Raw genomic sequence first — 144,179 nt, forward strand, 5'->3', positions numbered from 1 at the left:
CCGACCTTGAGCCAACCGGCCACGCTTTTCCAGACGGTGCTGATTAGCAGGTAAGTTAATTTTCCAAAACGTGTCTGTTTTTCCTCAGATTTCGTTCTCCAAGTGGATGGTCTTTTCACAAGGATCATCGAAGAAGTTTATTTTTAGCAGAAACTCCTCATATCTAAGCATGGGCGGATTTTGCGGATCCACGATCCGCGGATTTTGCGGATTTGCGGATCGTGGATCCGCAAAATCCGCGGATTTTGCGGATTTGCGGATCCGCGGATTTGGGGCGGGGGCGGGGCTTCCATGCGAGTGCACATGCCTCTTGTGAGGCCTCTATCCAGCATCACAGCTGATTTTCCACGGTAGAGTTGGGAAGAAGGCACACCTGTCCAGCCTCGACGACGCTCACAATTGTTTTTGGGCTAATGAATGAGTCACTGAATTTGAGCATCAACTAGTTCGAGCGACCATGTGTGTGTTACTATGCAATCGCCCCGACGGGCGCAGGGGTCCCTTGAGTGAGCTGTCCATCATAGTGGGTGAATGGCGGGAAGACGGTGCAAACCGCGAGTGTGTGGGCGGGGCCAAACGGGCAGGGCTACCATGCGAGTTCACATGCTTCTTCTGTGTATAAAAGGTCTGAGAAAGATCAGTTCAGCAGATGAAGAGAAAGAAACCCCTGGTCACAAGAACAGCACGGGTATTGTGCTCGTGAAAGTCAAGGATGCAAAGGCCTCTATCCAGCATCACAGCTGATTTTCCACGGTAGAGTTGGGAAGAAGGCACACCTGCCTCGACGACGCTCACGATTGTTTTTGGGCTAATGAATGAGTCACTGAATTTGAGCATCAACTAGTTCGAGCGACCATGTGTGTGTTACTATGCAATCGCCCCGAAGGGCGCAGGGGTCCCTTGAGTGAGCTGTCCATCATAGTGGGTGAATGGCGGGAAGACGGTGCAAACCGCGAGTGTGTGGGCGGGGCCAAACGGGCAGGGCTACCATGCGAGTTCACACATGCTTATTGTGTGTATAAAAGGTCAGAGAAAGATCAGTTCAGCAGATGAAGAGAAATAAGCTCCTGGTCACAGAAACAGCACGGGTATTGCGCTCGTGAAAGTCAAGGATGCAAAAGCCTCTATCCAGCATCACAGCTTATTTTCCACGGTAGATTTGTGAAGAAGGCACACCTGCTTCGACGACGCTCACGATTAGGGCATGTTGTAACTATTTTAGGATGGCGCTGGCAAGCTGCCAGCGCCATCCTAAAATACTTACTAAATTAGCTTCAACAGGAAGCTCTAATAGATAAAATAAAGCAGGTGCGAGCACCTGCTTTATTTTATCTATTAGAGCTTCCTGTTGAAGATAACTTAGTAACTATTTTAGGATGGCGCTGGCAGCTTGCCGGCGCCATCCTAAAATAGTTACAAGTTGACAGGCCAGCCAGGCTTCAACTTTTGCCCCCGGAATCCGCCGCTCGCGGATTTGCGAATTCGCGGTAAATTTGCGGGAGTTCGCGGATCGCGAATTTACCGAAAATTCGCAAAATCCGCGAGCGGAACGGATTTTGCGCTCATGCTTACTCATATCATCCGGAGTGCGATGGCGCGGTAGGTCGGTGGCTCCTGCAGTACTTACACAGCCGCGATCTTGCCTCTTAGGCCCAAATTTAATGAAGTATTGTTATGACTGTAAACATTGTAGACATTCCCTTAGATTATTATCACGTTAGCACAATGATGAAGTGAGTTTTAGTCTTGTTTCTTTTTTAAAGGCTGTTACACGAGCATATAGAACAATGCTTAGTTAATACGTTACTGGTATTTTGTATTGTATTTTATACATCTATATTTCAGAATATTTCAATAGTTGTGTATACTTTGTCCCATGTGATTATTATTTTTATTCACTTTTATGGCTGAGACAGCATTTTTGTTATCAATATTCCTTACATACCACTCTTTCCCTAAGATGACTGTTTCCAATGAAATCCAACTCACAGTGAATGTTGGCTTCTCTAACCCAAGAGAACTGAAAACTGGCATCAGGAGTCAACCAGTGACGTCTTCCACTTCTATTTTTTCTCTTTCTCAACCTTGCAGATCACAGGTGATGAGGCATGTATGGATCTGGTTCTCTTACAGGCCACCATCACAGGTAATCTTACTAACCACTCATGAAGCAACAGTGTGGGAAATGAATCCGTTTCTCTGTGGGTGTCAATTAGTGGCAGAGTCACAGCTGTGTATATTTAGTTACATTGGCTGGGAGAACTCATGATTCCTCTTGACCCTTGTCCATGCCTGGGGCTATCAAAGATTTTCTCAGTGAGATTAGACAAAATAGTCCTAACCTGTTTAGTGCCAGGGAATGAACTGGAGGGCACTGCAGTACTCTATGAGTCTTGGGGGCACAGTGAGATACGTGGGAAAGATGCAAGAAGGCGGAGATGGTAGGGAAAACAGAGGGTCCTTCCTCCAGAAGTAAGCACTCCTGTGAGAAGCGGGATACCACTTGTTGGAGGCACATCTCTGGAACCTCCTCTCTCAGAACAGCCATCATGAGAAGCCTGCACCCCACAGACCCTCAGCTAAACTGCAAACCTTTGAAGTTTCTACAATTACACGATAAAGCAGTTAAACATAACTCCATGCAGCTTACATCAGTATAATAAACATGGCATATATTGTGAGCAAAATACATTGATATGATATTGACACAACTGTAGGTTGTTGACATTTGGAGCTGCAGATATTTTTATAAACAAAATTAGTAGCTAATTTCATACTGATGCACGTGCCTATTTATAATAACTGAGAAACGTATTAATGTTTATGAAGTGAAAGAATTTTATAATAACACGCTGCAAAAAAGACCAATATATTTTCCTGTTTTGTGGCAAGATTAACCAATGCGTTTAAGAAAACTGATCATTTAAATAAAAAAAAAGGATTTACATTTTAAATATGCACACTTAATTTGTATTCATTGTAAAATATTGTGACAGTTTTTATTAACTAATAACAATAAACTTAAACTTAATCTTAAACCTCTTTTCTCAGAACCCCTGATAATATCATTGTATATAACAGTCCCACTGAGGAAGCTGAAAGAGGTAATTGAGCTAATATCATATTTTAACCTTGAGCTAGTAGTTGGAAAGTTGTAAACAGAGGACCATATGCTTCAAATTAGGAGGTTAATTCACACTCTTTCTAGCTAGCATAACTAATGCTTTCCCTCACATCATATGCTATCAAAGTATAGACACAAGAGTACATTCAGAGAGGTGCCAAATGTTCCAAAAGTGAGCACTTTCGGAGTTCTGCTGTGGGCAACTTGTTCAGATGCCAAACAGGTAATGGGGGATTTCTGTGAGATCCCTTGGTACGCATTGGGTCTATTTCCATGCACAGACTGCATTCTAGATTCACTGGTGGTATCCCTATACCAACATTAATGTTACTGCAGAACCGGCTCACAACAGGCATGCACTAATGCATTCATTATGTAAAGGGGGATTTTTACTCTTGACTTTAAGAAGCTAGTGGACAAACTTTAAGGATGGGGTTATGGCATGTGCAGAATAATATAAGGGGATGCCTGAAGTGAAATGAAGGTGTACTGCACAATTACCCAAATGAGTTGTGTGCCCTGGCAAGTCAGCTAACTAGTGCTATAAGTGGGCACACGTATAAATTCCAAGCAGTCAGCGTGCAAAGAACTGTGATAGTCACGCCCTTTAGAGGTTTCATGAAATGAAAAACAATAAAACCAGAAAAGAAATCACTTAATCACAATGGAAGTTTTGCTTTGTTGGATATGTATAATTTTTGCAGGTTAGTCATTTATGCACGCATACATGTAGTACTGCTGGAAGTGCTTTCAGAATGTACCCCACTGCACTATGTGCTGATGCAGCCTTAAAGGCAGGAGGAGCACGTTAAAGGAAAATAAAATGGGAGAACCAGAAAACCACTGTGGCACAACAGCTTTGTAAGAAAAAAACAGGATGTTATTTCACATGGCGAAAGATGTTTACAATTGCATTATTCATTGGGTTTGCTTATTCAGGCATCACTCCAATTCTTGAATCAAACACGGGACTCTCATTTCTGCACACCATGTAATGTAAACTAAAGTCCCAAACCCTGAGGGCTGCAATGTTGTTATTACAAGTATTGGGCCAGCCCTTCTCACTGGCCTTACCAAGCTTTTTGACCTATCTTTTGCCAATCAACGGTTCCTACTAAATGGAAAGAGGCTATGGTCAAGTCCATTTTAAAGAACTCCATCTCCCTCTTTCTGGAAAGGTTTTGGAGTTGCTAATTAACAAACAACTTACAACCTTTCTAGAGAGTAATAGTCTACTAGACTCTTCCCAATCTGGGTTTCGGGCTGCACATAGTACGGAAACCGCTCTGTAGGAGGTAGTCGACGTTAGACTCTCTCTTGATGCTGGTCAGGCAGCCATTCTGGTTTTACATGATCTGACGGCTGCCTTTGATACCATATCCTACAGTACGCTTGTGAATCGTCTGTGGGAGATGGGTGTCAGGGGCAATGCTTTGAACTAGCTTCGGAGCTAACTAACAAATCGAACTTTTAAACTACACATTGTTACTTTTGTCTCCTGTAGGCAATCAATAGATAAGGGTGTCCCCCAGTGTCCCAAGCTCTTCAATCTTTACGTAGCACCCCTAGCTAGAGTGATCTAATCGTATGGCTTCGACGCTGTGTCGTATGCCGACGATACACAACTACTAATCACGCTAGGCCCAGATCCAATAGATGCCAAACTCGGATTAATGAAGTGTTTGTCTGAAATACATATCTGGGGCAAACCAATCATCTGCAACTTAATGCCAGCAAGACGGAAATCATCCTCTTTGGCAAAGCTCAAACCTTGTGGTCGAGTGATTGGTGGTCTCCTAATCTTAGGTCCTGTCCAACTCACAAGTCAGTAGTTCATAATCTTGGGATGCTGATTGACAATCACCTCGCCATGACTGATCATGTTGATCATGTGGCTACTATTTGCTATGAACTAATGCACAGTCTTCGTAAGATGTTCCAATGGGTTCCATTGGCATCTTGGATGCCGCTGGTTCAAGGATTAATCATTAGTCGGCTAGACTATGGAAACGCCCTAATGGCCTCCATTAATGCAGAGCTCCTTACCAAACTACAGTTCCTTCAAAATACAGCCACTAGATTTGTAATAAATCTACCCTCCCGATCCCCCTCAAACACAAGTTTGAGAGCTCTTCATTGGCTTCCCATCAGGAAATGCATAATATTTAAGATCAACTGTCTGGTCCATAAAACCATTTATGGGAATGGACCACACTATCTTGTTAAAAATACTGATCAGGTATAACACCACCAGAACCCTTAGATCCGCCAACAAACATCTTCTTATCCCTTTCAAGATTCATACCACCAGGAATGGCGGGAGATCTTTTTTGTATCTTTCCACCACCCAGTGGAAATCACTCCCTCTGCATCTACGTATGAAGACCGATCATTGAATATTTCATAAGTCTCTAAAAACCTAGCTGTTCTGATCTCTCTTCTGTCTGTCTGCTCCCTTTATTCTTTCTCCTCTACTATTTTCAGGTTTAGGAAAGCGCTTTGAGACCCTTGAGTGATATATGCACTTAATAAAATCTTATAACATAACATATTTCTGCAGCCCCCCCCCCCCTTGGATCATTGTTTTAGGAATGCTGTACTCACGTATTCTGAGTCTAGGAGGCCAGAATGTTATATCTTTCAGTCTTCTAATATTTGTTAGTATTACTGTAATTTTTAGCAAGAGGAATCCATGCCAGTCATGTGCCATTGTACAGAATGACCAATACACCATGTTTATTAACCTCAACAAAAGTGCAGCAATATAAAACATTCTGCACAAATTATTTAATTCATTTATAGACAGTAAAACATTTTGCTAATTAACCATTAGGTTACTTACCAGTTACACCGATAAGTCTGTTTGACACTTGCATAGCTTAATTTGTATAAAATCAGTGTAAGAAATTAGTTTTTTTGTTGCGGGAGGTGAAAACACTTCTCAAACCAGAATTCTTGTCAGGGTGAACCACAAAAGTCACTAAACAAAGCTGAGCCTTACCTCCTAGTAGCTTGGCACAAATGCAGGCAGGGCTAACTTAGAGGCAATTTGTTAAATATTTATGCAGCAGTAAAGTGATAACACAACTTAAGAAAAATCCCAATCCAATTCATGAAAATCGGAAATATTTTAATAAATAACATGAAACTAGAATGACAATGTTCTTATCAGCAGCACCGGAGATAAGCAAAAATAGCGCCAAGAAGCAGAAAGTACTAGTTGTGGGTGCGTAGTCACGCTGCAGGTCAACTGCAATGGGGCACAGGCCAGGCACAGGACCAAATTTGGCCCCCTGAGGATTGTAATTCATCTTCTTGGTGCGAAGACTGCGCAGCATTGCTTTACGAGGCTTCTGATCATTCAGCGTTGGTTCCGATAAGGCTTTCCTAGTCTTTGCTATGCTCAGTGTCTGTTCTGATGACGCTTTCGGCTGTGTGCAAGGCTTTGTGGGGCCTTGTGTCACTCAACATTGTTTCTGATGAAACTTTCAGGTATATCGCATTACTTTACAAGGCTCTGTGTCGCTTTATGTCAGATTTGATTTAAGCCTTCAATTGACAAGCGTGTAGGACCCGGGGAGGCGCTCACAGGGACATTTCCTTGCCGTGAGGGGAACGGCCATTGATATTCCCGCCTTGCCAACAGCCAGCGCCGCAGGGGACTCAAAAGCCCAGAGGCACCACAGCAGTGGCGCCGCCCGTGACATCATCGCCCGCGCCTGGAGGCGCGATAAGAGCGCTGCTGCACTCCCGCACCGTGGGACGCTCTCACTGGGACATTTCCTTGCCTTCAGGGGAACGGCCATCGATATTCCAGCCTTGCCAACAGCCAGCGCCGCAGGGGACTCCAACGCCCAGAGACACCTCAGCCACGTTGCCGCCTGTGACATCATCGCCCATGCCTAGAGGCGCAATTTGAGCGCTGCTGCACTCCCACACCGCGGGACATGCTCACAGGGATATTTCCTTGCCGTGAGGGGAATGGCCATCGATATTCCCGCCTTGCCAACAGCTAGTGCCGCAGGGGTCTCCAACACCCAGAGGCACCTCAGCCGTGGCACCACCAGTGACGTCATTGCCCGCGCCTGGAGGCGCGATAAGAGGGCTGCTGCACTCCCGCACCACGGGATGCACTCACAGGGACATTTCCTTGCCATGAGGGAAATGGCCATCGAAATTCCCACCTTGTCAACAGGCAGCGCCACAGGGGACTCCAACGCCCAGGGGCACCTCAGCCGCGGCGCCGCCCATGACATCATCGCCCGCACCTGGAGGCGCGATAAGAGGGCTGCTGCACTCCCGCACTGCGGGAAGCACTCACAGGGACATTTCCTTGCCATGAGGGGAATGGCCATCGAAATTCCCACCTTGTCAACAGACAGCGCCACAGGGGTCTCCAACACCCGAGGCACCTCAGCCGTGGCACCACCAGTGACGTCATCGCCCACGCCTGGAGGCGCGATAAGAGGGCTGCTGCACTCCGGCACTGTGGGACGCGCTCACAGGGACATTTCCTTGCCATGAGGGGAACGGCCATCGATATTCCTGCCTTGCCAACAGCCAGCACCGCAGGGGTCTCCAACACCCAGAGGCACCTCAGCCGTGGCACCACCCGTGACGTCATCGCCCACGCCTGGAGACACGATAAGAGGGCTGCTGCACACCCGCTCCGTGGGACGCGCTCATAGGGACATTTGCTTGCCATGTGGTGAATGGCCATCGAAATTCCCACCTTGTCATCAGACAGCGCCACAGGGGACTCCAAAACCCAGCGGCACCTCAGCCGCGGCGCCACCCGTGATTTCATCGCCCTCGCCTGGAGGTGCAATAAGAGTGCTGCTGCACTCTCGCACCGTGGGACGTGCGCTGGCATGTGCCGGGACAAGCCTTGGCCAAGGGCGGGCCTGTCCTTGCCCGTCAGTGACCGGAAGAGGCTGGGCCGGGCCACCCCCTTACATCTTACTTCCACAAAGGGTAAGCAGGAACATCTATGTACCCAAGACCAGGGGGGGCTAAAAGCAAAAGTGCCTAGAAAGTCGGCAACTATTATCTCATATCTAACCTCGGCAGTGGGTGTCTTAAACAAAGAAATTGCTAATGTAGAAATCTGGGCATGAGCCAAGAGACAGACGAAGGGATCGTTACATCCGATCCAGTGGTCAAAACTACAGTCCCCTTGTAACCTATTGTACTGTTAACAACTCCGCTAGATGCGCAAGGTGCCATACCCGTTGATCTCGCTGAGACAAGGGGGATGGTGGATGTTACAAAAAATTCTTTGCCTGTCCACGAACTGGAACAAAAAGGGCAGCCCCTGGGATTCACCGTGAAATAGAGACTTACTAGAAAAATGGGCAAATGGGATAAAAAACTTTTAAAAAAGTAACCCTACCCAAGGGACTGCTGCGAGCGAAATCATAGACGTGACAATCCGTAATGTGGTGGAGGAGATTTTTACTTCTCGTCTGGAATCTGTTTTGACCAATATAGCTAAAGACATTATTGATACTTTGAACACTTGTTTAGCTGGTATTTTGAAAAAATGTGAGCCTAATAACTTTTTTTTAACAGCGCCAAGCCCTGTGCACCTCCCTCCTAATCCAACTGAGCATTCTTAAACACAACTGGACACTAGGGGGCTCATTAGGATGGCGGGCGGGCTTTGCCCGCCCGCCACCCTAGCGGACCTCGGGACCGCCCGCCTGAAGGGCGGGGGTCCCGACATTGCCATTAGGATGCGCCCGCCACAGTGGCGGGCGCATTCCTCAATTTAACATTGTGGCGGGCGGTGCTCACCCCTCCGCCCGCCACAATGTTAAAAACAGAAGCACGCATTTGCATATTCGAAGCGGCAGGCACCGTGCGGTGCCTGCCTCTTCGAGTATGCAAAGGCAGGGGGGTACCACAGGTACCCCCCCGTGTGCCACCCCCCTTTGGACATGGCTTTTGTAGTTCGGACTGGACTGTTCCCATGGGGCACAGGGTCAGAGCTGATTTGCATATCGCCATTGTCTAACCCAGGGTGGTGTGGAGTGCAAAAAAACGATGGATTTGGGCCCAGATCTTTGGACTGGGTTGAGTGTGTGACATTGATCCACATTCGGTCCATCACCTGTTGTGTTTGCATATTCCGCCCTAAGTGCGCTGGGGATGCCCAGACGTGGGTCCCAGGCACTCCACACCACTGGAGTCAAGCTAGCCGGGCTGATGAGAGGTGTTACCTCGAAACCGGTCCGGTCCTCGGATGCTTGATTCCGTTCTGGGAAGGACATGGCTTTTGTAGTTCGGACTGGACTGTTCAGATGGGGCACAGGGTCAGAGCTGATTTGCATATCGCCATTGTCTAACCCAGGGTGGTGTGGAGTGCAAAAAAACGATGGATTTGGGCCCAGATCTTTGGACTGGGTTGAGTGTGTGACATTGATCCACATTCGGTCCATCACCTGTTGTGTTTGCATATTCCGCCCTAAGTGCGCTGGGGATGCCCAGATGTGGGTCCCAGGCACTCCACACCACTGGAGTCAAGCTAGCCGGGCTGATGAGAGGTGTTACCTCGAAACCGGTCCGGTCCTCGGATGCTTGATTCCGTTCTGGGAAGGACATGGCTTTTGTAGTTCGGACTGGACTGTTCCCATGGGGCACAGGGTCAGAGCTGATTTGCATATCGCCATTGTCTAACCCAGGGTGGTGTGGAGTGCAAAAAAACGATGGATTTGGGCCCAGATCTTTGGACTGGGTTGAGTGTGTGACATTGATCCACATTCGGCCCATCACCTGTTGTGTTTGCATATTCTGCCCTAAGTGCGCTGGGGATGCCCAGACGTGGGTCCCAGGCACTCCACACCACTGGAGTCAAGCTAGCTGGGCTGATGAGAGGTGTTACCTCGAAACCGGTCCGGTCCTCGGATGCTTGATTCCGTTCTGGGAAGGACATGGCTTTTGTAGTTCGGACTGGACTGTTCCCATGGGGCACAGGGTCAGAGCTGATTTGCATATCGCCATTGTCTAACCCAGGGTGGTGTGGAGTGCAAAAAAAAAAACGATGGATTTGGGCCCAGATCTTTGGACTGGGTTGAGTGTGTGACATTGATCCACATTCGGTCCATCACCTGTTGTGTTTGCATATACCCCCCTTTGGCCTTCACTCTGGGGGCCCACAGGGGGCCCCCAGAGTGAACACCGCATGCCTTTCCGTGGCGGCATTGCCGCCACGGAAAGGCATTGACAGAAGCCCATTGTAATATTGCGGGCGGTGTCTGACAGACACCGCCTGCATGTTACTTGTTTTCCGCCCCGGCCGCAAGGCGACCGGGGCGGAAAAGTGCTGGGCGGTGTTTGGCTCCGCAGCGGTCCCCCCCGCCATTGTAATGTGGCGGGGGGGAAAAGGGTGGCGGCGGGCATTTCTGTCGGGCGGATCGCCACCGCCACCATGGCGGTGGCGATCCGCCCGACATCATAATGGAGCCCCTAGTTACGTTCTGGAGTGAACAACAGGGGTGGTCCTTCAATTCCCCCATTATGAGTAAGATTTGATTCAGGTATTACGGAGAAAGTTAAAGGTTATCGGGGCTCCCCTGGGAGAGGGGGGAACTCCAGTATTAGTGACAGGAACCCTGTGGCTTTAATGGATTATGCTCATACCTTGGCTAGCAGGGAGTACCCCACTTTGCATGAGAAGTGTGCAAAAACTAAATCCTCCAGTATCAACCTCCCCCCAATAGCAACCCCACTGGTCGTGGTCCTTGTAAGGGTTCCACATCTGAGTGCTAATGAGGAAGAATCTACTCCAGCCCTGTTATTGAAAGCTAAAGAATGGTGTGATCATTATTGTATTTGAAATACTGGGATTTCCTCTAGTATTATAATGGCCAGACGGGTGGGGAGGATATGTAAATCCCCGAAACAAGTTGAAGGGGAATGCATTATTGTTAATTTTAACAAACGAGGTGCTGCTGACAGACTGTTCTGGGATGCCTCAGATCTGGACAAGGGGAATAGCATTAGGGCCCTGGCATTGAGATTCTTTTATCCCCCACTAAGACGCCCAAATGTCTTTGTTAAGATCCATCCAGAGGTGGACTTGAGGAGGCCGTATCAGGCTCTTCAAAGCCATGGAGAATATAATGATATTGAACCTCAACCTGAAAGCCCCAGTGACAGAGACCTATTATCTCCACAAACCCTTCATATACAGACAGGTCATATAGGGGAGGGCTTAGCCCTATCTAATAGGTTCTCCCCATTGTCCCAGCTAGATGAGAATGACTGACTAGAGATCTCTCACGACTGCTCTTTGGAATCTAGCCACAATCCTCAAATTACTGATATTGCTGTTGCCCCTAGCTGTAATAATATCAGTTGGAATATCGTGGGGCTCAGATCCAAAAGGGACAATCCGAGCTGGCTTAAGTTTGTTAAAAAAATATGACATTAGTGGTCTTCAGGAGACATGGGAGAGGGAGAGCAACTTTTGGTTGTATGGGTTTAAATCATATTGCTCGCCTGCTTGACCTACGTCGGCAGGAAGAGCCAAGGGAGGTTTAATGCTCCTTTTCTCCCTAAAGATAAAGGGGTCCGTAAATCTGTTGGAGGTAATCTCCCATAATTGTTTGATAGCAGAATTAAGTACTCCCAATCATCTTAAAATATTGCTAATCCACTTTTATAACTGTGGGGAATGTGATTCCAGAAATGAACATCTTTCTTATTTGAAATGTTTTTTAGATGCGTATAGATCACAGCAATCCACTTTTTATTATACTATACTTATGGGCAATTTTAATGTTCACCTGTGTGATTTGAACTGCCAAATAGACGATGCTCTTGGTCCTGATTATTCGACGCTACCCCATTTTGAGCATACATTTAAGGGGGAGGCTCTGGAGGGTCTCCTGTTAGGAGCTGATCTCTTTGAACCGGGTTTCCATGATCCAACCGAGAGGGTACCAACCTTTAAGGCCAGGGGTAGGGACACCATCATTGACTACATATTTTTGTCCCCCTCAATGCTAGGGAACGTAGTATTTTATAATGTGAGGTTGTCTCCCTTTAGTGACCATAACCCAGTTATCCAGGAGATAGATAAAGATATGGACTTTTTGTGCTCTCGGGCAAGGACAGGGGACCCAATCTTGTGGTAATTGGAGACCAAGGGAGGAGGCTCAAATGGTCTAAGGTAGTCCCTGAATCTTTTTTTGCTAATTTATGTAGGAAGGCTAACAATGATATTGCAAAGTGTGTGGATTATTCCACTCCAAAGGACATGGTCATTAGAGCCTTTGAAGTTATCTATGGCCAGGTAGCAACTGATTTGACCGTTATAAGTAAGCCCAGGCCTAGCCCAGTTGAAAGGTGGTTTGACGCTAAATGCTCTAGGGCCCATCAAAATGTAATACAAGCCCTGAAAAATAAACCAAGAGACAGGGAGCAGATAGTTAGTTTCAGAAAACATTATCAACTAGCGGTATATACCTGCAAAAATTACATTAAATCAGTGGCCTGGAATGCCTTAATGTCTGTTAAAATGTTGAAGGATAGCTCAAAGTTTTGGGATATTGTAAACAGTCCTTTCTCTCAGGGCAGGAGAATGATAGCCTGGAGATTAACATCCCAGAGGAGCAGTGGCAATCACACTTCGAGGGTATTCAGGGTCAAATGAGGATCACAAGCCTTTTATAGTTTCAGATATTTGTGATGATTTACCTCTGTTGGTTTTTAAATAGGAGGACATTGAGAGGGCAATAATAGACACATCTAGTAATAAGGCAGCCGGCCCTGATGGTGTTCCTGTTGACCTTTATAAGGGTGAGCCTAAATTTTGGGCTAAAATGTTAGCAAATGTGTTCAATGCCACAGTTGTCCAGGGGTTCCCTGCATCTTGGTCCCAGTCTACTATTATACTGGTTTTTAAAAAGGGTCAGAGAGGGGATCCAAGGTGTTACAGACCTATTTCATTGATTGACTCTGCGTTAAAATCTAAGGTAAGGTGATTCTGGCCAAAGTAAACGATAATGGGGTTTTATCCAATCTTCAGTATGGCTTTAGACACGGTAGAAGCACTATGGACCCGTGCCATAAGCTAAATACACTGTAGCGAAAAAAGGTTCCCTGCATATGGGCTTTATGGATCTTTCAAAGCAAGAGAGTTATATTTAGTAAGTGCACACCTTCCCATCTCTGATGATCAAATTTTAACTGTGTATATGTATAAATGTGTGCATAACAGCGCCGTGACCGTCCCGTGTCACAGTAATTCAATATGATACTTCCAATGGGGCAACATTTGTGCCCCTGCTGCTGCACAGCGGCAATGAGGAAACTTTTCTCAGCATAAACCATATTTCTTCCAATAATCAATCTTAATCCATAGTGAACCAACATAGTAATCCAAGTAGTCCCAGTTTATCAAGTCACTCGGGAGACAGCCAGATGGTGCTAGAATGTTTATTCTGCATTTTCATATATCATGTGTCGCCAAACGTGCTTAAACAATGATACGTGCTTTAAACATTCCTTTGAGTCAGCACAGTAAAAGCCACAGTAAAATTCCTTCGAGTGCTGACTCGAAGGAATGTTTAAAGCACGTATCATTGTTTAAGCACGTTTGGCGACACATGATATCTGAAAATGCAGAATAAACATTCTAGCACCATCTGGCTGTCTCCCGAGTGACTTGATAAACTGGGACTACTTGGATTACTATGTTGGTTCACTATGGATTAAGATTGATTATTGGAAGAAATATGGTTTATGCTGAGAAAAGTTTCCTCATTGCCGCTGTGCAGCAGCAGGGGCACAAATGTTGCCCCATTGGAAGTATCTTTATGGATCTTTCCTCAGCTTTTGATCTGGTAAACAGATCGAAGCTCTGGTCTATTTTACTCGACATAGGGATTGATCCTCGACTGGTTTATTTTTGAGCAGATTTACATCGGGACCTTTTGGCAGCTGTTAGGGTTACTCAGGACGGCAAATGCACAAGACACTTTAAGTCTGGTAGAGGCATTCGCCAAGGCTGTTTATTGGCACCATTACTTTTTACGTTTTACATCAACGCCCTAGACAAAACCCTGGATAGGGCCAGCCTGGAAATCCGGAGTGTAGGAAATAGGACCATTTCGGTCCTCCTTTATGCAAATGATGCTGTGTTATTATCTCAAACTCCCATAGGCCTTCAAAGACTCTTGGACGCATTTGGGATTTGTATGGAATCCCTGGATCTGGTGGTTAACATCTCAAAATCACATGTCCTGACAAAGGGTCAACGAAAGAATAAAGTCAAAACTTTTTTAGGCAATGGTGACCAGAGTGACTGCTTACATATTTGGGGATTTTATTTGACAACAGATGCTCTTGGAACCTCCAGTTTAAAGCTAAAAAGAATGCCGTAGTGAGATTGTTGTCAGTGCTACTGGGCTTCTCGCACCAATTGGGAGCCTGGCCTTTTGAGGCAATTCTTGCCATCCATAGGTCTAAATGTTTGGCATCGCTACATGTGGCGCTGCCATTTGGGGTTACAAGCAATTGGCAGGGGTTCAGTTGGCTGAAAACAAATTTTTACGTTCCCTTTTTTCTGTCCCCCAATCAACCCCAACTTACGCCATTCATCAGGAATTGGGGATGGGGTATGTGACTGATCTGGTGAGATTGGCTCCCTTGGTTTGTTGGATGAAAACTTGGCTCAATCCAGAGCTAACCTTGAACCATCAGATTTTAAGGGACTGTGTTGCCTTAGATAAAGCCACCAGTGGATGTCGTACATTAAGGGTATGTTTATTAAATTAGGGTGCCCAGATATTTATATTGCCCCAGAAGGGATTAAAACAATAGATGTAAAATGGGTGAAATCACAGTTCTTGAATATTTTGAGGTTGGAACGGGAGGATCAGGAACTACAAAAACCTTTGTTTAGGGCGCATTATTAAACAATTTCCTCGCCGCCAACAGAGCCATATCTGAGAATTGTGACTAAACCCTTCCATCGCTGGCTCCTGACTAGGTTTCAATTTAATTTAATTCATTTTTCCTCGGGTAATCTCCCTGGTTGGTGTAAACCAGAAGATATAGCGCTATGTCATAGCGACAATTTTTCACCTCAGGATACTATGCACTTTATAATGTTTTGCGATTTGTAAACTGACATTAGGAAGAGGTTTTTAATTCCACTCCTGAGGGGAAAGGGCATTTTACAGGTCAGACCAGCTCTAATGTACCTTCAATTGTTAGATAACACCTGGAACATTTTTAACATTGCCAGTTTTCTTGTTGCTGCAGTCCGCCTTAAGAAAAAAAAGATTCCCTATGACGATTGAAACATGAATTTTTCTGAATTTTATCTTACTGTAACTGTTTTTATCTGATATATTCTTTTAAGTCTTAATTAATTATAGATTTTGTGTAGAAATGTTAAACATTTTTATGTCGCCCATTTTGTATTGAAAGATAATATCATTGTTTTGAGTTCTGTGTGTTGTATTGTACTTTTATGATTTTAATTAATCGAATAAAGTAGTTTGAAGAAGAAGAAGAAGACCCGGGAAAGTACCTCCTGAGAATCACTCCTTTGTATGCCAGTAGGGCTCAGGCAGGTCCTGTTGCAGGTCCAGGCCAGTCCGATGCAGAAGATCAGTTGGGCAGTTGCAGGGAGTCCTCCAGAGCTTGTTGTGTCCATGTAGCTCAGAACAAGAGGTCAACCAACTGCATGTTGGAGTCACTCAGGTAGCCTAGGATGAAGGGAGGAGGTCCAGTTCTCCTTCAGTTAGCATTGCAGCAAGATAGTCCTTTCAGCAGAAGGGCAGCAGGAGGTCCTCCTTCTTAATCTTCAAACGGTCTGGGAGTGTACTGAAGAGGTGGTTCAGGAGGCCCAATATCTATACCTGGTGCCAGTCTTTGAAGTGAGGGTGACATTCTAGCCACCCCCAGATAGGCTTCAGGAAAAAGTGGCATTTTTAGAATTTGACTTAAAATATGACTTTGTCATTAAAAAGGGTTTAAATTAAAACTCATTTGAGTCCAAACTTGAAATTACAATCTGTTCCCAACCAAAAGTTATCATTTACTAAAAATAAGAAAGTAACCACTGTTACCCAACAGGAGAGATATGCCATATAGTAGCAAAAATAAAACTTAGTATTTGTTCACTACCAGGACATGTAAAACTTAAAAACATGTCCTACTCATGCTTTGGGTGTGGTAATGCCACTGTGCCCAAACAAAATAGCCATGGTACCATTTAGCGTCCCGAAATCTCACGAGACTTGGAGTCACCAAACATCTGGGGGATAAGCCAAATGATAAATAAAGGACCCTTGCCGAAACAAGGACACCAAAACAAGATGATGGCCTCAGGGAATAGAAACAAGTTCCCAGAATGGAGTTGATCGACAATAAGTCCCTGGGGAATGTGATGGAAGAAACAACATGAGCCTTTAGCAAGGAATGGGCTCCAGGGGATGGTGATGTGGGGAATAGTCTGGAATCCCAGGGCGCTAATAAGGCAATGGGGACACTGAAACCCAGAGCCATGACATTTATTTTGCCAGGTTGAAACGCAGTTTGAAACGGCACTACAAGCTGCAATTGCAAGCCTGAGACAGGTTTTCAAGGGTTACTTTAGTGGGTGGTACAAAAGGTGCTGCAGGCCCCCTAGTCGCATTTAATTTTTTGGTCCTAAATACATGTAGTCCCACTTTACTAGGGACTTACAAGTAAATTAAATGTGGCAATCAAATGCAGACCAATCATTCCATGTTTTAGGGAGCGAGCAAGCACTGTTTAGAGTGGTAAAGTGCACGGAGTCCTAATGCCAACAAAAATGAAAATCAGATAACTGGAGCGATGAAAGCAAAACCTTTTGGGTAAGACCACATCAAGAATGACAGGTCTGGGAGTGAAGATGTAGATTGTATGCATTTTTCTCCATAGGAGTGTTGAGGATGTGTGCCCGCAGACAAATCTACCGGTACTGTTGTGATCGAAAAATGTGTGTTCCACATCAACAAACATGTTAGGCAGACAAAAAGTGAATAAAATAATTAAAACAGTATCATCGACTACCACAACCAGCTGTATACACTAATACATGTATTAGAAGAAATATATTTTCAAAAAGATGGAAAATGAACAATAATGACATGGGCTTCTTCTAATGTCAATGCTGTTAGAAAATCAAATAGAATTATGATAATCAGAAACACCTGCTGACACAAAAAAACAGTGATGGCTCACCACATTACATGGGCCAGAGTGTAGAAGGCATAGAAAACAAAAGCAAAATTGTCTGCCTAGGATACACACATTGACTTCACAAAATGATCGTTGCAGCATGGCTGGCAACGAGGGAGGGATGGAAAACAAAGACAAAATGGCCACTTACCACAAACACACACGCACACACCCACACACACAGAAACTCACACATATGTAATGAAAAAAAAACAATGGTTACTGTGACATTATAGCTAGGTAGGTTAATAGGTTCTTATCCTACATTAAAAAAAACTCTGAATTTTACAGACAGAAACAAAGGATATAGTGACATTATTGTTAGGTGTTGGCCTAAAAAAAAGCTAACATAAAACTGAGCTAAATATAACCCATATGCACTGCTTATGCCCTCACACATTACATCACTGATGACATGCTAAATCACTTAATGGATGGTAGCATTGTTGACATCTTAAATGACATCCGTGAATAAATCTTCCAAGCTACTGCTCCTCAAATTACTCTATAAACCGGCAAATCATTTTTAGAAAAGATAGTTGGTAGTAAGGGGTCCAGAAACATCTACAGCATAGATTGACTAAATGTACATATGATAATTGACCAAATGCAAATATTGTAGTACTGGTGACAAGTTGGATTCACAACAGCAAAATGTTGCATCGTGCACACTTTAGCTACCAATAAAGTGTTTTAGTTACAAACAATACTTTATTAAAACAAGGTAGAGACACAGTGCAACTAGTGGGAGTTGCAGACGCATGTTACAAATAGGTTACTGCTCAAATCAAAGACCTATAACCAAAAAAATATGAGAAAAATTAAAGCTTCTAATTGCAATATATTATTAACCTGTGGTTCCATGAGTTCATGCTTGCATTAAACATTGATCATATAGTGCTGCTGACAGTTTCTATGTAAACTGGAGATTTATAAAGTGCAGATATTTAGGTGACTCACACATGGTTCAAGTTGCAGTATGATTGTAAGAGTTGTTGAATGGTCCAAGTCATTCTGCTCATTTCAGGATTATATAAAACAAACTAGAGAGAGTTGTGCATATGACATGGTTGTGCATGCCATATTAGTGCCTAAATTGTAACATTGAGGAAAATATTAATGACTCTGTTGAATGGCATTCAGGGTTTAATTGATTGCTAATTGTAATACTGGTTACAGACAGATTACAGGGATTATTTGCAAAGTTTGCTATTGTATTAATTGCTTATCGCATTACATGATGTTTGTTAAATATCAAAATACCAGTAAAAAAGAGCAAAATATCTACTAAAGGTGGGTAATTTCACAGATATACTTCATATTCTGCTTGTTGCAAAAGGCTACACCTAATATTACTACAGAGGTAATACAAAATTCGATGTGTATATATATCTCGCTGAGTTCTTTACAGTATGAAACGCCTATAGGAAACTGTCATATCCTTTTAATTAAATTATTAGTATGTCATCAATTATGTCATTTGAGATACCATCAGTGATGCCATCAAGTATGTCATTTAACATGCCATGAGAGATGCATATGTGAGGTTATAAGCAGCAGATGATGCTGGCACAATTATAGTTAGCTCAGTGAACTATAACTAGTGAATGTCAGTGTATTTTTAAGTGTTAAACATAATTTTTTGTATAATTACAGCACCTAAATATAACATCACTTTAACCTTTGGATTATTCATTGAATTTCTGCATGTATTACAGTAAGATGTGATCTACTAACCATGCCTAACATTAACGTGCCCTAAAAGCAGGAGTTGGGTACTTGCACAGCAGGTGTTGGCCACCAACACGGGGTTCTGTGCACGGCCGGGCTGAATGTCATGCTTGTCAAGGGTTGTATCCAAGTGTTGATTGCCCTAGGACCTGGCCAAAGGCCATGCATGTTGGGGGTTTTACCACTCACAAGAGGTTGGATAACGTGCGTCGGGGAAGGCTGTGCTTGGCTGGGGTTGACCACCCGCAGGGCATTGGGCAGAGGGCCTGGCCGAAGGCAGTGCACAGAGGGGTTGGATGCACTCAAGGGGCTGGCTGCCTGAAGGGGAGTTAGATGCAAGTCTTTCCCAAAGACTAAGCCCTGTTGTGAACCCGCCACTGCACACAGTCAAAGGCCATGTTCAGTGGGGTAGTTGGCTGAATACTATTAAAAGTGCAAAGCAAACTGTTACTTTCAACAGACGATGTTATCAGTGATGCCATGGAAATTGTCATCACTGATGTAATGTGAGATGCAAAGAGTTATGCCATAAATTATTTAATTGAACATTTTATAATTGATGTCATCTGTGAAGTCATAAGCAGTGCATGGTGGGGGCACAATCTGAAATATAACATTTGTATATCTGTGGTCTTTCAGGTGTAAAATGTCACAGTATGACTAGTATTGTTACCTAACGATAACATCCCTTTAACCTTTGTTTTTTCTGTGGATTTCTAGGGTGTTTTTTAACGTGAGGTAAAATCTTTAACATTTGTTTTTTTAAGTGAATTTTTTAAAGTAATGTAAATCTTAATAGAAAGTTAAGTGTAATGCATAACCCATCTTTGGACTTTGTAGTAAATGTTCAGTGTCCGCTAGGGCTCCATGGTACTCCTTCAGGGCACTTAAAAACAATTGTTGCACCCCACAGGAATTCCATGTGTATTTTACTTTATTGTAAGCCTAGCACTTTTCTTAATTGGTCAATTAATGAGGATCCCTTGATTGTTTTTGTAAAATTACCTAATTTGTGGGTGTTACAGTCCCACAGTAAGTGAATTTGGTAGTGCCGGAACTATGACAGACAAGAAAGACATTTGATTAGCTGAAATCACAGTCTCACTACATTTTCAGGAAGTTCTCACCCTTTCAATCTTATTTCAGATTACCATTTGTGTGTACCTGCAGCTTGTGCTGGGCTCTTCTTTTTTTTTGGGGAGAGGGGAGAATTTTCCTTTTTGCTACAATGGCATCTGAAGAGGAAAGAGAGGAGATGGAGGAGAAGCAGAAAGAGACTCTGAGAACAACCAGGGAGTCACTCATCTAGCAGTTTTTTTCAATCCCACCAGGAGAGAAGAAGTTCTAACCTAAAAAGTTACATGCAACATCTGTGACAAGAACTTCTCCTAAGGTACTTCGAAGAAGCATTCACCAGGAGCATCAAGCATATGAAAGCAGATGTGGGTATTCCACCCAAGACAGCTTGCCAGATCTGAGTGCAAACGTGATACTTAGAAGGCATCAACACTACGGATGGACCCTCTCACACCAATATCAACTGTGTATCTCAGTACATGATCATTTACTGCAGCAAGAGACAAGCTGGTCTCAGAACACCAGTACCAGAAAAAAAGCAATTTTTTTGTGTCCAGTCTGCAAGTTTAGATGCCCCATTTTTAAGTTGAATTCCCCAAAATTTCAAAAATACAAAACATTTATAAGAAGTTTTAATGTCTAAGAAAATGTTCTTTTTGAAAACAACTTGTTGGGTTTAAAAATTGAAAAATGTAAAGTTGCTTGTCATGTTTGTCTGTTTCTGTTAGTGTATAATAATAGTCTGCAGTAGCAGTCTAACCACAATAATAAAAGATAAGCCTATTTCTATAAGTAAAATGAAAAGTAAGCACTCAAAAAAATAGATTTCTGTCAGATTTAGAAAGAGTTTGCCTCATGTTTTTATAACGTTTTTAACACAGTCGTAATATTGTAAATTGTAACGACTTGCGTTGAAAAACCTGCGTTGTAAAGGCATGCGTGGTAAAAGCATGCGTTGTAACAACGTACATCCGCCTACTTTGGAGTATTGCTGCAAAAATTGTGCTAGCGCAGGCCAAAAGCAGTGCCACTACTTTGAACATATGTCACAGTTGTCCTCTCTCCAATTCTTAGAACACAAAGCAGTATGCTGCCCTGTACCTTCTACGAGCCACCATGCCTCCCAAATCTGCAAATTAATAGGCTTGTTTCAAATATTTTCCTTCGTACTTTGGTACTGCAGCCGAACCGTAACAGGTAATTAACCCATTTTTTAAGGTATTTAACCAGTACCACAGTAGTACTTGGGACACAGCGTAAACGTAAACAAAGAAATTCAAAAAGCATTCTACCCCAATCTCCCCCTCAAATGTACATGTAAGAGCGAATATGAGAATGTGCAGTGAGCATTTTACATTTAAGGGTGCTCCAGTGACCTTTAGTAAACTTCAGTGTCTAAAGAGATGTGTCAGTCCATAAGGGATTGAATACAGAGCTAAGACGAACCACAAAATGGGCTGCCTAACCAGGTTAGGTTGCTACCTCACAAGGCTTCAGCTACCTACCAAAGGTTCAGAACACGGCAAAGGCTAGATAAGAGGAACTTGGCGTGGGTGTTTGGATAGCATGGGCTATCCTTATCCACTTCAAAGCAAGGCAAAGCGGGGGTGTGGCAAATATGGCGGCTGAGTAAGACGCGTTTGCTCGTCTCTGTATCCTGCTGTCAGCCTTAGCGCTGAGATTGGCACTGATAGACCTCTCAAATCGGTGGGGACCGGTAGTCTATGTTGCAGGGTCACCAAGGCACTAACCGGTGACCGCAGAGGGTGCGACTGTTTGGTGGACCAACTTGCCGGAGACAGCGGCCTAAGCCGGGGCTGAGGAGGGGCGACACGTGTTGGCGTGTGGTGTCTGACCCAGCTGGGAGTCGGAGGTGGCAGGACACCCAAGCGATAAGTTGGGAGAGGCCTGAGGTTGCTGCGGCGCCTGAAGCTCTGCAGAGCCAGTTCTAGAGAGAGCTGCACCAACCCAGCTGAGCAGGGGCCTAGCGTGTTACATGACGGAGCCCCAGCACATGGAGAAAGTGATAGGAGGAGAAGCCCAGGAGACTGTGGAACTCTACACGCCAGGTTCTACCCCCCAGTGTCAACATTGCTTCAAGGCTGAGGCAGAGTATGAGAGTACCGCAAAGGGAGCAAGATTGCCAATAGGATGAGGACGGCCTGTGAGGCCTTAAAGAGGGAGCCTTCTTGGACAGTCTGGCTCAGGCGTGAGGCCTGGTGACCTAGACTACCTAGCACCTGGACTGTGGTTTTCTGGCAGGGCTGGGCTCTTCCCTCCCCACAGCCCAGGTGGCCTAGACAGCTTCGAAGGCCCTAGCAAAAGCAGCATAACAGTGGGGTCCCCGGCTTCTATCAAGCAAGGGGGTGGGGAGCCACCCTGGACTGGAGGCCTTAGCCGTAAGCAGATAAACACAAATGTTTGCCTACACCCAACCAATTTTCAAAAATACTTTTCAACCAATGGGGCAAAACAAACTTTTGAATTTGACCCTGTATTTTTATTTATACCTGTGTATTTTGAAATTTTTTTAAACTATTTTTTTATATTCACACAAAAAACTGTACATTCAATACATTTCAATTGCTATACTCAACTATTTACAAACATATATTCACATTTCCTAGTACTCTCTATACAAAGTTATGAAACATGCCACAAAAAATACAAACAAACAACCACAATTGGAATTTTTATATTGAATGAATCTATATCCAAAAGAGGGAAAGGACAAAGTCAAAAGAAGGAGCACAATCTCAAAAGGAGGCTAACTTTATAACCGGCAGATACCAGTTTCAACACTTAATGATATTAATCACTCCTTCAGGTGTGCCGACGCGTTTCAAATGCGGGGAAACCAGTTCCTGGACTTTCATCAGGGCTTTGTCGCTTTTCTGTCAAAGTCTGGTGTCCTGGCCTGTCTCGATTTCAAAAGCAGGCTCAGGTTGGACTTATATCGCTCTTTGATATGGATCAGGGCTTAATATGTTCCCTCTACTCCCCAGGTCGAGGTCTCTTTTTATGCCACCAATTATTGTAATCTTCAATATTTTCTGCGGATTCTTTTTGACGTTGTACATGGTGGATACTCAATCTTTATGATGTATCTTTTGGAGTATCAAAAAAAGGGGAGAAGTTTTCCGGCAGCATCCAGAAACAACCTGATTGTGCTGAACGCTGGTGCCCGGTCCCTGTGCTGGCTTGTTTTCAATTTTCAAGCTGCGCATTTTACTGCAGCGTGTGTGCGACTCGGATCTCTCTCGGCTGTAAGTAGGGCACAGCGAAGAGGCAACCGCCTGAGAGGAGGCTGCCCCAGATGGAGAGAAAAAGATAGGCCTAGAGGCCGGAAACACAACCCTTGCAGGACTGGTCCGTGGCCCGAGACAACTAGAGACCGGCTCAGCAGTGAACTCTCCATACCGAGGCTGAACCAGGAGCTGGAGGAGAGGGCCTAGTTCACCATTGTCGCTGTCACAATTGGGAACCCCAGAGCGTAAAATGGGGGATAAATAAAAGACATGCTCCTGAAAACTGGAGGCTCACAAGAGAAGAAAACAAGAGTGGGCCGAGCAGGGTGACCTCCCTGTCGCAGGAAGACTCAGAGGCACATGTGACGTGCTCATGTATGGAGGCCTTATTCCTGAGCCTGAGGGAAGAGCTGCTGGTGGTCAAGCGAGACCTCACAGGAGAGATGCATGCCATCCCAAAGGAGGTAATGGACATCGGGGATAAGGTGGACGCCCTAGAAGGGAGAGACACATCACATGAAGAAGAATTTGAACAGATGCAACAGGAGATAATTTGTCTCACGGAGCAGCAGTTTGACCTACATGCACATGCAGAGGATGCAGAGAATCTCTCCAGGTGGAATAACATCCCAATCTGGGGAGCAGTATGTGACGCGGAGGGAGAAGACATCGAACTATGCGTCAACAGTCTATTCAAAGATATCCTAGGTGATGCAGTGCTTAACGAGCTCTGACTAGACCGGACCCATAGAGTGGGCAGTTGGGAGTCAGGGAGGACCCGTCCTTTGGAAATCCTAACGTGTGTGCATAGCTTCCACCTGAAGGAACAGATACTCAAGAAGGCCCAAGAGACACAATCAATAGTTTTCCAGAGTCAGACGATCCAACTCTTCCAGGATGTGGCGGCCTCTGCACTCCGGAAATGCAGGTAACGCAGACATATCACAATGTTCCTAAGGGAGAAGAAGGTGGCCTACTCATGGAGTCACCTGTTCCACCTGGTGTTCAGCTGGGGGGGCCAACTGCGATAGCTGAGGTCGCTGATGGAGGCAAGTGAACTGCTCCAAATTGAACAATTGGAAGATACAAGAGGGCTCACCCGACCAAGTAGGCACAACTGAGAGGCGGGAGGTTGATGACGGATTTTCCACAGGGGGTCGCAAGAGCTAAGTCCCAGACCTGGAGGCCATGGCAGCCGAGAGAAAAGCTGTATTAGATACGGTCTCTTGATCCATCACCGTTATTTATCTCACTGCACCATCCCAGCTCAGAACCTGGCTATATGCAAATCAGTCTGTCCCTGGCCCAGTGCATCATGGGAACAGGGCAAGCCTATTCTTCACCAGAAAGGAGACAAGCTACCGGGGACCGGTTTCTGGCATTTCAGCCGTCTTCGGCCCGGCTTGCTCGAATCCTGATGGTGCAGTGAGAAAGGGACTCATGTCTGAGTATACCCTGCCACACCTATAGTGGCCAAAAACGATTCAGAAAAGGGGGTGGTGATGAACAGAGTGTCTGAATCAAGCAGACAACTCTTACCCAGTCCAAAGATCAGGGCTTGATCCATCACCGTTATTTATCTCACTGCACCATCCCGGCTCAGAACCTGGCTTTATGCAAATCAGTCTGTCCCTGGCCCAGTGCATCATGGGAACAGGGCAGACTAAACTACCAAGCCAATTCTTCACCAGAAAGGAGACAAGCTACCTGGGACCGGTTTCTGGCATTTCAGCCGTCTTCGGCCCGGCTTGCTTGAATCCTGATGGTGCAATGAGAAAGGGACTCATGTCTGAGTATACCCTGCCACACCTATAATGGCCAAAAACGATTCAGAAAAGGGGGTGGTGATGAACGCCATCAGGATTCAAGCAAGCCGGGCCGAAGACGGCTGAAATGCCAGAAACCGGTCCCCGGTAGCTTGTTTCCTTCCCAGTATAAGAATTGGCTTGGTAGTTTGGTCTGCCCTGTTCCCATGATGCACTGGGCCAGGGTCAGACTAATTTGCATATAGCCAAGTTCTGAGCTGGGATGGTGCAGTGAGCTAAAAAACGGTGATGGATCAAGCCCTGATCTTTGGACTGGGTAAGAGTGGTCTGCTTAATTCAGACACTCTGTTCATCACCACCCCCTTTTCTGAATCATTTTTGTCCACCATAAGCGTGGAAGGGTATACTCAGATGTGAGTCCCTAGCTCATTGCACCATCAGGATTCAAGCAAGCCGGGCCGAAGACGGCTGAAATGCCAGAAACCGGTCCCCGGTAGCTTGTTTCCTTCCCAGTATAAGAATTGGCTTGGTAGTTTGGTCTGCCCTGTTCCCATGATGCACTGGGCCAGGGTCAGACTAATTTGCATATAGCCAAGTTCTGAGCTGGAATGGTGCGGTGAGCTAAAAAACGTGATGGATCAAGCCCTGATCTTTGGACTGGGTAAGAGTGGTCTGCTTAATTCAGACACTCTGTTCATCACCACCCCCTTTTCTGAATCACGATGAGACTAAGGCACACCTGCACAGCCACAAAGACCCCAATCTTCTATAATAGGCCTCAAGCGCTCCGCAGAGGTGGGGTGCCACACGTGCGGCATGCAGGGGAAATGCGGGAACCGGTGATTACAGGAGGCAGTATGCTAGGCCCAACAGTGGTACACTAAACCAAGGTCCGCATTCAACGGCCGCCTCAGTGGGTACCCCCAGGTACTCACTGCAAGCCAAGAACGGCTGCTCCAGTCAGGTAGAAGGGATAAATCTACCAGCAGAGTCAGGCTCCAGGTCCATAGCACGCATTGGTTGGCGCGTGCCGCACTCCAGTCCTGACCGCCAAATGGCTGCAACATCTCTGTTTGGCTTCCGCACCGCTCATAAATCAGGGGCCGCAGGCAGCTCAAATCCTGAGTCGGGCAGTAAGGCGAATCTCACCAAGGACAGACCTTACGGGCCGGTTCTAGGCCTGCCACCGCTCCGCTCACCACAGAGACGACAGGCCTATGCATCTCATGAGCGTGTGTTGTGTTGGGGGCCCTGGGCCCTCATGCTGCAAAGGACTGACGCAGACACAGTCAGCTATAGGGTACAACTGGCCCAGAGCACGTGCGCTCGGCCTCTTTTATTAGAACTGTGTCACCTGACCAGTGACATCAGTGGTGGGTGGGTGTTTAGTGTAGGGCATACAAGAAACACTAGACTGCTGACTGTGACTCTGGGTCACTACATCCTCCCAAACTTGGGGGAAAATGAAAACAAAAGAAAGTCCAACCTGTGGGAGAAAACGTGCAGTTTGCAAACCCCACGACAAAGTTCAACCTGTGGGAAAGAAAATGTACATACAAAATAACACTGGACTCTATATTTTGAAGTGAGTCTCTTTGATGGATTGCAGGTCGCAGATGGGGTAGTTACTGCATCCAGGACTCATGAGTCACTGTGGCATGGTTTGCTGTTTTTCCGCGGGTCCTATCTTCTGTCTGCGCCGCCTGGACATTGTTCTCAGTCTTGCCTTTGCTTGGCACCACTGGTGACAGTTGGTAGTTAGAGAGAAGGGTGACATGATCTGAGTATTGTTTGTCTTCTCGGTTCTCCTCTTCAGTCCTGGTCCTTGGTGATGTCTCTGGGCAGGCTTTAAAGTATTTCTGGGCAGATGAAAGGAGTAGGTGCATACATCCCTCTCACTAGGATGCCCCTCTCGCCGGTTTTCCTCTCTCACAAGATGTCCGGGAGGACCTCTTTGCCTGGTTTCCACTGGACTGGTGCGCTCCACGATCTTCACCGTTGTGTCCTAGTTTCACCTGGAGGTTACGCTGTCGACTCTTTTCTTGCACGTGAAGCTTTTCTCTCCGTGGGTCTTGCAGATGCACCGTTGTGGACCTGTCTCTCTTGTGGGACTTGCTACCACCAGAGTCCCTTGAGGCCTTTGCTTCTTGGGCTGCCACGGGTTGGTGTGGAGTGGTCAGTTCCTCAGCCAGATGTGTGAGCACTCTCGCCATCCAAATCTTCCGCTCAACCCCAAAGGTAGATTGTTGTCAACAGTCCAAACTTGCCCTCTTCTGCGATCGCCACCTAGATGGATGGCTCGTAGGTGGATATCTGTGACTGGTGCCGCATGTGTTCATGCCAGGCCTTGTTCGCCGCTGCACTGCGGTGTTCTGGTGCATGTCACCATCTTCTTCTGATGGGTGTGTGAATGTGTTGACTGGTCACACCTCTTCTCTCCTTGTGATTTCTAGTGGCACCATGGCACTCACTTCCCTTCTCCTCCATTCCTTTCACGACGTGGTTGGTCCCATTTCTTGTCTTCACTACCCAGGCCATTTCCGTGTGGCGTGCACTCCACACGTGTCTCCCTGGTTGCGTCCTACCCTTAGGACACGCCTTCTCTTCTTCCCATGACCAAAACCAGGCATCGCACCTTTCATCCTGTCGCACCTCCTTTACTTCGGGTCGGTGTTATCAGACCTCTTCTGGGTCTCGTCCATGGACCTCTTCTTGAACTTCATGTCGGTCTTCATGTCAGAATATTCAGTTACTTAAGCTTTGACTTCCTGGCAAGTCATCTTCGCAGTCGTGACCTTCTGGCAGGTCAACTTCTCCTTTTCTTTCCGGGTGACCATCAGTCTGGTCAGCTTCTTCCTTTCTTTTCGGGTGACCATCTGACTGGTCCGCATCTGGCGGTGACTTTCTGGCAAGTCATCTTCGCTGTGACATACTGACAGGTCTCCGAGGACGTGATCCCTGCGTTACTCGGTCGTGGTGGCGTGGAGTTCCTTCACTCCTTGCGCGGTCCTGCGCAATGCTGTGCTGTCCTGATGTGTGGAGTTCCTTCACTCCTTGCGCGTTCCTGCGCAGTGCTGTTCGATCCTGAGGTGTGGAGTTCCTTCACTCCTTGCGCGGTCCTGCACAATGCTGTTCGGTCCTGAGGTGTGGAGTTCCTTCACTCCTTGCACAGTCCTGCGCAATGCTTTGCTTCTGGCGCATTCCTGCTCCGTCTCTTGAAGTGTCCCTGAGGGTTTTGGCATGTTCCTGCGCTGCTGGTGAGGCAGTGTTCTTGTTCTTCTAGCGCGTTCCTGCACAGTTCTATGCTGTCCTGTGTCACGGGGCAGTGACGGTGGGTTTGTGAACACTGTGTGCTGAAACTGCAGTACCTGCTGTGTCCTAGTGTTGCTGTCTGCTAGTGTCTTGGGTACTGTCCTTGTGACCAGGGCTGTGGTTAAAGGCAGGGTTTCATACTGGGGAAATCACTGGGTTCAGTCAGTGTATTTGCTTAGTGGGTGCAGTACCTTTGATTGGTCCCGAGATCGCAGTGCTGCTTTCCCTGTAGTCCTTGGCCGGTTTCCTTGCTCGTGAGATTTGGATCCATTTCTTCTCTCTGGCTCTGCTCCTGTTTTCCCTCCACACGAGTGAGCGTTGTTGGAGCAGTTGGGATTCATGGCCTGCCTCCCCAGCTGCTCCCTGTACACACGGCTGATGCAAGATGCCACATGGGGCTCCCCACGGACTCCGGTTTTGCTGCGGTGAGTGACACTTTGCATGTGCCTTTCTTTTCTAATCCTTGTGTTTTCGAGCAGGCTTTCTCTTTTCCATGGGCTGCGCGCTATATGGGGGTTTAGTGCTTCATGCCACTCTGTCTCCCCTTCATTGTTTGTTGCGCTGGGGAGTTCTGGCTCTATGCCGGCATTGTTACTCTGGGACTCTGCTCACGAGACGAGCCGCCTCGCAGACTTCCCTTTTCACGGGCTGCGTGGGGAGGGGTCGCTCTGATCGGCCTCTGGCGCTCCTCGCTGTCCCATTTTCGGCCTCCCCCTCACCGCCGCCAGCCCACTACTCACGCCGCGCAGGGTGGGGAGGGTCCACGCACCATTTGGGAACTCTCCTAGCTGCTGGTGAGCCCTTTGCTGTGCAGCGCTACGGGCGGGGCCCACGTCGCTCCCGTCCCCAGCATTGGGTCACTGGGGCTGTGGGGATTTGACGGGCAGCAGGCTCCTTCTAGCGGGTGGGCTCCGCTTTGATTGTCTGGGCGCTGGTTGTTTACTCCTCTCCACCCCGCCGTCACAGCTCCACACTTCACACGCTGCGCAGGGTGGGGGTGTCAGCGCTGCTCGGTGCAATCGCGGGTGGGCTCCGCTTCATTCATTCGGCGCCCGGCAGCTCCCCTCACGCTGCTGGCGCTCTCCGGTAAAGTGTATTCACCCCGCCGCCGAACTTCACACACGCTGCGGGGGAGGGGGGGACGCGGGTGGGCTCCGCGAGTCTTGCCTCATTAACGGGGGCAGTAGCCGGCGTTATTCGCACTTTTGGGGCACAGTATATGTTTGTAGTGGGTAGGCTACGCTTTATAGTGTGTTCTCGGGCGGCGCTGGCAAGCGGACGCCATTTGCACTGTTGTGACCGTTGCGGGTGGGCTCCGCTTTTGGTGCTGGTCACGGCATGGGCCTACCTTCGGCCAACGTGCCACTGTCGATCCGCGGGTGGGCTCCGCTTCTGTCACCACACGGTGGGGCCTCACTTGCGGCCGACGCGGGTGGGCTCCGGTCGGTCCGCTCACTCCATGTGGCGCTCCGTTGCGGCTGGCACAGGTGGGCTCTGGCCGGTCCGCTGCACCTTCACGTCACGCCGGAAGGCTCCCGCTGGGCATGGAGATACTGGTTGAGGCTCCTGGTCACCTCCTCATGGATCTTCAGGCCCGGGGCACAGTACACGCCCCGCGGGCCTCTAGGCGGCCGGCGCCTCTTCCCCAGGGGGTGCCCTGAACATGTGCAGTTCCCTTCTTCTTTCCTGGGGATGTTCAGCTGCGGCACGCGTGGTTAGCGTCCGCCCTCCTCATCGCCAATGTAATGTTGGGGGCCCTGGGCCCTCATGCTGCAAAGGACTGACGCAGAAACAGTCAGCTATAGGTTACAACTGGTCCAGAGCACGTGCGCTCGGCCTCTTTTATTAGAACTGTGTCACCTGACCAGTGACATCAGTGGTTTGTGGGTGTTTAGTGTAGGGCATGACTGTGACTCTGGGTCACTACAGCGTGCACTCCAACAGGGTGTGATCCAGCAAGTCCTCCCGGATGATAGAAGTTCCAGCTGCCAGGGACAATGCGTTGATTAGCAAGGGCTTAGACCCAAAACAGCAAGCCCACGAGCTACGGACGCAGCCACCAGGTCTCATACGGCCGCCATGTAGCCTCCATGCCTGCGTGTCGGAGATTGTTCTAGGAGAACAGAGGACGATCTAGGATAAGCCAAATAGCCCAATACGTCGTGTCGTGGTGCAGGTCATGCCAGTCTACACAGAATGACACGGATGTCTCCCACAGGAGCAGGATGGTGAAAGGATAATATCGATGGCCGGCAGAGCTGCACTACAGTGCGGCCATCTCGTCTTGTGCCAAGTGCTCCATTACATAAATGCTATTTCCACCCTGACACACCATGATTCCTGGCATGAATACGATACTCGGATTACCCAACCCACTGAGTTACCCACTGTGGGCTCTTAGAGGTAGGGCTATAACTAGGGCCTCGTGTGCAGCCATGCTGGTGATTCTGTTGCACTGGGGCAGGGAGAGAGGCCCAGAGTTTGAAGAACAGTTCCAATGGCTTTAGAGCCTTCTCAGGGTGGAAAAAGAAATCGTAGCCACTCTAGCGCAAGGAGAGGTACCCTCTTAAAAGACATAGACACCATGTAGTTACTTTCTGTCCCAGGAATTTTGAGAACTCACTTACCCTGGATGCCTTTGAAAACTACACCAGACGGAGGCATAGCAACTCTGTTGGCTTGTGGCCCACCACTTATCTCCAGTAAAATGTGCTTCCTTTGTACCTGAACTTACTTTTTATATTCATTATAGAGTATGGATCGAGGGGGAGGGTAGTTGGGGAGGTTACAGGTGAGGATAATTGTTGACAGGCATGTTCTATGTTATCTTTATTATACTGTCTGCATTGATGACACATTAAACATTTCTTGCTGGACTATGTTATATGACTTTTGCTGTGTAATATACCTCTCAAGCTATGACTGTCCATCAAACTTGACGTAAGAAATCACAATAAACAGATCTTAAAAGATAAAATTGCAAATAAAAATGTACAGTAAATATTAACATAAAAAGGATTGTATACAAGAACACTTACGAATTATCCCCTAAAAACAATATTACATACAATGTTGTTTTAGAAAACAATATTTTTGACAACAGTAATAAAAACAACACTTAAACTGATATTCTTACCTACGATATTCCAGTCCACTATATTTTTGACATCACAATATTTATGTACTTCAATATTTTTTTATTTTGCATTTTGTCCAAAAAACCTAACTGTACACTTGGATTTTATGAATAGTCAAACGTGGGTTAGCTTTGTGAACAGCATATAACATTGTGTGCCAAGGAATAGTTATGGAGGCCCATTCACATTTATATGAGTAATTTATAGGATATGTTCTGATATATTTCAGATTATTTAGTCAGCAATGCACGTCACAAATATATAATAGGAATTTGATTTATAATATCATTTTTGAACACCTGTACCGGTGAGTCGATTGGATTTGATGGCACAAGGAATGAATGGGTTTTCTCCAGGGATTTTACTTTGACCAAATGGTCACAGGTTCAAATTCCAGTAGGTCCACTCATCCCTTCATTCTTCTGTGGTCGATAAAATGAGTATCTTTGAGTGGGTTTGCTAAAGCTATCTGTTACCTAGTCCACACCCATCCCTTTCCAACTACACAGAAGAAGGAAAATTATGCTTGGTCTTCTTTCAGTATGCCTATATAATCCTTAGTTGGCAACTATATCGTTCAAAACTACTAGCGTATTGGGTAGCCAAGATATGTATATTGTTTATCACAATAGTAATTCTTTTACATTAAGAAGTACATATTCTGCTACATTTCCGACCAAATACCTGCCTACCAATCTCTAACCAGACGTTCTGTTCAGCAGCTGGCATGCTATGTTGTTGAAACCTATACATAGTTTATGATACTTTAAATAATCTGTGTGATTTTATTGTGTGGTCTGCCTCACTTTACATAACATGGGTGATCCAGCATGTACTTCTTTAATAGTTTCTCATATCCTCTCATAACCCTTTCTACCGACCCAGAGTACAATGGTAAAACACATTGCTCCATCATTGGACTGACCGCCTAACAGACACCATTGGCTTTTGGCATCCTCCAACTGTAGTCTCGTGAAAGTTAATCATATGTTTATATGGCATGCCAGTATGGTCATTACACACATCAGTGTTAGCGTGCACGCTTAGCAAATATTTACACACCATCACGAGACATGCATAGCAGGATGAAGAAACAGGCAAACAAACTGGAAAGTTTCAAACTGAAGAAGCTAAGATGATTTATAAAACATTTAAAAGTGGGCTGAGAAGTCTGACATTCTGGGCTCCTACTACCTGATAATGAATGCTGACCACTGCAAGACACAGGTAACAAGATCCACTTGAATGAAGGTGCTAATCAGGAGCAACTGACCTTCAAAGATGTTAATCTTTGATGAAGGCAGATTTCATAGGAATTTTAAAGAAATGCAGTTAACAATTTTGCGATAAAATTTTAGTGGTCAAAAAAACTGCAAGGTCTTTTAGAGAAACAATTTTAATTGTTGGACTTTAAAATAAGATCAATGGTGGAAAGATAGATAAAGAGAGATGTAGGATAACCATAAGGCTCTATGAAGAAAGGCATGTTACAGATTGCTGAATAATGAAGGCAACTGAAATGAAAAATGTGAATATTTACAGTAGGAGAGAGCGCCAATACAATTCTTAACCACTAGGTGATGTGCCAGTTTCCCAAAGTGAACATCTTTTTAAAGCCTACATTCGACTCCCTGAACCCCTCTGTGTAATTTGTGAATTGTGCCAATTCTCAAAGTGTGCTAAGGTGGGAAGTTTTGCTGTATTTCGATTCTTTACTTAACCAAGCTCAGAAAGGACATCTGCTTCATATTTTTGTTCAGGAAAATTAAATGGTGTGGTATAAGGCATGCTCTAAATGAAGCCTTTTTCCCCTGCTAATCCCTACTTCCCCATATAGATTTTAAATTCATATTGACTCTTCAAACTTCAAAAGTCATACCCTTGTGTAGACAAATGGGAAATAAAAGGTACAGAATAAATCCACTTGGCATTTCTTAGGATATTTTCCTTCAACTGTGAAAATGTAAGTCTATAAAAATAGGGTTCTGGGTCTGCTGTATTGTGACCGGAAAAATGTAGGTGCAACTGTTTTTTAGCTACCCTGTGGTGGTGTCGGGCAGCGTTTCCATAGTGTGTCATTAAATTCTGCATGTGAAGAACTTGCTTTATGTAAATAATGGTGGCTATAATGTAGAAAAAAGAACATTTTATCATAATTTGACGTTCTCTCAAACATTTCTCCACTATTAAAATGTATGGTATTCTCTAAATCAGCAATCATTTCATGCACTGTTTTAATGTCCCAATCATCACAGATAGTGCCAGGAGTAATCACATCAGTCAAAGAAACATGAAATGTTTAATGATTTGCAAAGTTTCAGTTTGTCCAAATATATCTGGAACAGGGAAAGGTCTCTTCATTCTTAGTGTGATGAAGAAAGTGGTTTCAAGATCTCATTTACCAGTTTAACAGCAAAGCGTTCTGGGAGATAGTATTCATTCAGAAGTAGAAAAAAGACTGTCACTAAACCAATTCAAAGGAAGAGGAAAAGTAACTGAATTATAATCCAAATGTATATCCATAGTAGGGTAAAGTTTGTCTTTTTGAGCCATAAGTAAAATTTATGTATTCCTGTCTGTGGAGGCCGGCCTGACGAAACTGAAGAGAAGTCATCAAAGTCGACAAAGTAGCCAGAGGCTATTTGCACAAATGTTGGAGGCTCATGAATCGGTGTATGACTGTTAGACTATTCCAATGGCGGTACGTTATAGACACCATCACTGACTGTTATGTTATGTTATGTTAATGGGTGTCTTATATAGCGCTCGGCTACTCCAAGGAGTGTCCCGGCGCTTTCTGACCCATAGCTGAAAAGAAAGATAAAGAAGCAAGGAGCAGACCGGTTATTGACTGTAAAGCCAGGTTTTCAGGGCCTTTCTAAAGGCCAACAGATTGGAAATGCGGCGAAGATCCAAGGGAAGGGAGTTCCACAGTTTGAGGGCAAGATATTTAAAAGAACGACCACCTATCCTGGCTTTCTTAATGGATGGAACAGTTGCCAGGCCAAGAGATTCGGATCCGAGAGATCTAGTGGGCTTATAGAAAGACAGCCGTTTCTGAATGTAGTAGGCCCCAACCGAGTGAAATGCCTTATGGGCCAACGTGAGTGCCTTGAAAGTGAGAGTGACTGCTAGTTTAGTTGAGATCTTTATGATATTTGCAAATGTGCCAGGAACTAGTGATACTTCAGAGTTAGATGTCCCCAGCCAGAGAAAAAAAGCTACTTTTTTGGTCAAAGCTTGTAATGGGATTTACTGTAATGGAGTGAGAGAAGGCAGGTAACGATCCACGAGCACTCAAGGCCTACTGTGTAGAACCAGCCACATGATGAGGTTTATGAGATCAATCAAAAAAAATCTCTTGTTTGCTGCTGGCAAGCGGTGTTAAAGTGTGGTTGTGGTACCTTCAACAGCCTGGACAGGTACAGGCGCTCAGTAAGATGGCCCAAGCTCTTTCTTGTCAATTATTTTCTCCCTGACCAGATCTCTGATTCTCAGGATCCAACCTGAAGTTTCTGGTGCTTCCTTCACTTCACCTGTGATGGAACATTTCTGCTGAACGTTGCTCTGAGCTTCTCAGAAGTTGTTCAGTTCCTGTAAAACATACAGACGCTCAGTGCTATCAAAAGGCATTTCCACTGCCATTGAACTATGACTGTCAAGGGCTGGAACCCACATATTAACCCCAAACAGGGTCTCACAGAGAATCTGACCACCCAGGGAGTTTCTAGCCAGATTATTCAGGCCCTCTAGACCCCATATAGGTGGTGAACCCAACTCTGACCTGAACCTAGTACTCATGCTGTTAAAGACTGCTTTAAGTCACAGTTCTTCCTCTCCTCTTCTACATTTTCCTAGGGGTGATAGGGGGAAGAGTGCTGTGCAGTCACATCCAGTTATATCAGGGTGTCTCTGCAACCCCTAGAGGCAAATGCTGGACCTGGTCTTAATGAATTCTGGTTACTGAATATGTCCCAATGAAGATTTGAAAGCCTTTTATAACAGTTTGAGAATCAGCTAATCGCTACGACCATATCCATGGGAATAAAGAATAGAAATCCACAGCTACCCATGATATACTTATGAGACCAATCTGATTGTAAGGGTCTGCGGTGGTACAGATAAATACAAGCCAGAGGCCTGTCTGAGATCAATGGAGGTGTCTATGTTGGGCAAGCTTTAGTTGCAGCCTTCATATACTGACAGATATCACATTTAAGGACAGGATCCTTTGTCTGTTTGTAAAGACTTGGCCACCACTAAAGTTGGTGCAATAGTTAAATTGTAGCCCCCACTCCTGCGGGAACAGATGCTAGACCTGCATGTGCTGCTATGATGAGTCTTAACGTGTGATCTGAATTACTCTATCTCCCACTCCGGGGATATCATCAAAAGGAATATTTTGCACACTCAACTAGTAGAACTATTTAGTTGGAAAAACTTTCATTAAGTGGGTGTCATAGCGGAGGGTTGTCAGCCGTCATATTGTCTCTATCTATCCTCATACTAAAATGAGTAATGGCAGTGACTGCAGTAGGCTGTAGATATAAATGTGTTATTAGTCATGTTGGGGATTGCCAGACTCTTCCTGGGGAAGGTGCCAGGACTCAATGGTCTTATGCCAGCCTTTTATAAGAAGTTCTACTCCCTGCTGCCCTAGTACTGACACAGCTATACAATGACTTTGCAAGGTCTGGTGCCTTAGCTCCAACTATGCAGGAAGCAGTGATGACAGTCATACCCAAGTTTGGGAAGGAGTCACACACTGCTCATCCCACTGGTCCATTTCATTACTCAATGTCGATGCAGAGATGCAGAGATCTCTACCGGAATATTAGCACAGAGACTGTCTTGCTACATGTGGGGCTGATAGACCCAGATGGAGCAGACTATATCTCTGAAAGGGGCTCAGTAACAACAGTAAACACATATTATACCTCCTGGACAAAGTAAAGCGAACAGACCACCCAATGTTCAGGAAGACATGCTCACCTGAAGATGGCTCACTACTGGTTCTAAACTCCAGAACACATAAATAACTGGGATTCAGTTACACCCCCCACATGCTAGAGAACATGCTCGGACACTAATACACATCCTGTGGGACTTTCCCAAAGTAACTGAATAGTAGGAGGAAGTGCTCCATAACATAGATGCTATTTCCACCTAGACACACCATGGTGTATACGATACATGGATTGCCCAACCCACTGATGTACCCACTAATGTCTCCTAGGGTTGGGGCTATAATTATGGCCCCGTGTGCAGCCATACTGGTGATACTGTTGCACTGGGGCACGGAGAGAGCCCCAGAGTTTGGAGAATGGCACCAACGGCTATGGAGCATTTTCCTGGATGAAAAAAATCATAGTAGCTCTAGATCAAGGAGAGATACCCTTTTAAAAGACATAGACACCATGTATTTACTTTCTGTCCCAGGATTTTGAGAACTCACTTACCCTGGATGCCTTTGAAAATTATGCCAAACGGAGGCATAGCAACACTGTCGGCTTGTGGCGCATCACTTATCTCCAGTAAAATCTGCTTCTGTTGTACCTGAACTTACTTTGTATATTCATTACAGTGAATGGACCGAGGGGGAGGGTAGTTGGGCAGGTTACAGGTGAGGATACTTGTTGACCTGCAAGTTCTATGTTAAATTTATTATACTTTCTGCATTGATGCCACATTAGACACTTCTTGCTGGACTATGTTATATGACTTTTGCTGTGTGACATACCTCTCAAGCTATGACTTTCCGGCAAACATGACGTAAGAAATCACAATAAACAGATTTTATAAGATAAACTTGCAAATAAAAATGGACAGTAAATATTAACATAAAGATTAACATACAAAAAAAACAGTATACAAAAACAGGTATGAATTAACCCGGAAAAGCGATATTACATACAATGATATTTTAGAAAACAATATTTTTTACAACAGTAATAAACATAACACTTAAACTGATATTCTTACCTATGATATTACTGTTCACAATATTTTTGACATCACAATATTTATATACCACAATATTTTTTTATTCTGCATTTTGACAAAAACCCTAACTTTTCACTCAGATTTTGTGAATAGTCAAATATAGTAAAGCTACTCAAAAGTATAACAGTAAATTACATGTGAAAATTACTCACAAATGTGGGTTAGCTTTGTAAACAGCCTTGAACATTTTGTGCCATAGAATAGTTATGGAGGCCCTTTCACATTTATATGAGTAACTTATAGGATGTAATGTATGTGGTCTTGTAAAGCGCACTGCTGCCCTGGGGCGTCCTGGTGCTGTAGACCGCTGGGGAACCCGTCCTGGCTATCCCTGTGAGATGGTCCTTACTGGGTATTTCCAAGGTGAAATCAGGCATCCCCGGCGAATGTGGGGGGCAGTTGTAGAGATGAGGCAAGCTAATGCCCAGAGTTGCCGAGTGTGATCCCTGGTTAGAGTAGGCACCGAGGTGAGAATTATCTAGTCCGCTGACTCTGGTCCACGACCCTGCTGCGTCGGGAATTGAACCCTGGTCCCGGCCATTCTCTGCTTCCGGGTCTGCCGCCTCTCACCAGTGAGCCACACCACTCAATGTGGATGTTCTGATATATTTCAGATTCTTTAGTCAGCAATGCATGTCACAATCATATAATAAGAATTTGATTCATAGTATCATTTTTGAACACCTGTACCGGTGAGGGGATTAGATCTGATGTCTCATGGAATGAATGGGTTTTCTCCAGGGATTTTAGTTTGACCAAATGGTCACAGTTTCAAATCCCAGTAAGTCCACTCATTCCTTCATTCTTCTCTGGTCGATAAAATTAGTTTCTTTGACTGGGTTAGCCAAAGCTATCTATTTCATAGTCCACACACATCCTTTTCCCCCAGCACAGAAGGAGAAAAAATTATGCTTTGTGCTCTTACAGTATGCCTATATAAACCTTGGTTGGCCACTATATCGTTCACAACTACCAGGGTAATGCGTAACCATGATATGTGTATCCTTGATCACAATAGTATTTCTTTTGCAATAATAGGTATGTATTCTGCTACTTTTGCCAGCCAAATACCTACCTACCAATCTCGAACCAGACGTGCAGTTCAGAAGCTGGTATGCTATGTTTTTGGAACCTAGACATAGTTTATAATACTTTAAATAATGTGCGTGATTTTAATGTATGGTCTGCCACAATTTACATAACATGGTCCAGCATGTACTTCTGTAATAGTTTCTCATATCCTCTCAGTAACCCTTTCTACCGACGCAGAGTACAATGGTAAAATACATTGCTCCATCATTGGCTTGACCGCCTAACAGACACCATTGACTTCTGGCATCCTCCAACTGTAGTACCCATCAGAAAAAAGTTGGGGTAAAAGGAGGACTTTCTGCTTCTCTATTGGATCTTTCTGCACATCTCTTCTTCTTCCTACTCTTTTCTTAGTCTTTCTGGACTTCTGTTGCCTCTTTTTGCATTTGTCTTGCATCTTTCTGCGCTTTTCTTCCTCTTTCTTCACATGTCCTACCTTTGTAGGCATAGTTAGAAATTAGCATTTAAAAAACCTTAAAAAATTCACTGGAAAAACCATAAGTTTCAGGAACAGTATAGTTAGAAATTTTCATTTAAAAAAACATAGAAATTCACTAAAACAATCATAGGTTTCAGGGACATTATAGTGAGATGGAGATTTCACTCGTACAAAATCTTAGAAATTCGGCCCTTGTAGTTAGTAGACCTAACTATAACTCGTGCCAGTAGGTAGTTATAGTTAGGACATAGTTTCCATAGGTAAAGCGTTCTTTGTTTTCCTAATAATTTTGGCGCCAGTTGACGAATCTTCGCACAATTTTTAAAACTAGTGGGGCGCTCCGGTCAGCTCCTGTCTTGAAAGTTTTGCGGTGAATCTTCAAGTAGGACCTGAGAAAAAAGGGGGGTCCCAAAACACGTTTTCCCATGTATTTACCATAGTAACCTTTAGACAAAGCTACAGCCCGAACTGCTGAACCGAATTACACCAAATTTGGCAAAAGGCACCCCTTGGTTCAAAAAGAGTCCTATTTGTTATATGGTGTAAATCAGTATTTCTTGAGAAATTTGAAAAAGAATAGAACTGAGTCACAAGAAAACAGTGAAAGAAAACGCTTAAAAACAAAAAAAGGGGGCAGGGTAGAAACACCCTGACTCCTTAGACCCGCTCAGGGGGTTCCACAAGGATCCCCCAGGTCCCAAAAAAACCATTTTTTTAAAATAATTTGGGTAGAATTTGCGCTGGGGTCGCGAATACCGCCGAAATTATTTTACAAGAATTAAGCTCTTTATTTAAATGAAGCCCGCTAGTGGGCCAGGTCCCGGGGGAAATGTGGATTTAATTTCCCTATGGCACCAGAGCACACGTGCGGGCACACACCTGCAAATGCATGGACACATTCATACACTCTCACGTTCTCCATAGGGTTGTGTCATTCAGGAGCATAATACAAAATGTCTTGATTTATTTTCTCCAGAAATCTGTTGATTTTCAGAAAAAAATATTGCTGTTCGTTCCTGGTCTTTTTTTATGGTGCACATTTAATGGTGGTGCAGACCACAATGCTCTGACTTCACAAAAACTACACCTTGTCCCGGAGCAGACTCATGTCACACAACAAAGTTCTTGAATAGGGTCAAACTCAATGAACTTCTGCATTAAAGAGCAACTAATGCTGCAGACACACACCCAAGTACAAATCACTGGTATAAACGCCCATCATATAAAAAGGGAGCCATATTGAGAAAGCACCTCCATGCTCCTAGTAATGGTAGAAAGCGCTGTAGAAATGCAGGTGCAAGAGTGAAGCAACAAGTTAATTGTTTAGTCCACCGCTGCTCCGACAGACGTGAATGTTAAAGTACGTGCGTGCGTGAGAGAGGGTCAGATATTCGCTTACACACCTGCAATTTTCACTCAGGCTTAGCAACATTAGGAACACAATAATATTTTCAACAATCAGTGCACTTACTGGTTCCTATTCTCTTTCTATAATAAACTTAATCAGAGATGGAGCCACACAATGGTGCAAGCCCAGCCCACGACCACCTAGGGTCAAGTGGAGTCGAATGCCCAGCCAAGGGTCACACAGTGGCGCAGACCTCTGAGCGCAGCCAGGGTCACATGACTGCGGAGGTGTACCTGGGGTCCAATGGCTTCAGTAAAGCCCCAGAGGGCGCAGCAGCTAAAGCCCAGGCTCACACACTGGTGCAAGTCCCACCCAGATAGAAGAGAAGTTGCAGGCCTAGTCCAGGGTACATAATGGGGCAGACCCAAGCCCAGGGACTTATAACAACGCAGGCCTACCCAAGAGTCCACTGGGGGCTCAGGGCTTGCATGGGGAGGTTGGAAGGGGGTGGAGAGTACTACTGCTGAGGCCTCCGTCACACAATGGCGCAGGGTGACACAACGACACAGGGCCAGGATCACACAACGACGCAGGGCCAGGTCAGGGTCACACAATGGCGCATAGCCAGGCCAGGGTCACACAATGTCGCAGGGCCAGGGGCACAGAATGGCGCAGTGCCAGGGGCACACAATGTCACAGGGCCAGGCCAGCGTCACACAACGCCTCAGGGTCAGGCCAGGGTCACACAAATACACAGACCAGCCCAGGGTTACATAACGGTGCAGGGCCAGGCCAGGGTCACACAACAGCACAGACCAGGGTCACACAATGGCACAGGACCAGGGTGACACAACGGCGCAGGGCTGGGGCAGGGTCACAAAACGGTGCAGGGCCAGGTGCACACGACAGCACAGGGCACAAAACATCACAGGGAAAGGCCAGGGTCACACACCGCTTCAGGGCCAGACCAGGGTCATACAACAGTGCAGACCAGGCCAGGAGCACACAACGTCACAGGGCCAGGCCAGGGTCACACAACCCCTCAGGGTCCGGCAAGGGTCACACACGAACACCGACCAGGCCTGGGTTTCACAACGGTGCAGGGCCAGGCCAGGGTCACACAACAGCACAGACCAGGGTCAAATAACTGCACAGGACCAGGGTCACACAACAGCGCAAGGCCATTGCAGGGTCACACAATGGCACAGGGCCAGGGCAGGGTCACACAACGGTGCAGGGCAAGGGCACACAACGGCACAGGGCAGGGGGCACACAACATCACAGGGCCAGGCCAAGGTCAAACAATGCCTCAGGGCCAGGCCAAGGTCACACAACAGCGCAGGCCAGGGTTACACAACGGTGCAGGGCCAGGCCAGGGTAACACAACAGCACAGGACCAGGGTCACATAACGGCATAGGGCCAGGTCAGGGTTACACAATGGCACAGGGCCAGGGCAGGGTCACACAACTGCACAGGGCCAGAGGCACACAGCCACTCAGGGCAGGGGGCATACAACATCACAGGGCCAGGCTAGGGTCACACAACACCTCAAGGCCAGGCCAGGGTCACACAATAGTACAGACCAGGCCAGGGTTATGCCACTGTGCAGGGCCAGACCAGGGTCACACAACAGTGCAGACCAGGCTGGGGTTACACAAAGGCGTAGGGCCCAGGTCACACAATGGCGCAGGGCCAGGCCAGGGTCCCACAACAGCGCAGGGCCAGGGTCACACAACAGCGCAGGGCCAGGTCAGGGTTACACAATGGCAGAGGGCCAGGTCAGGGTCACACAATGACGCAGGGCCAGGACTGCTGCACCCAGGGAGGAAGGGAGGAGAGCGGCTGGACAGCTAGACTCTCTCAGCTTTACGGTGCGGTTTCGCGGGTGGGTTTATCTTGGCGGAGGGGCTTCAGTTTCACTGAGGGAACTGCACTCAAATACTCGGCCACCAAGCCCTGTGTTTGAAACCCATTCCATTGTATTGCCAGTGGATTCAGAGAGCTCTCAAGGGTCCTTTCTAAAAACCGAGATAAATACTTGTTTCCACAAAGTCCATCCGTTCATCATCTCCTTGTGTTTGCTTTGTTTTCCCTAAGTTGGCAGGGTATGCCCAGACGTGGGTCCCTTGCTCACTTTGCCACTGGAATCCAGCTAGCCTTACCCCAAAACCAGTCCCAGGATGCTTGCTTACATCCAGTGAAGATATGGCTTGGCAGTGCGGGCTGGACTGTTCCCATGAGGCACAGTGTCAAGACTGATTTGCATATAGCTGTGTTGAACTGGGGTGGCAAAGTGAGCTAAAAAATGAAGATGGGTTCAACCCAGATCTGTGACTGGGGTGAGTGTTTGAAAAGTTTCAGCACTCCGCCCGTCATCTCATTGTGTTTGCTATGTTTACACAAAGCCCAATTACATCTGAAGAGGTACAACAGAGAGCCTGGGAGGGCGTGAGGTGTTTGCTCTCTCGCAGAGCAGATTTTACTGAAGTGTCTGAGCCACTAACTGGACCCACATGTGCATCTTATGTGCATGCAAGAATGGATGCATGTGTGTGCATGTTTAGTGTATGAGCATGCATGCGAGTGTTAATGCACGTAGGCTAGTATATGCAGGCACTAGACCGCATGGATGTCTGCATGTGTGTGCAGACATCCATGTGTGTTTTACTTACATGTTCGTTTATACGTGTTTAGTGCATGCACGCAAGAGTGTATGTGGGAATACTGTATGTGCATTTATGTATGTGAATATGTCTGTGCGCATACATATGTATTGGAAAGCATGCATGCATGCATGTAGGTGTAGCTGCATACATGCATTTATCTGTGTTTGTAAACAAGTTTACTGCATGCATGTAAACAGGGATGTGTGTACATGCGTTTTGAATACAAGCATAATATTGCTGAATACATATGCATCTCACTACCAGACACCCAGTTTCCCTTCCATGATTCACCCTGTAAACACATTTAGCATTGCACCGGGTGTTGGTGCAGAATCCGAACATACATCATGTATTTGATGATATGCCCAGCACGTCCGTGCTCGTGAAACGTCCTCCCATGGCTCTGCACCCAGTTACAAATTCCTTTTGACCAGTTTCGGATGGAATCTGCTGGAATCGGATTAGGAGATATGTAATTTTGAACTTTGATGAAATGTCCCTTAGAAAAAATTCCAGTTCATTGCGCTGGTTTCGTGTGCCCGGTTCTTTCTGCTCAGGGAGGTCTTTTCCTCGTCGTTGGGGTTTTTGTTTCATTGGAAGATTTTGCCTGATGTTTCTTCCTACCTGCTGCATGCAATACAACGTCCAAAAGCATACTGGTCCCAGGAAGATTCAGGGGAAAACACTTGTAAATGGCGATTTCAACCGGCATTTTAGATTATATTCACTAACATGACCTTGGCTTGTATTTATATGTGCTTATGAATGAATTGTTTTGAAATGTGTTTTTGTGGTCATTGGACCAAATAAAGATCTTTGTTGAAGATGACTGCAGAACACGTTAGAATAGTTGTGTTTTGTGTTTGGAATATTTGTAATTCTATAATTCCAGTACGCAATTGTTACAATTTAAATATGTTTTTCACTTGTCACATGCTGTTTCCCTATGCAAAGTGCCGTGATACCTCCAGGTCTAGCCAGCACTATATAAAACTCAAATGAATAAATTAAGAAAAAGCAAACTCTCCTTTGCTTTTTGGAAGCGAGAGAAGGAAACAGAAGCAGGCTACCTGGCCCCCAGGGACCCTTACAATTCAAGGGGACCTAATCCCACAACTTATAAACTGTCAGGGGCGTGTTTGCAGAGTGGTTCAGGGAGGGAGCGGGGCTTGATATAACAAGTGTGCAAATGCACCCCCTGGTGCGTTGAAAATTGGGGGTTGAGTCCAATTCAATCCTAAGAGTACCTGGGGGCCAACTAGTTCACCAGGTATCTCCAGTAAGTGCCACAGAACTGCGTTGCAGAGAGGTAGTCCAAGGCCATGCCTCTTTTTACACCACTCTGCAAACGCGCCTTCTGGGTTACTGCTGGTGGGGCGATGAGTAAGCATGGGCCAAAAATCCGTTCCGCTCGCGAAATGTGCGGATTTTCGGCAATTTCGCAATCTGTGAATCTCGCGAAATTGCTGCAAAATTCGCAAATTTGCTTGCGGGCGGATTTTTTTTTTTTTGATGGCCAGCTCACTCAAGGGACCAAACTTACAGACACACACGGTCACTGGAGGCAAATCTTCTGGCCCTTTACGCAGCTGCAGTGTAGAAAAAGCACTATACATTTACCCAACGAGGTAGCACTTACTGATTAGCCAGTAGAAAGTACTTCAGTTGAGTAGAGGTATTGAACACGACAAAACTGTGGCATCTTCTTGGATAACTATGCAGGGCAGGATTCTTTCTGGCACGAGGCTTCTGTCACAAAAATTAAACCTCAACAAGAAGCACTTACAGATATAAATAAAGCAGGTGCCCGAGTTGAAGCTCAAATTCATTAACGTTTTAATCAGCCAAAACATTAGTGAGCACGGTCGAGGATGGGCAAGTGTGCTTTAACCCCTTATCTGCCATTGAAAATTAGCTGTAATACTCGAGGGAGGTCTTTGAATCCATGAGTTTCTCAAGCGCAATCCTCGTGTAGTTCCTGTGACTCGGAGGCTGCTTCCTCCTCACCTTCTGCCCTACTCGCTCTCTGACCCGTTATACACAAGAGGCATGTTGACACGCATAGAAGCCCCGCCCGTTTAACCCCGCACCACTCACTAGCGGTATCAAACGTCTTCCCGCCCTTTCCCAACTATGATTGACAGCTCACTCAAGGGACCTAGGCCCCTTTTGGCGTGGTGGCAAAGTTTCAGGCACACATAGTCAGTGGAGACAAATCTTCTGGCCCTTTACACTGCGGCAGTGTAGGAAAGGCACTATACATTTACCCAACGAGGTAGCACTTACTCTATAGCCAGTAGAAAGTACTCCAGTTGAGTAGAGGTATTGCACATGACAAAACGGTGGCATCCTTGTGGATAACTATGCAGGGCAGGATTCATTCTGGCACGAGGCTCCTATCACAAACATTAAACCTCAACAGGAAGCACTTACAGATATAAAAAAAGCAGTTGCCCAAGTTGAAGCTCAAATTCAGTAACGTTTTAATCAGCTCAAAACATTAGTGAGCACGGTAGAGGCTGGGCAAGTGTGCTTTAACCCCATATCTGCCGTCAAAAATTAACTGTAATACTTGAGGGAGGTCTTTGCATCCATGAGTTTCGTGAGTGCAATCACCGTGTAGTTCCTGTGACCAGGAGGCTGCTTTCTCCTCATCTGCTGCCCTGCTCGCTCTCTGACCCTTTATACACAAGAGGCATGTTGACACGCATAGAAGCCCCGCCCGTTTGGCTCCGCACCACACACTAGCGGTATCAAACGTCTTCCCGCCCTTTCCCAACTATAATGGACAGCTCACTCAAGGGACCTCAGCGCCTTTTGGCATGGCGGCAAAGTTACAGGCACACATGATCAGTGGAGACAAATCATTTGGCCCTTTACGCAGCTGCAGTGTAGGAAAAGCACTATACATTTACCCAACAAGGTAGCACTTACTGAATTTGCCAGAAAGTACTGTAATGCAAATCGCCAAACAATCTGCGATTTCGCTGGAAAATCCGCAAATTCGCAGATTTTTTTGCGATTTCGCACAAATTCGCAGACCGCAGATCTGCAAAATTCACCCATACTTAGCGATGAGGTCCTCTTGTGTGTGGACTTCATCCTCCGATGGGGCGGGCCTAATACAACATGTTAGCACCCTGCTGGGTGCGACTTACTGGAGATAATAGGATGCATAGTTGGCCCCCAAGTTTGACATTGAGGGCTAACTACCCCTCCTGTTAACTCCAGTTAATCTCACACAGTGGGATTGCTAAGAGGTGTTCGGAGGCCATGATCACCTTTCTCCAGCCCTCTGCAAACGTGACTGCTATGTTATCATTAGTAATACGCTTTTAAAAAACCTTTGTAATTCACTATAACCATCGGTTTCAGGGACATTATAGTTAGTTGCACATTTCACTCAAACAAAATCAGAGAAATTTGGCTGTTATAGTTAGTAGAGATAACTATAACTCGCGCCCTTGCAATGCACTGTTGATGACGTCACATATTACATCACTCATGATATGGCCAGTGACATCACTCATGACATCTCAAATGACATCTCATGTTGCTGGCATGATGGGGCGGGATGCCAGCAACCGGCTTGAAAGGTTGCAAATGCCGATCCACGGCGAGATGTGGTGCACTATGAATTACATAAAATGCATAAAGAGAAATACCAGGTTTTATTTTTAACCTGAGATGAATTCTCGTGCAATGAATACATCATGTATAATTAGAGATTTCTCTACTAAGATGGCGCTCATCAGTAATAGACAGCGTGTAGGTCTCTTGTTTGTAATTATGAATTGATATGCTTTCTCCTTTAAAAATGGCGAACGTTTGTTGAAACTTGTAAACACTAATATTTATATATATATATATGTGTGTATATATATATATATATCCACAAATCCAAGTCCCGGTAGTACACCAGTCACGTTCACGAGTGGGTCGGGGTAGGGCTCCCGGTCACCCATCAATCACAACATTTTCCATTCTCTCGAACAGACGTACCCGACTCTCAAAAGGTTGCTGTGCACGCAATTTTATTCAGCAGCTGCTGAATAAAATTGCGTGCACAGCAACCTTTTGAGAGTCGGGTACGTCTGTTCGAGAGAATGGAAAATGTTGTGATATATATATATATATATATATATATATATATATATATATATATATATATATATATATATATATATATATATATATATATATATATTACCTACTGGCGGTCGCCAGTAGGTATATATAGTTAGGATTTTTTCTCTATGGGATTTTTGAAAATTCTATGTCTAATAACTTTGGCGTTTGTGGACGGAATTGGCTGAAATTTTCAGGAAAATGGAACATTTTGTTTCAGAGCAGCCCCTGACAATTTGGGGGGGTTTCATCAAGGGGGGGCCGAGAAAAAAGGGGGGTCCCAAAACACGTTTTTCCCATGTTAATTTCCATAGGGCGGTTGGCCTCACTTTTAGCTCGAACGGCTGAATGGATTTGCACGAAACTTGGCAAAATTGTAGGGACTGTTAGCCCGATGTGCCTTTGCTAGGTCTCAATATATGTGCTCCAGTGGATTTTGAGTAATTTAGGTTCAAAAAAAGATATATATCTGGGCGGAGCCTAACCACACATCTGATCTGATTGGCTGTCAGCACTTCATCCAAGAAGTGTTGGCAGCCATCTTGGGACCAATATACATGATAGCACCTCATTAAAAAGCATTGTAGTTAATAGAGGGTTTTAGGACTTTAGTTACATTATAAATCATTTGTTGATGGTACCATACTCGTTTTAGGAATTGTGGTGGGTTCTAAGGTGATTTTACCAGGTGAAAAAACCTTCTGCTGTGATATCATGAATATTGTTTGAAAGAAAACTAATATCTCATGATTTTCCCACAGTGGTTTGGAAGGGGATCTATAAGCTAAACTGAAAGCATATTTTCTGTAAATTCACATTATCTTTCTCAGTCATGTGAAAATGAAGTCTGACATTCTCAGTAAAACATGTACATCCAACAAGGACAGAGACTGTCAGTTGATTCCTTTGTGTTCTACTGCAGCCTCGTAGAGTGTTCTAAAGAACAACTAGAGCGCTAACAGTCCTACTTATTACAAAGGTATGGCACACCTGAAGCCATCTTGATTGGAATAAAGTGGTAACTCTTAAAACATTTAATTTAAAAAGAAACAACATGAGGGGGTATATTTTGCCATAGAAAGTATGATTAGTGCTGCAAAATGAAAAATTAGGGCACATTTTGAGTGACTTCTCAAATCCTTTTCTATTTCATTAAAACATTCTGACATGCAGTCTCCCAAAATGGCCACCAGAGACACAAGAGCCCAAATGTAGCCCAAATATCACCCAGATGTAGCCCAAGTACAGCCCAATGACAGAATGTCCCAGAGTGTTCTAAAGAACAACTAGAGCGCTAACAGTCCTACTTATTACAAAGGTATGGCACACCTGAAGCCATCTTGATTGGAATAAAGTGGTAACTCTTAAAACATTTAATTTCAAAAGAAACAACATGAGGGGGTATATTTTGCCATAGAAAGTATGATTAGTGCTGCAGAATGAAAAATTAGGGCACATTTTGAGTGACTTCTCAAATCCTTTTCTATTTCATTAAAACATTCTGACATGCAGTCTCCCAAAATGGCCACCAGAGACAAAAGAGCCCAAATGTAGCCCAAATATCACCCAGATGTAGCCCAAGTATAGCCCAATGACAGAATGTTATGTTATGTTATGTTATGTTATTAATTTTTTATATAGCGCACGGATGCCGCAGCTAAGAGGCGTCCCGGCGCTTGGAGATCTGAATAACACAACACGAATGAGAAGGCAAAGACAGGAAAACAGACTAGACTGTGGAGAAGAGGAAGGTCTTCAAGGTCTTCCTAAAAAGAAACAGGTCTGGGATTGAACGAAGTGGAGCTGGAAGAGAGTTCCAGAGGGCAGCCGCCAGCACTGAAAACGAGCGACCACCCATTCTAGCCCGTTTAAAGCGGGGCACTGTGGCGAGGTTCAATCCAGCAGAGCGAAGAGCTCTAGCAGGAACATAGTGCAGAATAGTCTGTGAAAGGATCGGGGGAGAGGCTAGTTTAAGAATTTTAAAAGTTAAGCAGAGGGCTTTAAACTTAACTCTTTGCTCAATCGGAAGCCAATGAAGATTCCGGATGGTTTGGCGAGCTGAGACAAATTTCGGGAGGCCGACAAGCATCCTAGCAGCCGCGTTCTGAACCCTCTGAAGACGGGATAGTTCGGCCTGATTTAGACCCAAGAACAGAGAGTTGGCATAGTCCAGTCTGATAAGAACCAGAGCCTGGACCATAATCTGTCTTGTCTCAGCATCGAAAAATTTAAAAATGGGTCTCAGACAATGCAAAGTACCAAAACATATGCCAGCCACGCGTTTGGTATGGGAGATAAATGAAAGCTTGTCATCAAACCACACCCCGAGGTTTCTGACTTCACTCACAGGGGTAGGCACAGGGCCAAGATCAGTAGGCCACCATTGATCTCCCCATAAACCACTTTCCTTACCGAAAATAATGACCTCGGTCTTAGAGGCATTTAGTTGAAGCCGGTTGTCCGCCATCCAGCCAGAAACAGCTTTTAACGCTGACTGGAAGGTGGAGGCGTCCATGTTGGAGTTGCCATTTAGTGCCACCGCCAGCTGCGTGTCATCGGCGTATGACACTAAGGAAAGACCAAAACTGTGGGCTACCTCCGCCAAAGGCTGAACATACAAATTAAATAAAGTGGGGCTGAGAGCCGAACCTTGGGGAACACCCTGGAGAATAGGACGTGAAGCAGAAACAAAAGGAGGAGTGGACACTTTGAAACCTCGATCCTTAAGAAAAGAGCGAAACCACTCGAGTGCCGTCTCTCCGACTCCAGCCTCCATCAGACGATGTAATAAAATCTGATGGGACACCGTATCAAAGGCGGCACTGAGATCCAAAAGGATCAGTGCCGCCGTCTGACCCTGATCCAACATCTTCCTAATATGTTCCACCACAGCCAAGAGAGCTGTTTCGGTGCTATGACCTGCACGGAATCCGTTCTGGGAAATGTCCAGTAGATTCATTTCTTGCAGGTAAGCAGATAGAATACGGTTAGCATGTGCTTCCGCTAGCTTGGCTGGCCAGGGAAGAAGGGAAATGGGCCGGTAGTGTTCTGGCTTAGTCGGATCGAGGGTAGGTTTCTTAAGGATCGGAATGACCATCGCCTGTTTCCAGGCCTTGGGAACACTGCCCGAACTAAAAGACAGATTGATGAGATCGTGTAGGGCAGGATAGCAACATTCAGCAAGTTCCCGGAATTGAGCGGGTCGCAAGGGATCATCCGGAGAACCGGATTTGACTTTTGTTGTCAAAGCTAAAAACTCATCCCAGGTCGGACTGGAAATGGTTAGCAATGATTTAGGAGCCATAGATGTAGATATTTCCTCCCTGATGGGAAGCTGAGAAAATGACCTGTAGATGGCCTCCACCTTTTCAACAAAAAACGAGGCTAGATCCTCGCAGTGTGCCAAGGAGGGCTCAATAGTAGCAATGTCCGTCCTCTTGCTTGTAAGGTCCTTACACACCCTGAAGATGACCTTAGAGGGGTTAGTACTATTCTTAATCTCCTGAGCGTAGAAAGCAGCCCTAGCAGTACATATGGCCCGATGATACACTCTAGTGCAAGCCCTATAGGCCGCCTTGAGGTCAGTATCATACGTTTTACGCCAAGCGCGTTCTGCTTTTTTACAGGAGACTTTAAGGGCTTTAAGGGATTCATCATACCAAGGGCTTGAAGGACTCGATCTGGTCTTACTCCACTTGGCCGGAATGAGCATATCTAAAGATTGATTGAGCCATTCGCAGAAAGTATCATAGCCCCGGGAGACTTCAGTAGGAGGTGAAGGATGGTGTTTCATCAGTAGCTGATGGAAATGCTCTAAATTCAATTAGAATGTCCCAGAGTGTTCTAAAGAACAACTAGAGCGCTAACAGTCCTACTTATTACAAAGGTATAGCACACCTGGAGCCATCGTGATGGGAATAAAGTGGTAACTCTTAAAACATTTAATTTAAAAAGGAACAAAATGAGGGGGTATATTATGCAATAGAAGGTATTATTAGTGCTGCAGAAAGAAAAATTAGGGCACATTTTGAGTGACTTTTCAAATCCTCTTCTATTTCATTAAAAAATTCTGACATACAGTCTCCCAAAATGGCCACCAGAGACAAAAGAGCCCAAATGTAGCCCAAATATCACCCAGATGTAGCCCAAGTATAGCCCAATGACAGAATGTCCCAGAGTGTTCTAAAGAATAACTAGAGCGCTAACAGTCCTACTTATTACAAAGGTATGGCACACCTGAAGCCATCTTGATTGGAATAAAGTGGTAACTCTTAAAACATTTAATTTAAAAAGAAACAACATGAGGGGGTATATTTTGCCATAGAAAGTATGATTAGTGCTGCAGAATGAAAAATTAGGGCACATTTTGAGTGACTTCTCAAATCCTTTTCTATTTCATTAAAACATTCTGACATGCAGTCTCCCATAATGGCCACAAGAGACAAAAGAGCCCAAATGTAGCCCAAATATCACCCAGATGTAGCCCAAGTATAGCCCAATATACTTGAATCGCTATTCTGAATCCGTGCTGTTCGTTTGAGTGGGCCACCATGCCGTCCCTTAATTATTTCTGAATACCCGTGTGACATGACAGATCTCTCACAAGGTTTTCAAGTATATTAAGAACTCGCCAGCTCATACTGCATACCATAAGACAGATATTTGAGCCCTGAAGAAGTCTCATTTGTAGAGACGAAACGCGTTGGCTAGAGAGAAAAAAAGAGAAAAAGAAAATCGTTTGTGAATTGGATCACTTTTTCTACTATGAAATCAAAATAAAGGATTGAAAATATATGATTGCCAAGCTCGGACCTGTTCATTTGATACGGATGTGTACTACTGTTTCAGAGGACATTATTTGCTAATGTACTTCGTTGATGGGTGCTGATTCCATAGCTTTTGGGGTATATTATGCAATAGAAGGTATTATTAGTGCTGCAGAAAGAAAAATTAGGGCACATTTTGAGTGACTTTTCAAATCCTCTTCTATTTCATTAAAAAATTCTGACATGCAGTCTCCCAAAATGGCCACCAGAGCCCAAATGTAGCCCAAATATCACCCAGATGTAGCCCAAGTATAGCCCAATGACAGATTGTCCCAGAGTGTTCTAAAGAACAACTAGAGCGCTAACAGTCCTACTTATTACAAAGGTATGGCACACCTGAAGCCATCTTGATTGGAATAAAGTGGTAACTCTTAAAACATTTAATTTAAAAAGGAACAAAATGAGGGGGTATATTTTGCCATATGAATTATGATTAGTGCTGCAGAAAGAAAAATTAGGGCACATTTTGAGTGACTTCTCAAACCCTCTTCAATTTCATTAAAAAATTCTGACATACAGTCTCCCAAGATGGCCACCAGAGACAAAAGAGCCTAAATGTAGCCCAAATATCACCCAGATGTACCCCAAGTATAGCCCAATGACAGAATGTCCCAGAGTGTTCTAAAGAACAACTAGAGCGCTAACAGTCTTACTTATAACAAAAGTATGGCACACCAGAAGCCATCTTGATTGGAATGAAGTGGTAAGTCTGAAAACACTCAATTTAAAAAGGAACAACATGAGGGGGTTAATTTTGCCATAGAAAGTATGATTAGTGCTTCAGAAAGAAAAATTAGGGATCATTTTGAGTGACTTCTCAAATCCTCTTCTATTTCATTAAAAAAATTCTGACATGCAGACTGAAACATGCACTTTGAATACCAGCAGCAGACGTCCCTGGTGAGCAGTAGCTTTACTACAGTGATCTAATGTGCAACTAGAGTGCTAACATTCAGAATGTATGGCAAATGTGTGACACATCTGAATGCCTTCTTGATGGAACCAAAGTAAACAAGCATTGAAAATGCAATAGATCTCGCCCTCGTTTAAGTTAAAGCCATTCTGTTTGTAATGAGGTGGCTTTTTAGCTTTGCTTTTATTAGTGTTTTTTCAACTTTCCTGTAAATAACATGCATCTGTATGCATATAAGTATATGTATGCATGCATTTATGTTTGTATTTATATAGATATACAGATGATATACGTTTATATATGTATGTATATATATATATTCACTGAAAAAACCATAGGCTATAGACCATATATAGTTAGGAATTAGCATTTACAAAACCTTGAAAATTCACTGAAAAAACCATAGGTTATAGACCATATATAGTTAGGAATTAGCATTTACAAAACCTTGAAAATTCACTGAAAAAAACATAGGTTATAGACCATATATAGTTAGGAATTCGCATTTACAAAACCTTATTTTACTCACACAAAACCATTGAAATTCCATATATAGTTAGTTGCACTAACTATATATCGCGCACCGCAATCCACTGCTGATGATGTCACATATTACATCATTCATGACATGGTCAGTGACATCACTGATGACATCACTGATGACATCTCAAATGACATCACTGATGACATCACTGATGACAACATCCAGTGACTGTATGTTTCTGTAAAGTTAAAATATGTCTTACATATTGAAGAATGAGTGGATGTATAAGTGTCTGGATGAAGGATTTAGTAGGTGCATGACTGACTGTATGAGTGAGTGATTAAATGTGTCTCACTGAGTGCATGGGTTAGTGACTAAACTGTCTTAATTTGTGCATCATTATGTCTGTTGTTCTGTAAACTGTTGCATGTGTTGATAAGTAGCTATATGAGTAACTATATGGGTTATTGATTGGTTGCCCAAGTATTTGTATGGGAGACTGAGTGTGTGTGTGGGTGGCTGGGAGGTGTATGACTCTGTGCATAGATGTGTGAGCAGTTGATTCACTAGATGTATGGTTTCAAAAGTGCATGTGGAAACAGCTGTATGGGCGGTTGACTGTGTGCATGAGTGTATTGGTGAGTGAATGGATATCTCAGTGCTACATGTCAAAGTAAGTACATATGTAAAACACAGTACATGTGAGAGTTGACATATATAAATAACTGTGCATAAGAGCCAGTGAATGTGTGAGTGGCTGTATGGATCATTGTGAACTTGTATCAGGGATTGTATGAGAGAGTAAATATGTGTTAGTATATGTTTGAATAAGTAAAGTTTGTATAACTGTATAGTTGAGGAAATGGAGTGTGATTGATTCTTTGCATGACTGACTAGGTGTGTGAGTAACTCCATGGATGAGTGACAGTCAGTGAGTGTCTGTTTACACTGATTGTATCTAAGGTTATATTAGAGTCTGAAGAGGTTCATCGTATTATCACATGAATGATATCATCAGTGATGTGATCAGTAATGTCAAATGAGATGTCATCAGTGATGTCATCAGTGATGTCATTTGAGATGTCATCAGTGATGTCATTTGAGATGTCATCAGTGATGTCACTGACCATGTCATGAATGATGTAATATGTGACATCATCAGCAGTGGATTGCGGGTGCGCGATATATAGTTAGTGCAACTAACTATATATGGAATTTCAATGGTTTTGTGTGAGTAAAATAAGGTTTTGTAAATGCGAATTCCTAACTATATATGGTCTATAACCTATGTTTTTTTCAGTGAATATATATATATATATATATATATATATATATATATATATATATATATATATATATATATATATATATATATATATATATATATATATATATATATATATATATGCCACAATGACCCCTTTCACTCAAGAAGTCAGAGGCCCAGTGGGGAGCTTTGGAGAAAGCATTTTATTAGACCATTTGCGCAGCGTGATGCATTTCGGCATGTAGAGCCTTTGTCGGATGCCATTGCAAACACTGGTATGCCGCCAAGCCCCTCCTTTAGTCCTTCTAAGGTCCTCCCCTCTGCAGAGAAGGTCAGCTGACCCCGTCCGGTCACCAGCAGCTGCAGTTTTCCATATGTGCACTACAGCTCCCATCATGCACCTGCCTGGAAAGTGCAAATACGGGGATCTTGCTTGGTGCGCGCTGAAATACCTTGCCAAAGTGAGGAGATGTAATGTCTCTTGGTGGCCTCCAGAATTACTGTCCTATTTCCCCTTCTCTCCCCAACACTCCACCTGGAAACGTCTATCTTCGGTAGGGCTGAACGTGTGGATTTTAGTGATCCCACGCTCCATCAATGTCGCGCTGCTCCAGGCAGAGCCTCTCACCCGAGCCAGTGTTCCAGGCTGCTCTGTGGTGCCCGATCCCTCGGGAAAGTTCAAAAGAAGTGTTGCCACTGTGTTAGCCAGACCACAGAGCAATTGATGAGTGAGGGCCCATTCACGCCGCCAACAAGCGTGAAATATGCCACAACGACCCCTTTCACTCAAGAAGTCAGAGGCCCAGTGGGGAGCTTTGGAGAAAGCATTTTATTAGACCAATTGCGCAGCGCGATGCATTTCGGCATGTAGAGCCTTCATCGGACGCCATTGCAAACACTGGTATGCCGCCAAGCCCCTCCTTTAGTCCTTCTAAGGTCCTCCCATCTGCAGAGAAGGTCAGCTGACCCCGTCCGGTCACCAGCAGCTGCAGTTTTCCATATTGTGCACTACAGCTCCCATCATGCACCTGCGTGGAAAGTGCAAATACGGGGATCTTGCTTGGTGCGCGCTGAAATACCTTGCCAAATTGAGGAGATGTAATGTCTCTTGGTGGCCTCCAGAATTACTGTCCTGTTTCCCCTTCGCTCCCCAACACTCCACCTGGAAACGTCTATCCTTGGTAGGGCTGAACGTGTGGATTTTAGTGATCCCACGCTCCATCAATGTTGTGCTGCCCCAGGCAGAGCCTCTCACCCGAGCCAGTGTTTCAGGCTGCTCTGTTGTGCCCGATCCCTCGGGAAAGTTCAAAAGAAGTGTTGCCACTCTGTTAGCCAGACCACAGTGCAATTGGTGAGTGAGGGCCCCTTCACGCCGCCAACAAGCACGAAATATGCCACAATGACCCCTTTCACTCAAGAAGTCAGAGGCCCAGTGGGGAGCTTTGGAGAAAGCATTTTATTGGACCATTTGCGCAGCGTGATGCATTTCGGCATGAAGAGCCTTCGTCGGACGCCATTGCAAACACTGGTATGCCGCCAAGCCCCTCCTTTAGTCCTTCTAAGGTCCTCCACTCTGCAGAGAAGGTCAGCTGACCCCGTCCGGTCACCAGCAGCTTCAATTTTCCATATTGTGCACTACAGCTTCCATCATGCACCTGAGTGGAAAGTGCAAATACGGGGATCTTGCTTGGTGCGCGCTGAAATACCTTGCCAAAGTGAGGAGATGTAATGTCTCTTGGTGGCCTCCAGAATTACTGGGTAATCCGGCAAGGCGCAGGCTTTCTCCAGGCTGCAAATACGGACTCGGACCCAAGATAAGTGCAAAATTGATTTATTTAGTTACGGTGCTCCCAGTCATCACGACGCGTTTCGCGCTTCCCAGAGCGCTTGATCACATGACACAGATTGTCACCAGGCATTGGTTTAAATACACTCAACACATGATTCAAAAGGCCTACAATTGACATAGACATAGAAGAATTTTCGGCGCCCAAAACTACAGAAAACATTTCATCATTTGCATTTTGTACAATGTGGTTTATATTAAATGTTTTGACGCCCAAAAAAGAAAACAGATATATTGTTCAGCATGTGAGTATAAAAACCATGTCCTAAAAAATTAGTGATAGTGCAATAAACAAAACAGTGTTATAAAATTCAAAACTTGAAGTTAGTTTCTTTTGAAAGTGCAGCATAAGTTATAGTGTTCTTCTTGATTCCTAATGTAGTGCAATGCGTGGTAAATAAGCCTGCATTGCCAAGGCTTGTCATCAAGTGCATGTAGTGGAAACGATATAGAGCCCCATATGTTGTAAATGTCCATATATTATTCATGAGCACAGTGGCAGTCGAAAAAGTGCGATGTGCAAGTTGAACCACCTCCAGGCGAGGGGTTATTGCCAGTTGTTATTTAGGGGGAAATGTTACCAGTCAAATACCTTAACACCCCTAACATGAGCCAGATAGCTGGGCCACTATTCTTGTTGTTTTGTAGGTAAATGTGCAAATAACGCATGTGTTTTAGGCATGTTGTTATGTTCCATCCATATATAAATAACAATCAATGGTAATCAATAAATATACACAGTCATAGGATTCATAAATACGCCACTAGATAAAAATCTTTAAAATGGTTATTTAATGGCTAAAAAATGAATTCATAATCAATATATCTAAAAAACCATCACATATAATATGATTGTTAAAAGATGGTAGAGTATAAGACGAATAATACATGATTTGTATAAATAACAACCTAAAACTCATATAACATGTTAAATGATTTGCTAATCCTATGGATGTTTAGCTGAGGGTAGCTGTAAATTGGAGATTTAAATTATTCCTATTAAGATCTGACACAAAGGCTTCTGCAGATGTCATATCCCCCTTCAAATCATAAACAGGTCATCTATAAAGTGTAACCATGTTACTACTCGTGATTGCATTATTTCTGAGTGTTCAACCATGAGGACCAGCTCCTCCCCCCTCCCATGTGCAAGCACGCGTAACTGGGGGAGAAACTGGCCCCCATGGCGACACCCTGTAGTTGCCTGTATATTAAGTTATTGAACATAAAGACATTGTTGTTCAGACACATGTTTACCATATCCACTGACATCCTTCTGTGTTCTGGCATGTCAGGTAGGGATCTCTTTAAGTAGAAATCCAGGGCATTAAGACCACCTGAATGTATAATGCTGGTATACAGTGAACAAACATCCAGGGCAATTAGTAAATAGTCATTTTGCCACTCAATGTTCTTAATTATATTGAGGAAATCCCTGGTGTCGCTGACATAGGATGGTAGCCCTTTTACTTCACCCTGCAGAAAGAAGTCAAAATATTGCAACATATGCTCCAGACAGCTGTTCCTGGCCGAGATGATTGGGCGTCCCGGGGGGTTTGTTGCATTTTTGTTGAGCTTGGGCAAAAAGTACATGGTTGGTACAACTGGATAATCATTCCTGAGGAATTTATGTTCTTGACTGGTAATTAAGCCCTTCGTCTTCCATTTTGACAGTTTCTTGTAACAGTTCGTGTACCTGGTCTTAAGTTCTATCCCAGTGAATCTGTTATAGCAGGTTATGTCATTTAATTGTAGATGGGCTTTCTTTATATACATTTCTCTATGCATCAGTACAATGTTTCCTCCTTTGTCTGAGGCTCGAATGATAACATTAGGATTTTTCTGTAGTTTAGTAATTAAAGCTCTGTAATCAGCTGTTTTCTTGTTGTACTTGTGTCTGCCCCTGTGAATTTTTATATTCAGATCCTTTAGTTGACTGGTAACTTGATCATGAAAGAGGCCTATTGCATCTTTTAACATAACTGGATTGTAGTTGGATTTGGATTTAAAATTCGTTAGGGATTTTCTCTGTTGGGTGACTGGTGTGAGGCACAGTGAGGCAGTTTGTCCTGGTTGTGTTCGCGTTATGCCGCTCTCATTTGGTGAGTTTGATTGTCACAGTTCTTGGAGTTCCTCCATTAGGATCTCCCTGGATTGTGAAACTTGAATATCTTTTGTGTTAATGTCACTTAATGGCGCTGTTTGTTCTTTGCCAAATTTATTCACCATAAAGTACTTTTTAAGTTTTAGTTCCTTGTACTTTTAAACACATCCAGTCTGGTATTAACATAGTTAAAATCCCTCCTAGGGCAGTATGTCAAACCCAGGCTAAGTATTTCCTTCTCTTTTTGACTCAATTCAATTCCTGCAAGATTAATCACAGTTTTATCAAGATTTGTGGGGGTTAATTGTTATTGCCCCATCTCCCTTTCTTTTTGCGCGTTGCCCCTACATTTGCCGGCTTTCTTTTGCTCTCTCCGCTTGCAGTTTTTTGAGCGGTAAAGTTTTGTTGCCTTGTCCGAGGGCGCAGGGTTTTCCTTCTGTCCTCGAAAAAAAGGGCCAACTCTTCATCCAGTGTGTTTTTGCTGCCTGCTGCCCTTGCTTGTTCTTCTTTTTCCTGGTCACTATCTGGATTGGAGCTGTCTTCTGAGGTTGATGAGCCTATCGCTGTATTTTCAGACCTCACAGTTATAGGCTTTGTCATAGCTTGTTTGCCTGCTTGTCTGTTTTTTCTTAAGGCCTCATATTTCCCAGAGAAGGTGAAAATTTGTTCGGTTTCATAGTCCGTTTTGTCACGGAAAATTTTATATGTTTTTCTATTTTTTATGATGTCTTCCTTTTTTCAATCTTGTGCATATTTCCTTCCTGAGTTTCTTTGCTTCTTCTTCCTCGTTCAGTGCCTCAATTTCCTCATTGATTTTATTGATCTCTTCTAACAATTCTGTTCTATCCGACTTGCATGTTTTACCAAAATATGCATTAATCTTTTGGAGGAGTCCAGATTACAGTCATCTCACTCGCGCACCAACATGGGGTTTGGTTTTTCACAGCTGGGCGCTAGAAGGATGCGGAGTCCACGAGGGACCCTATCTAAATCCAGGTACATTTTTAGCGACCTTGCCTCCCACCATTTGCTTTGTTCAGCACGGCTTTTCTTCTCCAGTAATTTAAAACAGATATATTGTTCAGCATGTGAGTATAAAAACCATATCCTAAAAAATTTGTGATAGTGCAATAAACAAAACAGTGTTATAAAATTCAAAACTTGAAGTTAGTTTCTTTTGAAAGTGCAGCATAAGTTATAGTGTTCTTCTTGATTCCTAATGTAGTGCAATGCGTGGTAAATAAGCCTGCATTGCCAAGGCTTGCCATCAAGTGCATGTAGTGGAAACGATATGGAGCCCATATGTTGTAAATGTCCATATATTATTTATGAGCACAGTGGCAGGATATATATATATCAATCACCTCCAAACGACTCTCCTGCTATCCCCGCAGAGCGCAAGAGAGACACGGACCACGGGAAGGTATGGCTTAGATGTTTTTATTTCCCCTCAGTGACGCGTTTCAGACTTCTCCAGTCCTTGATCACACTCACATTGGACAAGCCATTCGCCATTTTAAAATTACATTTCAACACCACGTGATTAATGAACATAAAAAACATACTTATCATCATGATGGCACACAATATGTTCTTATAGTCTGTTTTCTAAGTTGGGTCCTTTGTTTCACATAACATTATTTTCGAAATCACAGTAAAATACTTGATTTTAAAATTGATAACGATGCAATAATAAATATTCACATTCATAATAAACAAATAAATATATGGATCCATAACAAAGATATATAATCTACATATAATAACAGATATTATACTCTTTTTATCACAGACTAAAGTTATACTTCCAAAGTTAAAACCATGTAGAAATATTGATTTAAGAACATAGTAATAATATTTTGTAATTGTGCAAATTAGCAATGTTATCATTATGTGATAATTGGTTTGTCATGACTGTTGTCCTGCTCTATTTAAGGGCAAGTTGACTGACCCTATAAACTATTAAAATTTCATCATGCTGTAATTGAAAATTCCATGATGATATAGTGTTATTCTAAAAAAGTGCAAGTGCTACCTAAGATACCTATTTTTATAATATTAAAAATAATATAAAATTGAGTGCATATGTGATAAAATATATGAATAAATTACTAAAGTGCAATGAAGCATGTAAATTAGCTTATATCCTACATAAATGCATATAATGTCTTAATCCGCAAGGTGATGATTATCTATGTGTTTGGTAGCATATTTCAAAGGTTTCATAAGGTACTATAAGGGGTAAATAATATATTTTTATAGGAAATAGTGGAGATCTTCCGTGTTGTTTCCGTGTTGTTCCGTGTTGTGTAGACCATTTGGAGTTTTGCTGTCTAATTCTAGAATGGTGGTGGATTCAAGTTTTCGTAGCTTTTTCTCTCTATCTCCACCGCTTCCCAGTTTTGGTACAGCTTTGACAAAATACCTCAGACAGTTAAGAACGTTGTTATGCACTGCCTTGAAGTGTCTCACCACTGGATACGTCGGATCATCGTTGACTATGGCACGCAGATGTTGTAAAATTCTGACATACACCTGTAGCTTTGTACTTTCTACATATCTTAAGCCACAGGTGCATGTCAGAACATACACAGCGTATTCTGTTCTACAGCAAAAATTAGCCTTTATCTTAATGGCAGTGGGACTGAACGGGGTAGTATATTCAGATGTGTTGACCCCAAATTTGCACGCTCGGCATGAGGTACATTTAAAAAATCCTTGTCTGTTTGTCAACCAATTGACTGGACTGTTTTTCACTAACTGTGTGCGCATAGATGGCCCTTTTCTGAAAGTAATCGTTGGTTGGTCAGGAAGCCTGGGGCTTATACACCATCTTTCAATATTATCGGCCAATTATGCCTGATAATTGACCTGATATTCCTTTCTTGTCTGTTTTATGTGGTGATAAGCCTGGGTATCTCATCCTCTACATCTATCTTTTCCTCTGTAAGTGTGGAAAAAAGGTATTCTCATGATTTTTTGTTCACTTTTTTAACTGCTTCCTGCAATCTCCTTTCCTCATATCCCCTCTTTCTAAATCTCTCCAAGGCCTCCTCACAACATATAGTAAAGTCCTCTTTGTTAGTACAGATTCTTTTGAGTCTAAGTAATTCTTTATAGGGAACACTGTCTATTAGGTGTTTGGGATGAGCACTGTTGGCATGCAGAGTCGTATTTCCAGCAGTGCTTTTTCTATGTAATGTAGTTGCAATTTGTCCTTCTTTCACAAACACCCGACATCCAAGAATGCTATGCTTTCATCATTTATCTGAGAGGTGAACTTAAGATTCACTGGACTTTCATTAATTTTATCAATAAAATCTAGTACACTTTTGACATCTCCTTTCCAGATAATAAAAACATTGTCAATAAACCTGAACCAGTGCTGTACATGGTTCTCATACTCTACGGAGTGTATCCGTTTGAGGACCTGCTCCTCCCACCAGCCTACATGAAGACACGCATAGCTGGGAGAGAATCAGGCCCCCATAGCAACACCCCTCTTTTGCACATACATGTCATTATTAAAAACAAAAAAGTTATTGGTCAAACACCAGTTAATCAATTCCATCAATAACTTGTTATGTTTATAACATTCCGCTGGTCTAGGGTCTAGAAATTCTTTCACAGCTCTCAGACCATCTTTATGTTGGATGCTAGTATATAGTGATTCTATGTCCAATGCTATGAATAGAAAGTCCACTGCCCATTTCACTTTTTGTAATTTGGTCAAAAAGTCACTAGTGTCCTTAATATATGTTGCCAATTTTTTTGACAAAGCTCTGCAAGAAATAATCAACATATTCAGTCACATGTTCCCCCATACTCGCAATTGCCGATATGATCGGTCTTCCTGGTACTGGGGTGCATTTCTTGTGGATTTTCGGAATAAAATATTGTCTTGGGACTATAGGGAAATCCACCTTTAGATATTTATGTTCTTCATTCGAAATCATACCCTCCATCTTCCAGCGTGCAAGGAGTTTTTTTAGATTTTCTTGGGCTTGTCTGTATTCTGAAAGGCTTGCTTTAGCATAGCATTCCAGATCATTTCGATGTCTGTGTGCCTCCATGATATAATTGCAACATGGCCAGATCACTATGTTTCCGCCTTCATCAGACTTGTTCACCACTGTTTCCTGATTGTTGCTGAATTTTTTAATTAAGTTGGTATATGATTTTTCTTGATATGTTCGTGATCGTCTTTTATGTCTGATTTGATGGTTACGTTTTTTTATTTCATTAGTGACACACTCATGATAGATATCTATGGCGTCCCTAGGCATAGTAGGTACAAAAGTTGATTTCATTTTGAAAGGGCTGATGCCTGCTCCTTGTTGTCTGATATTGGCATTACTCAATGTGTCTTGTGATGTCTGCAGTTCTTTTTCTCTAACATCACTTTTTTCCTCATCTACTAACTCTTGCATTGTTTGTAGCATAAGGATGTCAGACACCTGTAAAGATTTTGTAGTGTTTCCAGCTATAATGTTTTTCTGTTGCGGTTCTTTCAAGCCATCTTTGATAGCCAAGAATTTCTTTAATTTCAATTTGTGGATAAAACAAAAGACATCCACCCTTGTGCTGGTATAATTAAAGTCACTTACCGGGAAGAATGACAGTCCTAGGGATAACAGTTGTTTTTCTGCTTCAGATAGTGTTAACGATGAAAGGTTAACTATTGTGTTGTCATCTACTTTTTGCGCCAATAGTTCCTTTTCTTTGGTTTTGCATTTTCTCTTTTTGCGCCTTTCTCTTCTTTTGATTGTTTGTTTGCTTTTGTTGAGGTGGTTAGTTCCTGGGTCTCAGCGTCTAACGGCGATCTATAGCTAAAAAATCCACCTCCTCCCCTAAGTCCAGCCTTCTCATATTGTTCGTTTCACCCAGGCTGTAAGAGCTACAACTATCTGATGTTGAATCACTTGTGAGGGATTCTCCTTCAGCCCCTGATAGTGATGCCCCCTCAGCAATTCTATGACTTTGTACCTGGCTTTCTGTCACTGCATTAGGCTTTGTACTGACTTTTGATTTTCTTGCTTGTTCGTATTTCCATACATAAATTCTCCCCTCTGCATAGTCTTTTTTATCTCTGGCAAATTTAAACTGTTTGCGCAATTTGATTTTTTCTTCTTGTTTATTTAGCCTTACCTGGATGTCTTTTCTTGTTTTTGTAATGAAATTGTTTGGTTCCAATTTATTCAATATATATATGGGAACACTTTTCCCGAAACAGAAAAACTTTTCCCGAAACAGCAAGAGGAGAAGGGATATGTTATCGAGTTGAGGCAGGGGGACCTCGCTGACAACCTTACCTTACCTTTTCTGCACGCCAGGACGCCGCCAAGAGTCAAGCTGGCCATTTCCTACGCCGCCACTGGCCGAGAGTCAGCTGCACCATTCCTCGCGCCGCCGCCCCGGGACCACAACTCCCGGCAGGCACAGCGGTGGTGCGCAGCGCTGACGACGCGCCCGCACCATGAGGTGCATAAAGCAGGCGCTGAGCCCCGCTTCGCGGGACACGCCGGGCAAAGCCCGGGGCAAAGGCAGGTCCGTTTAAGCCCGTTCAAGAGCGGACAAGGACAAGACGGGCCACCCCCCTTCATTCCACTCCGGGGGATTGCTTTGTGAGTACTTCATTGTTTTCTTTCGATTCACTGCCCTTATAATGCCCCCAAAGGAGCCCAGAGGTAGAGTGAACACTGATAATATTACAGGAACAATGGACCAGCTCATAACTAGTGTTAATTGTGTGATAGATCAGGGGATTACGCTGATGGAACGTCGTGTATCCCAGGATCTAATGCTTGCCAGAAGGTCCTCGATGGGGCATTTTGCCAATGCACGGACTCCTGCTCATTCAGGCCAAACCAGTGGAATTGGTGCACTAGCAATTCTAGAATCCCCGATCATACATCGACCAACTCCAGACACTAATCATGTTTCCTCTGGGGACCAGTCCACGGTCTCCGAATCATTGCTGATATGTCCCCACAAGTTACCATCTGTGCCTTGCACTGTAGAGGAGCATAACACCAGACAATTAGGTACGAGACACCCAGGGTCTATTCCTAAGTATAAGCAAGGGTTGTCTAATAACATTGGCGGGAAGAAAAAGAAAGCATCGCAAAAGTATCTCCCGCTATAGGAAAGCCCGCTGTGGATGCCTTGGAATTTGAAGCTACACCCATAGCTGAGCCAACCTCCTTACAATCACAAGCTGCGAGTGGGGGGATAAGCCTGATTTGAAGTGCAGAGGGGATGTACTCTTTGTTGACTGATATATGTGACACTATCAGACTTCTTCTTTTCTCCCACTAGAGGATAGACTCAGCAGAATCGAACAACACATAGAAAAAATGGAGTTCGATCTAAAGGGACTTATTGATATTTCAAAAAAGGCAGTTCCAATTAAGGGTGACCACCCATTAGAAAAAGGGAGAGGGGGGAATACCCTGCCTGCCTCGAGGGACCCGCTGACGTTGCCCATGGTCCATCAGGCACCAGTAATAGCCCCCAGCAAAGATAAAGCTGCAGCTGCAGCTGCAGCTGCTGTTAGTAATTCATCTCAGCACAGCATACCTCAACTTAGCGAGGGTAGAGGAGACCCTATAGTTCAGGTTCCCAGGGATGAAAATATTTTCAATCTACACCCGGAAGTTTGTTCATTTGTGGTAGTACTTGCAGGGGTCCCGGAACTAGGTAAGCACAAAATTGAATCTCCCCCAGCGCTGAGGAACAGGGTCGCCCACTGGCTGAATAAAAATAGACCATTGCCACCACATATAGTGTGTAAATTATTGATTTTCTGGAGAGTGCCATGGGTGGGTCATTTGGCTAAGAACATAAGGGGGGATTGTGTTTTGGTCAATTTTAATGATACGAGAATGGTTGAGTATATCTGTAATTGGAGATATCCCTGCCCAGGAGTTACCATTCGCCCTCTCCCACTGACCTACTTTTATCCCCCAGGTCACTTTACCTCAGTAGCGGATGGGTGGACACTTGTGCAGCGAAATGGAAGGGGGATTCCCCGGGGGGGTGGTCTAAGCCTCCTTTTTGCAAACCAAACACCCATTCATAATCGATTCAGCTGTCTGGAGGCTGTCGACTGACTTCAGGTCCAAGAAGGAGCACCAATTAGTTCTCCCTCTCCCAAAGTTAGCTGTACTCTTGGTCCCCCGTCGCACCAGAGTTTCCGGGTTCTGAAATACTAACTTCTGCCTTATCTCCTCAGAGGGTTAACAACATTGATGGCTGGGTCTCAGATCAATCCTTAAGTGTCCTAATCCCTCGTAAAGGTCTTACTAGTAATCCCAGACTCATCTCATGGAACGTTGCAGGCTTACGTAATAAGCTTTCATTACCGGACTGGAATGATTTTATTGATGGATATGATCTGTGTTTATTTCAGGAAACATGGTGCCTTGAACCTTTGTACAAGCCTGGTTTCACTTGTTTTCATGTACCTGCTACCTCGTCTGGTCAAGGTCGCCCATCTGGAGGACTTATGGTTTGGATCAGGGCAGAGCTTAATCTCAAGATTACCCACTGTTCATGTACCTCACCAGATGTAATGAGACTCTCTCTTAAGGGCAACAAGGGCAACATTACTTGGGAACTTTTTAATATATATGCTAGAGGTACCCAAGGGGGGGCTAAATCTTCCACCATTACTGTCCTTTCTGAAATGCTCCTCTCTTGTCCTTCTGATTCCTTTGTATTGGTCGCCGGTGTTCTAAATTGCTCATTTGAGCCCTTGGCAACGGAAGACATTTTAGGAACTTATGAGGATGATGCTAGGTGGAGCATCCCCTCTCTGTCACTTGCGCCAGTGAAGAAATGGTCGCTGGTGGTCATTCAAATGAACGCTTTAATGTTAGAATTTGGGCTAAGAGCTGTAAATGGTCGTATGTCCTCTGACGTAATGGGGGCAAATACATACAACAGGGTCTCCTGTCAAAGTAGAATTGATTATATATTGGTTGATAGGAGGTCATGGATGTTTGTGGTTGATATGATCATTATACCATCAATAGACAGTGATCATAGCCCCTTGTCCCTCACAATGTTGGAAATGTGGAAAAGGAAGGTGGACGATTCTACTACTGGATTAAGAATGCTAACAAAGGCAGTCCTACCTTCTAACTGTAATAGGTTCCTCAAATGGCCAAAGTTTATCATGAATGAGCAAAGATTAAGCACCCTAGGTGAAATACTTAGTGACCAGACCATTCGGCTTTCTTCGGCATGTATGAAAGAGGCTTGGTCCGTTGCAGCAGAAACTATCTATGTTGACACAATAGATAAGATTGGCACTTTGTTCATAAATTCTAGCAAAAAGCACCCGATGAGTGCCAATCCAGCGCAGAAGTGGTTTGACAAAAACTGTAGATTAAAACAAAACAGTCTGATTCTTGCTATTAAAACCAATAATCCTGCTGTGGTTAGGCTAGCAAGAATGGAGTATAGACAAGCGATCCTAGATGCAAAGAGGGGCTGGGAGGATTCACACTGGGACAGTCTAAAAACAGCAAGCCAGTCCAAGAATGGTGAGCTCTTTTGGGCTTTGGTGAGGAGATCTAACGGTCACGAATCGGACCAAATCCCTAACCATATATCCAATAGGGAGTGGGGTTGACGAAACAGATAGCACAGGGCCCACAAGCGGTGTTATGGTAGCATCCCTGCTCAGGGTATTTTTCCTAGGATAGAGAAGAAGGAGGTGGTGGCTGCTATTAATTAGATTGTACCCGCTAAGGCCCCGGGACAAGATGGCATATCGGGTGACCTATTTAGAGCTAACGTTGAAGAGTGGGCTACATTTTTTATACTTCTCACCAATGCCCTGTTGGAAGGCTCACCGGTCCCATATTCTTGGAAGGGGGCCGAAGTAATCCCCATTTATAATAAGGGTTCAAGGGGGGACCCGGCCAACTATCGGCCAATAAGTCTTATAGACGCTGGGCAAAAGCTGGTTGGTAGGGTTCTCCTGGAGAGGATCCTTTAATGGGCAGAAGAAAATAATATCATCTCGCAGTTCCAGGTGGGCTTTAGGGCCTTCACAAGTACAATAGACCAGGCATTTAGGTTGGCACTATTGCATTGGAAGGTGGGTACTATTGGCAAAGGCGGTCTTTATTTGGCGTTCATTGACTTAAAGACCGCCTTTGACCTAGTCCCCCGAGACCGCCTATGGCTGGTCCTGCCGGAGATTGGGATCCCTTCACCCATTCTGAACCTCCTGGCCTATATGCACGATGGAAACTATGCCCGCATTAGGTGGGGATCACAAGAGCAAAAAACTAAGAAAATTCCTGTGAGTAGAGGCGTCCGCCAGGGTTGCGTACTGGCTCCCACACTATTTACGCTTTTGTGAACGGCGTGGTCTCCTTCCTGCTTGAAATTAATGCTGACGCCCCGGTCCTGGAAGGTGATAAAATTCCCGCTTTACTCTTTGCGGACGATACGCTGTTAGTATCTAAAACCCCTGCAGGGTTGCAGAAGCTGTTGGATCGCTTTTGTTTGTTTTGTAAGATGAGGGGTCTTGTCATTAACACCTCCAAAAGTAAGCTTCTCTATTTCAATCCAAGCAGATCGTCTAGATCTACTTTGACTCTTGATGGGGTGCCACTTGAGCGCGTTAAAGTGTTTGATTATCTGGGGATCAAAATTTCTGATAAATTCAACTGGCAGTCACATATCGATAAAATGGCTCTAAACCACAAACGGGTAGTAGGAGTTTAAGGGAGTGAACATCGTGTGTCCACTACTAGGCCCATTGCTCCTGCTCTGAAAATTTATGCTGCTAAAGCCGTAGGCTGTGCCCTATATGGTGCAGAACTCTGGGGCTTCGGATGTGTGGATGTGCTAGTCACCTCAGAAAACAAGTTCTTTAAGGAACTTCTCTCACTCCCGAGGGTCACCCCAACTAAGCCACTTTTGAGTGATCTGAGTCGCCGTTCAATTAAGGACCTAGTCACAGTGCGTCCTCTCTTATATTGGGCCCGGCTATGGCGTACTCCAGAGCTTTCCAAGTATGCCGAGGGCCTAAGAGAGGACATGAACCTCCAAGGATCCTACAAGATCACATGGTTAACTAATATTAGGAAGCTCCTCTTGGCCACGGGCCTCTCAACTGCTTGGGAGTCTGGGGCAGTATTATCAAAGGTAGAAACCAAGAGAGCCTTTTGGGCATGGGTTCACGACCAAGAGCAGAGGGACCCAAACCAAGGCAGGTTGACAGAGGTATTTCGTCAACATAAGCATACACCTCGCCTGGAGCCCTATCTGGACTTTATTACAAAGCCGAGAGACAGGACTCTTTTTATCCAGTTTAGGATGGGTACCCTTCCTCTCCGTGATCGTACCAGTAAATGGAAGCCCCCACACTAAACGCATGCGGACTGTCCAAATTGTGCAGGAGTCGCTGAACATATCCCTCACTTCTTTTTTGACTGCCCAGCCTATACAAAACCCAGACTGAAATGTCTTAAACCTGTGTGCCTGCAGCTTTAAACTAGGGACCACTCTGTTGCACTAAGAATACTTAAGGCTGATCCTAGTACAACTCTAGCCTGTGGGGTGGCTAAATTCATAAGCTGGGCATGGTTGATCAGACGAAAGGTTTTATAAAGAATTTGTGTAATTAACTGTTTTTAATCATTTGCAAAGCTGCTAATGTTTAATCTTCTATTAACCAGCTGTAAAAAGTCTTTCAGATGAAATTCTTTTTTTATTGTTAACGAAATAAAGCTTTGTTGACTTGACTATATATATATATATGAACAAGCTCCCTTGTGGAGCGAAACGCGTCATTTATAAAATAAACGTTTATTCCTGCTACTCACTCGAGTTGGATCTTTTGTGAGCTCCTTTACGACTGTTTGCTGAGGCGTACTGAGGTCTGCACCCTGCCGTTGCCTGTCATCCATTGACGGGTTGGGATTGCTTCTTCATATATATATATGTATATATATATATGTATATATATATATATATTCACAGAAAAAACCATAGGTTTTAGGCCATATATAGTTAGGAATTAGCATTTACAAAACCTTATTTTACTTGCACAAAACCATTGAAATTCGCATATATAGTTAGATGCGCTAACTATATATTGCGCACCCGCAATCCACTGCTGATGATGTCACATATTACATCATTCATGACATGGTCAGTGACATCACTGATGACATCACTGATGACATCACTGATGACATCATCCAGTGGCTATCTGTTTCTGTAAAGTTAAAATATGTCTTACATATTGAAGAATGAGTGGATGTATAAGTGTCTGGATGAAGGATTTAGTAGGTGCATGACTGACTGTATGAGAGAGTGATTAAATGTGTCTCACTGAGTGCATGGGTTAGTGACTAAACTGTCTTAATTTGTGCATCATTATATCTGTTGTTCTATGAACTGCTGCATGTGTTGATCAGTAGCTATATGAGTAACTATATGGGTTATTGATTGGTTGCCCAAGTATTTGTATGGGAGAGTGAGTGTGTGTGTGGGGTGGCTGGGAGGTGTGTGACTCTGTGCATACATGTGTGAACAGTTGATTCACTAGATCTTTGGGTTCAAAACTGCATGTGGAAACAGCTGTATGGGTGGTTGACTGTGTACGAGTGTATTGGTGAGTGAATGGATATCTCAGTGCTACATGTCAAAGTAAGTACATATGTAAAACACAGTACATGTGAGAGTTCACATATATAAATTACTGTGTATAAGAGCCAGTGAATGTGTGAGTGGTTGAATGGTTCATTGAAAACTTGTATCAGGAATTGTATAAGAGAGTAAATATGTGTTAGTATATGCTTGAATAAGTAAGGTGTGTATAACTGTATAGTTGAGGATATGGAGGTGTGATTGATTCAGTGCATGACTGACTAGGTGTTGGAGTAACTCCATGGATGAGTGACAGTCTGTGAGTGTCTGTTTACTCTGAGTGTATCTAAGGTTATATTAGAGTCTGAAGAGGTTGATCGTATTATCACATGATTGATGTCATCAGTGATGTTGTCAGTGATGTCATTTGAGTTGTCATCGGTGATGTCATTTGAGTTGTCATCAGTGAAGTCATCAGTGATGTCACTGACCATGTCATGAATGATGTAATATGTGACATCATCAGCAGTGGATTGCGGGTGCGCGATATATAGTTAGCGCATCTAACTATATATGCGAATGTCAATGGTTTTGTGCGAGTAAAATAAGGTTTTGTAAATGCTAATTCCTAACTATATATGGCCTAAAACCTATGGTTTTTTCTGTGAATTTCAATGGTTTTTTAATACCAAATATCAAATGCTGTCAAATGTCAAGTACATGATAGGTAAAAACATTTTCGTGTTTATGCACGCTGATGTGCTTTGAACGCTGCCCCCCTTGCCCCCCCCTCTTTTCTCTTAGCAGTACTCTCTCTTTGCAGATAGTGAAGGGTAGTTAACGCAGGCCTTTGCCACCGTTGTAATCCGTCGTGCCTGCTTCTCTCTCTATTTGATTGATTGCTATCCAAGCATTTACTGTTTTAGAATTGGTTCTCTTTGGTTCATTCTGTATTTACAAACAAGCACAGAGTCGCAATACTCTGTTTAGTCTTTGCAGATAGTGAAAAATAGTTTAAAAAAACAAAAGGAATCGAGCAAAATCAGTAGGCCACTAATGGGATCTGTTTTTGACCTCGCTAAAATAGAAACATTAAGAACAACCCCTCATGAGAAATACGAAACTAGTAAGATGAACTTAGCTCCACACCATGATGGCTACAAGACAGCTCGACTCCGCCACCCACCCCACCCCACCCAAAATAACGACAAACCCTATGCAAATATTATAAATATATACAACACACCAGCAAAGTAACAGGGTAAAACGTTTTATTAAATAACTATATACATGGCAGCCTGCTGCAACATCGATCCAAATGCCTTTTGGTGACTCTTCCATTGTGAACATTGTCCCACAATCCGTTTGACCTGAAACGATTACACAAATAAAACATTTGTGAGTTTTAAATTTCCGGAGAAGTATAATTCACCAATAGTTTTCTCTGTAGATCTTTTTCCATTAACAATCCCAGTTCCATCACCCGCCCAGGATATCACTATTGTTAGTTGTCATTGTTGCTTCTGTTTTAATAAAAAATGTTTTAAGGTGTTTACTGTTTTTGTTGCGATGTATATATTTATAAGTTATTAAAGTGTTATAATCCTACTATTTTTTTTATCGATTATTGCTGTTTGAGATATTCCCTGTCTACAAACAGAGAAGAATAGAAATATTCTGTCTCCCTTTGCAGATAGTGAAGGATAGGTAATGCGGACTTTTGTCTCCCGTTGTAATCCGTCATGCCTGATTGATTGATTGGCTGGACATTTATTGTTCAAGGAATAGTTCTTTCGAGGTACTCTCTGTTTGCAAATAACGTGGAATAGAAATATTCTGTCTAGTCTTTGCAAGTAGTAAAGGGTGGGTAATGCGGACCTTTGCCCCCCGTTGTAATCTGTCATGCCCATCTACTCCCCACTGATTGAGAAACTACTTCCACCCGGACCATTTATTAGAGGTACATCATCTGACTCAACCGGAGAGAACCCCTAATAAAGAAGACATATGTAAAATACGAAGTAATCCCTGTATCCTGTTAAACAGAAACTTTAGCATGAAACACACTTGAAAAGGAAGGGAAAGAAATCGAACAAAATCAGTAGGCCTCTGATGAGTGTTTGACTTCGCTAGAAATAAGAAACATGAAAGTGGTGAAAGAAGCCAAGCTTGACGTTACGGCAGCCACCCCCCCCCACTGCTCCAAGCATGTCTGTCCCACCGCCCGCCACGCCCAATAACGGTAACATGAAATAAATACAAATCAGCAGATACCTTCCCCCATTCCGGAAACTCCCGAAGTGCAACAGGTCCACGGTTACGCCCATCCGGAAGATGAGGCCTCGACACGTGCAGGGCGGGGCCCGACTAGCCGCCATCAGCCGGAGAAGTCGTGGGATGGTCGGCCCGGAATGTACTGGTCTTCCCATTCTCTTCTGGCGCCCTGCAGGCCACGGGGGGGGATGTCTTGCCTCTGCCTCCGACCCCCCCCCTCTTATCGCCTGGTCCGGACATCACGGATATCAACGCCAGGTGTCGGCGTGGGGTGCGCTGGGAGGGAGAGGCGGCGCAAACGAGCCTCTCTCACCCCCCCAGGTGGCGGCCCCTCAGCTGCACCCCCAACGCTCCACTCACCCAACAAAAGGGTTCGTCCACTCTTGCGATACAGCGACGCTCCACTCGCCCAACAAAAGGGTTCGTCCACTCTTGCGATGCAGCGACGCTCCACTCACCCAACAAAAGGGTTCCTCCACTTTTGCGATGCAGCAACGCTGCACTCACACGACAAAAGGTCTCGTCCACTATTGCGAGGCAATGATGCTCCGCTCACCCAGCGGAGGTCTCGTCCACTGTTGCGGTGCAACGGCGCTTCTGAGTTCAACTACAAAATGAGTCCTGCATCCAGAAACGTTCTCCTCAACTTTGAAGATTCTATAAGAGCCACGGGGGCCCCCGACCCCCGATGGGGAATGACTGCCATGATCACCCACGGAACGACCACGACGTAGCCGCGGGACGTCGGCGCGCTCATGCCGGCGCCGGCCTCAGTCTTGAAATCACCAAAATCCTGCAAGACTACCAACTTGATCAGTTCCGGTGGGACACCAGTATGACCCGGTAGGAGAGATTTTTGCCTCCCACCCCTCTTTGACTGATGGTTCATGTCGCCAGTCCCATCTACTACCCTTCAACGAAAACTTTTGGACTGCCGAAAGAGGTCCCGGTCCAACCACGAGTTGGTGGAGACATTTTGACTATACTTGGACCTTCCTGACCTCACCCAAAATGGCGCCGGTACAAATGAAACTATTGTGCCCCGATTGCTCAGCCTTGATATCATGAGATATGTATGCAGTTTTTAGCACATGAATTGATATGGGATAAGACTGATTATATGTTCGGACAATGAATTGATCCGGGATGGGTATTGATTATACGTTCGAACAATAAATTGACATGGGACTTGTACTGATTACACATTCGGACAATGAATTGATATTAAGTTCTAATGCATCATTGATTACTGTATTTATTGAAGGTTAGAATTGTCGACACTTTTGGTACTTGCTCACAATGAATTATCGATAAGATTTTGTTGCACTTGTCGCACTTTTTACTATGAAATCAACGACCACTTACTCTGTTATGTTTTCCACAAATAAATACCCCCCCCCCATTTACAGTTCCAGCCTGCTCTGCTTTAAATTCACTTTCACATGGGACGTTCTTGGCATTTCTTTTAGTTTTTTAATGTACATGTTCATAAAACGATTACACAAATGAAACATTTGTGAGTTTAAAATTTCCGGAGAAGTATAATTTACCAATAGTTTTCTCTGTAGATGTTTTTCCATTAACAAACCCAGTTCCATCACCCGCCCAGGATATCACTACTGTTCCCCATGTCATAAACCATTGTTGCTTCTGTTTTAATAAAAAATGTTTTAAGGTGTTTACTGTTTTTGTTGCGATGTATATATTTATAAGTTATTAAAGTGTTATTTTCCTTCTACTTTGTTGGAGTGCTAAATATTTCTAATGTGACACATAATTGTGAAGACTTTGATGTACAAAAAGGCATCCCTGGAATCTTCCGCTTCAGGCTCGGTCCCACACACCCTCACAGTGAGAATCCCCTCTCCAATCACAATACAGGATGGTTATCAGATTGCAGGAACGCGTGTAGTGTGACGGATCTCATCGGGTGGGGGCCTTGATCTACTGTAACTTCTTTGAAGAGGGGTGATTCTTTACAGTTGAGGCCATAAACTACATCTGCAGGGCTAGGTGATAGCCTGGGACGGGCCTGGGCAATCGGACACAGAGGAAGAGGAGTGTCAGAGGGTGCGGTAGTGAATAGGGTGAAAGGCAGGTGTCGGGCGGGCACAGGGTGTGATTCTCAGAGAAGAACAGCACAGATGGGAGGAGGTTTCTAGCCCATACATGAGAAAAAGAGCGGGAGTGACCAGTGCGTGGGGGAGATGCTTGCGAGGGTGCAGACAGTGGGTCTGGTCAAGGCATCTAAAATGGCTGCCGGGCTCGACAAAAGTGTGGCATTGGAAAAAAGGCAAGATGGAGCAGACAATGTTTATCAATAAGGATTAATTTCTAACAAAATATTTTATCGCAGTGACAAAATGGCGGTCAACACTTCCTGATTTCCATCGAATCGAACGTTAACAGATGTCACGCAGCAAAAAAAATAAAATGCTCACGCACAGCCGCTGGAAGACATGCATCAACATATATGAGCCTCCTCAGCCACCCTCAGAAAACATAAGGGATCAGGATACGTCTCCCGTACCCCCTTATACCTAGTAATTTAATTAAATCGAAACACAAAATGGCGAATTCCCGTTTCGCTACCAGTTTGCGGCCCGGTTCGCGATCCGGGAAGCGCTTCTACCGTGAAAAATCAATTTTTTTTTATTTTCCCCACGGGACCCTATAATAACCACAACATCATTCCTAGGGGGTCAAGAGGGGTCTACCTTGCCCCCTTTCATTAAATTCCCCCTTTGTTTTTCACCTCTTCTTGTCTCTCGATCCTACCGAGAGACAAGATGGCGGCCGCACCGGACTGTTTAGAATGTTGACAGACACCGGAGAGCCAATCAGCATCGCTTCGCAAAGCTCCGTGACGCGAAAAGTACGCGATCTGGAGCGCTACCCGGGACGCTGTCACAGATATATAAATTTTTTAAAACGTTCATTTCTCAAAATCCACTGGAGCACATATATTGAGACCCAGCAAAGGCACATCGGGCTAACAGTCTCTACAATTTTGCCAAGTTTCGTGCAAATCCATTCAGCCGTTCGAGCTAAAAGTGAGGCCAAACGCCCTATGGAAATTAACATGGGAAAAACGCATTTGGGACCCCCCTTTTTTCTTGGCCCCCCCTTGACGAAACCCCCCCACATTTTCAAGAGCTGCTCAGAAACAAAATGTGCCATTTTCCTGTAAATTTCAGTCGATTCCGTCCACAAACGCCAAAGTTATTAGACATAGAATTTTCAAAAGTTCCATAGAGAATTAATCCTAACTATATATACCTACTGGCTATAGCCAGTAGGTAATATATATATATATATATATATATATATATATATATATATGTATATATATTACCTACTGGCGGTCGCCAGTAGGTATATATAGTTAGGATTTTTTCTCTATGGGATTTTTGAAAATTCTATGTCTAATAACTTTGGCGTTTGTAGACGGAATTGGCTGAAATTTTCAGGAAAATGGAACATTTTGTTTCTGAGCAGCCCCTGACAATTTGGGGGGGTTTCATCAAGGGGGGGCCGAGAAAAAAGGGGGGTCCCAAAACGCGTTTTTCCCATGTTAATTTCCATAGGGCGGTTGGCCTCACTTTTAGCTCGAACGGCTGAATGGATTTGCATGAAACTTGGCAAAATTGTAGGGACTGTTAGCCCAATGTGCCTTTGCTAGGTCTCAATATATGTGCTCCAGTGGATTTTGAGTAATTTAGGTTCAAAAAAAGATATATATCTGGGCCTAACCACACATCTGATCTGATTGGCTGTCAGCACTTCATCCAAGAAGTGTTGGCAGCCATCTTGGGACCAATATACATGATAGCACCTCATTAAAAAGCATTGTAGTTAATAGAGGGTTTTAGGACTTTAGTTACATTATAAATCATTTGTTGATGGTACCATACTCGTTTTAGGAATTGTGGTGGGTTCTAAGGTGATTTTACCATGTGAAAAAACCTTCTGCTGTGATATCATGAATATTGTTTGAAAGAAAACTAATATCTCATGATTTTCCCACAGTGGTTTGGAAGGGGATCTATAAGCTAAACTGAAAGCATATTTTCTGTAAATTCACATTATCTTTCTCAGTCATGTGAAAATGAAGTCTGACATTCTCAGTAAAACATGTACATCCAACAAGGACAGAGACTGTCAGTTGATTCCTTTGTGTTCTACTGCAGCCTCCTAGAGTGTTCTAAAGAACAACTAGAGCGCTAACAGTCCTACTTATTACAAATGTATGGCACACCTGAAGCCATCTTGATTGGAATAAAGTGGTAACTCTTAAAACATTTAATTTAAAAAGAAACAACATGAGGGGGTATATTTTGCCATAGAAAGTATGATTAGTGCTGCAGAATGAAAAATTAGGGCACATTTTGAGTGACTTCTCAAATCCTTTTCTATTTCATTAAAACATTCTGACATGCAGTCTCCCAAAATGGCCACCAGAGACAAAAGAGCCCAAATGTAGCCCAAATATCACCCAGATGTAGCCCAAGTATAGCCCAATGACAGAATGTCCCAGAGTGTTCTAAAGAACAACTAGAGCGCTAACCGTCCTACTTATTACAAAGGTATGGCACACCTGAAGCCATCTTGATTGGAATAAAGTGGTAACTCTTAAAACATTTAATTTAAAAAGAAACAACATGAGGGGGTATATTTTGCCATAGAAAGTATGATTAGTGCTGCAGAATGAAAAATTAGGGCACATTTTGAGTGACTTCTCAAATCCTTTTCTATTTCATTAAAACATTCTGACATGCAGTCTCCCAAAATGGCCACCAGAGACAAAAGAGCCCAAATGTAGCCCAAATATCACCCAGATGTAGCCCAAGTATAGCCCAATGACAGAATGTCCCAGAGTGTTCTAAAGAACAACTAGAGCGCTAACAGTCCTACTTATTACAAAGGTATAGCACACCTGGAGCCATCGTGATGGGAATAAAGTGGTAACTCTTAAAACATTTAATTTAAAAAGGAACAAAATGAGGGGGTATATTATGCAATAGAAGGTATTATTAGTGCTGCAGAAAGAAAAATTAGGGCACATTTTGAGTGACTTTTCAAATCCTCTTCTATTTCATTAAAAAATTCTGACATGCAGTCTCCCAAAATGGCCACCAGAGACAAAAGAGCCCAAATGTAGCCCAAATATCACCCAGATGTAGCCCAAGTATAGCCCAATGACAGAATGTCCCAGAGTGTTCTAAAGAACAACTAGAGCGCTAACAGTCCTACTTATTACAAAGGTATGGCACACCTGAAGCCATCTTGATTGGAATAAAGTGGTAACTCTTAAAACATTTAATTTAAAAAGGAACAAAATGAGGGGGTATATTTTGCCATATGAATTATGATTAGTGCTGCAGAAAGAAAAATTAGGGCACATTTTGAGTGACTTCTCAAACCCTCTTCAATTTCATTAAAAAATTCTGACATACAGTCTCCCAAGATGGCCACCAGAGACAAAAGAGCCTAAATGTAGCCCAAATATCACCCAGATGTACCCCAAGTATAGCCCAATGACAGAATGTCCCAGAGTGTTCTAAAGAACAACTAGAACGCTAACAGTCTTACTTATGACAAAAGTATGGCACACCAGAAGCCATCTTGATTGGAATGAAGTGGTAAGTCTGAAAACACTCAATTTAAAAAGGAACAACATGAGGGGGTTAATTTTGCCATAGAAAGTATGATTAGTGCTTCAGAAAGAAAAATTAGGGATCATTTTGAGTGACTTCTCAAATCCTCTTCTATTTCATTAAAAAAATTCTGACATGCAGACTGAAACATGCACTTTGAATACCAGCAGCAGACGTCCCTGGTGAGCAGTAGCTTTACTACAGTGATCTAATGTGCAACTAGAGTGCTAACATTCAGAATTTATGGCAAATGTGTGACACATCTGAATGCCTTCTTGATGGAACCAAAGTAAACAAGCATTGAAAATGCAATAGATCTCGCCCTCGTTTAAGTTAAAGCCATTCTGTTTGTAATGTGGTGGCTTTTTAGCTTTGCTTTTATTAGTGTTTTTTCAACTTTCATGTAAATAACATGCATCTGTATACATATAAGTATATGTATGCATGCATTTATGTTTGTATTTATATAGATATACAGATGATATATGTTTATATATGTATGTATATATATATATTCACTGAAAAAACCATAGGTTATAGACCATATATAGTTAGGAATTAGCATTTACAAAACCTTGAAAATTCACTGAAAAAACCATAGGTTATAGACCATATATAGTTAGGAATTAGCATTTACAAAACCTTGAAAATTCACTGAAAAAACCATAGGTTATAGACCATATATAGTTAGGAATTCGCATTTACAAAACCTTATTTTACTCACACAAAACCATTGAAATTCCATATATAGTTAGTTGCACTAACTATATATCGCGCACCCGCAATCCACTGCTGATGATGTCACATATTACATCATTCATGACATGGTCAGTGACATCACTGATGACATCACTGATGACATCTCAAATGACATCACTGATGACATCACTGATGACAACATCCAGTGACTGTATGTTTCTGTAAAGTTAAAATATGTCTTACATATTGAAGAATGAGTGGATGTATAAGTGTCTGGATGAAGGATTTAGTAGGTGCATGACTGACTGTATGAGTGAGTGATTAAATGTGTCTCGCATGGGTTAGTGACTAAACTGTCTTAATTTGTGCATCATTATGTCTGTTGTTCTGTAAACTGTTGCATGTGTTGATAAGTAGCTATATGAGTAACTATATGGGTTATTGATTGGTTGCCCAAGTATTTGTATGGGAGACTGAGTGTGTGTGTGGGTGGCTGGGAGGTGTATGACTGTGCATAGATGTGTGAGCAGTTGATTCACTAGATGTATGGTTTCAAAAGTGCATGTGGAAACAGCTGTATGGGCGGTTGACTGTGTGCATGAGTGTATTGGTGAGTGAATGGATATCTCAGTGCTACATGTCAAAGTAAGTACATATGTAAAACACAGTACATGTGAGAGTTGACATATATAAATAACTGTGCATAAGAGCCAGTGAATGTGTGAGTGGCTGTATGAATCATTGTGAACTTGTATCAGGGATTGTATAAGAGAGTAAATATGTGTTAGTATATGTTTGAATAAGTAAAGTTTGTATAAATGTATAGTTGAGGAAATGGAGGTGTGATTGATTCTTTGCCTGACTGACTAGGTGTGTGAGTAACTCCATGGATGAGTGACAGTCTGTGAGTGTCTGTTTACACTGATTGTATCTAAGGTTATATTAGAGTCTGAAGAGGTTCATCGTATTATCACATGAATGATATCATCAGTGATGTGATCAGTAATGTCAAATGAGATGTCATCAGTGATGTCATCAGTGATGTCATTTGAGATGTCATCAGTGATGTCATTTGAGATGTCATCAGTGATGTCATCAGTGATGTCACTGACCATGTCATGAATGATGTAATATGTGACATCATCAGCAGTGGATTGCGGGTGCGCGATATATAGTTAGTGCAACTAATATATTTATATGTATATATATATCCACACTCGACTGCTCCCACAACTTCCGACTCCCACACGGTGGCTAAGATGGAGGCGCAGACCCCTCAGAACTTCAGGCAAGATCTTAATTTATTTTCCACCCAACAGAACACATTTTAAGCTCCAAGCCCTTGCTCACGTGCCATTTTCGTTTATTTTTCTAAAGTGGATACACCTCCTTGACCACCATCACAGGTCACATGGCCATAGTCAGAGAAACACGACTACATTCATACGCCATTTGTCAATGTAAACAAATCCATAAGCATTCATTATTATATTATCTAAACGTCACATTTTATATGCAGGTAAATGATTAACATTCTAATAAATATGTGCAAAAGATTCACTGACGCTTTTTAAGATAAAAATATATATAACTGGATAAATCCACTGAATGCATTCAAATGTAGTTATATTAAACCTTGTGTCATAGGATAAATCCATTTGCGGCCATGTATTACACTGTATATGTGCAACATTATTTTTTTCTTTTTTGTTTTCTTGTGCAAATAGGTGCAAAGTGTGAAAAAATTGCAAATGTAAAGTGCTGAATGAACGACATATATTTATATACAAAAAAAGATCTGATAAAGTACAATAATAGTGCAAAACATCTGAAAGCTAATATATTAATAACAGTAAAATTACCACAGCTGGACAAAATACTATTAAAAGACATATAAAAAGCCTTAGTTTGCATTAAATCATTCTTATTCTACTAAAATCAGATCATGAGGGAAAAGAAGGAAATCGAAATTCATCAAGATTTATCACAAAAGGTTATGCATATCCTCTGTAGTATTTAGACCATTGGGCCTTTTGCTGTCAAACTCCAAAATTATTTTTGTTTCCAGTTGCCTAAGTTGGCATTCTCTATTGCCTCCTATTCTAGATTTTGCTACAGCATTGATGACATAATAAGAATGGCAATTTATATAATTTGCATGAGCTCGCTTAAAATGACGTGCCACAGGATATGCCTGATCGCTGTGGAAAATGGCCCTTATATGCTGTAATATCCTGACGTGCACCTGAAGCTTCGTACTACCAATGTAGTTATGGCCACAGGTGCACGTCAGGACATACACAGCATATTCGGTTTTATAATTGTAAGAACCTTGAATAGAAGAAAGTGTTTCACTGAAAGGAGTGGAAAACTGAGTCATGTTTCGGCCAAACTTACATGCTCTTCAAGTAGCACACTTTCTGAATCCCTTTGCATGTTGTAGCCAAGAGGCAGCCTTTCTAGTATCAGGTGAGGCTTTATCTAGAATAGTACCCATAGTACTCCCTGTCTAAATGTGATTATTGGTGTATCTGCCAATCTGTTTAGAAGAGTATTATCAGTGAGTACTATTGGCTAATGTTTCTTGACGATAGATCTTATTTTATGCTCCTCCCTATTGTATGTTGTAATTAGTCTGGGGGTGTTCATGTTTCTAAATGCAGTTGGAGATACAATGTCTTCCTCTTTACTTTGATTATCAAAAAGGCTTGTTTTCGATCGTGTGTTCACCTTCCTTATAGAATCTCTGATCACTTTATATGAATACCCTCTGGCTTGTAATCTATTCACTAGGTCAGACTGACATTTGTTAAAATCTACCTCACTGCTGCATATACGTTTTAATCTTAGGATCTCTCCATACAGTATGCTAGCAATGAGGTGTTTAGGGTGTGAGCTTGTTGCATATAAAGTAATGTTACCAGAAGCTGGTTTTCTGTATAACGAACCTTCAATTTTACCGTCATTGACATAAAGCCTTACATCTAAAAAATACATCCGATTTTTATGGATATGGGAAGTGAATTTGACATTTAAGGGCTAGTTATTTATATCATCTATGAAGCTATATGCTTTATTTTCATTTCCCCGCCATAATAAAAAAACATTGTCAACGTACCTCAAGTATGTTACAACGTGAGATTCAAAGAGCGCCTGATGGGTGGTCTTGAGGACCATCTCTTCCCACCAGCCAACATGTAAGAATGCATAGCTGGGGGAGAAGCAAGCCCCCATCGCCACACCCCTCACTTGTTTAAAAATATCTTTATTGGGGGCGTGTCCAAGATGGCGACGGAGTAGGACGTTTCTCCAGGTCCCTCCGGCGCCATGATATCTACAGCATTGACCAGCGTCCTCTCGGGGGCCTAACTTGCCGTAGGACTGACTGGGGGAGCCCCGTGAGGTGGTCCTGACCCGAGCGACACCCTTCCGGTGTGTCTAGCTGCCCGGAGTGCGGAGTTAGCGGGAGCGGCCGTTGCTGGCCTTGGAGCCCGGTAGCCCTGAAGCGGGAAGAGCGGGGAAGCACCAGAGGCACCGCCGCCGGGACCCCCGAGCCTTGCCCTGTGGAGCACTGGAGAAATAGCTGCCCCAAAGCGGAGAGCGGCTGTGAAGTAGCGCTGACACCGGGACCCCTGGGCCAGGGCGACCTGGGCCGCACGACTGGTGACGAGAGGTGGGACCTGGCGGCCTGAACCACCCAAGGCCGGGGATCTGTGGCCTGGTCGGCACGGGCCCTGCCCCGTGGGGCACTGGAGGAATTGCCGCCCAGAAGCAGAGAGAGGCAGTGGAGAACCGCTGCAACCAAGACCCTCGCGACCGGGACGGCCGGGGCAGGGCGACTAGCAGCAAAAGGTGGGAACCGGCGGCCTGATCCACCCGCAGCCGGGGATTAGAGGCCAAGTCGGCGCGGGGACTGCCACGCGGGGAGCTCCCGGCTGCCCATGAGCTACATCATTGACGCGGCGACGGATGGTGGGGGTACTCTCATGCCTGCACCCAGCATTCCCCACCGGGACGGCGACCAATCTGAGGCGGACCTTGAGCGCAGCACGGGCCGTGAGCGACCAGGGCCCCCTGAGGTGAGCTCCCCCTGGAACTGGTCGGGGGGTGAGTTGACGGAGTGGAGTGGGACTTTGGCGGGCCGTGGCCCGCAATCGTGGCCTACAGCTCGCAGCGCCATTAGGGCTTGCCTCCACTTGGTCTGCTCAGGCAGCCTGCGACTGCAGCCGCCCCGAGACTTGGTCTTCCCGACGCGGAGATCGGAGGGGTTATCTGCCCAGAGTCCTGAAAGAGACACGCGGTGCGGTGCGGGGAACATATTGGCAGGAGTGACCTGTCAGAGACTGCGGAATGGCAGGCAGGCTCCGCAAATAGAAGGACAAGCCGGGCAAAGATGGCCTGCCAGGGGGGAACTCATCACCTGGTATTATGGGATCTGCAGGGTTCGATTAGGCTAGAAGACGCAACCCTGTGTAAATGTGATGATTTCTCCACCCAAGACACCATGCATTTTATGTTCCTTTGCCCTTTTTTTCAAGAAGCCAGAAAAAGGTTTATTTTTCCTCTAATGAAAAAGATGGACTTTATACAATGTAAACCTGCATTATTGTTCCTACAATTGATGGAATCCCCTGAAATCATGTTTAGAGTTGCTAGCTTTCTAGTTGCTTCTGTCAGAAGTAGGAGGATTAGACAGGCAGCTCTACTGGAAATGTCTAATCATATAATATAAGTCTATGTACATTGATTATTGGTCTTTAACAAATGAATTTGACTTTTTAGATGTTTTTTAATTGTATTTTATATTGTATAATACATTTTATAATGTTTTGTATAGTGTATAGTATACTTTTATGATTTTAATTAATCGAATAAAGTGGTTTGACTTGACTTGACTCATCATCGACCCAACCAGGTCCCAGTAGCTCACCCAAGCAGAAGGACGGCGATGCCCCGGCCTCCAAGGCCTTTATGATGGAACTGTTTGCGGCAATAAAAGAGGATATCTCGGAGCTGCGCACCCAGCTTGCCTCGGACCTCCGCGAGGTTTCGGAGGGACGTGAATGGCATTGGTGAGAGGGTGGCGACGCTCGAGGAGCATGACCTGGGCCTAGCTGGTGATGTGCATCAGCTGCAGCAAGATGTTATCAGGCTCACGGAACAGAACCTAGATCTCCAGGCTCACGCTGAGGACTTGGAGAATCGCTCCCGCCGGAATAACATCCGCATCCGGGCGGTGCCGTGCGGAGGGGAGGCCGGGGACCTACGGGGCTACGTGGAGGCCCTTTTCCTACAGATTCTGGGTGAGGATGAACTATGAGAAATCCACATGGATAGGGTCCACAGAGTGGGCCTGTCGAGAGGGGCTGGAGCTCCGCCTCCGGACATCCTGGTGTGCGTCCATGATTTCCAGCTCAAGGAAAGAATATTGCAGAAGGCTAGAGGGATCGCCACTATACAATTTCGGGATCATCGGCTCCAGCTATACCAGGACCTGGCGACTTCTACGCTCCAGAAGCGGCATGACTTCCGACCGGTTACAACCTTCCTCCGTGAGCAGAATGTGTCCTACTCCTGGGGCCATCCATTCAGACTCATCTTCAGGTGGCAAAACAGGCTGGTCCAGATCAGGTCATTACAGGCTGCCAAGGATCTCCTTGGCCTGGATGACGCTGCTTCCACCTCGAGGGATGGGAGCCCCTGGTCGCGCCGGCGGCAGCGATCTTCGTCTTGGCAGAGAGTGGGGGGACCCACGGTGACGGCAAGATTGGATCCCACAGCAGGCCTACAGGAACGTGGGACAGCGGTGGCAGCGGTGTCATCAGCGACGGTGTCTCCCTCGCTGCACAGCTCTTCGGCGGCCTGATCCCGAACGGGGCACCGACTTGGCGCCGGGGGGGGCCCCCTCCCGCCCCTTCAGGTACTGTGGGACTTAATGTTCTCTGTGGGAGAGGACCACAGAAAGGGGCCCTGGAGAAACATTGACTGCGTACTTGACCCATGGGGTTCGGAAGTAACTGATGTAACACGCTACCTGGGTCCTTTGACATTTTTTCTATTTCTGGTTGGGGTAGTTTGGTTCTTGAGGGTAGGCGGGTTGGGGAGGGGGGCAATGGGGGACGGGGGAGGGAGTGGTGTTAACCGCGTTTGGTGTGTTTGCATACGATTCAACTCTGATGTGTGGCTGAGGCTGCCTGTGATGTGGTCCCTTGGATGTACTGTGAGCCCCAGTGGAGTGACCCTCCTGCTGGTATCGGGGGCTGTTTTGGGGTGTGGGGTGGTTGAGAGTGGAGATGGGGGTGGTGGGGGTCTCGCCTGGTTGCTCGGGGCTGGCTGGGGAGGACTGTGGGGCGGGGAAGAGAGGGAGACTTGAGATCTGGCGCATGGGCTTTTCCCAGCGGTTCCCTATACGGTGCTGGAAAATGACAGGCATGGTCTTATTTGGGGGGACGTGCGGCTTGCCCGCTCTGGGTTGAGCGGTCGCGTATGGATTTCTGTGGACCATCTGGAAGAGCGAGGGGGGTTGACTGCTCTGTAATGCCATTGGTCATAGGCACGTGGAACGTTAAGGGCCTGCATTCCCCACAGAAGCGCCAGAAGGTCTGTAAGTACATAGTTGACCATCACTTAGATGTGGTGGGCCTCCAAGAGACAAACCTTGCCCGCAAAGATGAAACTAGGCTGAAGCATAAACAATTCCCCCTCATCTATCGGTCCTCAGCTGCTACGAAGCATAGAGGGGTGGCCTTAATGTTTCGCTCCACCCTCCATTTCCAACCTGTGGGGGTCCGGAATGATAGAGAAGGACGTTGGCTGATGGTCAAGGGAGTGCTCCTCGGCAGGCCGTGCACGTTCCTGGTCCTCTACGCCCCGAATGTGGGCCAAAACGGGTTCCTGCGTGATCTTCTGCGGGAGGTGGAGGATTTTGTAGGGGGAGAGCTCGTGGTATTAGGGGACTTTAATTTGGTCTGGGACAGAGACTTGGATTGTTCCCATCGTCTGAGGTCCGACGCCGGCATCTTTGCCGCAGACACCCAGGACAAATTTGGGGACCTAGGCCTTATTGACGGGTGGCGTGCCCTTCACCCTCAGACTAGGGACTACACATTTTTTTGCATGTCCACCACTCTTACTCTCGATTGGATCATGTCTTTGTGAGTCAATCCTTACGGGGCGATCTCCGAGAAGGCAGCATATTCCCTCTATCGGTATCGGACCACAGCCTACTGGCGCTTTGCCTGACATGGTCCCCCAGGACAACGGCATATCGCAAGTGGTACTTCCCACCATCCTTAATCCGGGACGACATATACTTGGGGAAGAGCATCCGCGAATTCTTTGACCTCAACCGAGTGGAAGACACTTCCATCTTCACAGTATGGGACGCCTTCAAGGCCACCATACGGGGTAAGTGTTTAGCACTTAACTCCGCGCTTAACAAAAGACGACAAACTGAACGGGAGGATCTGGAGCAGGAACTATCAGCACTTAAACAGGCACACAAACAGAACCCCTCTAGGGTAACGCTTCATCCTCTGACGGCCGTTCGGAGTAAACTTAGAGCCCATTACAATAACCGGGCGGAGTTTACCCTACTGAGACTGCGGCGCCTCTCCTACTCCCACGGGAACAAGGTTGGGAAACATTTGGCCCGCCAACTTAGGGACAAGAGGGAGAAGGAGTACATAGGAGGTGTCTGGGATCCCTCGGGCGCCCTGACACACCGAGACAGGGAGAAGGCAAACCTCTTTGGGGACAACTATGCCACCCTCTACTCGGAGGAGGCTTTATCCCCGAACGCTCAGGAGGAATACCTGCAGGCGCATCCGCTCCCCCAGGTCTCCCCGGAATGGAACGATCTTCTTGCGTCCCCCATCACGGAGGAAGAGGTTAGAGATGCAATAAAAGCGCTGAAACCGCATAAGGCGCCGGGCCCGGACGGCTACACCGCGCTGTTCTACCAGACCTTCACTTCGGACGTTAATGGCTTCTTGATGCGGTTATCCAATACCATGGGTGACACAGGAATGACTTCCTGTTCCATGGCGGAGGCGGCTATATCAGTCATCCCGAAGCCAGGGAAGGACCCCGCCGCTTGTTCATCATACAGACCCATCGCCCTACTCAACGTAGATGCCAAGCTGTACTCATCCATTTTAGCACGTAGACTGCAGGATTTAATGCCGGCCCTAATCCATCCGGACCAGTCCTGCTTTATCAAGGGCCGTCAGACGCATGATAACACCAGAAGAGTGGTCCACCTCATTGAGAAGGCCACCCGCTTCAAGATCCCGGCAGTCCTAGTAGGCCTCAACGCCGAGAAGGCCTTCGATCGTGTAGATTGGAACTTCCTGTTACGGACCTTGGAGGCGTTTGGCTTTTCAGCTTAGTTTCTTACGATGCTCAGGGCAAACTACAGCAGCCCCTGCTCGAGGGTCATGGTGAACGGTCACTGCTCTACCTTCTTCCCACACTCCCGCGGCACGCGGCAGGGCTGCCCCATTTCACCCCTGCTCTTTGCCCTGAGTATCGAACCTTTGGCCGTGGCGGTTAGAGAGAACCCGGACATCCGGGGATTACCCTTCACGGGGGAACAACATAAGATAACTCTTTTCGCGGACGATGTTCTGCTGTCTCTGGCGGATCCCGCCCACTCCCTTCCTCATGTCCAGGAGGCCCTGGAGAGTTTCAAGAATGTTGCAGGATTTAAAGTCAACCTGAATAAATCCTATATTCTCAACCTTACACTTCCCACTGCTGAGGTCGACCGCCTTCGACTCTTATCGCTGCTTCCATGGTCCCTAACATCCTTAATGTACTTAGGTGTCCACCTGACCCCCACTATTGGGAAGCTGTATGCCGCCAACTTTCCCCCGCTCCTGACGAAGATTCCAGATGTTCCGCGCTATATTTGGAGCGCCACGCGTGTGGGTAGGTTTACGAGCCCTGGCTGCACGCACTAGAGGTACCGTACCTTATCATGCTGCCCCACGGGAACAGACTGCGGGGCCCATTAGGGACACCTCTAGGGTCACCACACTACAGCAGGACCTCCTGGCCTGCCCCTTTACTGACCCACAGAGGTTGTATCTTTTATGTTTCTTTGTTGTTTTTCATCACTGTGTAGTACTGAGCACCTGAGGTCCTGAAGAATTGCCAGTTGGGCAAGAAACATGTCGAACTGATCAGATCAGAGGGTTTGAGGTAGTCCGCTGTGCCCCTTACAGTCTCTATCTCCTCTCCCACTCTTTTAATCAAGGGAGTCAGCCACGTGAATAAAGGTCCTTGTGAACTGACCCACCTTTTTTAACCACCACCTCCTCACGACTACACCTTCACCTGACCCCTCACTCGCACTCAACCATTGGCTGGAACAAAAGAACTCCAACAAAGAGCGCTTGTTAAGCGCCCGTCAGACATTGCAGCGCCAGTCTGACGAGGAGCAGGAGGCCAATGATGAAGCATGACATCAAGCTCACTGGGTGTGTGAGGCCTTCTAGTTCCAAAAAGGGAACAACCTGTTCCCTGCCTTTACTCTCCTCCTTTACACACATACACTTTCTTGTCTATCCCCCGGGGAACTTTGTACTTTTTTGTATATGGAAGATTCAAGGTGACCTAGCCCGCTGGAAACCTATGTTTATCTCGTGGCTGGGGCGGGTCCATGCGATCAAAATGTCCCTCTTACCTAAACTGCTGTACCTCTTCCAGGCAATCCCCATAATTCCCGAAAGCGACTTCTTTGGCCGCCTCCGATCCATGATGCTTAGCTACATCTGGCAGGGTGGTCGTGCCCGATTCTCCTTCGTCACCCTCCGGCGCCCACAGAGGAAGGGAGGAGTGGGCCTTCCGGATATGCACTTGTACTACAAGGCGGCACAGCTCCGGGTCCTTGTGGAGTGGTCGCAGCCCATGTCTGAGAAGCATTGGCTGCATATGGACCGTTCAGTGGCGGGGAGGACAATTTGGGACTTGGTGTGGAAACCAAAAGGGGATAGACCCAAAAATGCGTACATCAGTACCCCCACGAGTACCACCCTGAGGGTCTCCCATGATGAACGATGGACGTCCTTCCTGTCCCCATATACACTGATTCATTTTAATCCCGCCTTTCCCTCTGCGGAGCGTGAGGGCCCTTTTGACTCCTGGAGGGCTGGGGGCTGTTAGGCCCTTACACACCTCTTCCATGGAGATGCGCCACTGACGTTCGCCAATTGTATGCGGGACTACTCGGTCCCACCACTGGAGGAATTCCGCCACGCCCGGATGCTTCACTGGGTGTTATCGCCATCAGTTAAAGATGCGGCTACCAGGCCGCCCACTATTTTTGAGGCATTTCTTGCAAAAACTTCCAGCATGCGAGGTACTCCTTCTTGTACGACCTCCTGCTTTCCACCTCTATATCTCCTAGGCCACGGTATATGGGCCTTTGGGAGGACCTCCTGGGCCACCCCATATCAGACGAGGAGTGGTCCCATCTGTGGCATGACATCACGAAGCACAACCACTCGCTGGACCTCTGGGAGGCCCATCTTAAAACCACGATGGACTGGTACATGTACCCAGCCAAATTGAAGAGGATTTTTCCGAACTCTTCGGATAGGTGCTGGAGGGGCAGTGGATCGCTGGGCGATTTTCGCCACATATGGTGGGATTGCCCGATCATCCGTCCTTATTGGGCCGAAATCCTCTCCCACATCAAAGAGATCTTGGGCTACCCTATCAAGGACACGCTAGACCATGTTCTGCTAGGCCTTCGAGACCCTGACCTCGAACACCAGACACAAGCTGATAAAAAGATTCTTTGGCTATGTACGGGCGCTGCCAAGTTGACCTTAGCTGCAGCCTGGAAGAAAAAGGAGGCCCCGGCGCTCGCTCTATGGCATGCGAGACTTTGGAGGCTGCTAAGTATGGAACGGATGGCGGACATTTTTCGGGGCGATTTCAAGAACTTTTCCTTCCACTGGGGCCCTCTGGTCCGCTTCCTATCCAGCGGCTTGCCTTCTGCGGTTTGTCCTCCCTCCTTGCGAGGCCTTCATCTATTCCAGACCTGAGTTGCTCTGACTGTATGATTCTGTGAATGAATGTGTGTTACCACCACTGGGGAGCGGGGTGGGAACGGGTGGGGGGTGGGCAGGGTTGTTGGGGGGAAGTTTTGGCGACGACCTCACAGTACATTGGCGGAAGGGTAGGGGATGCAGACTATGACTGCCAGGCTATCTACTCAGCGAGCTAGCGGTACGCCGCCCTGAACTGAAGCCCGCTGCAGGCCTTGGGCCCTCGAGCCTGATCTGAACTATGTTCCTCTGCTCAATGCACAGCTTGCGGACCTTGGGCCCGGGTTTACTAATCAGCTGAGTTCATTGACGTCTGTATACCCGATACCGTACCCCCCTGCGAAGGAAGTTAAGCGGGATTGTCGCTATCTGTGGTTTTATATTTTCAAAATGTCAATAAAAACAACTTTTACAAAAAAAAAATATATCTTTATCAAAATGAAAGAAGTTATTATTAAGGCACCAACTTATGAGCTCAAGAATTACCTTGTTATGTTCATTGAATTCACTTGACCTGTTATCCAAAAAATGCTTTACCGCTATCATTCCTTGTGTGTGATCTATACTCATATATAGCAAATCTATATCGAGGGAAATTAAACATAGATCATCTGTCAAAATTAGATTTTCAACTTTCTTAAGGAAGTCTCTGGTATCTTTTACATAGCTTGGCAAATCTTTTACCAAGTTTTGTAAAAAGAAATCTACATATTGGCCAACGTTCTCTCCTAAGCTACTGATTGCAAAAGTGATTGGCCTTCCAGGAACTGGAAAAACATTTTTATGTAATTTGGGGATTAAATATAAAACAGGTAGCACTAGGAATTCATTGTACATGAACTTGTATTCCTCATTAGAATTAAGGCCCTGTCTTTTCCATTGTGCCAAATGTTTCTGTAGTGTTATTTTGGCTTTTTCATATTCTATAGTATTTGATTTTATGTAGCAGCTTGCCTCATTAAACTGCCTTTGTGCTTCCAAAAAATAATCTTTTTTAGGTAACAAAAGCAAATTACCACCTTTGTCTGATTTTTTGACAACAACATCATGATTTTTATCCAGTTTTTTTAACAACTCATTGTACGCACGTTTTTTGAAAAATAGATTTCTCTCTTTTCTGTTGTTGTGCACAGTATGATTTAATTTTTTCAAATCGTTAGTAATCATATTGTGAAATACATCCATACTGTCTTTTGGCATGAGTGGCACAAAGCAGGATTTAGACTTGAAAGGACTTGATCCCAGCTCCTTTTTGCAAATGATTTAGGGCTAGATGTAGGTAATTTTATTTTACCACTTCTTAAATACCGAATTTTACCGATTCGGTATTTAAGAAGTGGTAAAATAGAGGGGGGGGTGTAGGTATTACAGAATCGTTAAGTACTGAATCGTTAAGATTCGGTATTTACCGATTGTGTAAATACCGATTCAGTAATGCCCATTGATTCCTAAGGGCATTGAAGCCCATAGGAATCAATGGGCATTACCGAATCGGTATTTACCGATTCGGTAAATACCGATTCCAGCAAGGGTGCAGGGGGTGTCACTTTGACACCCTCTAGCACCCCAAATACAGGCATGTGTGCCATGTGGCACACAGACATGCCCTAAGGGCATGTCTGTCTGTCACATGGCATTGGTGTGCATGCACACATGTGCATGCACACCTGGATCTGAAAGGCGTTTGGGACTCAGAAGTTTCCCACCTACATCTAGGAGTTACCGAATTGGTAAAAATACCGATTCGGAATTTTACAGATTTACCGATTTGGTAAATTTACCGAATCGGTAAAATTGGCCCCCTACATCCAAAAAACCCAAAAAACCCATTTACCGGTCGGTAACGGCCGAAATCGGCCGTTACCGGCCGGTAAATGGCCACCTACATCGGGCCCCTATTTTCTTAGTCTTTCCTGAGTTGTTACATCAATGTCCACTTGTGAAATTAGTGCATCACTTTCATAATTGAGTTCATATATCATGACCAAATTAGGAATGTCAGAGGCTGCAAGCATGGGCTCCGTTTCTTCCTCTTGCCCCATATCTGTGCCACTTTTCTCTTTATGACTGTTAAGAGCAAAGAATTTCTTTAGCTTCAACTTTCTAATGTAACAATAGACATTAATTTGTTTGCGTGCATAATTAAAATCATCTCCTGGTCAATAATTAAGGCCTAAGGTTAATAGTTGTTCTTCTGCCTTTGTGAGTACCACTGAAGATAAATTGACAACACTGATATCTTTCAACACCGTTTTTTTTGTTGCCACTGCGTTTTCTTTTTCGTGTTTTTGTTTCCGTCTTTTGCGCTGATTGCATTTGCTTATCTCTTTTGTCTGGGCCGAAGTGTCTGTAGTCTCTCCTCTACTAAAAAATCAAGTTTATTTATATATTCGTGTTCATATTGCAGGTATGCTGTAGTTTATAGTATAGAGTCAAATATCTAGGGCCAGATGTACAACCATTTGGAATAGCAACTCGCAAATTGCGAAAAATAGGGAGTCACAATTTGCGAGTCACAATTCCAATTGTATAACAGTGTCAGAGACACTGTTAGGGATTCCCAATGGGGTTGCAAAATGCTAGGCTCATCAATATTAATGAGGCACTCACATTTTGCTACCCCATTGAGAATGGCTGGCCCTCCCAGGGATGGTGGCCTGCTGGGCTCAGCAGACCACCATGTCTTAGACTGTTTTTAAATAAAGCAGCTTCTTTTTTAAATGAACAGGATTCATTTTTTTTTTAAATGAAAACGTTTTTGTTTCATTTTTTAACGGCAGGCAGTGGTCCCTTGTTACCATTGCCTGCCCTTAAAAAATATTTTTGCATGCATTTGCAAAGAGGAAGGTGTCAACTGGGGACCCTTTCCCATTTGTGACTGCATTACCACCTACTTGAAGTAGGTTGTGAATTGTGACTGTTTTTTACCGCAATTGCAGTCGTAAAAGAGTCATACATAGGGATCAGAGTAACAATTAGTAAGAGATGCACTTGAAGCGCCCCTTCCTAATTGCGAGTCACATGCGCTATTGAGCGAGTCATAAATAAATTGCGATTTGCTAAATAGCATTTGTACAATGGCCCTGTAGGGTTTTTGCTTGTGCAACCAGGTCGCTGACCCGTTTGCGCATGCAAAAACGGGTCCTACATCTGGCCCCTAGTCTAGTATTGTTGCTGTCAGTGAGTTGGCTTTAAAGGACCAAGTTTCTTTCCAGTCAAGGTTCACACAGTGCAACCACTACTAACTGCACAGTAGTTTCTTAGGAGACCTTTATGACACTTCCTCGAGAAAGTCACAAAGTCTTGCTTCAGTTGTTGTTCGAGGTCCAGAAATCTTCTGAAGAGTTGCTGATGAGGTATCCTTTTATCCTTCGTTGACTGGAAAATTCCTCAGGCCCAATCATGGAATAATTCCCATCAAAATGCAGCCCTGTTTTGCACTTCTTTTTGGATCACCTTGTGGGAAACCTGTGGCCCTCTGTCAAGATGGCAGAAGTTAAGCTTACCTTAGAGATGCCTCTGGAGTCATGTATGATGAATAGGAGGTGACTTAAAAACCAGGATGGAATGTATAGCTTTTGTGCATTTTCTAACTACTAGGTTTATATTTGAATGAAAAAAAGCTGTTGCAATGTATTCATATAGGTTTAAAACTGATGATTTCTTGCTAGTCAATACTCTCTCTAGATAGGTCTTATTTGGGTAAAGAAAGACCTTGTGCAGACATACGCACATTTCGATTATGCTACATAATGCTCATTATATTTTTCTTTTAAAATCACCTTTCAAAGGTTTATAAGCGCAGTCTTGCTACAGTAAAGTGGAATATCTATAAATATCGATGTGGGAGTTTATGTTTCAGAGATTAGGAAAATTTTACAAATTAACTGTTGTATGAGCTATTCAACTAAAAACATAGTGGTTAAGCTCTCAGTTATTTTGCCATAGGCCAATTTTTCAAATCGCTTCAGGTTGCATGAGGCCAGTAAGCAAATATTTAGGTTTCAACATAAAAACAATGTACATAGTGACTTTTGGGTTGTTAATGTGGAGAAGGGAGTTGAATGGACTCTGGAAAGGAATTCTTTGTTCCACTGTTCATCAAACTTCATCTCATTTATTTAAATGCAGTAGGTGTGTTCATATAGAAATTCACGACTTCCACGATATCATAAACCTATTATTTATGTACCTGGAGCACCATCAAGGACATTAACAACCCTCTCTCAATAGCATTACATTCCATACAGAGGTAAATATAGATATTTCGGCTCACTTACACCATTGGCTGCTTGTTCCAGTACCATGCCCTTTGCCATAGTTTGTACAGATATACATGCATTTGAGTTTATTTCCCCTCGTATTTGTGACTCAGAACTATGATGTATATAAACATCATGAAAGAATATTAAGCATACTATATATGATATATATATGCTCGTCCAAAGGGTAGTCCAAGGGTTGATTTGCCCATGTCCCTATCTGCAATGCTACAAATTCTTCCTATTTTCCAGATTTGCTTTTGTCTTCAATGTTTTCACACCACATATCAAAATAGAGAATGTAAACCATATAGTAGTAGTAGGAAGGCTTTATTTCGATATAAAAAATATCTTAAAAGCACCAACATTAGCATTTTACAATTAAAACACAGTAAAAACACAGCTTGGGGCTCTAATACTCCACTGAATTACAACAAACTTTCACTTTTTACTCTAAAGGACAAATTTAGAAAAATGTACACATTGCGGAAAATTAATAATTCCCAAGAACAGTTATACATTAAAAGCTTTAAAATAAGAATTAAACATTTTCTTTCAGCCATTTTACTCTAATCGTCCAAGCCCAGCTTAAGTATTTGGTCAGGCCAGTGACACACAAAAGACTAGAGTCCGATGAAAGGATACGTAGTGCTACAACATAGTCTCTAGTACCCAGTGCTTTGCACAACGGTTTGATCCAGTAACCCCTTGGAACTCTATAGGCCGGACAAGCAAACAAGAAGTGTGCCATAGACTCTGTTCCTAGTGTACAACAAGGGCAACCAGAATATGTTTGGAATTGGGTTTTCCAGGGTGCAGTAAATTCCCTTATGGGTAGGGTACCGATCCTGAATTTAAAGTACAGTGACCTATCTAGGGGTTTACGGATGGTATCTAAATATGGCTCAGTAGACATAACGTCCTTTATCATTAGTTACACTTCCCATCTTAGGGTCACAATTCCACTTCCTTGTACCCAATTCCAAAAGAGGTTATTTATTACTGATTTTGGTGGACCTGATCTATTCTCCCATGATTCACTAAGACCTAGGTCAAATAGTAGGGACTTAACGTCTTGGAGCCATTTGATTTTTTGCCAGCCCATAGTAGACATCACCTCTGCCAAGCCTTCTGCATATTTGGCCAGCTCTGGGACCCGCCAGAGCCGCGCCCACAATAGAAGTGGGCGAAGTTTTGCCAGGTCACTAATGGCATGGTACCCAAGATCAAACAACAGTGGCACCATGGGAGTGCCATTAATTCCCTTAGGAATCTGTTTTCAGATTTGGCCAGGTGTTCTATATTGCTGGAGCCCCAGAGTACTGCTCCATAAAGGGCCGCGCTTAACCCCATGGCCCTGTATATATCAATTACTGGACCAATAGGTCTGATAGATGTAGAGCGCTGTTCCTTTAACAAGGCCCCCATAACCCTCTTGTGGCCCAATAGCATCTTCTGCACGTGAGGGTTCCACTTCATGGAATCCGAAAGTCAGGTGCCGAGATAATCAAATTCCATGACACCCTCAAGAGGCTCCAAATTTAAAACAGGGGGCTTGCCCAGCTTTCTCGGCGGGTTCAATACCAGATATTTAGTCTTCCTGGTGTTTATCGCAAGCACCCTCGATGCGCAAAAGATCTGGAAGCTATCAAGGAGATTCTGGAGCCCAACTGGGGATTTAGAAAGAAGAAGAGTATCGTCGGCGAACAGGAGAGTTGGAATCCGCTTGCCCACCAGGGATGGTGTGTCAGACTGGATCTTCAATAAATGCTTCACCACTCCGTTCACATAAAGTGAAAACAGAGTGGGGGCAAGGACGCATCCCTGGCGGACGCCCCTGTCCATCGGGATTCTTCTGGTCTTTTGCCCCGGTGTACCCCACCTTACTTGGGCAAAGTTGCCATTGTGGAGTCGCACCAGCAAAGACAGGATATATGCTGGAATTCCCATCTCAGATAGCACTCCCCAAAGTCGGGCACGAGGCACTAAGTCAAAGGCCGTCTTGAGGTCTATAAATGCCAGGTAGAGGCTTCCCTTCCCCACAAGAACCGTTTTCCAATAGATAAGTAAGAGCCTAAAGGCCTGCTCAGTTGTTCCTGTTCCAGATCTAAAGCCCGCCTGGTAGTCCGAGAGAATCCTTTTTTCCTCAGCCCATAACAAGATTCTCATAAGAATCACCTTCCCAATCACCTTCTGTGTGGTGTCAATAAGGCTGATTGGACGGTTATTCGCGGGGTCGCCCCTGTCTCCTTTTTTGAAGATAGGGACAACCTCTGCCCCCTTCCAGGACTCGGGGATGAGACCCCCATTATTGATGGAATTAAGAAGGGTAGAAATGATCTTTGCCCATTTACGGGGGTCAGAACCGAGAAGGTCACCAGGGATGCCATCGGGCCCAGAAGCGTTCTGCAGGACAATTGCTTGAATTGCGTCCTCCACCTCCCTGTCCGTAAAATGGGTTCCATCCTCGTTCCTTATGGATGGCAAGTAGGTCTGGAGGGTTAGGGCAGGGTGTCCATTCTGGGAGCAAGAATACAATTTGGAGAAGTGGTCAAACCAGGCTGCACCCACTATATTGCAGGTCATGGTCTCACTGGAGGATCTGTTCTTTGATCTAATTAAATTCCAGAAGCGGGCTGAATCTCTCCCCAGACTAGCCTCCTTAAGCGAGCTCCAGTACTCATTTTCCCAATTTCTTTTGGCCTCAATTACAGCCTGTTTATATTCCTTGCGTGCCAGCTGGAGGGATCTTTGGGACCTGCTTTTCACAGCTTTTATCAATAATGTTTTTGCACCCCTCCTTAATAGTGGGCCTACAGGGATTCCTCTGCACAGAGCCTCTGTTTCGGGCCAGGAATAGATTACCTAGTGCTTTGATAGTTTCATTGAATATGTCTGTTACCTCAGACGGGCCGCATTGGACTAAGTCTGTTGCCTGCATTTTAACCTGCGCTGCAGACAAGTTATCCTCAATATTCTCCATTTTCCCTGGGTCTAAAATATTTTTACACCATTTTAGGCGCTTACCACAGTTGGATGGGGTAACTACCTTTGTAAGCATGAGTGGCACCATTGCATGTTTTTCGGCTCCCATCCAAATGGGGTGTAAGCTCAGTGAGAGGGGGTTATGGTCGCTATCTGTTGTTGAGCGCACCTCCATATCCACCAGTTAACTCCATAATTTTAGGTCGAGGAGGATGCTTTCAACTGCATAGCAATCAACTACTGTTAGTTTTGTCACAGACTGTGGGGTAACTTGCCAATTTTAGCGCTCTGTCTGGGTTACAAAAGTGATGCAATTTGATGCTAAATCTTTTTTTACTAATATAGTTTCCAGAAGTGCTGGAAAACACTTGCCAGTAATGCAAAGCAGCGCCAAGGGGCTATACCATGGGTGGTGCAAGGGCATTCCCATGCAAACCACTCAAGGTTTATGAGGCTAAGCCCTATTTATAAAAAAAAAGTAGACAGGGTTTAGTGTGAGAAATAGCGCACATTTCAGATAGGTACTATAAAGGAGAAATGTGTTAATTTCTCCTTTCTTTTTCTGACTTAGTATGTGTGTTTGCTGCACTGTACAGCACACATACAAGTAGGAAAAAGTTTCAAGTTACACTAAGCATGGTATTTTGTACTAAAAGGATTCCTTTCCAGTACAAAACCTATGCTAGACTCACTGAGACACCCTTACACTATGGTGCAAAGTTGTGTCCGTGGTGCAAGGTATCACATTTCTGCTTCAACTTTAGGGAGAGTGGAGGAGAATGCCATATTTCTAAAAATATGGCATTCTTATGCTCTCTCCTTCTCAAGCAGCACAGCATTTGGGGTGCTGCACTGCACTTCTTGAGAACCTAGTAAATCTGCTCCTGTGTTTCCTACTTGACAAGAGTTATTAGCATCTTGAGGCTGGGTTTTTGTCATGCATAAATCCAAGCATCAACTCTACATTTATAAGCCATCAGCCTTATCTTTTCCTTGAGGATGCACCTCATGTGTGTTCTACAGATTGTTGACCTGTTTATATTTGCTAATGAGTGTAGCAAGGCAATGCCTATTGTTCTTTCCACACTCACTAAGGGGGATATTATCAAAGACGGCGTTAAAATTATCGCCGGTTTAGCGGCAGAAAACTGCTGATAAAGCTGCGATAATGAGCTTGATAATATGCCCTGGAGAATTCCAATAGAAGCCCATGTTCACACCAGAACATGAACTTCTATTGGAATTCTCAATGGCATATTATCATTATCAGGCCCATTATCCCCGCTTTAGCAGCAGTTTTTAGCCACTAAACCAGCAATAATTTTTAACGCCATTCTTGATAATATGCCCCCAAGTCTTAATAAAAAAATTACTGAGAAATACTGACAAAGCGAGTAGGTTTGACTTATGTATGAAAATAAATTCATGAGTTATACATGGACATATGCAGGCAGACATGACAGTTGCGTGATTCAGGGCTCACAGAGAGCTAAGTACATCTTCCGGTCCTCGGAAGCTTGTTTCCGGTCCAGGGAATACATGGCTTGGCAGTTCGGGCTGGACTGTTCCCATGAGGCACAGGGTCAGACTGATTTGCATATAGCCATGCCTGAACTGGGGTGGCAGAGTGGGCTAAAGAACGGTGATGGATTAAACCCAGATCTTTTGACTGGGTCTGAGTGTTTGATTGATTCAGATGATCCGTACATCACCACCCCCTTTTGTACCGCTTTTGGCCGCCATAAGTGTGGCAGGGTATGCTCAGACATGAGTCCCTTGCTCACTTTGCCAGTGGATTCAAGCAAGCCGGGCTGAAGACGGCTGGAATGCCAGAAACCGGTCCTCGGAAGCTTGTTTCCGGTCCGGGGAAGCTATGGCTTGGCAGTTCGGGCTGGACTGTTCCCATGAGGCACAGGGTCAGACTGATTTGCATATAGCCATGCCTGAACTGGGATGGCAGAGTGGGCTAAAGAACGGTGATGGATTAAAGCCAGATCTTTTGACTGGGTGTGAGTGTTTGATTGATTCAGATGCTCCGTCCATCACCACTCCCTTTTGTACCACTTTTGGCCACCATAAGTGTGGCAGGGTATGCTCAGACGTGAGTCCCTTGCTCACTTTGGCACTGGATTCAAGCAAGCCGGGCTGAAGACAGCTGGAATGCCAGAAACCGGTCCTCGGAAGCTTGTTTCCGGTCCAGGCAAGACATGGCTTGGCAGTTCGGGCTGGACTGTTCCCATGAGGCACAGGGTCAGATTGATTTGCATACAGCCATGCCTGAACAGGGGTGGCAGAGTGGGCTAAAGAACCGTGATGGATTAAACCCAGATCTTTTGACTGGGTTTGAGTGTTTGATTGATTCAGATGCTCCGTCCATCACCACCCCCTTTTGTACGTACATCTTGCAGCATATAATGATTGAAAAACAAACTCTTTTTCTTTTGTTCTATTTTTGTGAAAATGTGGACTTTTTTGTGAAATGCATATTAGGAGTTCATAAATTGGCCTAGGCCTCTGCAATCTTGTGCATCTGAAACTATTCTCAATACTTAACATTTTCTTTTCAGGAACAGACCTGAAAATCTACACAAACAATAATGGGAACTTTTTCAGGACTATTAATGCTGCTCGTCTGCTTTGTGAATGTAAAGATAGCTCACAGTAAAGGTAAGATCTCATTGACTAAAAGTTGTAATTTTTACAATATCTTCAAGCAGGTGGCATTGAGCAGTGTGCACTACTGAGACAATACAGATCCATTCAGTCAAACTGTGCCTTACCAGTAATAACAGTTTCAAAAGATACATTGGGTTAAACTAAAATAGGTAGAATCAGAATAACATTTGATTTAATGCTTTTTTTCTTGGTTCCACCACACCCCCATGACACTTAGGTTGGAAAATAGCCTTGAAACTACCATCACCTATGAATCCTCCTTATGCCTATTTGAGACCTAGGGTGACAGAAAGTGAAACGACCCACAGCTTCACCACTGTTCACCATGCAATTATAGGGGTAAAGCATGTTTCATTTCTATTCCTAAAGTGATGTAAATCTGATCATCTGGTGCTTCTAAGTCTACTCAATCTTGTATGTGATGCGCTATTTTTCTGTGTATACCAGTGGCATTTTGCATAACAGCCATTATGTACGATATTGCTATTGTCAGTCCTAGCCATACTATGAGCACTATTGGTACACTACATATGAATATTCTACAGCATGTCTGTATACCACTTCTTTTTGGTTTTCCAGCAACTCTTTTATCAACCATTTTGTCTAAGGAGGCTTAACCCCTCTTTGAGAATTTTACACAGAATACACCTGTGAATTTATCTCACATTGACCTCACTTCTGCAATATATTGATCAGCAATCATTCCTCTTCACTTTCATCACTGATTTCCAGATTCTCGAAATCTTCAAGGATGAAATATGTCCATTCAGGGGCCTTTGAATTTGTTATTCAGCCTTTTCAGGCGTGAACTTCTCCTTCTCTGATTGCTGGTTGACGGTTCAGTTTGACTTGTCACTTCATCCACCTGTTCAGGTTCCTCATCAATTGTGACTAGGCAATATAGCAGTCTCTTAACACCACCAGAACATTTATCGCCCTTCCTGAGTCTTTTAGCTGGCACTGTGCTTTCTGATTCTTCAAATGTTCTCTTGTTTTCTTTAAGTTGTGTCACAACTTAATTTTTGTCAACTTGGTCAGGGGCTTATTATCGTTGACGTTTCCGCCTGGACGGGTTCTTCTAGACTAATCTGACCTGATTCAGGATATGACTTCGTTGGGCCTGGAATTTTTTCTTCATCCTGAACCCGTTTTGCTAATCCTGTCTGGTCCTGCATAGGTTTTACTGAATCTTGATTGTCTTCTGCCTGAACGCTTTGGCTAGTGCCTATCTGTCCCACCTCAGACAAAGGTGGTCTTATAGGGGTTTTGTTGGTCTGAGTGTATTGCTCTTTCCTTATCTGGTCCTCCTCACTATTACCATTGGCTTTGTTTTCTGTAATCTGAGTACTTTCTTCTATGCCTATCTCATCCTCACTATCAGTCTGACTATCTAGATATGTTTGGCTTCATGTTCTTATTCTTATTTCAGGTATGTCGACTACTGGAATCCATTCATCCTGACTTGTGCTCGGTTGTTCATCATCAACTACTTCAGGATCAACTTCCTGAGACCCGTCAGCTGCACACCCTTCATCCTCAGATTCTGGCACCCTTTTGGTATGGCTTGCATGGATCCAGTTGGAGATTCCCTTGCACTTCACAGCTGTGGTGGTAACCAGTATCACTTGATGTGGCTCTCCCCACCTTGGTGCCAGGCAAGATTCTGGGGTGTGATCTTCTATCACTACCCAATCTCCAGGGTTCAAATCATGTGCTGGAGTTGAATGCCTGGCTTCAGTGTCTTCCCCAATCTGGTGAGAGATAGAACGAACTTGGTCAGCCAATTCTTTGCAGTACTCCAACACTAAATCATCAGATATAGTTAACAGCTGATGTCCTGGTACACATGATTGCCTCATTGCCCTTCCCATGAGAATCTCATGAGGATTCAAGCCTGTCTTCTTGTCTGGAATGCTTCTGAGTCCCATCAGGACAAGAGGTAAAGCATCAGGCCAATCTAATTGGGTAGAGTCACACATCTTTCCCAATCTTGCTTTTATTGTGCCATTTAATTGTTCTACCACTCCAGAAGCCTCTGGGTGGTATGAACAGTGGAGCTTTTGTTCAATTTTGAATGCTTCACTGATAACTTTAACTATTTCACTATTAAAATGTTTTCCTCGGTCTGACTCAATTGTGACTGGAAAACCGAACCGTGAGATGAGTTCTCTTAAAAGCAGTTTGGCTACAGTTAGGCTATCGTTTCTACGGGTGGGAAATGTTTCTACCCATTTTGAAAATAGGTAGACAATGACCAAAACACATTTTAGTCCTCGACAATGAGGTAACTGAATGAAATCATCTTGTAACCTAATGAAAGGGCCTTCTGCTTTATTAATTTTTCCCGGGCAAACCACTGTTCTCTTCCCAGGGTTAAGTCGCTGACAGGTTAGACATTTCTGGCAAAGACTCTCTGCTAAATTCCTGAACTTCGCATTAAAGCAGTCCTGTCTGAATAACCTGACCATAGCATCTCTCCCTATGTGTGTATCCACATGGCACATTCTAGCAATTGGTGCAATCATACAGTCAGGTAGTACTGGCCTCCCATCTAGGTAGATTATCACTCCGTCTTCAGGTCTCACTTGACACCCTATTTTCTACCAGTTTTCTTTCTGTTCTGCCTCATTTTGTAAGTCTTCCCAAGTATTCACACCACACAACAACATAAGTTGGCAGCTGTTTCCACATGATTCTATTTTCTTGTTTATTGCCATTTTATATTTGGCACAATGTTGGGCCACTTTTTCAGCAAAATTATTTCCAGCTGTTACTCTGTCTATTCTCGATTGGTGAGCAGCACATTTGACCACGGCCAATTCTTTTGGCAGTTGAATTGCTCCAATGAATTCTTTTACATATTGTCCATTTTTGATAGGAGTTCCTGAAGAAGTCAAAAACTCCCTTTGCATCCAGAGCTGGCCAAAGTCATGCGCAACCCCATAACCATCCTGACTATCAGTGTAAATGGTTACTCTCCAATGTTTCCGAATTTTGCACGCTTAAATTAAAGCAATCAATTTGGCTACTTGTGCAGACTTGACTCCTGGTAAATATGATGCTTCGACTATATCTGCCAATGTGCACACAGCATAAGCAGCACTTAGTCCTCCATCCTCATGGTGCATACATGAGCCATCGACAAACAATTCATGTTCAGGATCTTTTAAAGGTACTTCCTGTATGTCCTCTTTAGGTTTAGAACTGAATTCAGTCAAGTTGAGACAATCATTTTCGACTTCTTCTCTCACTTGTGAAAAATGGTAATCTGGCAATAAGGTGGCTGGATTTAGAACAGTGCACCTCACAATTGTCACATTTTCTGAACCCACAATATTTCTTTTGTATTTAGTCATCCAACTAGGTGTTAAATGCTGAGTACGTGTTCTGGTTTACAGAATGACGGCCAAATGTGAAACATACACTGTTACAGGGTGTCCCATATAATGGCTTCATTTTGCTCAAGACTCGTACATGTTGCAGCCACTGCTTTCAAACAACCTGACAAAGCTGCTGCTACTAAGTCCAATGTGGCAGAAAAATATGCCACGGGTCGTCGCATCAATCAATGGGTCTGGGTTAAGACTGAGAGAGCACAAATTTCTCTTGTGTCACAAAACAGTGCAAACTCTTTTGAGTAATCAGGCATCCCTTGTGCTGGAGCTTCACACAGACTGTTACGTAATTTTAGAAAAGCAGTCATGCTTTCATCATCACATTTGACAGGGTCCCTTGCTCTTTCTTTTGTCATTTGAATCATTGGTTTGGCTAGTAATGCAAATCTCACAATCCACTGCCTGCAGTAACCTACAACTCCGAGAAACATCCTGATTTCTTTCTGAGTTTGGGGCAGCTTCATGTTTTGAATTAGCCTGATTCTATCAGATGTCACTCGCCTGACCCCTCTTTCTATCTGGTGTCCCAGATACTTAACTGAGGTGGTACAGTACTGCAATTTCTCTGGGGACACTTCATGTCCTCCTTTTGCCAAATAGTTCAATAATGTAATGGTATTGATCATGCAATCATTTCGGGTTCTCGATGCCACCAATAGGTCATCGATATACTGCACCAGGACTGATTGTGCAGGCAGCACCAAGGGTTCAAGAAATTTTTTCACAATCTGATTAAAAATGGATGGGCTTTCCGTGTACCCCTGAGGAACACAATTCCACACGTAAATATGCTCGTCAAATTTGAACAAAAATAAAAATGTTCTGTCTGTGTGCAGCAGGATGGAAAAGAAAGCATGGCATAAATCAATTACAGTAAACCACCCTGCTCCCCATGGTATTTGATACAGGATTACTGCTGGATTCAGTACTACTGGGCAACATGGGTCGACAATCCTATTTACTTTACGGAGGTCTTGGACCACCCTGTACTTTCCGTTTGGTTTCTTTATGCCAATTATAGGTGAATTACAAGGACTGCTCATTATTTCTTCTAAAATGCCTTTTTCAACCAAACACTGTATTTCTTGTGCCACTCCTGCCTTTATTTCGGGACTCATCTTGTACTGTCGAATGTTTTGGTAAACTGCACCTTCTTTCACTGTCACTTTAATTAGGTCTATAACTGCCATCAGGCCTACTTCTTTTCCTGTAAAATCCCACACATCGGGATTGACAAAGGTATTTAATTCTCCTGGTAAATCTTCTAGACATCTTTTTAACTTCTGGTTCTTGTTGTGCTAATGTAAGTTTGTACACTCCATCTTCATCTGGGGTTTGTCTTTCCACATCACTGGGTGTGCAAAAGATTGTGCAGTTCATTTTGCACAGTAAATCTCTCCTTAACAAATTTTCCAGACTACAGTCACACACTACAAAACTACAAACGTATGCATTTCTCTATAGTTGCCAATGCAAACTTCCATCGGCTCTGTAACAGGGATCCTAATTTTTTTAATTAAAAACGCCCACTACTTGGATTGCTTCTCCCGAGAGGGGAAGGTTTGGGATGTTTGCTGTTCTCACAGTAGAATGGTTAGCACCAGTGTCCAACAAAAAGGTAACATCATTTTCGTTTACTTTTCCCTTAATGTAAGGACCTAACTGATCTACCAGTAAGGATGCACAAAGTACGCAATCCTCCTCCCCCCCTCTCAGGCACCGTCAGTACTCATCGTCATTAAAAAATGTGTCCTGCAAAAGAAACTGTGGTGTTACCGTATTTTTGTTACCACTTCCCTTCCCTAAATCCGGTGTCCACACTGTATTTTGGTTGACTCACAAAATCTGGCATAGGGGCTTGAGATGACTGATTCTGTATTACCTGTTGCGGCTGTCTCATTGACACCTCATTCTGCGTCTGTGGATTTAAATTTTGATTTTGGACATTAATATTCTGTATTAATTTACAATTGTTTCTCCAATGCCCTATCTTTCCACACCCATGACAAGGAAACGTTTTCTTTCCCGCTTGTCTACTCATTTTCCCTCTAGGGTTTCCTCAACTTCCACCCCCTTGGCTCTCCCCTTTCTTCTGATTGCTTACTTGCTGACTTAACTGTAGTTCCTGCTTTTCTGCCATTTTTACTTGTGCCAACATTACTTTTTCTTCTAATTTCTTTCGTTTATTGTCGATTTCATCCTCAAAGTATTTTGCATACTTGAGAATCTCGTTGACAGGCTTCGCCTGCCAACACAATTTATGTTCTTTAATTGTTTGGGAAATTTCAGGTTTTAATCCGGACACAAAACGATAAATAAAATGTGTCATGTCCTTATTATGAATGATTTCTAGACCACTGCACTGTTTAAATACCTGCAAAAGGCATTCCTAATAGGCATGTATACATTCTTTATTTTGGGTGGTTCTGTCAATTTTAGTCCAATCTGTCTCTTTTGGAGGAATCTTTCCTTTTAGGTAAATTATCACCTGATTGTATTTTTTCACCACCTCTCCTGAAGGGGCTCCTGTCTTTGGGTCTCGAGGGTATTCGTCACTAGGCCAATCTACGGTTATTTGGCACTCGGACAACAAATCAGCTGGAACAACAATGTCAAAAAATCCATCTAAATCTTTCGACAATACATTTGATACTTTCACAAACCTTTTGATTTGCCAATACCATTCAACAGGTTTTTCTCTAAGCTTTGGAAAAACATTAGTAAATGACAAAATATCCTATCAGGACCATGGGACATGTACATAACCTCCTCCTGGCACTTCCCTCATTGGACACAACCTTTCGACTTTTTCCGATTCTTTTAGTAAATACTCAGACGTTGTTTTATTTGCCTGTGCCTCTTCCTTTTTCTTGTCCATCTACCTTTCAATTTGTCTAGATCACCCCATTTTTGCAACAATGACAACAATTCCTTTATCTATTATTTTCGTCCTGACACATTCATGTTTTCTAAATCTTTGTCAGAAAATTCAGTAATATATATGGTCTCTGTAACACTTTTTATTTTCCAATGTCAATTCCCATTTCATTAGCCAAATGCATTAATTTTTCAAGATATATTTTTGTATTTCGAGTAACCCTGGGCAAAGCAGTATGCTACGCTCGCGTAGTTTGCAAAGTTTGCGCAACTTCGCACTACGCGAGCTGCACGTAGCACAGTGCGAACACGCATAGTGCAGCGGTCATTTTTTGCTTGTTCGCGGTCTTCAACGTCATGTTCGCGACCGCGAGCAAGCAAAATTACATTCCGGCGAGATTCTCAACGCGGGGAGTTCAGTTTTCTCATTGCGAGTGGGCAAGATGACGTTTTCAATGATTGCACAGTGCCGGATGCTTGTCCGCACTGTGCAATCATTGAAAACGCATCTTGCACAGTGCGAACATGCTATTTCGCAGCTCGAGTAGTGCTATGTGAAGTTCGCGTAGTGCGAAGTGCACTTCGCGCAACTTCGCGTAGCGCTACTTCGCGAACTACGCCCACCCTTAATTTCGAGTAATACTTCTGCATATAAACAACAATTCATCTTCACTGAATGTATTCAATCTGTCCAGACCTGAATTTCCTACAACCATTTCTTCTCATTCAACCCTTAATTTGAATATGTCCTATACTTTTGGCTGTGATTTGGGGTTTTCTATGTCTCGAGTTCATCTGTCCATTTCCTCTGGACTTACTACTGTTGCATTTCTTGTTCCTGAAGATCTCGCTATTGGTACATCATTTGACCCTTGGGAGTAATTTTTCTGATCGAGTCATTCACTGGCTCTCGTATAGGTAAATCCATCAGAGAAACTACTGATTCACATTCGCTTATTTTCTGAATTTATTCACTACGCTGTTTGTTTGAAGCGTCTTTCTCTCACTCTTGTAGTACCTTTTCTAGTGAGGTTTCATGTTCAATTTACGGAACTAAAGGTGGTTGCAAGAACGGAGCACTGGGAGTAACCCTATTAGTTTCTTCTTGATAAGGTGGCAGAATTTTCATTAACAAATCATCTAAATAATCATCATCCGAATCACTACCACCAGTCGTTAGATGTTTGGTTTTCTCAGTACTTTCACTTCCTGTCCATTCTTCTATGGGGAAAACAGGATATAATCCTTCCACTAACATAGACTGTCTCCATTTTTTCAATTGCTTATCTCTTTAGGAAATCTGGGATAAAATGTACTCCAATTGTGGTCAATTTTGGATCTGTCTCGCTCAAATGCCTCTGTCTCCCATTCCTCTAATGCTTCATACTGTGTTAATCTAGGTCTGGGATCTAATTTATTCATGCGAGTTCTTAGGTTTTACAAAATTCTACCATTAAAAGGTACCATGTTCTGGAAATGCTAAAACACCGTCGTCTTTTGTATATTCTATCCAATTCTCTAACCACACACATGTGTGGTAGCCCCTTTCTACCATCATGTATGATGCGGGCGTATTAGGTGAAGGAATGATAATCCCTTCTCTTGTTTTAATAACTTTGTCTTTTTAAAAATAATTTTTGATTCTCTTGAAAAATGACATTTTTCTTTTCTTGCTGTACATGATATAAGGTATTCCTCTAATCTGTTGTTCTCTAGCAAAACCCAAATATTTTCTATCAGGGAGATTTCCTATAAATGCTGGATTTAGATGCCACATATACTGCTGTTTATTTTCAGTAATTTCAATTAATTTAGTTTGTTTACCTTTGCAGAAAAATTTCTCAAATACCAGCGCGTCTTTTATTTTTATTGACCAATTAAGTTTTAACTTACAAACAGCATTAATCAATGATTGCGCAGCTTTTCTGTGACGTGAATTTCACTCTCTACACTCACCCCTCCTTTACAACTATCTCACGGTTACACACCCGCTGTTTCTACCAATCCCAGCGTGGCTCACTGTGACGTAAATACAGCACCCGCGACTGACTCCCTCCTTTGCAAGGTAATAAGAAAACTGAATTTCTTTAGATTTCAATTACACATTTCATTATTTGACAACATGCACACATTTGCTACTGTGCCTGATTGACTAAAAAAACAGGTTTTTTTTCACAACGAGTAAATCAAATTCCGTCTATCCTTAAGCAAAAAGAACCTGCTACTCCTTCGGAATTACTCTTTCTAGGTGATATAAGACCAAAGTTTCACCAGCGAACTCCTTTGCTACCAAGCACTCTGACTTTTATACCAGAAATAATCCCTAACTAGTGCTTCAAGTTATACCTAACTTTAGGCACTTATTCTTCAAGGCTAGTAACCTCACAGCAGTGTGGCTTCTATTTACCAACTGCTTTCTGTATCCCAGGATATTCCAAACACGTAACAACACGCGAAAAACTTTGGTTAGTACATATAAACCAATAGATCAATAATCCATCAATAATACGCAATCAATAATCAACATGCAACTAACTACCTATTTCTTAACTAAACCCTAAATATTCTCTGCTAGCAGAAAAGTATACTGATAGAGCGCGGGGATCACTAGCTCAATTTTACATACTCACCTGGGCCCATAACACATTCACACCTTTGAACTAGTAATCCTGCTTAACTAACTTTTCTTTTATACGGCTAACAGTAAATTGAGGTATTTTCAGGACCTATATCTGTAGATCATGACTTACCAATCCTTGTCACCTTGGCTATAAGTCCTGTGGATCAAAGGCAGTAAGAATAAAACAGGTATTTACTTAAACATTTTATCCTATCCTAAAATAACCACAGACTCAGGGAAAGTTTAAAAAGTTGTATCTATGCAAGGTTTAAGTGAGTCTTTGACCAAATCACAGAAATCATGAATTTCATGAGTAAGAATATGATTATTAAAAGGTAAAGTTTGCAAGAAATCACAGTAACACCTTTAGATATTGGTACCTGGGAAGGGTGAGAAAGGGAAATAGCACAAAGACATCCCACACCTATTATATTTACCTAGAATGATGCAATGACCAATCCTTGTCATGGGCTGGGGCAATATCAGGACCAGGCACCAGACAAATCAGGTGCCCACGGGGCAAGACAGGTGCACGTCAGAACAGGTGACCTCCACTAAAGTGCAACGCCAGCGTAACACCCCTCTCTCTTGATAAGCCAATTTTAATACCCCGATTGGGTAATCGATAACCTCGAATTTTCTGACAGAGTGCTCCATCAGCACCTCTGTTCTCAATCTCCTATAGCAGTCGTTGGGTCAGTGACAGGTCAGCTATTGGGACAAGTCAGACACTTTCTCTATCCAAACCTACCTTAGTTATACTATTTCGAGGGCAATATACCACCCCTAAATGTTGCAAATCTATGTGTTCCCCTTCAGTGATTGGTTGTAAAGATGAGGAGAGGTCATCACACCATACTAAGATGAGGTAATTTCAATTTGTTTTATATTGATTGAATCCCCTCCCATAATTTACTTTCCCATGATTTTATTCCGCCCAACAATATTGTCAAACAAATTATATACATTGTATTTGTCTGAGTCTTCTTGCTTGCTTTTTAGAGGTCAGCAGAGCAGGTTCCCAGGCACATCGTGGATAAGAAGAGTCTTGGCGGTAGTTCAATGACAATGCTTCAGCACTTTTGGAGATGTAATCACTTGCGCAGGGCTGACAAAGATGGGGACATTCAGGATTTTCAGGCCCAAATACGAGCTAGCAGCAAAGTAAAAGAAAGACACATCAGAATACAAAAATAAATGATTACACTGTATACCCCCTATCTCTACTCTAACCCCACTACTTTATTTTAACTTGTGCTTTATTGATTAGGCAAGACGTACAAGTTTTAGTACAAGCAGCAGCATGGCGTTAGCTGGTGAAATTTAAAGCGGCCATTTTGGCACTAGTGCGCAGAAGCAAAGATTTCGCACCAAGCATAAAGGTACTTCATGCCACGTAGATGTGACAGACGCATGCGCAGTAAAGTTCCTGCGTTCTCAGCGGCCGTTTTAATACACTCGAGTTATTATTAGTAAAAGCACATAGGTAAGCTTCCCCTAGATACTAGAAATGTCGTGTTTGTGCAAATTAGCTAAACAAAACATGTTGGTTAATATATTACAGGTTCTTTAGAGATGGCTGAATACAAGCAAGTTTCGATATATGTGAAACCTTGCTCTATCCATGTGACAATTGACATAGAAGTTCGCCATAGTGATTCAAAGCATCCTAAACAAAATATATTCATCTGTAAATGAGAGTGAACATGCCAGAATGCTTTGAAAGATACTTTCAACTCTTGGACCCAGTTCGTCGTGATAAATGACAATGAGCAGCCTTTGACTGGAAAGAAAAAATGTGGGAAACGTGAAGTGATTCATTTCCTTACGTTGCTAAATGCATTTTACTACAAGACAGAAAGGAACATTAATAATAAGAGCAGGATTATAAAAAACTGTTGTGGGAGATATTTGATTGAAACATTTTTGCATTAGTCAGGAGCAACATTGAAATTCCATACCGTTTTCTGTTTTTAGTGGGAGCAAGTGTTAAATACTCATATCTACTTCTTTGCCCAAAATGTTGCCCCTAGGTAATTATGCTATATTTTTACTGGAGTTGTAACAGAGCCAGAATGGTCTTTGGTGTCAAAAATGACTTAACTGCTTTAAATGTTGGATACTTTGAAGATCCTAAAAGGTCTCAACATATTACAAGGAATGATCATCTCTTCAAGACAAATAACAAGCCTCTTGTGGTTGCTGCATCATGGCGCCAGCAGGCGTGTGATGGCATACATATTATTATGGTTGTTGTATGACTAGCTGGCTTTTGTGAGTAACCTCTCGTTTCTCGTTCAACAAGATTGTGTGCTTTCCATTAGTTATTTTTCTACAGAAACAGTCCTGCATTATTTCTGTATAGCTGACGGAAGTTTGCTGAAAATGACAAAGCTCTCTTCGAAATGTTGAGTTTAAGAGTTGTTGGTGGGGGTCACAAACATTCAGACTTGCCTAAAATCTTTACAAGAACGGGCTTGTATTTTTGGTGGGGATTCAAGACGTTTTGAAGCATTAGACTTTAATTCTCACTGGTATACAAAGACATACAACAACAGGGTAATTCCCGGCACTCCTAAGTGTTCAAAATTCAAATTTACGACATTGTTTAGTCAAGACTAATGAGGCCATATTTATCTTTTGCACAGGAAACACAAGAGATTTACTTATCAAAACATTCTTTGATGTATTCAGTAAATATTCAAAATGAGCTGAAAGCGTTTTATACAATATTTGTCAGTACTGAAAACACTTAAGATTCAGAGATGTGGTTACACAGTGAGGTCTCTAAGATCATAATATCGTGATCCAGTCCTTGTAACAGAACACAAGAACAGCAAACAAGTGTTTCATCACATCCATGACTTACTCAAGGCGGTAAAGACAATAATACACACATATAGGGGCATATTATCAAGGGATTTATCTCCGCTTGTTTGGCTTTAAAAGCCAAGAAAGCAGAGATAAAATTATCTCCCTATCAGCAACAGGGTGCTAACATGCAAATTCGCATGTTAGCACATTTTTTCTCTACGATTCCCCTTGCATCTCTAATGAGATGCAAAGGGGGCGTTCCAGAGAAAAATAATAGGAGAAATGTTGTTAAGCGACATTTCTCCTATTATCAAGGATTTCGCTAACCCTGTTAGTGATAAAAAAGCAGCGCTAACCGCGGTTTGCACTGCTTTTTTTACACCTGGTATTTTCCTGACTTAGCCATGATATCCTATGGAAGGTGGATATCATGGCTAAGTTTGTGAGCTCCTATCATCAAGCTAACGGCAAACTTTGAGAGATTATTGTTGGTTTTCCAGTGATAATCTCTCAAGTGGCAGTTAGCGTGAGGATTTTTATCACTTCTGAGATAAGTCAGCGATATTCATGCATTAGCGAGCTAATGCTCTTAGCCATGCTATCCACCTCCCATTGGATAACATGGCTAAGAACTGCTCAGGGCAGGTGTTAGCTTTTGGAGATATTTGCGCTTAGCGCGAATATCTATAAAAGTTGGTAATAGGAGATAGCGATATTAGTGACTGTTTCCAGTCGCTAACATTTTGGCACGCCCACTTTGCATGTCATTAGTGATAAATATCACTGACATGCAAAGTGGGGCCCAAGATGGTCGCTATCTCCTACTAGCTGTCGCTAACTGGTGTTAGCGACAGCTAGGTAATAGGGAGATAATTTTATCTCCGCTTTCTTGGCTTTTAAAGCCAAAAAAGCAGAGATAAACCCCCTTGATAATATGCCCCCTTGAGACTAAGCGAAATATAGGTAAGGATTTTAGGAAAGAAGAAGGTCCAGTAACTGTATGAAAAAATGAAAAGTGCTTAACCCAAGTGAAAAAGACATATTGTGTAATAGACAAGGTGTTATTTGAAAATATAGAACCACTTCCACAAGATGAGAATAAGATACTCCAAAGGGATCCAGGACCATCATGCGCAGTGAGACTTAAACAGAAAAGTGTAACTTAATATACATATATGAGAGGAAAGAGGATTTGGTTGTTAGTATACACAACTTTAAAACTCTAACCTCTGGAAGAAGTGTTTTATTAGAAGAAGATGGTAGTTTGCCAATTATTCCACATAGTGGTTTTTGAGTTTCAGGTTCGGAGTAGATTTAAAGGCTAAAATAGGAGCAAGATGAGTTAATACGACAATGAATTTATGGATGTGCTAGGACATTACATGCCCACTGCATTTTGTGCTTAGTTCAAGGTTATATCGAGGGGCACTTGTTTGACCTGATCCGAATTACGAATGGTTTCAGTCAGTAAGGCCTTCAAAAAAGGGAATTTACATATAATTAACTGGTTAGTAACAGATGGTGATGGCCGAAGTTCAGATTCGCAGATGACTTCAACTGGGCTATTGTATGCCCCTACATCGACAATATCTGGTCGGGTAGCGAGACCTGCTTACTGGAATCATTAGAATAATAATTCCTATAACTTATGCTTCACACATAAAATCAGTAAGTCAGAGATAGATTTCCTAGATGTAGTGCTGTATGTTAAGGATAATCGAATCATGTCAAGGCTGTTTAGAAAACCGACAGCATGTTGCTACATGCCACTAGCCATTATCCCAGTTCACAGATAAATTCCATCGCAGTGGGAGGGATGACAAGGATTAGACGGAATTGTAGTGAGGATTTTGTTTTTCTTAAAGAACTGAGCAAATTAGAAGAACGTTTTGTCAACAGGGCTTACTCACAAGAAGTACTCAATAGTTCGAAAAAGGAAATTCTAACTAAACTCTCTTTTATGTAATAAGAACGAGGACACAAAAGGTAGCAGGGACAGAAAACTAGCTTTTGTTACTGGCTATAATACACACAGCCACCAAATTTACAAGATTTTACATAAACGTTGGCATTTATTGAGATTGGATAAATCAGTGAAAAAATACATATCTAAAAGACCCCTAGTACCACACAGAAGGGGAATTATGCTATGGGAGATATTAAGTCCAAATAATTGTCACCCACTGGCACAGGTGCCACTTGCCTGGCTAACAACCCTCATGGTTTCTACAAATGCACACAATGTAACATTTGTCAATTTGCATGTAACAAACTAAGGATTTTCAGTACAACACTCTATAAATTGAAACACTGCATACAACACTTGATGAACTGCAATACCAGGTTTGTAGTTTATTGCATTATTTGCTACTGTGGACTTATTTACAAAGGGAGCACTCTAAACCCTCTTAAAGAAAGAATACAAGAACACTTTAGGGCAATTTGGAATTGCAACTCAAACTACCATTTTGCGGTTCACTTCAACAACACACACTCCTCAGACGATATGATTGGCATCAGATTTCACGGAATCACACACGTACAGTGTAACCCTAGAGGGGGACAGATTACTATCTCTGAGGAGAACCGAGATACAATGGATTCTCAAATTACAAGCTGTGGAAAGAGGTCTTACTATTGATAAAGTGTTACATGTGTTTTTATTGGAGTAACCTATAGATTAGCAACATCTGGATGTATTTCTGTACCGGTTTAGCCAGCTAAAACAGTTTCATAGTAGGTCAAATAACTGGGTTGCAACAATCTGTAGACATCACATGTTGATCCGGACAAAAAGAACAATGAATAAAAGGGAACATACTATCTATGGTTAGATAAGAACTCCCCTACGATCGGGATAGCTCATTCTACCTAGTGTAAAGTATTACTGTATTGCTTATCTATACGTCGATTCCGAACCTGGAAGAACTTAAGGTATATCTAAAGCTATCATGCCCTTTCTCTGTTGACATAAATCTTTTGTGAGACACAATGTATTTTGCCTACATATGACTGTTAAAGGCCAGAAAAAATATATCCCCAATATGCTTTATGTTAGGTCTGACTGCCATACGGTTGCCCACTTATTTCATGAATCTTGCTTATCATTATTGCTGATGCAAAAGTGCAGAATCCGATATATGATTGTCTGTTTCATATTAAGAAACCATGTCCTTATTAACTGTTGTGGATCACTAGATGCAACATTGTTACTGTCTATGCCAATCCAGTTATTGTGTTCTATTTCCATGATAGTGATTTTATTACTGCCACAATAGGTTTACACAATATTTATTGTGGGTCCAAATTACTACAGGGTCTTAGAGATCTATGGGTCTGTACCATTCTTCCATACTATTTAAATCTCTCGCTGGGCACTGTTTTTTTTCCACAGGGTTTCATACTGCTTCCTCTTTAGTTAGGTCGCTATCATTCTATGGACTGTGATATCCAGTCTATTTCTTAGACCATACCATGTACTCCCGGCCACTTTCTGAAGGTCGTTCCTACTGCAAGGCTAGCGATTACCCATGTCCACCCATTTTTGGGAGATTCCTTAAACTTGTATAAGCCTCTGAAATTATTTGTTTTTTATATATATTCTAGAAGACTTAAACAATATGCTCTTTTCCAAGATTGCCACCATCGGACCTTGAAATGTACTGTCTGCGATGTACTCTTTATGATATGCTTTCTAGCCAAAGTCTCTTTGAACCTGCCTACACTTTTTACATTTGTCATGACACTTTGTACACCAAATGATTTTAAAATAATTGCTGCTTCCTATAATGGTTGTCACTGGACCTTGGTTCATTAGCTGTACTCCATTCCTCATATGAAATGGCTGTGAATGAAGGGTGGGTGTGCAAATGGGACCAGATGCCGGTATTTATAGCCCGGTTTACAGAGGAACTGGGAAAGCCCCTCAAATGCTCCAGATCAGATTAAAGAATAGATATAAGTGCACACACAGGGTCAGGGGTCAAACCAACATTAATGCAGGACGCCACACACACAGGTAGCAGAGGACAATTTAAAAGTCCCAGTCAGACAGTCAAAGTGTCAACCATTGCAAGTTAGAGTAACTCATTTTACTAGCATTATAAAAACTAGAGCAGGGATCTGCAGTCACACAATTAAGATTCCCCAATTAGTCTGTGTGTGTGTGTTTCTGTCTTGTGCTCAAGGCACCAGAGCAGCAGGGGCTCACGGCCACCGACCAAATATGTGCTTTAATAATTTTTTATTTTTTTTAAATAACATCTTACATATAGCAATGTTGTTTGGGCTCCTCCAGTTGCACCTGCATCTATCAGAGAGCATGCTAATATCCAGAGCTAACCTATCGGATTAAATGATAAACTTGTTAATGGTAAAACATTCTTTTCAGGATGTAAACAGCAGGGCTGAAAAGCACAACAAAAATAGGATGAATAGATCAAACCATTGTCGGTCTGTTCAGGGCGATGCTGCAATTACTGCAAACTGATTTATTTACAACGCTTGCAGAGGCCTCAAAACTGATGTGTTTTTCTTCGGTAAAGCAGATTTAAGTTCCAGAAGTGCAGGGACATTGTATCAAAGACCCCCATTCATACCCTGCTATGTAGCAGCTTTAACCACTGCTCTAAAGCCAGATACACTAGCCTCGATCAAAAAGCACTTTTGCATAGCCAGTAGGTCTCAGATTTGGAACCTTACAAGTATTGAGCTTGGTAAGGGCTGGCCTCTTAGGTATTTGTTAAGGATTTGTAGTGCGCCCTTCTGCTTTTAAGCACATGCAGAGGGTGAATAGTGTCTGTCTCTTCCTTATGATGTTCTGAAGGCTGATGCAGCTGTCTGTTCCAAACACTAATCCTGCTGTGCTGACATCACACCCCCAACAGCCCCCTCAACCTTTACGCCTAGAGCACCGGCACCCCTAGTCTAGCATTATACCCCCAGTTCAGGGTTCTGCTTTCGCTTCACATGTCTTATGTCAGTCCTGTTCCGTAAAGTGATATCCACCTAAGAGTGCGACTGATGCAAAACCCACAATTAAAAAGGTGCAGCCCCAACTTTAGGTATATAAAGAATAAAAGACTCATTAATCGAATGGGCACAAAAACTGACACTAAGTCAGAAACAGATTCACTTTGGGATTCCTCAAAAGCATACCATAATGTCTGCACACCACATTTAAACACTCAGCCAATCACTAACAAGTGTACCAGTAGACAAAAAAGCAATTATAAATATTTATTTGATAGATCTATTCAATGAAGTTAAAAAGATTAAAATATACAAAATAGAGAATAAGGTAAATGCTAAAAGCACATATTAGTCAAAGTTTTTATACCATACAAAATATGGAAAAATACATGTAATATAAAGGTGCCAGTCAATATACAAAACCACCACACCAATGATCATAAATGGTTCAACAAATGGTAATATTCTTCTATAGTTTTATCCATAGGAACCCCTGTGGTTTGGTAGTTCTAAAAACCAAGAAGTGATGCGTTTCGGTGGTATGAGTAGGTCCAACCTCGGTGGTATAAGTAGGTCCAACCTCCTTCTTCAGGCTTTATTATGAGATGTCTCCCAGCACTTTTATCTATTTTAAAAAAGATATTCCAATAAAGACCTAATTTTAGATTTACATAAAACAACATTGTAGGAACTGGGGTCACCAGTTCCCCACGGGTAGCCTGGCACGAGCAGGTAGGCACCTGAAAGCTTAGGTGTTAAGTGACTACTCAGCACACGCATCCACTGAGACAATAAAACGCACGCAATGACTGAGACCACACCAGTGAGTTTGATTTAAAACAATATGCTTTTATATCAGATCAAGGTTAGGGTAATCAAAAATCACAGTATGAATTACTCACTGGGACCTTGCTGTTGCACTTACATCAGGTTACATGTTAATTTGACGGTTTATTTCTAAAAGAAATGTTCTCAATGTATATTGAATGTTTGTAATTTTATGGTGATTTTTAATCATCGAATAAAGAACCCAAATGAAAATGACCGAGACCACACCAGTGAGTTGATTTAAAACAATATGCTTTTATATCAGATCAAGGTTAGGGTAATCAAAAATCACAGTATCAATTACTCATCAAAGCATTTCATCAGAGGGGAGTAAAGGGAGCAGTTCAATATCCAATTTAACACGTCGCAGTAAAGATTTCATTAGAGGATTAGCATCTCATTACTTCACGATAAACCAGGGTAAACATTTAATTAAGCATTAACTACCAAGGCACCCCGCGAAGGTGAGCCTCTCATTAAGCATGGACAACCAACTCATCAGGCAAGGATGAGCATATCATGTAGCAAGAGTCCACATGTCATCAGGTAAGTAACCTGTTCAGTAGGCAAATCATTTAACTCACCAAGCAAGGGTGGACATTTCATTAAACATGAATAAACATTTCCTTAGGTCAGCAACCATGTTGTTAGAGGACTAAACGGCATTCAGGAAACTTTGCATCAGACAAAAATAAACCTTCCATTAGATAGGAAAACTCCTTAGCTGGAATAACCCTTCCGAATAAGCATAGGTAATTAATTCATTGGCAAGATCTCATTACAAGAGAACAAGCATCTCATTAGGTAATGCCAACATTTCATTGAAAAGGGACGACCTTCTCATTATGTAAGCAACCTCTTACTTATAGAGCTGTAGGCACTTCAATCCCCAGGTCAGTAGGTCAGAATCAATATTGCAGGACCTACACTACACAGGCATAAACATTTCAGCACCCAAGAGTAATCCTGTTGGGAGGTAGACGTTAGAACACTAGGGGTAGAAGAACAGTGGGTTCAGCATAGGCAAACCATCCCAATAGCATGGGGAACACATTTCATGAAAGAAATAAGCGTGTCATTACCCAGCAATAGGCAGCTCACTAGGCAGAAGTAGAGCACTTTCCTGAGCAGAACTCACCATTCTGTTGAAGGTAAAACATTGTAGGGATCAAGGATAATAAAATCCCTGCACATCAGGCCTAATATTTCATGAGGAAATAACCATTTCAGCGGTTAAGCAACCACTCCATTAAAGCAAGGAGCACTTCGCTCCATAACTATGGGCATGTAGTTCACCTTCCGGCAAGCATGAATAAACGTTTCATTAATTCTGAATAACTAGAGAGGCAAGAATAAACAGTGCCTAAGGTAAAAGGAACATAGATATACTAGGCATCAATATCTTCATTCAAGCATTTCCTTAGAGAAACAACGTTGGATTGCTCTGCAGTAAACATTTCATTGAGTAACTAAAGGCCTCCAGGAAACACTGCATTAGGCAGCAGTATAGAACACTTCTTTACACAGGAGTAAAACCTTTTAGGGAAGGACAGGCAACCTCCACATTATACGGGACTAAACATTGCATCAAGAAGAAACACTTCAGCAGATCTGAAATAACCAATTCATCAGGTAAAGATGTGCTCCTCATTAAGATTAAATAAAGCACCAGGCAAAAGTACTTTATCAATCAACAAATAACCCAGGCATCAGGGTCTACATTAGCCGGCATTTAACTTGAGTAACTCTTTCCCTGTATCAGGAGTAAAACCTATTAGAAATCAGGCAACATGTGATACCAGTAACACACCCCTAGCTAGGGGTGCATTCTACTAACTCCAGGCCCCCAGCGTGTCTTTTGGGGCATTGGCCCAGTTCTAGGACTTGGGTTGGGGCCAACAGGGCCCAGTCACCAGTCTTCCCCAGGGAGGGGCGAGCTCCGGGCCTCCCGGGGCCTTCCGCCCTCCTCCCTGGGGGTTTGCTCACTCTCCGGGGAGTTATTCAGGGCCAACGGGGCCCAACAATAGTCTTGTAGTGTAGTTTCTATTTTCCCAATAGACTCTGCGCATTGGAATAACATAAAACAGCAGTGTAGACGTAGGACTTAGGTCATCTAGGTCTCTACTGAATATGTTAAACTTAATTTAGGTTTGCGCCAGCTAGCTCAGAGGTCACAGGAAACTTTCTTGAATGAATAGGGAGGGACAAGCTCCCCTGGCTCAGACAAGAAGGGATTCAGTTTCCGACAACCGCATAAACATGACAACTTTGCTCCCTCAGAATAAGAGTGTATCTCTAGAGTCGTGTGAAAACAATAGACAGTTATTTCACTCAGTCAGCAGTGCATACTTAGTTTCACCAGAGTGAAATAGAGAGACGGGCGTTTTCAATAAAAAGGTGTTATTTATTGAGCAGTCTTCTTTCTTAGTCAAGAGAAATGAATTGCCACAATTGCAATACTTAAAGTGAAGTAAAGTGCGTACCGTAAAAGTAGTATTATGGAATAATACTGTAAAAGCATTGATATGGTTTCTTAGCCATATGATACTTTAAAATGGATAAAATATATACATACATAAATACATTGACTAACGTACTCAAATGGTGCTTCTAACTAAGCCTACCCCGGTGTACCTGACCTAAGCTTAATACGTGGGAAGGGATGAGTAAGTAGCAGTTTAAGTTAAGTTGGTTAAGATTATTTTGCAAAGAATCTGCATCAAGAATTCTCTTAAGGGTTTAGACAGCTCCATACCTTGGTAATAGAATGTGGGAGGTCTGGTATCTCTTTCCTCAGGACTCGATATCCCAGCAACCTGCAAGGGTAGGCTGGAAACACCGGAGCTGGATTTTCTCAGCTGGAGAAAAAGACAGCGTCTCTCTCAGTGCATCAAACAGGAGGGGCGGCTTCCGTGGGCTCTCGCATCAGCTGGGCTCTCGGGCAAGCAGATGGCCGCTCTGCTCCAAACCACCATGTCTTTGCTTAAGGCAACTGTTGGTATTTTATACCTGGAAGGTGCCTGGTTTGACGTAAGGTTGGACATAAGACATCACTAAGAACTAACAGTTCTTTCTGGACTTCAGGAGTTCTTGTTCAAATCAAAACAAAAGCAGGGGGGAGCTCCCAGGCTGCTGGAGGCTTGGTTTGTTTAAAGAACGCGTTGTGCTTTCTAGGAGTCAATGGGAGTAGCCGTGCTGTGCTTTGGACTGCATGGGCTATTATTGAATATGGATCTGATTCTTATGCCTTTATCAGGAAATTATTGATTATAACCTCACAAGGGCATAAATCGGGAATATAGAATTAGGGTCCTAGATATAAACACGACAGTCTTTCCCAGGGGAGGGGCGAACTCGAGGCCTCCTGCGCCTTCCGCCCTTCTCCCCGGGGGTTACTTGATTTCTTCGGCCCTTCCCGTTCTCTTGCAACATGGTCAGGTGGTGCGGGAGGGCTCGAGCCTTCCGGTGCGCTGGCAGGTGGGGGGGGCTCGGACTCTCTCCGAGCCCTTCCCGATGACAAGAGACTGTTCCCCAGCCTTCCGCGGCCTCCCCAGCCTGGGAACCAATCAGGATGTGGCGCGAGCGGGGCTTGGCCTTAGCGGCCAATAGCAGAGCAGCTCCTGAGGGTGTGGCCATGGCAGCCAATGGAGCAGGGCTTGGTGACGCACCCCCATCACGTAATGGGAGTTCTCCGCCTCACGGCATACCTTCGGTTGCTAAGTCCTTTCCCTAGACTCCGGCGGCCCCCTCCTGGCACCGGGGGCTGCCGCGACGCTACTTACCACAGACCGGGGCTGCAGCGGTGTAACAGGCCCCTAGGCGCACTGGATGACAGCGCCACGTGGGGATAACTCTCTTGGGCCGTGTGCGGCCTGCGGCAACACTGCGGCGGCCCTCTCCTGACCTCGGGGGCTGCCGAGGGGGAAAGCTGACGGCCGGATAAGCGCTCCTCAGGGCACACAGCGCTCAGCCCTCACAGCGCCTCGTGAGGTAAGGGAGCGCTGGAAGTTCCTCATATATTCGTCGACATCAGCGCGTGAGAGGTGCACACAGCTAAGGCCATTGAGGCAGTTCTGGGTGCGAGCACTGCGCAGGGATAGCGCTTCTCAGGAATCACAGCGCTGGGGTGGAACAGGCGAGTCCCACGCAGCACAACGCTCAGGACAGCGCTTGAGAGGCTAATCACAGCGCTTTCAAAGGGCACAGTAGGAGAGCGCTGGGTAGGCAGGGCAGGCAGCACCATGGTAGAGATGATGCAGGGCAGCAAAGGACAGCTGAGGGTATGAGGCAGGACAGGCCACACGACAGTGGCTGGATAGCGCAGGGATCCAGGTATGGACAAAGGGGGCAGAAGGAGCACAGCCCAGTACCTGGTTGATCCCAAGTAGTCCTGGTGAGTGCAGTTAGACTTCTTCTTGGCGCTTGATGGTTCTGGCGCCCTTGTGGATAGTTCCTTGTTTCTTGAAGGGGGGTTGAGTTGAGGGCTGCTAATAGGATTCCTCAGCAGGTCCTTGTAGATGGTCTCTGGGTTCCCCTTTTGCCGGGCCAGATCAGTGGGCTAGTTCAGGGTTCCTTACTCTACTTGAAAGGCAGCACCTAAGCCCTGTCACTCCCAGTGGCATAGGTCCCAGACTAGGCCCTACCGCCTAGGTCTCCTGCGTGGGTCCCCCAGGTCAGTGATGCACCAACTGACTAGAAAGTTTCCCTCCCTTTCCTTATGTAGCGACAGTTGGCAGTTGGCAGTGGCAGTTGGTGTCACCTCGCCTGTTCTAGAAGGTTCCAGGAGCTTCCCTCATTCTAGCTATATGCAGGCTGGCAGGCTGGTATCGCAACATTGTTTAAGGGTTCCAGCCAGCTCCTGGCTACCAGAGTGCGTCTACCAAGACCGCGCTGCAGTAGCAGGGGTCAGTGGCAGCCATGTTAGGGGAAGAGACCACCTGCACCTTAGCATTGATTTTAACATTACCCAGGGCATCTCAACTACACAGGGCCTATACAACTTTATTACAAGGGGGGGACATCCAGAATTAGGGGAGCGAAAAGCGAAAAATTTCAGGAAAAAGGGCCAAGTCCAACAAACATATTATCTTCAAATTCACAATAATTTATCATACTTTTTATATATTTTGCAATGCATTATAATATACATATAACTGAAAACACCTATATTAGACATTTGGCTCTGACCAGGTGATTCTCTACAATCACACTGAGTCACACAGCAAGAGCATATCTCATATTTGCACACCAGACCATAAAAATAGCTCTGGACCAAGAGATTATATACTGGCTCACACACACCGTTTAACAGCAAGAGCATATTTCATATTCACACACAAGACTATCCAAATAGCTCTGGAAAGGATACCCACCAAGGACTGGTAGTGTTGGATTTCTGACCGGGGACATAGTGTCTCCAGCACATCCAATATTTTTGCTAGTTTTCCCACATTATATAGAGGATGAAAAAAGTGGATGTAAAATCCCACCACTGCTCTAAAAATCAACAAGAATAGGGCAGTTATAGAGCAGTTATACAAATGTGGTAAAATCTTTCTCCGCTCTAAATACTTGCTATGAAAATAGCTAACGAGGTAGATACACACCCCAATTCGTAATATTAGAATTTATATGACTGAGGTGGTTGATCTCCCCTCATGATTTCAAATCATCTGATTCGTATGGTCTACAATAATAAAAAGCTGATCGCTAAATCCACAAATCACTGACGCCCTAGAATAAATGAAACAACTATCAGAGAACGACATTCCTGCCTTATTATTTGCATTTGCTTTAGGAATTTTGTGTTGGATTACCTTAGTTGAGGCTCAAAACCACTCGTGAAATCAAGTTGGTCTGAAATGGGTTGATTCACAATATTTTGATAGAGCTACGTTGTCCACTACTAATACCAAATGCAGAGACAAACTGACTGTAAATAAAAGACAGCCTGAACTTGTATTACCTCATTCCCATTAAAAAAATCAATGAATTTATGCCGCCAGTTTCAAAAATAGCACTGACTCTAGTCGCAGTAGCACTGTATGCTAACTGCTAGTCGGAATGCTCAAATCATGCAATCTTACAAAAAGGGCCTCTTTAGATATAGATTTGTTGAGAGAAAGTTTTATTACCACCCATAACTCTAAATGGTCGATAAACTTCCATTGGATTAAATCGCTGCAAGCACTTAAATTTAACCCCTTCCATGCTCCCGATGGCCATTGGCCAACGGGAGCACTACCTCCCTAGTGCTGCCGTCGACCAATTGCCCAACGGGCCCCCGCCCACCTAATAGAACGCCCGCACTGCGCCAAAATAACGGCCGCAGTTAAGTCGTTGAACGCTCTTTCCGGGACCAATGAGAAACAATGATTATGTACAGACCAAGTATCATACTAGGTATGCCATCCAAAATCACAATGCCCCTTAGATGTAGTATTTATAAAGGTCTTACCCTAGTTCTGAATTGCAAGGACCAGGACTTAAAACCCTTTTGGCATGCTCCGTTTGCAATCGATATGAACCCGTATCTAAAGTCCTTCTTAAATACCTCCCTGCACCTGTAAGTGCGTGGCATATTTTGGGGATAGAAATTGAAACCGGTACACCGCCCACAGCTGACATCTTAACTCGATGTATACCAGATAGTATACGATAAGTCAATGCCTCCTAACTCGAATTGTTTAATGGATGCACTGAAAGCTATAAAGAATCAAAACTTCCTGGTAAATAAATGGAAAGCCAAACCAGCCTCAATTGCTTACTATAAACTGATCTTGTATTGTATTTTTGGGACACAGCACCAATTAAAAAACATAATGTGGCACACATCTACATTGAACAGAGGTCATGAAGGAGAAAAAGAGCCCAAAGCACCTTCCAGCAGGGACAGCATGTCTAATCCTCAAAAAAAACACGTCTACCTGCTAAATCAATTTATTAATTTATGCAGTTGTACATACAAAGACGAGGGCGTCAGTGTGCTTTGGGCTGCAGTGCGCAGAACAGTACCACAATTGATCCTCCATATGTGTGAAAAAGGCTGCTTTATTGAAGAGAGGTGTACCTTACAAAAATATAGCATTGGCTTTTGCCTCACAAAACTCCATTTGCAATTTATTTAACAGACCCCAACATGATCAACGACCTTCGCCCCTTTAAAACCTTGTAACCTCTTTTCAACCTGTCTAAAAATCTATCTACTCAATACATAACTGTTAACCCTTTAAAAACCCTGTAATCTCTTCTCTGCCTATCTAAAGATCTATCTACTAAGTATATCCTGTCCTAACCTCATTACCTGCTTGTCCCCAAACATAAAATGAAACAGTGAAACTGGTCAAAACTATCTAAATGACACCACACACCTGCTTCAAGTGACAACCAAAATACATATCATTTTCCCCGTGATGCACCTGACCCCAATGAAAAAAGGCCAGAAATGTTAAAATCAGCAAACAGGCCTCCCTCACTCGCCCCCTTTTAAATGGGTGGGTGGGCAGGAAAAAACCTTTCCCTAAGCTATCGAGAATGGTCGCTGTGTCACCTTCCAAAATGGTGACATAGCTCCCATAATTGCCGGTTAAGTATCCCCGCCCAGAGACCAAAGGGAGCCCAAAAGGAGGCCGATTGGGCCCAGACTGCAGCTCCTGGCCCAAAAACCCTGGGATGTGAACCACCATGCCCCCCAAAGACCTATTATAGTGAAACAAGAGCATGTTTAACATGGAGCCCATGACTACATGGCAGGAAATAAATAACAATAGACATGTAAATGTAAATTGATACTTGTATAGCGCACTACTCACCAGCAAGGGTCTCAAGGCGCTTGTAAGAATACCGCTGTGGAACCCATCCTGGCTTTCCCTGTGAGGCGTCCACTCCTGGGCACCCCCAAGGTGGAGGCCAGGCACCCTTAGCATTGTGGGGGCCATTGTGGAGATTAAGTAAGCTATTGCCCAGAGTTGCAGAGTGGGACTCCATGATTGGAATTGGCACCGAGGCGAGAATTATCAGGTCCGTGGAATTTTGAGCCCAAGACCCGCCGAGGCAGGGAATTGAACCCTGGTCCAAGGCTAGATCTCTGCATCAGGGTCTGCCGCTCTAATCATTGAGCCACACTTCTCCATGGTCAAAAATGCAAACAAAGGGAACATAGGGAAAATGCTAATTCAAGGATTGATGCATAAGGAACTTGGCATAATGGAGCTAAAACAAGAATATGTTAGGTTTTCACACTTTTGGCTAGTGTGCTTCTGTGAAGCAAGACTTATTTATTTATTTAAGAGTTTTATGTAGCCCTGTATAGACCTGAGGGCACCAGAGTGCTTTACAGAGATGACTTGGGAGCACATTAGACAAAAATAAAATCTGAAATTCACATTTGTAGTGGACATTTTAAATTGCACACCAAAAGATCCAAATTGAAACGCATAACTGATTAACAGATGAACTTACCGTGCCCTAAATGAAACAGAGTCCCATGAAGTGCTGACAATGACGGATGAAGATCTATATACTGTTTAGACCAAATGACTGACTGAGAAGCTCAAGTCAGCTGCAGGTGACAAGTAAAAGGGCAGATTTACAGATTTATGGGAAGATTAGCGAGGCATGCACTTGTGAAAATATGTCATGCTTTTAAAGTTCCTTAACCTGTCTAGAGTGTGCCAGAGTATTTATTTATTGTTTTGGTCCCCATTGAGAGAACATGTGTGATAAATACTCACCATTTTGCTGTAATGCTTTTAAAAAGCCAATAAAAAGTGACTTGGTTCAATATAAAAAAAAACACACAAAAAACGTAGGGGCATATTCTCAGCGACTCATCGCCGAGAGGCAATAGTAAGTAAGTAAGTAAGTAAAAGTTTTATTTGCACGATTATTAAAAACATTGCAAAGTGCACTCACAGAAATGAGTACTACATAGTAAAAAAAGGGAGGAGCTACACAGATCAATTACAAAGATAGAGAAATTATAAATTAAAAGGACGTATAATAATGTCACTAGGGGAAAAACGAACTCAAGCTGGGTCAAAAGACATAATTAGGGAAATTGATTTCTGAGATAAACTTAACAAAACGCGCCGCCAACTGAGGGGAATCGCCTCTCATGCAAGCGTCTAATGTTTCTTGGCAAGTCCTGATGTTAAGAAGCAGCCAAATTGGACGCAGCCAGAAGTTTCTTTGAGCTTGGTGTTTTTGGCATATGCACAGGATATGGATAAGGTTTTCATCGTCCAGCTTACAGAAGCGACATTGCGATGATAATTCTTTCTTGTATCCTTGGCCAAACTTATAGGCCATCAGCGGGATTAGACCGAAACGAAGTCGCATTAATTGGAGTTTTGTGTGGACTTTCGTAGAAGATGCAAGATAGGACAGAAGAGTTTTTGGGGCATATAATTTGGAGACCCAAGGATCATGAAAGAGCTGGGCGACACGTTGCTTGTCGAGTTCGCTTGATAGAATTTTTCCTTGTTTGGTTAGGAGTTTTGTTTTCACGTTGATGGGCAGAGAGGATGACCATATGTCCTTTGCTTTGAGGGATTCAAGGCATGATGTCAAATATTAATTCCAGGAGGTTTTGTGGTCACTGAAGACTGACCATAAACAGCTCTTTAGTGTGTAAGGGCTAGCATGCTTAGTTTTTAAACAATAACTGATGTAGCGTGCGCTCATTATCCATCTCTGGGATGACAATTAAAATTCTTTCCGGATTTGGGCATGGGCGGTTGAAGTTGGCAGTCGAAAAACCCTGCGGTAGCACGACGATTGAGCTCTGTCCAACTAATTGTTCATTTTGTCCTTAAATATTATTGCACCAAAGGAGATTGTGGGGAGAAGTTTTTCTGAGATCAGTTTTATTAATGGCACTAGATCCTGGGAGTGCAGAGCGCTTTTCGATCTTATAAAGGCCCCTTCCAGGGAGCGAGCAACAACTTGCATTTCAGTTGTGTGCACAGAGGATCTCCCTTTGTGGTCGATCCACACCCCCAGATACTTATAAGCAGTAATGGTTTCCAATCTCTTCCCTTCAACGAGCCACGTGTTTTTTTTTAGTTTTTCCAGAAGATATTGTCATTGCTTTGGTTTTCAACACATTTATCTCGAGCATGTTCTTGCTGCAGTACTGAGCAAGGGAATCGAACAGTCTTTGAAGACCCACCTGGGTTTGGTCTAGCAGAATGGTGTCCTCAGCATATTGGAGAGTTTGGATCTTTCTTGACTCTATTCCTGGAGGGGAAGCACGAATGTGTGACAAACATTCAGGAAGATCCACGAGGTACAGGTTGAAGAGCATTGGTGCAAGGGTACACCCTTGTTTTAAACCTCTGGTGGTGTAGATTTTATTAGAAGTCGACCAGCTTGATGTAACTCGCACTTTAACCCATGTGTCAGTGTGTAAGGCGATTAATGCTTTCAGTAGTGACTGTGGAATGCCCCATCCTGCAAGTTTTTCCCATAGTTTTGGCCGACTTACGCTGTCAAAAGCTTTACAAAAGTCGATGAACCCAAGGTGTAGAGCTTTACCTTTTGTGACTAGGGTGGATTCCATCAGATGGGCAATACATATCAGGTTGTCCTCAATGTGGCACCCTCTTTGGAAACCGGTTTGGGTGAAGGGGACCAAGTTGTTATTTTCCGCCCATTCAGAGAGTGCAGTTAAAAGGATGCTAGCATATGCCTTCCCGTCCACATCTAGGAGGGCTATCATCCGATAGTTGTCGGGGTTGGAACGCAAGCCTTTTTTTGTGGAAGGGAACGAGAAGTGATCCTTGACAAGACTCTGGGATAGGGCCACCCAATATTGCAGCCTCATAAAGGGGTGTCAAAATCTGGGCCCATTTTCCGGCTGAGGCTTTAAATACTTGGGTCGGGATTCCATTGGGACAAGGGGCGCCGCCCGAGCGCATTTTCTTTATTATTCCAGTTATGTCGTCCGTTAGTGTATTGATGAGGGCTGTGGTTCTGTCCTGATTAACTAGTTGATCAAAAATGGCAGGGCTATTAGTACTCTGGCCGTTTGGTGCAGAATAGAGCGCTTTAACATGGGACTTCCACTCCGCGGGGAGATGTTAGTTGCGGTAGGAGGTTTAGTTGTTTGACTAGCCTTATTAACCCAATTCCAGAATTTCCTTTGATCTTTAGATTTTATAATCTCAAAGGCTGTTGCCCAATGCTGTTCTTCTTCCAATTTCTTTTGAGTAAAGCGAGCCTTCCTGTAGGCTTTTCGTGCAGCGATAATGTCCTCCTTCAGAAGTTTATGATCGCTTTCATTGTAAACAATTATTCGTTGCAGCTTATTTAGTTTACTCTTGGCAGTGATTGTGTGTTGTTGTTTCACTGACAGACTTGTCGGGGTCGGAATATCCTTTGAGCAGATGTTTGATGGTTTTGAGGTGAGGTGGTCTCTAAAGTTGGTCAGTATAGTTTCCCAAGTGGGGGTTGTCACATGACTAATACGAGCCAGGAGCCCTCTGGTCATAAGCTTGTCCACCTCCGTTTTGAATGTGTCCTGGTTACTTTCTGACCATCAGAGTTTCTTCACACTCTGTAGGCTAGAAGCCGCCCCTATCGGATTTGTGGTCGGGCGTTGAAGAGGGCCCAGGGCAATGCTGCATGTTAGAATGGCATGGTCACTATCTGGAGAAGGTGTTACCAGGAATTGGCGTACCAGATGGAAGGCCGTTAGCAATATCCACATATAGCCTAGGGTGGCCATTCGAAAAAAAGGATATATGTGAGTATGCCGCCGGTCGATCTGTAGCGATCCTTCCATTGAGAGTGCGCAGACCAAGATGGTTCAGTTTTGTTGCCAGTTGTATTCCATTCACATCCTTTCGATGATACTGGGATTTTGTCTCTGGAATTGCCCACATTGCATTAAAAGATGTTATTTGGGAGGATCGGGCTGGGTCGGTTTCCATTAGGTTTGCATTAAAGTTATCAGCCACAAGTCGGGAGGGTATAGAATTTCGAGGTTATACATTATTGGGAGTATAATACTCAGAGTGAGCTCTCGCCTTGCTTTTGTTGGATCTAGATAGACACAGCCAAGGATAATTTTTTGCTTTGATTTCCCCTTTGCCTCTCTCTTAATCTCAATACTAATGAAGACGTGGTCGCCACCTCCCCTGTGGAGGGTTTCTATCTTCGTAGTCCGTGAGTTGTTCACGGCGAGCAGCACTCCCCCAGACGCTTGGCCCCCTACCTTGGACAGGGTGGCAATAGATTCTATTACCGTAAAGTCTTCCCAGATGGTATTTTCCAGGGCCCAGGTCTCTTGTAGGACAAAGATTTCGTGGGTTTTCAGCAGGCCTAAGGTTAATCGCTCCGATTTTTCCTTTGTTAGGCCCCGGATGTTCCAAGAGCAGATGTTTAAATGATGGGCCGTCTCGTGGGTTGGTTTGTGACTATGCGCTGGTACCGGCGCATTACCCTAACACCTGGGAGAGCCAGGACAAGTCTTCCGATTTATGAGGTTTTTGTATGCATTTGCGTGGGCCGCCTGCTGTGGAGGCAAATACTTGCAGTGGGTGCCCGATCCATAAAGCTGTTTTTGGCTCCTGTTGGAATCCCCGAAGCATCTACGATGGCTCGGTGAAGTGTTTATCCTGTTTTAGGTCTGGTCTGGTAGAAGCAGTCGTTGCTACGACGGAGGAGTTTTTGAGGAAAGTCGGGTAATTGGTGGGAGTGTAGGAGCTAGCCTGGATGCCCCATTCAGACAGTTGTTTTTTGTTTTAAATCAGTGTTGCCCCCCATTCTGGATTAGAGGTTACTAATCTAGACTTGTTTCTTTGTCCAGACACAGGGTCTATGAAGGCCACCGTCTCAATATCCGTTGAGTTCACACTTTCTAAGTCCGGCAAGTGCTGACATAGCCTTAAGATGTTACCTCTATTTGAAATGTCCCATTGTCCCTGAGACTCGTACTCCGGATAGAGCAGTATTTTTCTATGATGTTGCTGTCCAGGGCAGGGGTCTTGATACAATAGAGCTGGGTTGGTGCTGGGTCCAATGGGGTCATTACCCAAGGACTCAGAATTGGCATGTGTACTTGGTTTGATCATTAGTGGGCAGACCATTTTTGAAGCATCGCCGCACGTTGGAAGTTTTTGGTGGGAGGGCGCCTTACTGACAGTGCTATCTGTGTTTGTGTTTGCTTTGGACTGATTTTCTTCCTCTTCTGTTCATGTCAATAGAATACCTCCCATCGCTGTTCTTGCTTTTGGGCTCTGATCCTTGGTAATGGGTTTGTGTATTTTGACAGCTGGAAACAAGGAGCTGTTATCAGAAGGTTTAGCGAGATCGTAATTTTGCTTTGGGCAGTTGCCGGAAGACTTGCGGTCCACTGATGGCTGCACGTGATTTAGTATAGTTTCCAGGGATTCAGTGTTTTCTTTTTTGGAATCTGCTAGTTTTTCGACCTTTCGGTCAGATCGGTGGGCTGCTTGCTTACATTTTTGCCAAGCCATTGTGTTAGTACATTCCCCTTTCTATTTTAATTTATTTAATTTCTTCAGCTTCTTCTTGTTCTTTCTGGACAGGTAGGTGCCTGTTTTTGAATTGTTATCGGTCTAAGTAGCAGGCATATGAGGTCTTAGTGAGGTAAGGAAGACACTACGGTATTGGGTTGCATGGTTGCTTTTGCAGCGTTCGGAGTCGCCGACTGAGTCCGGGGACGCGGGGAAAAGCTGTTCAGGAGGAATATTAGTTGTCAGTTTAAGCGAAGAGTGGTACAATTTTGAGCTGATGTGGGTTGTGTTGAAACGGGTTAAGCTTTTAGATCGTGATTCTAATGGTCTGTGAGTTTCCGAAGCTCGGAGATGGATAGGTGGAATACTACGATTTTTTATTCTAGCTTCGGCCTTCAGCCTCAGGTCCTCTATTAACATTGACATTATTTCAGGTAGTGCTTCAAGTTTGCTCAATAAAGGCTCACAAGTACATCCACTTTGGGCATGGTTTAGGTGCGCAGTTGCGTTTACAATTGGTTCCAGACTTAGATTCGCCTCGGGGGCGAGATTTTGGGCCACATTATTTTGAACTCTTCGTATTAGCGAATTTAGTTGATCAAGTTTTGAGTCAATTCCCATTATGGAGTCGGCAACCAGTTGTAGGATGGATATCTGAGTGTCAAGTTTATCGGCGTGCATGTGGGCGGCAAAGGTCATAGAGTTCAGGGCTCTGCTGGTGACGGCCAGAAGGGCTTCAATTTTAAGCATTCCAGGGTCAGGTTGAGAAACTCCTTGCCCGGGGTCCTTTACGAGTACATTTTTTACAGTGGAATAATTATGGGCCAAAGATAAGTTAGTTGATGCATTGATATGTTCTTTTGGGAAGTAACTGCTTGGACTGAAAATACGACTGAGATCTTTGGTGCCAACATTATGACTGCTGCTAGTTACTGACATCTCTTTTAGTGGGCTTGCTTTGATCGCCTCCTCGGGTGAACCATTGTTTCTGGAGCAGACAGAGTCTGGTGCCCCTCTAAGAAAAGGAGTGGATGTTTGTGACGGAAGATCGAAACTGTATATGTGGGGGGGATCGTACAGCGGGCCCCGCAATGAAATTATCGCCTCTTCATGCGCTAGGTCAGGTTTCAATGGCGAGGGTTTTAATGCTTTGAGTCGATGGGTTGTTGAGACCCAGATTATAGAGTCATCATTGTGGCCTGCCATGTTTTCGACCTTATGTTTGCAATTTCCATTCTCTAGCTCGAGAGTTAAGGGTTCGTTCTCTGATGGAAAGGCAGAGATGTGGCTCTCGGAGGGTGGCAGGGCGAGCGGAGCTGGCACTACCAGGGAACATTGGTTTTCAAGCCGTTTATTGGTGCTTAGCCGAGGTGATTGGTGCTCTGGAGGTAGCAGAGAGGGTATCACCTCGGAGGAGGGATGCCTTGATAGTGATTTTTCCAGTGCAATTGCAGAGGCTGTAGTCTTGCATTGGATGATAATTTCAGGGTAAAGCGACATCGAAATGGGGGGAGCTGATGATGCTGATGGTTGTTGAGGGGATTTCCCATGCATGCCATGTTGAAGATGTGGGACAGTTTGATTTAATTTACTGATCCGGAGAAAATGCTCTCTAATGTCAGAGGTGCTACTGCTTTTGGTTTTTGATGGATGTTGTAGGCTAGCGGGTTGTGGATGGTTAATGACCATTTTATCGCCCTTGGAGCGTCCCTGCGAGGGCTGTGGAGGGCTCACGTCCGCCTCTTCTGCTCGCTTCGGGTACAGTTGGCATGGGGAGGTTTGAGGGCCCCTGCTAGATTCTTGTGTGTATAGCAGTTTCGTCTTTTGGCGCTTGGCGGACTTATGAGGGCGGTGAGTATTTGAAAGTTGAGAGCTGCTCCTAGTGCGCATTATAGTAGAATAACAAAGTAGCGAGATATCTGGGCAGCCAATGTCGCTCCGAGTTATGGGAGCAGTTGAAAGTTTTTTTTTTTAAATGGGAATGTTGATTAGATGTAATAGTCGCCTGCAGTCTTTGGAGATTGATGGGAATTTCTGAAGAACTCTTGCACTGATGCTCTCTGCTTGAAGAGGCTTGGAAGGCGGTATTAATGCTTTAGATACTTCAGAGGAGACTTTTGTGGAGTTTTTGTGGGGGGCTCTTTTGGTAAGGGGCCCGCTAGTGGGCAGCAAATAGCGGAATGGAGAAAGCAAAGTAGATAAATAGCGAGCGGGGCATGCGGGTGCCGGCCTCAGGCAGTGTTGAGCCTAGTCAGCACTGCCAGGCTCACTGCCTCCCGGCTCTTACTTGGCAGCTGCCTCTAATGGCAGCTGCGCTCACATGTGCTTGCTTGTGCACGTCCAACCCAACTCCAGTCGTCAGGGTGTGCAAGGTGAAGTTGCAGTGTTGCAGAGCAGTGTTGCGAAGCGTGTATTGTAAACACACGGCGGGACTGGCGGACTGACGGGTGGGCTCCACGGTCGCGCCTCCACGGTCAAGCCTCGCGCCTCACGCCTCTTGCCTCCCCACCCCCAGGACCCCCTCCCCGGACTACCACTGAGACAGCGCAGTACAAGACAGAGAACCTTCTGCATGTGTCTCTGTGTCTGCCATATCCTGACCATAGGCCTTCACACACGTGGCTTTCAATGGCCAAATTCACACCAGCGATGAGGTGGCTACATCACATGCCACCCAGCGAACATCTCATCATTGACTGCAGTGGCGTGTCTGCCAGGGTGGTGCACCTCACCCTGCCAAGTGGCCGCCGCTGTGACCGGTGGTGCCTGTGAAATCCTGTGCGCCTGTTGCCCTCCAGACTGCTGGTTCCCAGACACGTCCGGCGTCCAGCGGTGATTGCCCTCCTCTGCACAACCAAGCCTCACTGCTCACCTGCCACCACCAGCATGTCTCCAAGAGGGCCCACCACGTGCTGGAGCAATATTCAGGTCTGAGGCCCAAGAGCCTGGCAGACTCCTTAGCCGATCGCTAGCTTCTGCACAACAGGCCCCCAGCGCACCCTGCGGTACTGCACAGCAGAGTTCTGTGTGTGCTGCTAACTTTGGCCGACACTGCAGTCCAGCAGGTCTCAGACAAATCCATTCCAGTCCGGCCCAACAGGCCTACTGCATCATTGCAGGCTGCAAACCCACTCAACTCTTCAGGTGGGCCTACCTCAGTCCATGGCAAGCCATCTCCACATGGCTGTAGACCCGTGCCGGGTGCCGTGCCTCAGGTGCCACTACCTGCATGCATTACAAGTCACCATCCAGGCTCCAGGCCACTGCATCATCGCAGGCTGCACATCCACTCAGCTCTTCCGGTGGGACTAACTTAGTGAACTGCAAGTCACCGTCCAGCTTCCAGTCCACTGCATCATCGCAGGCTGCACACCTGCTCAGCTCTTCAAGACATACACAACCCCCCGGGACGACCTATCGTCTCGGTTTGTGGATCTATTCTTGAGCCTCTTTGCCGTTACGTGGACTTTTTTCTCAAACCTCTAGCGGAGGCCACTACTACCTATTTGAGAGATACCACACACACCATTAAAAAATTTATTATGAGTTCTAACCAATGAAAGGAAATACATGCAAATCTGAATTAAACTATTTTGCATTCAATAGCTTTGCTCTTTGAATTAATTGTATAATAAGATAAAGTTTGAATCATTTGTTTCTTGTCTGGGACCCCTTCCTTTTGTACTGATAACTACCCAGGTCCCTTTGACTCTAGTGGGTATAACCCTGTTTCCAATAACGTATTCTGTACAGGCGCTTGCCTGTGAGGTTACGCCACCTCCATCTTGGAGGTCCCTACGTGTTGTCATTTTTCTTAACTGTTTATGATTCACAAACATGGTAGATAAGGAAATACTTACCTACACAGAAGACTACATAGATCAACTATTGCATGATCCGGCCAATAATTTCTTGTCAGCTAGTACACCTATTATTGACATTACCCTCAATGATAAAATCTCCCAGGTAGAGAGACTAGAGAAAAAATTAATTTGCACAAAATTACATGGTCATTTTCTCGCACAGTGCCTTCAACAAAACATCATACCTTCAGGCCTACAAGTCAGAGTCGAACCTGCCATCTTTGTAGACATTCCAAAATTTCGTGAGGGGTTCAGTTTTGTTGCGAATAATTGTTCCCGACACTGGATGGTGTTGGGGATAGAGACCGCGGCAGAACAGGTCCTGGCCCTTAACAAACAGATATCTGAATTGAAGGCAAGCATCTCGGGTGACAGTACCCTCACCAATTCCAAAGAGGCACTAACTAAGCTTGTCGCTACCCTCCAAGATTTCGAAACCACAACCATCAAGAAGAAGCTTGACAAATTAGCCAGAGATCTCAAGTTCTATGATAAAAAGAAAACTTATCCCTACCTATCCGACGACTATTTCCGACAGGACCAAAAGGGCCGTTTTACAAATCGTGGCTACAGAGGCGGCAGATCGAGAGGACGATTCACCACATTTTCAGATTCTTCTTACAGTTCTGGAGAAGACTCTGACCAAGCGGGCACCAGTAACTCCTACGGTTATCAGGATACATATCGTCCCCAATATCAATCCAATTCTTTTTTAGAGCAGGGGACATGGAGACCGCCCCATGGATGAGGCAACAACTGGAACCGAGGGACAGGACGTGGTCAGCAAGGCCCCCCGATGCAGTGGGACAACGATGGCGGCAGAGGTCGCGGGATGAAACAGGTTCGATTTCAACCGGAGGAACACGGGGAACGCTCAACCAGGCGCAAGAATTACAGGTGGTGAAAACAACTGAAACACCAGTCATCAATCTGTCATCTCAACAATTCAATGAAGATGAGCTCAGGGTTTTGAGTAAGGGCCTGTCCTTTGTCCCAACAACACCCCCAAATTGCTTCAACACACTAATGGAACTTTCAAAACATTTTTCCGAAAAATAAGATTGCGATTCTTCTTCAAGAATAGACCACCACCCAAGAACATATCTGTAACCGGATTTAGGGTACCATCCACTTTTGTACCTCCAACTAACACAATGAGCCACCGAATACTGGCATATGAAAACATCATCACCGGAGAAGTCAAGAAGATCTTGAGTGAGAAGACCTATGTGAAATACAATATTCGGAAGACCGAAAGAACAGCCCTGGAAACTTTAAAGTCCAACCACAATGTCGCGGTGAAGCCAGCTGACAAGGGTGGGGCCATCATAATCCAGGATGTATTAAAATACAAAGAAGAGATCTGGCGTCAACTAAATGATGGCGTCAGCTATAAAAAACTGACATCCGATCCTACAAAAGACCTGGCGGCTGAAATCCAGAGGGTTACGCAGGAAGGAGTTCAACAAGGTTTCCTCACGGATCATGAATACCAGTACCTTAATCAGAGCCATCCCCGCATACCAACCATTTATACCTTACCAAAGGTGCACAAAGACATACACAACCCCCCGGGACGACCTATCGTCTCGGGTTGTGGATCCATTCTTGAGCCTCTATGCCGTTACGTGGACTTTTTTTTTCAAACCTCTAGCGGAGGCCACTACCTACCTATTTGAGAGATACCACACACACCATTAAAAATGTATTATGAGTTCTAACCAATGAAAGGAAATACATGCAAATCTGAATTAAACTCTTTTGCATTCAATAGCTTTGCTCTTTGAATTAATTGTATATTAAGATAAAGTTTGAATCACTTGTTTCTTTTCTGGGACCCCTTCCTTTTGTTCTGATAACTACCCAGGTCCCTTTGACTCTAGTGGGTATAACCCTGTTTCCTATAACATATTCTGTACAGGCGCTTGCCTGTGAGGTTACGCCACCTCCTTCTTGGAGGTCCCTACGTGTTGTCATTTTTCTTAACTGTTTATGATTCACAAACATGGTAGATAAGGAAATACTTACCTACACAGAAGACTACATAGATCAACTATTGCATGATCTGGCCAATAATTTCTTGTCAGCTAGTACACCTATTATTGACATTACCCTCAATGATAAAATCTCCAGCTAGAGAGACTAGAGAAAAAATTAATTTGCACAAAATTACATGGTCATTTTCTCGCACAGTGCCTTCAACAAAACATCATACCTTCAGGCCTACAAGTCAGAGTCGAACCTGCCATCTTTGTAGACATTCCAAAATTTCGTGAGGGGTTCAGTTTTGTTGCGAAATATTGTTCCCGACAATGGATGGTGTTGGGGATAGAGACCGCGGCAGAACAGGTCCTGGCCCTTAACAAACAGATATCTGAATTGAAGGCAAGCATCTCGGGTGACAGTACCCTCACTAATTCCAAAGAGGCACTAACTAAGCTTGTCTCTACCCTCAAAGATTTCGAAACCACAACCATCAAGAAGAAGCTTGACAAATTAGCCAGAGATCTCAAGTTCTATGATAAAAAGAAAACTTATCCCTACCTATCCGACGACTATTTCCGACAGGACCAACAGGGCCGTTTTACAAACCGTGGCTACAGAGGCGGCAGATCGAGAGGACGATTTATCACATTTTCAGATTCTTCTTACAGTTCTGGAGAAGTCTCTGACCAAGCGGGCACCAGTAACTCCTACGGTTATCAGGATACATATCGTCCCCAATATCAATCCAATTCTTTTTAAGAGCAGGGGACATGGAGACCGCCCCGTGGACGAGGCAACAACTGGAACCGAGGGACAGGACATGGTCAGCAAGGCCCCCCTGATGCAGTGGGACAACAATGGCGGCAGAGGTCGCGGGATGAAACAGGTTCGATTTCAACCGGAGGAACACGGGGAACGCTCAACCAGGCGCAAGAATTACAGGTGGTGAAAACAACTGACACACCAGTCATCAATCTGTCATCTCAACAATTCAATGAAGATGAGCTCAGGGTTTTGAGTAAGGGCCTGTCCTTTGTCCCAACAACACCCCCAAATTGTTTCAACACACTAATGGAACTTTCAAAATTTTTCCGAAAAATAAGATTGCGATTCTTCTTCAAGAATAGACCACCACCCAAGAACATATCTGTAACCGGATTTAGGGTACCATCCACTTTTGTACCTCCAACTAACACAATGAGCCACCGAATACTGGCATATGAAAACATCATCACCGGAGAAGTCAAGAAGATCTTGAGTGAGAAGACCTATGTGAAATACAATATTCGGAAGACCGAAAGAACAGCCCTGGAAACTTTAAAGTCCAATCACAATGTCGTGGTGAAGCCAGCTGACAAGGGTGGGGCCATCATAATCCAGGATGTATTAAAATACAAAGAAGAGATCTGGCGTCAACTAAATGATGGCGTCAGCTATAAAAAACGGACATTCGACCCTACAAAAGACCTGGCGGCTGAAATCCAGAGGGTTACGCAGGAAGGAGTTCAACAAGGTTTCCTCACGGATCATGAATACCAGTACCTTAATCAGAGCCATCCCCGCATACCAACCATTTATACCTTGCCAAAGGTGCACAAAGACATACACAACCTCCCGGGACGACCTATCGTCTCGGGTTGTGGATCCATTCTTGAGCCTCTATGCCGTTACTTGGACTTTTTTCTCAAACCTCTAGCGGAGGCCACTACTACCTATTTGAGAGATACCACACACACCATTAAAAAATGTATTATGAGTTCTAACCAATGAAAGGAAATACATGCAAATCTGAATTAAACTCTTTTGCATTCAATAGCTTTGCTCTTTGAATTAATTGTATATTAAGATAAAGTTTGAATCATTTGTTTCTTGTCTGGGACCCCTTCCTTTTGTACTGATAACTACCCAGGTCCCTTTGACTCTAGTGGGTATAACCCTGTTTCCTATAACGTATTCTGTACAGGCGCTTGCCTGTGAGGTTACACCACCTCCTTCTTGGAGGTCCCTACGTGTTGTCATTTTTCTTAACTGTTTATGATTCACAAACATGGTAGATAAGGAAATACTTACCTACACAGAAGACTACATAGATCAACTATTGCATGATCCGGCCAATAATTTCTTGTCAGCTAGTACACCTATTATTGACATTACCCTCAATGATAAAATCTCCCAGGTAGAGAGACTAGAGAAAAAATTAATTCGCACAAAATTACATGGTCATTTTATCGCACAGTGCCTTCAACAAAACATCATACCTTCAGGCCTACAAGTCAGAGTCGAACCTGCCATCTTTGTAGACATTCCAAAATTTCATGAGGGGTTCAGTTTTGTTGCGAATAATTGTTCCCAACACTGGATGGTGTTGGGGATAGAGACCGCGGCAGAACATGTCCTGGCCCTTAACAAACAGATATCTGAATTGAAGGCAAGCATCTCGGGTGACAGTACCCTCACCAATTCCAAAGAGGCACTAACTTAGCTTGTCGCTACCCTCCAAGATTTCGAAACCACAACCATCAAGAAGAAGCTTGACAAATTAGCCAGATATCTCAAGTTCTTTGATAAAAAGAAAACTTATCCCTACCTATCCGACGACTATTTCCGACAGGACCAACAGGGCCAGTTTACAAATCATGGCTACAGAGGCGGCAGATCGAGAGGACGATTCACCACATTTTCAGATTTTTCTTACAGTTCTGGAGAAGACTCTGACCAAGCGGGCACCAGTAACTCCTACGGTTATCAGGATACATATCGTCCCCAATATCAATCCAATTCTTTTTTAGAGCAGGGGACATGGAGACCGCCCCGTGGATGAGGCAACAACTGGAACCGAGGGACAGGACGTGGTCAGCAAGGCCCCCCGATGCAGTGGGACAACGATAGCGGCAGAGGTCGCGGGATGAAACAGGTTCGATTTCAACCGGAGGAACACGGGGAACGCTCAACCAGGCGCAAGAATTACAGGTGGTGAAAACAACTGACACACCAGTCATCAATCTGTCATCTCAACAATTCAATGAAGATGAGCTCAGGGTTTTGAGTAAGGGCCTGTCCTTTGTCCCAACAACACCCCCAAATTGCTTCAACACACTAATGGAACTTTCAAAACATTTTTCCGAAAAATAAGATTGCGATTTTTCTTCAAGAATAGACCACCACCGAAGAACATATCTGTAACCGGATTTAGGGTACCATCCACTTTTGTACCTCCAACTAACACAATGAGCCACCGAATACTGGCATATGAAAACATCATCACCGGAGAAGTCAAGAAGATCTTGAGTGAGAAGACCTATGTGAAATACAATATTCGGAAGACCGAAAGAACAGCCCTGGAAACTTTAAAGTCCAATCACAATGTCGCGGTGAAGCCAGCAGACAAGGGTGGGGCCATCATAATCCAGGATGTATTAAAATACAAAGAAGAGATCTGGCGTCAACTAAATGATGGCGTCAGCTATAAAAAACTGACATCCGACCCTACAAAAGACCTGGCGGCTGAAATCCAGAGGGTTACGCAGGAAGGAGTTCAACAAGGTTTCCTCACGGATCATGAATACCAGTACCTTAATCAGAGCCATCCCCGCATACCAACCATTTATACCTTACCAAAGGTGCACAAAGACATACACAACCCCCCGGGACGACCTATCGTCTCGGGTTGTGGATCCATTCTTGAGCCTCTATGCCGTTACGTGGACTTTTTTTTTCAAACCTCTAGCGGAGGCCACTACCTACCTATTTGAGAGATACCACACACACCATTAAAAAATGTATTATGAGTTCTAACCAATGAAAGGAAATACATGCAAATCTGAATTAAACTCTTTTGCATTCAATAGCTTTGCTCTTTGAATTAATTGTATATTAAGATAAAGTTTGAATCACTTGTTTCTTTTCTGGACCCCTTCCTTTTTTTCTGATAACTACCCAGGTCCCTTTGACTCTAGTGGGTATAACCCTGTTTCCTATAACATATTCTGTACAGGCGCTTGCCTGTGAGGTTACGCAACCTCCTTCTTGGAGGTCCCTACGTGTTGTCATTTTTCTTAACTGTTTATGATTCACAAACATGGTAGATAAGGAAATACTTACCTACACAGAAGACTACATAGATCAACTATTGCATGATCCGGCCAATAATTTCTTGTCAGCTAGTACACCTATTATTGACATTACCCTCAATGATAAAATCTCCCAGCTAGAGAGACTAGAGAAAAAATTAATTTGCACAAAATTACATGGTCATTTTCTCGCACAGTGCCTTCAACAAAACATCATACCTTCAGGCCTACAAGTCAGAGTCGAACCTGCCATCTTTGTAGACATTCCAAAATTTCGTGAGGGGTTCAGTTTTGTTGCGAAAAATTGTTCCCGACAATGGATGGTGTTGGGGATAGAGACCGCGGCAGAACAGGTCCTGGCCCTTAACAAACAGATATCTGAATTGAAGGCAAGCATCTCGGGTGACAGTACCCTCACTAATTCCAAAGAGGCACTAACTAAGCTTGTCGCTACCCTCCAAGATTTCGAAACCACAACCATCAAGAAGAAGCTTGACAAATTAGCCAGAGATCTCAAGTTCTATGATAAAAAGAAAACTTATCCCTACCTATCCGACGACTATTTCCGACAGGACCAACAGGGCCGTTTTACAAATCGTGGCTACAGAGGCGGCAGATCGAGAGGACGATTTATCACATTTTCAGATTCTTCTTACAGTTCTGGAGAAGACTCTGACCAAGCGGGCAGCAGTAACTCCTACGGTTATCAGGATACATATCGTCCCCAATATCAATCCAATTCTTTTTTTAGAGCAGGGGACATGGAGACCGCCCCGTGGACGAGGCAACAACTGGAACCGAGGGACAGGACGTGGTCAGCAAGGCCCCCCGATGCAGTGGGACAACGATGTCGGCAGAGGTCGCGGGATGAAACAGGTTCGATTTCAACCGGAGGAACACGGGGAACGCTCAACCAGGCGCAAGAATTACAGGTGGTGAAAACAACTGACACACCAGTCATCAATCTGTCATCTCAACAATTCAATGAAGATGAGCTCAGGGTTTTGAGTAAGGGCCTGTCCTTTGTCCCAACAACACCCCCAAATTGTTTCAACACACTAATGGAACTTTCAAAATTTTTCCGAAAAATAAGATTGCGATTCTTCTTCAAGAATAGACCACCACCCAAGAACATATCTGTAACCGGATTTAGGGTACCATCCACTTTTGTACCTCCAACTAACACAATGAGCCACCGAATACTAGCATATGAAAACATCATCACCGGAGAAGTCAAGAAGATCTTGAGTGAGAAGACCTATGTGAAATACAATATTCGGAAGACCGAAAGAACAGCCCTGGAACCTTTAAAGTCCAATCACAATGTCGTGGTGAAGCCAGCTGACAAGGGTGGGGCCATCATAATCCAGGATGTATTAAAATACAAAGAAGAGATCTGGCGTCAACTAAATGATGGCGTCAGCTATAAAAAACTGACATTCGACCCTACAAAAGACCTGGCGGCTGAAATCCAGAGGGTTACGCAGGAAGGAGTTCAACAAGGTTTCCTCACGGATCATGAATACCAGTACCTTAATCAGAGCCATCCCCGCATACCAACCATTTATACCTTGCCAAAGGTGCTCAAAGACATACACAACCTCCCGGGACGACCTATCGTCTCGGGTTGTGGATCCATTCTTGAGCCTCTATGCCGTTACTTGGACTTTTTTCTCAAACCTCTAGCGGAGGCCACTACTACCTATTTGAGAGATACCACACACACAATTAAAAAATTGTATTATGAGTTCTAACCAATGAAAGGAAATACATGCAAATCTGAATTAAACTCTTTTGCATTCAATAGCTTTGCTCTTTGAATTAATTGTATATTAAGATAAAGTTTGAATCATTTGTTTCTTGTCTGGGACCCCTTCCTTTTGTACTGATAACTACCCAGGTCCCTTTGACTCTAGTGGGTATAACTCTGTTTCCTATAACGTATTCTGTACAGGCGCTTGCCTGTGAGGTTACACCACCTCCTTCTTGGAGGTCCCTACGTGTTGTCATTTTTCTTAACTGTTTATGATTCACAAACATGGTAGATAAGGAAATACTTACCTACACAGAAGACTACATAGATCAACTATTGCATGATCCGGCCAATAATTTCTTGTCAGCTAGTACACCTATTATTGACATTACCCTCAATGATAAAATCTCCCAGGTAGAGAGACTAAAGAAAAAATTAATTCGCACAAAATTACATGGTCATTTTCTCGCACAGTGCCTTCAACAAAACATCATACCTTCAGGCCTACAAGTCAGAGTCGAACCTGCCATCTTTGTAGACATTCCAAAATGTCATGAGGGGTTCAGTTTTGTTGCGAATAATTGTTCCCAACACTGGATGGTGTTGGGGATAGAGACCGCGGCAGAACAGGTCCTGGCCCTTAACAAACAGATATCTGAATTGAAGGCAAGCATCTCGGGTGACAGTACCCTCACCAATTCCAAAGAGGCACTAACTAAGCTTGTCGCTACCCTCCAAGATTTCGAAACCACAACCATCAAGAAGAAGCTTGACAAATTAGCCAGAGATCTCAAGTTCTATGATAAAAAGAAAACTTATCCCTACCTATCCGACGACTATTTCCGACAGGACCAACAGGGCCAGTTTACAAATCATGGCTACAGAGGCGGCAGATCGAGAGGACGATTCACCACATTTTCAGATTCTTCTTTCAGTTCTGGAGAAGACTCTGACCAAGCGGGCACCAGTAACTCCTACGGTTATCAGGATACATATCGTCCCCAATATCAATCCAATTCTTTTTTAGAGCAGGGGACATGGAGACCGCCCCGTGGATGAGGCAACAACTGGAACCGAGGGACAGGACGTGGTCAGCAAGGCCCCCCGATGCAGTGGGACAACGATAGCGGCAGAGGTCGCGGGATGAAACAGGTTCGATTTCAACCGGAGGTACGGGGAACGCTCAACCAGGCGCAAGAATTACAGGTGGTGAAAACAAGTGACACACCAGTCATCAATCTGTCATCTCAACAATTCAATGAAGATGAGCTCAGGGTTTTGAGTAAGGGCCTGTCCTTTGTCCCAACAACACCCCCAAATTGCTTCAACACACTAATGGAACTTTCAAAACATTTTTCCGAAAAATAAGATTGCGATTCTTCTTCAAGAATAGACCACCACCGAAGAACATATCTGTAACCGGATTTAGGGTACCATCCACTTTTGTACCTCCAACTAACACAATGAGCCACCGAATACTGGCATATGAAAACATCATCACCGGAGAAGTCAAGAAGATCTTGAGTGAGAAGACCTATGTGAAATACAATATTCGGAAGA

Source organism: Lissotriton vulgaris, chromosome 1_1 (assembly GCF_964263255.1).
Source record: "Lissotriton vulgaris chromosome 1_1, aLisVul1.2, whole genome shotgun sequence".
Classification (NCBI taxonomy): domain Eukaryota; kingdom Metazoa; phylum Chordata; class Amphibia; order Caudata; family Salamandridae; genus Lissotriton; species Lissotriton vulgaris.